Source organism: Leuciscus leuciscus, assembly GCF_965113295.1.
Source record: "Leuciscus leuciscus genome assembly, chromosome: 1".
NCBI classification, from domain to species: domain Eukaryota; kingdom Metazoa; phylum Chordata; class Actinopteri; order Cypriniformes; family Leuciscidae; genus Leuciscus; species Leuciscus leuciscus.
The window spans coordinates 74,218,907-74,357,349 of NC_138725.1; the positions used below are offsets into that span (position 1 = coordinate 74,218,907).

Consider the following 138,443-nt stretch of genomic DNA (forward strand, 5'->3'; position numbering starts at 1 on the left):
TTATAAGCTGAATATGAAATAATTTCTCCCCTTAAATAAGCCTTACATGCCTCCCAAATTATCTTAGCTGAAACACCAGGGGAAATATTTGTGGAGATAAAAAGGTCAATACGATCATTAATGACAGAAATAAAATTAGAATCATTGAGAATCAGAGAGTTAAAACGCCAAGGAGACCAGGACATTGCAAGGCTTGGTAAAGCGAGGTCAAATGTAACAGCAGCATGGTCTGAAATAACAATAGTATTATAGATACATGAGCTAATCAGTGGGAGCAATTTGTTATCAACAAGAAAGTAATCAATGCGGGAAAAGGTATGATGTACAGGGGAAAAGAAAGAAAACTGTTTTGTGCTAGAATAAAAAAAAACGCCAAACATCAGAAATAGCATACTGCTCCATGAATAACTGAATCGTCCTGCTGGACTTAGACTGTGCACATGGCCTAGATGAGGAACGGTCTAAAAGAGGGTCTAAGCAGCAGTTAAAATCCCCACCCAGAATTAGCTGGTTGGAGTTCAAATCAGGGAGAGAAAACAAAACTTTTTTGAAAAAAGCCTCATCATCCCAGTTAGGGCCATTTACATTGGCCAAAATCAAACAAACTCCATTGATCTGTCCTCTAAGAATAATAAAACGCCCATTGGGGTCCAAGATGACCTCAGAAACGGAGAAAGGAACCAATTTATGTATGAGAATAGCTACCCCGCGGGACCTATCCTGGAAGCCGGAGTGGTAGAGCTGGCCTACCCAGCCCTTTCTAGTACTTAGATGGTCTGCAGGCCTGAGGTGTGTTTCCTGAATAAAGGCTATGCTAGTATTCAATTGTTTCAGATAATTAAGAACTTTATTTCGTTTCACCGGAGAATTCAGTCCTTTGACGTTCCAGCTGGTGAATTTCAGTGCACCACTAGTTGCCATTTTGTTATTCACCACGGGCATGGATAATTAATTCCCTGAACATGACAAGATTTCTGAGACCCCCACACCCCCACACAAACATCCCAGCCAACAGTACACCTTGCTTGTAGCGTATAAGGATATAAAGTGCCATAGTGATTGCACACAGATTGACAAAGGTAAAAAAAAAAAAAAAAGAACAACCCCCACCCCCACCACCAGCTGACAAGAACAGCAACTGGAACCACTTTACCATAACAAGTTTCCTAACTCCTTGTCCTCCCATAAAAGGTGCATAACCTCAATAGTGATTATCAGAAATTACTGACAGACATTCTTCAGAAACAAATCTAATGTGAAATATAAAATATAAGTGCAAACTTTTAAAGAAAATAATAATAATAAAAAAATTGAAAAATAAAAAAATATATAACTTGGGCAAAAGGACAGTAAAACTAGCTGTCCAAAATTAGCACACCATGTATGAATTAAGCTTAATCAAATAGCAGGGACTTTGTGGTGAACAAGTTCAATATAAAACAACTCAACTTTGTCAAGTTTGACAAACAATCCAGTGTTAAAGGTCCCATTCCATGGATTATTTTTATTATTTAATAATGTTTCCAGGGGTGCCCTTATAATGTTAGTATGTTTTTTAGATCAAAAATTGTTATAATTTAGAAATAAAAGGCATATTTCCTAGCCTGATTTCATTCCCTGGTTTGAACACTCTGTTTGAAGGGGCGTGTCTGCTGTGAGACTTCAGTGTAAACACCCACTGCTGTGATTGGCTGACATGCTTGGCATTACATGTGGTGAGACCTCTGGCATTACATGTGGAACTATATGGAAAACTTTTACTATTACAGCTATTATACGGTTTTACTATTACAGCTATCTGGATTAACGAATCGTGAGAAGTTTTTTAAGTATTTAGATCTATTACCATTACATAAAAGGTTGCAGTGATGAGCATTGAGCAGATGACAGCCTGATCGCGTGAAAGATCTTATCATTGCAACGCAGTTTCTGCACTCTCACTAATGATTTCACCAATGCTAACATGAGGTATATAAATACAGTAAGAACTTCGTTGTGCAGTGTAACAGCGTCATTGATTTCATAACGAGTTTTGGCAAGAGTCCAGATAAACTCGCGCTGTGTCACCGACAGCAGCTTGGGCGATTGGAAAGGGATTGTTCTTTGATCGCTTTCTGTATATTAATCACAGTTTAAGTAAGATTATTTTCATCCTACTAAGAGAAACGAACGATGTGAAGAGTGATCGCTACTTCCATATTAAATCACTTACCGCTTGCTGGAATATAGTTGAAATTGCCCCCTTCGTCAGTATGAAACGCTGAGAGAAGTCTGCTTGATATTATTCCAGGTTAGAAAAACAGTCCGTGGTGAAAAGGACAGAGCAAGCTAACAACTTCGAATTAAACTTTTGCGGTATCCGATTATAGATAAACATCAACCACGTCTGTTGACATTTCGCCATCAATACGCCTGTGTTCCTGTGGGCGGAGGTTACGGTTCTAGTGACATCATTAAAGAAGGAAGTAGAGGGGTGTAGTCCAATCCAGCCGTTTTTTGTAGTCAACTTCTGTTAAATAAAATATCTCGCTTGGCATTGAACTTTGAGCTTTATAATTTTACAGATATTATTTATACTCTAACAACAACATTACACACTAACTAAAGTTTGAAACATGGGATCACATAGAACGGGACCTTTAAGAGGTTAAGTGCTCACGGAAGAGATGGGTTTTCAGTTGTCTTTTGAATGTTGTTAGGGATTCTGCATTCCGGATGAGGGTGGGGAGAGCGTTCCACCAGCATGGAACTGTGAATGAGAATGTTCTGGAAAGAGATTTAGTGGCTTTCTGTGATGGAACCACGAGACGTCGCTCGTTGGCCGATCGTAGGCTTCTGGTAGGGGTGTAGACTCGTAGGAGTGAGTGAAAGTAGGAGGGAGCTGAGCCTGTGATAGATCTGTAAGCAAGCGTCAATGCCTTGAACTTGATGCGAGCAGCGAGAGGTAGCCAGTGCAGAGAGGTGAACAGAGGAGTGACGTGGGCTCTTTTGGGCTCGTTGAAGACAAGACGAGCTGAAGCATTCTGAATCATTTGTAGAGGTTTAGTTGCACATGATGGAAGTCCGGCCAGAAGAGCATTGCAGTAGTCAAGCCTAGAAATGACCAGGGCCTGGACGAGAAGTTGTGTTGCATGCTCAGTAAGGAAAGGCCTGATCTTCCTGATGTTGTGCAGTGCAAACCTGCATGATCGAGCTGTCTTTGAAATGTGATCTGTGAAAGTCAGCTGGTCATCAAACGTTCCTCCAAGATTTCTGACCGACCTTGATGGGGTGATTGATGATGATTCTAGCTGGATAGTGAAGTCGTGCTGTAGAGACGGATTGGCAGGGAGGACGAGAAGCTCAGTCTTTGCCAGGTTGAGCTGCAGGTGATGTTCCTTCATCCATGCCGAGATGTCCGTCAGACAGCTTGAGATCCGTGCAGCTACTGTGGGATCATCTGGTTGAAACGAGAGGAAGAGCTGTGTGTCATCAGCGTAGCAGTGGTAGGAGAAGCCGTGTGCCTGTATGATGTGTCCCAGTGATGTGGTGTAGATGGAGAAGAGGAGGGGACCAAGAACTGAAGCCTGGGGAACCCCTGTGGTCAGCTGATGTGCTCTGGATACCTCACCTCTCCATGCGACCCTGAAGGACCTACCCGTGAGATAGGACTTGAACCAGTGGAGTGAAGTTCCTGTGATGCCCAGTGATGAGAGGCTGGACATAAGGATCTGATGATTCACAGTGTCGAAGGCAGCAGACAGATCCAGGAGAATGAGGACTGAAGATTTGGAAGCAGCTTTTGCGGTCCGTAGGGCTTCTGTGACCGACAGTAATGCAGTCTCAGTTGAATGCCCTTTCTTGAAGCCGGATTGGTTGACATCCAGCTGGTTGTTTAGAGACAAGAAGGATGTTACTTGGTTAAAAACAGCTCTTTCAAGTGTTTTCGCAATGAATGGTAGGAGAGAGATAGGTCTGTAATTCTCCACAGATGATGTGTTTAGTGTTGGTTTTTTAAGTAGTGGAGTAACCCGAGCCTGCTTGAATGCTATAGGGAAAGTGCCAGTATGGAGGGATGAGTTGATGATGTGTGTGAGTGCTGGTAGAAGTGTGGGAGAGATGGCTTGAAGAAGGTGTGAGGGGATGGGGTCTAGAGGGCAGGTGGTAGGATGACTGGAGAGGAGAAGTGTAGATACTTCTTCCTCGGTTAGCGGAGAAAAGGGGAGAAAAGGAGAACAAAGGGGTATCGGCTGTGGAAGGGGTCAGACTGGGTTCCTGTGTGTGTGGAGTTGAAAATTGACTGCTGATAGTTGTTGTTTTGTTGGTGAAGAAATTCGCAAAATTGTCGGCAGTTAAAGAGGAGGTGGGTGGTGGTGGTGGAGGTGGACAGAGGAGAGAGTTGAATGTCTTGAAGAGAGATCGTGTGTTGGAGGAGCTGTTGATCTTGTTGTGGAAGTATGAAGATTTTGCAGCATGAACATCCACAGAAAAGGAAGAGAGGAGAGATTTATACATACTCAGGTCGGATGTGTCTTTTGATTTGCGCCATTTCCTCTCCGCTGCCCTGAGTTCGGTCCGGTGTTCACGAAGAACCTCAGATAACCAGGGGTTGGAGGGGGTAGCGTGTGCAGGCCTGGAGGAGAGAGGGCAGATATTGTCTAGAGAAGAGGTTAGAGTGGAGCATAAGGTATCCGTTGCGGTATTAACATCCAGAGATGAGAATTGTGAGGGTGGGGGAAGACAAGATGACACGGCAGAGGAAAGGTGGGAGGGAGAAAGTGAGCGCAGGTTTCGTCTGAAAGTGACTGGTGGTGGGGTTGAAGGTGCAGGGGTAGAGAGTTGTAGACTGAAAGTAATGAGGAAATGATCTGAAACATGGAGAGGTCTCACCAAAATGTTGTCTGTGACGCAGTTGCGTGTGTAAACCAGGTCCAGTTGGTTGCCTGATTTGTGAGTTCCTGTGGTGACGAGCCGTTTGAGATTGAAAGAGGCTAGGAGAGAGATGAAGTCTGTTGCATGCGGCTTTTCGAGATGAATGTTGAAGTCACCAAAGACTAGAAGTGGGGTGCCGTCCTCAGGAAAAGAGGACAGCAGCACATCCAGCTCCTCTACGAAGTCACCCAGCTGACCTGGGGGGCGATAAATGACTACAATATGGATCGTATTGGGAGTTGTAAGTGTAATAGCATGGTATTCAAATGAGTTGTTGTTGCATAGAGAAGAGAGTGCTGAGTATTTCCAATTGTTAGGAATGAGAAGCCCTGTACCCCCACCCCTCCCAGACTGGCGAGGGGAGTGAGAGAAGGAGAAATTGCTAGAGAGAGCAGCGGGGGTTGCTGAGTCTTCTGGACGAATCCAGGTCTCAGTTAAGCCCAGGATACTAAGAGTAGAGTGAGATGCAAAGGCTGGAATAAAGTCAGCTTTATTGACTGCTGACTGACAATTCCATAGACCCACGGAGAGAGAGAGAGGTGTGTGTGAGGATGAGAAAATGGGACGCAAATTAGCAGTATTGCGCTGCCTTTTGCGCGTGATGAAAGGGCGTTGCCGAGAGATAACAGGAATGTATTGAAAGCACATGGTGAGTAAGGTGTAATATAGGGAAATAAAAAAGTGGGTAGGGAAAGGGAAAAGGAGATACTTAAGTGCCTGTCTGGTGTCCTTGCTCGGTGGAGTCGCGCAGGTAGAGTCGATGGTCTTTACCCGAGTCAGTCTGAACACGAGAGCTGAACGCTCCCGCTGACGCTTCCGCGACAGCGCGCGGACTACAGAGATATAGTGCTGTCACCGCCTGAGTGAGGACAGCTGCGTCGCCGAGCAATTAAAGCAATAAAGCGAAAATGGCCCAAATCGAAAGTGCTACAAGCCAATACTTAAGTTCAATGAAACTGCAATAATAGCCTAATAATAATTTTCACTCGCGGCTGTTAGTTACAGTATTAACGCGTCTATATAAAATACAGATTAGTGAGAAGGTAAAAATGCAAAATAAACAGAGAATCGAAAATAGCCTTACCGTGAGTCAAATACAACACTGAATAACAGCAGAACTGGTGTATTTAGAAAAAATCCCTTGCGCGCTCTCGCCGAACTTCACCAACTGACTGCTTGTCCCTGACTGCTTGATAAAATATAACCTTAAAGTGTTAAATCAATACTATTACCGTTGATTTTTGGTTGAAATCTCAATATTGCTTCACCATTAACTGAGGGTGCAAGAGTGATGCAAAAACAACATCACTTTGTAATGTTGAAGCAATATTAACACCATTGATTTGTGATTGAAACCTAAACATTATTTCAATATTAACCAAGGGTGCAAGAGTGACGCTAAAGCAACATCACTTTCTAACGTCATTTCAATGTAATCAGCGTTGACACATCAACACTGACTCAACATTGTTTCAATGGTTACATGCTATCTGGGTAGTGATTGGTTATGGCAGATCCAGAGTGACTCTGGGCAGATCCAATAGTTTTAAACTTCAACAGAGTACCCGCCTACATGGAAGTTAACGCTTGTCAATGGAGAGAGGCCAGACTCTCTGTACAAATGAAATGTACGAGAGTCTGGTAGAGCCAGGCTACTCCCAAATACTTAAATTCCTCAACATTAATTAATTCTTGTCCACCCAAGCAAACTTTTACTGCGGCCACGGTTGTTTTATGTTAACTAAAAAACACTGATACGGTCTTTTTAACATATTAAGGCACAGGCATGAATCATTCAGCCATTTTTGTAAGTCATTTAAAGCTAATGACAGCTGATGGGCTGCATCATCCGCACTTTTGGCTTGTGTAAAAATTAACGTATCGTCTGCATACATAATCGTGTCCACATTTTTGCACACATTGGGCAAGTTATTTACATAAAGTAAAAATAGCAGGGGACCTAAAATTGATCCCTGAGGGACACCTTGCGTATAGTGAAGATAGGGTGACTTACTATTCTTTATTTGCACGCGTTGTTTTCTATCTGATAAAAGTTAAATGTTGACAGTCTAGACAAGAGCCTAAGGTGATTCACAGTATCAAACGCACGCTTAAAGTCAACAAAAACAGCCGCAACATAACTGTTTTTGTCTAAATAAGACTTCACCTTCTCAACAAAAACACAGACAGCCGTTTCAGTTGAGTGAAGAGATCGAAATCCGAATTGCATAGGGTGCAAACCCGGATTGGAATCATTAAGATGTGCAATAATAGAGTTAGCAACCCCCTTTTCTGCTATCTTTGAGAGTATGATACTAGGTCGATAATTAGCAGGGTCTAATTTATCACCCGATTTATATATTGGTATGACATTTGCCACCTTCCAACTCAAAGGGATGACTGCCTGCGTGACTGATAAATTAATAAGATGGGCCACAGGCACCAAGATACAAGATTTATAATGCTTCAGAAGATTGGTATCAAATCCAAACACATCCCTTGCTTTAGAACTTTTCAATTTAGAGATTATGTTTTCTACTTCATTTTCTGTAATTATTTGAATATTAAACTTAGAATTTTGAGTTGAGGCATCCATATGGGGGTCGGTGTTGCCAATATTTTGTTGAGAGTCACAAGAATTAGAAAACAGTTGTGCAATTTCATCAATGGTACTTTGGAAATAATTATTTAATTTAGTTGCTAGGCTGAGAGGCTCTGATACCAATTCATTGGCAATTTTGAGTTCAAGGTCTTTATCAGCATTGTGCTTACTTTTACCAAGGAGTTTGTTCATATTTTCCCAAATTAGCTTACAATTTCCTTTGGCACCATTAATTACAGTTATGAAAAAATTAGCTTTTGCCATTCTCAAAGTTTGTGTGACTTTATTCCTTGCGGATACAAAATTGAATCGACCAGTAGTTAATCCAAATTGTAATGATTTAAGTAATTTGTCTCTGAGTGTCATAAGTTGTTTACACTCACTATTGATCCAAGGCAAGGAATAAACTCGTTTCTTTAAATGGCCCGCTTTCTGAAACTGAGACAGAACCCCTTTAATAGAGGAGTATAGTAGATCACAAAATGTATTAGTGTCATCACAAGATAGTATGCTAGACCAATCAAGATTATTTAGAGCTGCAGTTAAACGTTGTTATTGGCTCTTTGGAATAATGTTTGTTTTATATTAGTGCTTTTACTGACACTTCTCAATCGTTTTTTTGTCAGCTTTATAGAGAACACCAAGTAAAGAGTTTTAGAGCGATTTGTTATTCTAGTGGGATCACTGATCATTTGTGTTAGTCCAAAATTATCTGTAATTTCTTTCAGTTTCTTTCTGTCACTTTTGTTGTCCCAATTTACATTTAAGTCTCCCATTAGAATAACCTCATTATTAAAGTCACAACAACTCAGAAGTGCCTTAAATTGATCATAAAAATCTACTTTTGCTGAAGGCGGGCGATAAAGACATAAAACAGTAAATGACATTTCTGCTGAGAGTGACACTTTAACTCCAACACATTCAATTGGGATTTCATTAGGCCAAATTATTTGTGTACATTTTAGAGAGTCCTTCATATAAGTCAAGTCAAGTCAAGTCAAGTCAAGTATATTTGTATAGCGCTTTTCACAATACAGATTGTATCAAAGCAGCTTCACAGTATTAAATTAAAATAATACAACAAGGTTTGTTTCAAGTGGAATTTATTGATTGATAAAATTAAATTAAATATCCCCAAAATATCCCCAACTGAGCAAGCCAAAGGCAACAGTGGCAAGGAACCGAAAAAAACTCCATCAAGTGACCTAATGGTGTCCTAAAACTCCATCAGGTGACCTAATGGAGAAAAAAAAAACCTTGGGAGAACCCAGGCTCAGTCGGGGGCCAGTTCTCCTCTGGCATTTATGAGCTAGAGGCCGGATTGTTTGAACTGTAAGATTAAAAATATTATATGAATGCCTGGCTGAAGAGATGCGACTTTAATCTAGTTTTAAACCAGAAGAGCGAGTCTGAGCAACGAACAGTATCAGGAAGACTATTCAAGAGTTTTGGAGCCAAATGTGAAAATGCTCTCCCTCCTTTGGTGGTTCTGGATATCCTAGGTATGACCAAAAGCCTTGAATTTAGTGATCTTAAAGAGCGCGATGGATTATAGGGCGATAGAAGATCCGTTAAATAGACTGGAGCTAAGCCGTTTAGGGCTTTATAAGTCAGTAGCAATACCTTGTAATTAATACGGAACTTTATAGGTAACCAATGCAGTGATGATAAAATCGGTGTTATATGATCATATTTTCTTGATCTCGTAAGAACTCTAGCGGTGGCATTTTGGACTAACTGTAGCTTGTTTATTGAGGATGCAGGACAACCAGCTAATAAAGCATTACAGTAATCTAGTCTCGAGGTCATGAATGCATGAACTAACTTTTCTGCATCAGAAACTGATAGCATATTACGTAGCTTAGCAATGTTTCTAAGGTGGAAAAAGGCTGTTTTTGTAACATATGAAATATGATTTTCAAAAGACAGGTTGCAATCGAGTATAACACCCAGGTCTTTTACTGTAGAGGATAAAGTAACAGGACATCCTATGATGTTAAAGTTGTATTGTGCGAGGTTTTGTGGGCGGTTTTTTGAACCGATAAGTATTACCTCTGTCTTGTCTGGATTTAATAAAAGAAAATTACGCGTCATCCAATCTTTTATATCTTTAACACACTCTGTCAATTTGGAAAATTTAGAGTTTTCATCCGGCCGTGATGAAATATATATTTGAGTGTCATCAGCATAACAATGGAAACTAATTCCATGTTTCCTTATAATATTTCCAAGTGGCATCATATATATTGAGAATAACAGAGGGCCTAACACAGATCCCTGCGGCACTCCATAGTTTACTGGAGTTATGATCGATTTTTCTCCATTTAAATAGACAAAATGGTAGCGGTCAGATAGGTATGATTTGAACCAGCTTAATGCTTGTCCTTGAACACCAGTATAATTTTGTAGTCGATCTAAGAGTATTGTGTGATCTATAGTATCGAACGCAGCACTAAGATCAAGTAAAACTAGTATTCAGATACAGCCTTGGTCAGAAGCTAAAAGTAAATCATTTGTGATTTTAACGAGTGCAGTTTCAGTGCTATGATGCGGTCTGAATCCAGACTGAAACTTTTCATAGATATCATTTTGTTGCAAGAAAGAGCCCAGTTGAGCGGACACCACTTTTTCTAATATTTTAGACATAAATGGAAGATTTGAAATGGGTCTATAATTTGCTAGGTTATTATGATCTAATTGTGGTTTCTTAATGAGAGGTTTTATAACTGCCAGTTTAAATGTTCTTGGAACATGACCTAAAGATAAAGACGAGTTAATAATATTGAGGAGAGGCTCTTCCACTACAGGTAACACTTCTTTCAGTAGTTTAGTTGGTATAGGATCTAATAAACATGTTGTTGTTTTAGATGAAGTGATAAGTTTATTTAACTCTTTTTGTTCTATAGTTGTAAAGCACTGTAATTGTTCTTGCGGGGTGATAATTGAAGCTGAATTATAAGGCACAATTGAAGATTGAACGTTTACAATTGTGGTTCTGATGTGTAGTGAATGGAGTTTTTCATGGTAACTGTTCCAGCAAACTTTTATTTGTTCAATAATTAAATCGGTTATATTAGTCAAAACAATTACTTTAAACATTCTCAATGCAATTTTTATTTTGCTCTGCAACAAGGAAAATGTGTATTTTTATTTATAATTAACATTTTGAGTTTGTTCTGTGAGTGACGTCATTGATAATGGACCGGTCGCGCCTGCTCTCTCAGAACAGCCTGTGACTGGAGAGAGTCAGGTATGTCTGTATAGTGCTCTTCATTTAAGAGTAAAATATACTGTATAAAGTGATGTTCGAAGTCCATTTTTATCATAGAAATGTCATGAAACCGAAACAAGTTGATATATTCACTTTTCTGAGTACAGTTTGATGCATTTTCGGAGTTTTATGAACGCACGTGTTTGTTTGATGTTGCCGCCCGCGCGTCAAACTAGAGTGCGGGTTTTTCCCTGTAAATACATTTCTTGAAATATAATTTTGGTGGATTGAGTCTGTAGAAATGTTGTTTTGTATATTGAATGTCTGTAACTTTCGTTTGGATGCTAGAATGTATGTTTATAGCCATATGTGTGACCTGTATTAGATGAATTGCAGTTTCTGTAATGGAGGACAGTACTTAATGTGTCTTTTCTCATACATCCTTCAGCTGAGAGAGAGAGTGAACCTGAAGGCGTGTGTGTTAAATGTTCTGTCCTCTTGTCAATAAATTGCAGGTATGTTTAACAACAATAAGGGAAAAAAAACACTATACGATCTAACAAATTGAGACATTTTGGCTAAAATCTTAATGTAATATGTACTTTTAATGGAATTTTATTTCTTTAATTTGATTTTTGTGAATGTGAATTTCCATAAATAAGACACAGAGAAATTGATTGTTGTAAAACAAGACTTTATTGTATAAAAAGCAGAACAGCCTGTGACTGGAGAGAGTCAGCTGAGAGAGAGAGTGAACCTGAAGGCGTGTGTGTTAAATGTTCTGTCCTCTTGTCAATAAATTGCAGACGTGGTCCACCGAAGCCAGTGGTGTCGTGGGGGTTTTCTTGTGGCGTGAGACGAGATCCGCTACAAATTGGTGCCGTGACCCGGATTTCAAGAGATCAGCCATCGCAGATCGCCGGGAGAAACCTCCGCTGACATCACCTTTAAGGAGAGCTTTGGGGAGCAGATAAGCAGTTAAATTTAAACATGGACCGTTACAGTTATTCACACACCAGATCACATGAAGAGTTGCAAGATGTAGATGTTGACCATGTGAATGTTACTCCTCTGAATGTTGCTCCAAGGTTACCAAGGGTTTCAACCAGTTTAGGGCGGGGGGCATTATTGAATAGTATGCTAGAGCATGACATGATCGCTACCCCAGTAGGGCCCCCACCCATCACGAACACAAGTCAGTCAGGTGTAAGATGTGACTCACCAGCCTTTCATAGCGAGAGACATGGTTCTGTTGGAGGTGACCAACCAAACCAGTGGCAGACTATGGCAGACCTAATGAAGCAGTTAGGCAGTGAAATAGGTAACCAGATTGCTGCCAGCTTGTCATCAGCAGGGCAAAATGCCCAGAAAGAAAATGTCCAACAGTCCTCAGCTCAGAGTCCTGATTTGTCAAATTTGAACCTAATTGTTAGGCATCAAGATATCAAAGAACCGCCTACCTTTAGAGGTGATAAGACCGATCGATGCACCATTAGTGAATGGCAAGAACTGATGCAAGCTTACTTAAACAAGAAGGGCTTCAGTGCATCTGAACAGGGCCAAGAGATTCTTGACAAGCTAATGGGCCATGCTAAAGATGTTGTGAGGACATGTATTCGCAACAATCCCCTGATTGATGTGGCTAGAGATCCACATGTCATCTTTTCAATTCTAAGGCAACATTTTGGAGATGCAATTTCCTCCACAACACCTTTAAGAGACTTTTATGACACCTTGCCAAAGCAGTCAGAAAGTGGCTTGGATTACTGGATCAGACTAAATAAGGCAGTTGACCTAGCTGATGAATGCCTAAACCGACAAGGAAAAAAAGTCGAAGACCCTAGTCACGAAGTGGCAATGATGTTTGTAAGGCATTGTCCTGAGCCTGCTCTGTACACTGCCCTTTGGAGCAAACCATTGGAAAGTTGGAATGCACAAGACATTCAAGCATTAATTGACAGCCACCACAGAGACAAACAGTCTATAAGAGTAGATAGAGAGAGAAGGGTTGATGAAACCTCATCTAACGCCTGGTGCATGACCCAACAGCAGTCCACTGCAGTTAATCAGCCAAGCGGTTCAGATTCTGCTCTCCTCGGGCGAGTGGTTTCTCTACTAGAGCAGTTCCTGGTCAAACAGAAGGAGCAAGAACAGAAAACTGAACAGGGCAAGGTCGTGCCTGAATCCCCTGTAGTCCCCTGCAAAATATGTAGGGCTCAAGATCATACGACAAAGACTCACTGTTTTAAGGAGGGACTGTGTTTTAGGTGTTTCAAGACAGGGCACAGGGGTTTTGAATGCCCTGACAAAAGACAAGTAAAACAAGTCACAGCCAGCGTAGCCACTAGACCTGAGCACCATTTAAACTAGAAAACCTGCATTGTGGGGGGGACAGTGTGGGTATCAGACAAGTAAAGACCCCAGAAAGCCCATTGACTGTTCAGGTAACTACAAGTGATCACTTAAGTCAAAACAGTGTAAGTGAAGTACTTGCAGTTCAGCAAAAGACTACCTGTGAGGCTCCAAAAGCTAATTACCAGAGAATTAATGATGAAGATGATCTGTTCTATGCTCCAGTATTAGTTGAGGGGAAAGTGAAACTATTAGCTCTTGTCGATAGTGGATCTGTTACCTGTACATTGAGTGAAACAGCTGAACGCACGCTTAAAGATTGGAACTTGATCCGCACAGATTCGAGTAAACCCACCAAAAAAATACTTACTGGCTGTGGAGGAAATGAAACAAAATCAAAGTGCACATATGAGTTGAATGTGGATATGCTTGAATGCAAAATGACGATCAATTTTCTAGTTGTCCCAGGCCAAAAAGATGAAATGATAGTTGGATCGAATGTCATCAGGCATGTGACTCAGCAGATGAGGAAAACTGAGTGGTACTGGAAAAGCTTATCTCAACCAGTTCAAGATAATGTTCAAGAACCCCTGCTGAATGTGCTTTCTAATGTTGACCGCTGGCATGGAGATAAGATACCACAGAGAGTTGGCACGGTAGTATTGCGACAATGTCTTACACTAGAGCCACAGCAAGAACATTTGGTTTGGGGAAGGTTAAAGGAAGAAGTTCCCTTGTCTGTTGGAAGCACAGTAATGCTCGAACCCTCCACTTCCCGTTCTGCACCAAGAAATGTTATGGTAGCTCGCAGTGTTTGCCCACTCTGGGGTGATAAGTGGATTCCTATGAGAGTGATCAATATGATTGACCGCCCCATTGTTTTGCGCCGCAATACTAAAATAGCTAATGTGCACCCATGCCTTGCACTAGAGGAACTAGATCTCACAGAAAAAAGTACAGAATACCTGCAGGAAGGGGTTCAGCAGAATATTGTCCAAGTTAATGAGCTCAATGAGAAAAGCAAGCTGCAGTCTGACTATAGAGCCAAGTTGAGAGATCTGGGCCTGACAGAAATTGACATTGAGTCCTGTGAAGTAAGTGATTACTGGAAAGGAGAGCTGACTGATCTCATAGTACAGTATGAAAGTACCTTCTCCCGTGATAAGTTAGATTGTGGAGAAGTCAAGAATATTGTCCACCGGATACGCCTGAAGGACGAAAAACCGTTCCGACTGCCTTTCAGAAGGGTTCCGCCGGCTCATTACCACAAGTTGAGACAGACCCTGGATGAAATGGAGGCACGCGGTATCATCCGGAAGTCCAACAGCGAGTGGGCCTCACCTTTAGTCCTGGTCTGGAAGCCCTCTGGAGAATTGCGGATATGCACAGACTTCAGGTGGCTTAACCCAGAGCCGATCCTGACCTCCCTGGGGCCCTAAGCAAAAAAAAATTAAGGGGCCCTCCTACCTGACTCACACTAAATAAACAATAAGTAAAATTTACTTCTTTTTTTTTATTTCACACGCATATTTTTTAAGTTAATTTCACATATGGAATTAAGTATACGTTACTTAACTAAGTTAGGTGAAAGTATTTTAACTTGGCTAGTAAAAGGTTGGGTAGTATCAATTTAGTTGAAATTTCCTTTGCATTACATTTCACTCAAACAATATAATATTAAATTATACCACACATTTATGGTATGTGCTTTACTTGGGAAATCCATGTACTTTATACTACAGATATTTTTGCGAGACACCATATCTACATGTCAGATGTTAAGCATAATGTGAATGCAGAGACCTCAATACTTGTAGACAATACACAATGCCAATAACATTTGATAGAAAATGAACTCCAAATGTCACAAAATGGCAAGTTACTAATCCTGACAACAAAAGCAAAGATAAAACTGTAAATACAGCTGGAAAACAGTGAAGAATTAACCTTGTTAATTAATCAAGGTTCAGTGCATGATTGGAACCCCAATATCAGAATTTGTATTTTATTACGTAGATATTTACACTTTTGTTTACTTGCTGAGTAATAATATTATAAAGGTAATATAATAAAGGTAATTCCTGATATCAGAAATAGACAGTGTTACTAGTAAAATATTAAGTATTCACACTTCAAATAGAACAAATTGAATTCTTGAAATCACAAATGCATCCTGTGCTGTGAATGAATAAAAGTAGCTAAAATTGCCACAGCATGTCACTGTGTTTTAAATGATAACAGCAATACTTAATACTTGAAGGTTATTATTTACTGAGGGATGTGCATCCATATTGACCAGTATGTCCAGTCAATCAGCATCTTAATTGCAATAGACTATAAAGCCAATACATTGTTTTCCATCTGGCATGGCAGAGTTGTAACTTAACCTTGACTTGGAGAGTAGATGATCATTGTCTTGTTTTAAAAGTATGTGTGCCTACGCCTACAATGAGGATTGTCATCCCGCTATTGTAGTTTATTTTGGAAAGTGCGCGTTTCATTTCGTGCACGCGCATATGAACGCATGTTAACGTGCGACGCGGTTATCTTTTCCCAGCTGCAGTTTATAAACAAGCAAACTCAGTCTACCTGATTGCTGTTCCCACAATTCACTCGCATAGTGTTTTTTCCTCTTTCTTCGTGACCAGAAGGATAGTTCCGCTTCATTTTCTCACGTCTCAACGATGTTGTAATCTTTGATTGACGCGCTTTGACACGAGGGGGAGGCGGGGCCTTGAGTAATTTGCAGGGCCCTACGCAGCTTGCGTAGTGTGCGTATAGGGCGGATCGGCTCTGGCTTAACCAAAGAACAGAGAAGGACGCATATCCACTGCCTCACCAGGCTGACGCCCTTGCATCCTTGGGGAATAACTGCTTTTTCAGCACCATGGATTTAACATCGGGATTTTATAATATCCCAATCCATGAGGAGGATCGCAAGTATACAGCGTGCACAACGCCAGTGGGTCTTTATGAATACAACCGGATGGCTCAGGGATTATGCAACAGTCCTGCGACGTTCTCTCGAATGATGACTGCGATATTTGGAGATCAGAATTACCTGTCTCTCCTTTGCTACCTAGATGACTTACTGGTGTTTGGGAAGACTGAGAAGGAGGCACTCGACCGCCTCGAGATGGTATTTTCTCGGCTTAGAGAGCACAACCTCAAATTGTCCCAAAAGAAATGCTACTTCATGAGGAAGACTGTGAAGTTTCTAGGTCACATTGTATCAGAGAATGGTATTGCAACTGACCCAGCAAAGGTATCTGCAATCAGTGAGTTTAGGGTGGCGGATTTGATGGAGGAAGATGGAAAGACTCCATCACCCACGAAGATCAAATCTTTCCTCGGAATGGCTAATTATTATTCTCATTTCATAGAGGGTCTCTCAGCTTTAGCCAAGCCACTGTTTAAGCTGACCGCTGGGCAGAAGACCAGGAAGAAAGGTGGGAAAGATCGCTCCTGTTTTCCCAAACCCAAACGTTTGAGCCCTGAAGACTGGACGGCAGAATGTGACCTTGCTGTGGAAAAGATCAAACAGTCGCTCACAGACACAGCTACTCTAGCACATCCAGACTTTAAGAGACCATTCCTCTTGTCCACCGATGCATCTATGGATGGGTTAGGTGCGGTTTTGAGTCAAATAGCGGAGGGAGAGAAGAAGCCCCGACCAGTAGCCTTCGCGAGTAAGACCCTGTCGAGGGCTCAGTCCCGTTATCCAGCTCATAGATTAGAGTTTTATGCTCTAAAGTGGGCAGTTTGCGAAAAGTTCGCTCACTGGTTGAAAGGGACTACGTTCACAGTGCTAACGGATAACAATCCTTTGACGTATATCATGTCTAAGCCTAAGTTAGATGCCTGTGAACAAAGGTGGGTATCCAAGCTGGCCCCCTTTGACTTTGACTTGAAATACATACCCGGAACCCAGAACATTCCTGCTGATCTATTGAGTCGACGTCCCTTTGCCAGAACTCTGGAAGTCTGTGAAGCCTTGGAGAGTAAGGCTCATCATGTAACCTTGGAATCGGTTCAAGAAGCTTTCCGATTGTCAGTGAATGTACTCCATCAAAATTCTGAGGATAGTGCTCAGAGTGTCCAAGTTGGGAGCTTGAGTCAGATAAGAAGTGAAGGTGTGAAAGCTATTTTTGAGTCCTGTCTAGATTGGGAATCCAGCAGACCTGTACGTGGTGTTCAGCTGACCAGCTGTGCCAGCAAGTTGGTTCATGGAGGAGTGGATACACTCTCAGTCTTTTCGATGGAGGAAATACGGGGAAAACAGAGAGCTGACCCCACCGTCGCCCGTGTGATATCCTTTGTTGACAGAAGACGGAGACCATCACGAAGAGAGAGGGATAATGAATCCGCTCTGGTATTGAGACTGCTGAAACACTGGGAAAAGTTGGAAGTCAAGGACAGTGTTCTTTACCGCAGATCCAAGGACAGGGTGGGAAAAATCAGGTACCAGCTTGTACTTCCTCATTCTCTGAGAGCTGCTGCCCTGAAAGGGACTCATGATGATGCCGGTCATCAAGGACAAAGTAGAACTCTCCACCTGGTGCGTCAGAGATTCTTTTGGTCCGGTATGGATGCGGACGTCAAAAGATATGTCTCTCACTGTAAGCGCTGTGTAGTCGGGAAGACTCAGGAACCCGAGGCTAGAGCACCTCTTGAATCTATCAAGACAAGTGTGCCGCTGGAACTTGTATGTATAGATTTCTGGTCTGCAGAAGGGAGACATGGGGAAAATGTTGACGTTCTAGTTATAACGGACCACTTTACGAAGTTAGCCCATGCGTTCCCTTGCCCAAACCAGACAGCTAAAGTTGTGGCTCAGAAGTTGTGGAATCAGTTTTTCTGTATATATGGTTTCCCGCAGAGGATACACTCAGACAAAGGAGCCAACTTTGAAAGTAAGTTGATCGCTGAGTTGCTGTTGGTGTCTGGTGTCCGCAAGTCCCATACTACTCCTTACCACCCGATGGGCAATGGGCAAACGGAAAGATTCAACCGCACACTTGGAAATATGATTCGCTCCTTACCCCCTCGATTGAAAGAGAGATGGCCTCAGATGATACAGACACTTACGTTTTCCTACAACTGTACCACTCATGAGACAACGGGATTTGCACCATTCTACTTGATGTTTGGCAGGGTGCCTAGGTTGCCTGTAGATATCATGTTTGGGAGTGCCCTGAGGAATGAGGATGTGCAGACTTACGATGAATATGTGGAGACTCTTCAGAAGGATTTTGGGGAGGCGATGAGGATTGCTCAAGGAAACACCACAGGAGCCCAGAGAAGGCAAGCAAAGGAGTACAATAAGAAATCCAAAGGTGTTGCCTTGGAAGTTGGAGATCGCGTCCTTCTGGTGAATAAGAAAGAAAAGGGAAAAAGAAAGCTTGCGGATGTGTGGGACTCAGTGGTTCATGTGGTGACATGGAAAGACCCAATGTTACACATCTACAGGGTTGAAGATCCAACCACAAGGAAAAGTAAGGTGGTTCACCGTAACTTCCTCCTCCCTGTAAACTTTTTGCCCTTGGAGGAGCCAGGGGTTGAGTCCACAATGTTCTCCACAGTCTCTGAAGAAGAAATAAGTGAGACAAAAGACCAAGGACATAGATCTCTGTTAAGTTCTGAAAGGGAATCAAGGAGCAACAGGATAGCTGCTTGGGTCTTACAAGGCCAGGGCCCAAAACCATCTCAGCCTGTTAGGCCACATTCTGTTCAAGGACAGGGCACTTGGCAAGTCACAGGGGTTCATGCTTCGGCCTCAACAGATCACATGAGACATGGTGGCCCTTCGATCACCAATGAGGGGAGCAAACCCAGCAAATTGTCTAGTGATTGTGATACAGATGACGTCCAAGAAAGTGAGTGGAGTGCAGATGATTTGAGCAGTGCATCCGAGTCAGATTCGGCCAGTGAAGGCATTGATGAAGAAGAAAGGCCTGGAGGGTCTGTGAACCGTCACAGTGTTCAAGCAGAACCAGTTACCATGCCAAGAGAATCTAGCTCTGATAACAGATCAGATCATTGCTCAAGGGTTCAAGCCTCAAGTAGTAGATCTAGAGTCACACTGAAAGCTTCCCCAAGAAAAGTGACAGGGTTAGACACAATCCCAAAAGCAAGTGAGAGAACTGTGAGAACCAGGTCAGGCAGGTTAGTGAAACCTGTTAAAAGACTGCTTGAGTGCATGAGCATGATATTATCTGAGCCAAATCAAAGAGATCCATTAGCAGAATTGTTAAGAGTTCTTTCCAGTTTTGTGGGGAGTTAGATTATACAAAGATATGTTTTATTTTCGAAAAGTGATTAGAATTATGTAGAGGGAAACTTTAAGAGGAATTGAGAAGTACTTCATTGAGGAATGTATGGTTATATGTATAAGGGCATATTTCTCCCAAGCAAAATGTTTTGCTATTCACTTGAATGACTTAAGTCTGGGAATTCTACATTAAAGGAAAATGTCTCACCTACAGCCTTAAAGTTTGCTGAAATTTAGGAGGGGAGAGTGTAGTGAATGGAGTTTTTCATGGTAACTGTTCCAGCAAACTTTTATTTGTTCAATAATTAAATCGGTTATATTAGTCAAAACAATTACTTTAAACATTCTCAATGCAATTTTTATTTTGCTCTGCAACAAGGAAAATGTGTATTTTTATTTATAATTAACATTTTGAGTTTGTTCTGGGAGTGACGTCATTGATAATGGACCGGTCGCGCCTGCTCTCTCAGAACAGCCTGTGACTGGAGAGAGTCAGGTATGTCTGTATAGTGCTCTTCATTTAAGAGTAAAATATACTGTATAAAGTGATGTTCGAAGTCCATTTTTATCATAGAAATGTCATGAAACCGAAACAATTTGATATATTCACTTTTCTGAGTACAGTTTGATGCATTTTCGGAGTTTTATGAACGCACGTGTTTGTTTGATGTTGCCGCCCGCGCGTCAAACTAGAGTGCGGGTTTTTCCCTGTAAATACATTTCTTGAAATATAATTTTGGTGGATTGAGTCTGTAGAAATGTTGTTTTGTATATTGAATGTCTGTAACTTTCGTTTGGATGCTAGAATGTATGTTTATAGCCATATGTGTGACCTGTATTAGATGAATTGCAGTTTCTGTAATGGAGGACAGTACTTAATGTGTCTTTTCTCATACATCCTTCAGCTGAGAGAGAGAGTGAACCTGAAGGCGTGTGTGTTAAATGTTCTGTCCTCTTGTCAATAAATTGCAGGTATGTTTAACAACAATAAGGGAAAAAAACCACTATACGATCTAACAAATTGAGACATTTTGGCTAAAATCTTAATGTAATATGTACTTTTAATGGAATTTTATTTCTTTAATTTGATTTTTGTGAATGTGAATTTCCATAAATAAGACACAGAGAAATTGATTGTTGTAAAACAAGACTTTATTGTATAAAAAGCAGAACAGCCTGTGACTGGAGAGAGTCAGCTGAGAGAGAGAGTGAACCTGAAGGCGTGTGTGTTAAATGTTCTGTCCTCTTGTCAATAAATTGCAGACGTGGTCCACCGAAGCCAGTGGTGTCGTGGGGGTTTTCTTGTGGCGTGAGACGAGATCCGCTACAGATGCTTTCTATTTTCTCAGTGAAGAAGTTCATGAAATCATTACTACTGAACTGTAACGGGATATTTTGTTCGGGTGACGTCTGTTTATTTGTTAGACTAGCCACGGTGTTAAATAAAAACCTTGGATTGTTTTGGTTATTTTCTATTAGTTTGCGGAGGTGCTCAGCCCTGGCCGCTTTTATGGCCTTTTTATAACGTGACATACTGTCTTTCCACGCGATTCTAAAGACCTCTAAATTAGTTTGTTTCCATTTACGCTCTAAAATACGGGTTTCTCTCTTTAGAACATGCGTAGTATTGTTGTACCATGGTGCTTTAATTTTCTCCCTGACCTTTTTTAAATTTAATAGGTGCAACCACATCCAATGTTCTAGAGAGAATGGTGCTCATAGTGCTAGTTAGTTCTTCTAGTTCATCTGTTTGTTTGGGTTCAGGCAGCAGCTGAGACAGATTAGCTAAGCAATTTGAGAAATTATCTATGGTGGATGGAAGGATTGTTCTGCCTGGTTGATAACGCGGCGCCGCATGACATATTACAGCAGTACGTAATATGCAAGTTACCATGTAATGATCAGTGACATCATCACTTTGTGGAATGATATCTATATCGGTCGGATCGGTTCCATGTGATATAATTAAATCAAGTGTATGATTAAGACGATGAGTTGGTCCGGTGACGTTTAGCTTGACCCCAAATGAATTTAATAAATCTGTAAACGCAGCCCCTAATGCATCATTTGGATTATCTACGTGTATGTTAAAATCTCCAACAATTAATGCTTTATCGACATTGACTAATAGGTCTGAGAGAAAATCTGCAAACTCTTTTAGGAAATCAGTGTAAGGCCCTGGCGGTCTATATACGGTAGCCAAGGCTAGAGATAATAGGGATGTTTTTCTAACATCTAAGAGCGTAACATTTAGTACAAGTACTTCAAACGAAATAAACGTATAACCCGTTTTCTGAGTAACATTGAGAATATCTCTATAGATTGTTGCAACATCGCCGCCACGACCAATCAGACGGGGCTCATGCTTATAACAGTATCCAGATGGAGTAGACTCATTTAGACCAAAATAATAATTTGGTTTAAGCCAGGTTTCAGTAAGGCAAAGTACATCGAAGCTATTATCTGTGACTATTTAATTTACAATAACTGCCTTAGGTGTGAGTGATCTAATGTTTAGAAGACCTAGCTTTAGAAATTGTTTTTGTTTACTAATAGCAACATTTTCTGTTTTAATAACAATTAGATTTTTCCTAGATCCTGCAGTAGATTTATTATTTGATCTCACTAAACGAGGAATGTACAGTAACACCCCTCCCCCTTTCCTTGATGCCTATCCTTTCTAAAGACATTGTACCCTTGTAATGATACCACTGCTTGTGGGGAAGAGGGTTTAAGCCAAGTTTTTGAAAGTCCCATGAAATCTACATGTGAGTTAATGAGTAGATGCTCCAATTGTTCCCTCTTAAGGGCCATACTGCGTATGTTCAGATGGCCACCTAGGAGCCCTTTGTTTTTACACTGTGGATCCCATATAGTCCTGGCTTGATTAAGAGTCTGAAATAACTTACACGATCAATGTTTTTTTTAAATACAGGGTTCCTCTGTGTACGCATGGGTGTGATAGGTTGTGGTGACATACTGGGCTTAGTTGTAATAGGGTCCTGCAGTGGTGGTGTTAGCCCAGGGAGCTGCTGTAGCCCCGGTAGCAGTGGTAGGATTAACCCATGGAGCTGCTGTAGCCCAGGTAGCAGAGGTGGAATTATCCCTCTGGGGTCTGAGGGGTTTTTGGGGTCCTTGAGATGTTCTGACATGCCCTGACATTTGTGCTTTTTTCAGTTGTTTATAAACATATTAATGGCAAAGGTGTAATTACTCTCTATTTAGCACAAACAGGGCTACCATAATATGTGAGCAACGTGCATGTACATGTTTGTATTTTTGAGAGAATAATGTTTATGCATGGTTATTGAAAAAACTAAAAACTAAAGTTTCTGAAATAAGGCCACAAAACATTCTAAATACACTCACCTAAAGGATTATTAGGAACACCTGTTCAATTTCTCATTAATGCAATTATCTAATCAACCAATCACATGGCAGTTGCTTCAATGCATTTAGGGGTGTGGTCCTGGTCAAGACAATCTCCTGAACTCCAAACTGAATGTCAGAATGGGAAAGAAAGGTGATTTAAGCAATTTTGAGCGTGGCATGGTTGTTGGTGCCAGACGGGCCGGTCTGAGTATTTCACAATCTGCTCAGTTACTGGGATTTTCACGCACAACCATTTCTAGGGTTTACAAAGAATGGTGTGAAAAGGGAAAAACATCCAGTATGCGGCAGTTCTGTGGGCAAAAATGCCTTGTTGATGCTAGAGGTCAGAAGAGAATGGGCCAACTGATTCAAGCTGATAGAAGAGCAACTTTGACTGAAATAACCACTCGTTACAACCGAGATATGCAGCAAAGCATTTGTGAAGCCACAACACGCACAACCTTGAGGCGGATGGGCTACAACAGCAGAAGACCCCACCGGGTACCACTCATCTCCACTACAAATAGGAAAAAGAGGCTACAATTTGCAAGAGCACACCAAAATTGGACAGTTGAAGACTGGAAAAATGTTGCCTGGTCTGATGAGTCTCGATTTCTGTTGAGACATTCAGATGGTAGAGTCAGAATTTTGCGTAAACAGAATGAGAACATGGATCCATCATGCCTTGTTACCACTGTGCAGGCTGGTGGTGGTGGTGTAATGGTGTGGGGGATGTTTTATTGGCACACTTTAGGCCCCTTAGTCCCAATTGGACATCGTTTAAATGCCACGGCCTACCTGAGCATTGTTTCTGACCATGTCCATCCCTTTATGACCACCATGTACCCATCCTCTGATGGCTACTTCCAGCAGGATAATGCACCATGTCACAAAGCTCGAATCATTTCAAATTGATTTCTTGAACATGACAATGAGTTCACTGTACTAAAATGGCCCCCACAGTCACCAGATCTCAACCCAATAGAGCATCTTTGGGAGCTTCGTGCCCTGGATGTGCATCCCACAAATCTCCATCAACTGCAAGATGCTATCCTATCAATATGGGCCAACATTTCTAAAGAATGCCTTCAGCACCTTGTTGAATCAATGCCACGTAGAATTAAGACAGTTCTGAAGGCGAAAGGGGGTAAAACACAGTATTAGTATGATGTTCCTAATAATTCTTTAGGTGAGTGTATGCGTCAATAAGACTTTTGACTAATGATGTCGTTGCCTAGAGTTTGTTCTTCAAAATTATGTGAAAATCATCCTGCCTAATCATTCACATAAAACGATACATTGATTTAAATCTTGTAAAACACTTTTTGTTTGGAAAAGCAATATGCGCAAAGGGCGTCAACGATCGAACACCATCATGCATATTTAGTGGTTCACACCTCAGGAGACAATGGGGCCCACATACTTAATGAGCCATTCATTCAGGTGTAGCCACCTATAGCCACAAGAAAGAATGCAAGAGCATTGGTTCACAGTTGGAAGCATCTCAATTTTTTTTTTTTTTTTTTTTTTACAAATTGTGCTTGCAAATTGTATAATATCCAAGGGAAACATGTCTAGTAATTGTGCAGTTAATTCTCATACTGTATTTTCAGTTTTGGAATATGTATCCTCTCCCCAAATTTGTCAATAATAAAACACAATAAAACATTTTTAAAGAAAAGGCTTATATTTACCTTTTAAAATTTGTTTACATCTACCTTGTAAATATATATTTTCTTATTAAAAAGGTTACAATTACAACAACAATTCAAGTGTAATCTTTCTTTGTAAAAACTAAAGTATACATTTTATCATACATATTTCAAAGTTAAGGATTCATTACTTTGAACATAGCCTACATTGACAAAACATACTATATTTAACATATTAGCAAAAATTGGCAAACAAAAGCTTATTTGAGGTGGCAGATATTTTACAGTAAAAATGTGTAATCTATCCAAACTAGTCAACGAAATGTTGTCTTTCATATGTCTCTAACATAGGTCTTTCATTTTTATTATAAGGAATATAAATGTTAATTTGCAGTTTAATACGTTGCTTATACAAATACATTTTATTTCAACATATTTCAGTCGATTTTTACTCATCTCAGTATATCAATACAGTTTGCTAAAAGCAGATCATTCATTCACACACAGAAACGCGATTCAAATTTAAACTGTCTTTTTGCGAGCTGTGGTAAACAGCGCATCTCTGCCGTTCATTCATTCACACACAGAAACGCGATTCACTTGAGAATGAAAAAAACTTACTACTGTATTCCATCCGTTGCTCCTCGAAATACCAGCACTTCTGAGGTACATTTTCCATTATTATTATTATTCCTCACAGCTCTGCGAGACGGTGTAAACAAGTACAATGATCTGAATAAACTTGATGTGTTTTCTCGAGCTGATATGGGGGCGTTCACAGTTTGCACGGATCGCCTCAGTCATTTGCGTTTGAATAGCGCGTGCTCTCCATGGGCGGGGTCAGATTAAAAACTAGAAAAATGCATTTCCGGGGAACTGCAAAGTGTGCTTGCTCGGGTGCAGTGCACTAACGTTAGCAGGTAGTGGATAAGGGTGCGTTGAAGTTTGCTTGATCTGAGAATTTCAACAATAGTACTTTATTCAAGATTGTGCAAAAAGGTGAAAAGTTATGTGCATTAAGAGACATGTCTGCAATGTAGACTAGTGCCAATGGCATTGTTTATGTGGCTTGGTTGTTGGTTTTGAAATAATTGGTTATGAATATACAGCAGAGAGTGGGAGTGTTTTGGGTGATGAAATAGTAGCCTATTGAAAAGAGGCTGACAGTCTTAATTTACTGTATCCAATAAGCCAATACAAAACTCACCCAGCTGTTCTGTGGTTGAGTGTTCCCTTTGATTAGGAACAAATTTACCATCTCAAATTAAGGTATACCGTAATTAGCGATGCTTTGATTGCTGCTGTCAAGATGGTTGTCATCACCTACACAGAAACACTGATTTTTATAGCCTACCGTCAGTCCTCATATTGTAATTAAATGAAAAACGCTATCAGTTTCACTATTAGCTTACTCTAGCGATGCAATCGCATCAACATGGATAACGCTGTTTGGCCTTGCCTAACTTTATATGACATATGCGCCATATGCTAGAGTTACACATCCTGCTGCCATTTCAGGGCTTGAATTTCGGTGCGGGAATGTGGGGATTGCGCATAATTTAAACCATTTCCGCAAGGTTAGCTTTTATAGTGTGAGAAATTCCCGCACAAATATATTCGCTTCATCTCAGAGCAAATGATTAAAAAATAAATTCACAGATGCGAGAAAAAAGATGTCAAACTGTCTTTTATTTTCGAATTTAATTCCTCAATCAGCGCTGGACCGGCATTTTCTGTCTTCCGCTGAGCCCTGGCCGTAGACAGATCATGTTTCACGCTGTCAATGCAGTGGTCTGCGTAGGTGCAGCATTCTAACATTGAGTCATAATGAGCCGTTTGTGAAGAAATTATCCGCTTCCAAATGATGTCATTTTAATCACTAAATTGAAACATTAAAAAACAATTTGCTCTTTATGGTGTGCGAGTGATAGAGCGCGGCAGCAACGAACCAACTGATCAGCTTGCAGCATAACAACATTGAATGTTCAGCCGAACAGCTGATCATAGCTGTACAGGGCACCTTATTATTTTTTATCTCCATAAATATATATAGTAGTAAAGCTAATGCAAGGGCTAGAAATCAATTAATCTTTTGCTGATACTTCCTTGTCATCATGGAGAGCGCAGTTCATGGTTGCATAGCAACGACAGACACCACGGGACAGCAAGCGCTTGTGGAAAGGAGAGAGTGGCGCGCCCGTGCTTTCCACTTGCTTTTACACATCTAAGGTGCGTTCCATTCGACAGGGTCCATACGCAGTGTTCACTGCTCCCCTACTCCCTGAGCACGGTATGTTGTTTGATCAACTGGGGGCGCCCTAGCAGGTCCACAATCCAGGATTCTTGCATACAGAAGATGTTGGCTCCTCTTTGCTGAGTAGAGAGTTAAGTTATCCATTTTCCTTGGACACGTTAAACTCAAGAGGAGGTAGAAGGACAGGAGAAGACCAGACAAGCATGGCAAAATCCAAGGGTTTTTGGTATACTTTTGTGGCAGACACACAGGACCTGCCAAACACTGTGGCTGCACCCTGGCGGCCATCTTGACTTCACTTATTTGTTTATTTGTTGTCATTTCACATTATTCTTACATTCTTACAATAGTTTATGTTTTTTTTTTAATGTAAATTAGTATTAAAGCCAGCACAACTAATGTTAGCATGTGTAAACACTCAAGTTCCCCATTTTCCCACAGAATTTCTGTCTTTTACTTCCTAATTTAGACAATAATGATTATTATAATTATTTGTTTGCATTGCAGTATAGAAAATCTAAATCATTATTTTCTTTAAGCTAAATACAGATGAGATGATGGACGTTCTTGACAGAATAACCCTCCTCTGCTCTGTCTTTCCCTGTCAGTGGAAGAGAACTCATCCGGACGTCCAGCGATTCGCTGCGATTACTGGTGGCCAAAACCCAATCCAGGAGCTTCATCACCAGATGCTGAGAACCAGAACAGACTCGCCTGGACGCTTGACTCCATCATTGAGCTGATCTTTCCTCATTGATCCATTCAGACAAATCTGCAACTCTAATATTGTGCTGAAACCAAAGTAAAGGCAATTCAACTGGATTCATTCATGCTGTTATTTAAGTTGTTCTTGTTGTTGCTTGTTCTTGTTGTCTTTCTATCTTTAATGTGATATAGTTACATAAGTAGCACGTTTTAAACCATTGTTTACCAGTGTTTTATTTTGGTTTAGCATCTGTCCGTCTGTCATCTTCTGCTTTGGTGAGAAATAGTTGTGGTCCTGACAGGGTTATTTCAGTTTCCTTAAAGCTCAAACTGGAAACACACAATTACAGCTTCATTCTGTTCATAACATCCAAATACTGCTGTAAATATCAGCCAGAACTACATTAGTTTTTAATATTTAACCAAAGTATCACTATGAAAGTGCTGTTTTAAATGGTTCATGTTGCTGATGTTATGAAACTACACCTGTACCGTTTTCATATTGATGACATTTCATATTGATATTACTTGTGCGGTTCCTGATGTCAGTCATAAATGATGATATTCTCCCTCAGTGCCAGAGAAACAGTGTTATAGTGTCATCTGTGTTTATGATGGCATTAAAAAATAATCTGTTGTAATATTTATGTGTTATAGTAATAAATATTATTTTGATTTCTTCTTAAAGAAAAGAGGTAAACTGTGTTTTTCTATCGAGTGTTGATGTATTTCCTTTTAACGGGAAGTTGTGTGTTGCACAGTCATAACAGCTTTCTGGCTTTAGGGATTTTAAATATATGTGCAAAAATATAATTTTGTCAATGTTTTGGAGAACACAAGCTTATCAATGGCTTCAGAACTAACAGACATGGACTAAAAGCCAGAAAACTCTAGTTTGTCGTTCACAGGGTGTTGAACTGAGTCTCGTCCTGCTCTGGGTCTGTTAGTCTGAAGAGGGTTTAGAAATGAAATCTAAATAAAGTAACAGCACACTTGTGTGTGAACGAGGAGTCCAGCTGCTGTGTGTGTGTGTGTGTGTGTGTGTGTGTGTGAACGAGGAGTCCAGCTGCTGTGAGGTGGAGTAGAAGAACATGAGGAGCTCAAGTGTGTGTGTGTTAGAGATGCTGCTCACCGCAACACTCAAAGACATTAATAGAGTATTTATTGATTGAGTTTCCACTGCGACACACACACACACACATCATATACAGGAGCTCATGCTGAGACATTACGCTTGAACATGATCTTAACACGCATTCATCTCTTTAAAGAGATTTAACAAATGATATACAGCTTGTGAACTCGTAGCACATTATGCACATTTTCTGTGTGAATTATTCAAATGATCAAATACATTTGCTAGAAGAGCCCACTGAACTGAATACTGTATCCCACAATGCATTGTGCTTGACTTGATGAAATATCAGCCGTGATATTAGTGGACGATTGACAAATATAGATGGGTTTTTTTTCACTCGAAACTGAATAATGCAAAATAATTAATTTCCGAGATGAAAACTGGACTCTGAATTAAACATGAATCATAATGAGGTCATGTGACAATATTCTACTATTTTAAATGTTTATTGTCGAATAATGCCCACTGATTCACTTAATAAAATAGTATGCAGTGATTAGTAAATGATGATTCACAAAAACAGTTTGTTGGTCTTTCTCTAATATTATTATACATTCCTACTTGATTTCTTGGATTAAACCGAATGGAGAGAAATTGACTCACTCGACCCTCAGTGAGAGCCTGGCCACTCCCTATTAAGTCCTATTGTACCAAATTTTGGTTGTAGTTCCATCAGAGTTCCACTGGAGGCGATCGCCCATGAGTGCAAAATGAATGGGAGTCTATGCAGCAAACTCACTGTGAAACTTTCACCAAAAGCTAACATCCCAAGTGAAGCTAACACACTGGCAGGACGGTGTCTTGTTACAGGAAACACAGAGGGTTTTACGATCAAAAAGAATTTGGCCTCATGTGCAAGAGAGAGACAATGAGGAGACAGAAACAATCTTCCAAAAATTTACAAAAATTAAAAATGTACAGGCCTACAGGCCGAGTCAGACTGCCTTTCTTAAATCCAACCAAGAAAACGGACAACTCTTGCCTTAAGGATGCCGTGCGGTCCAGCATGCCAGATTGCTATCTAAATAGCCCTATGTTGTTAGAAATGACTGTTTACCAGGTATGCAGCGCATCCCATGCAACAAGAGATTAACACCAGGGCTCCAGACCATAGACTGTAAAAAATATGGACAAAGCGTCTGTGATGTCACCCATAGACTTCTGAAGATCGGTTTTGAGGCCGTTTATGGGGGGTATGGGCGGCGCCATATTTCAATACAAATGTTCAGAAAGGATAACTTACAGGTATGATGTGTTGTGTCAGATCATGGCCGAGACGTCAAATTTCAGGAATTCCACTCGGCGCAGCCTATGCTCGTTGTCAGCTGTCAATCAAGCTGTCAATCGCGCCCTTATTTGTCATACATTTTATATCTAAATACGATCTAAACTAACGAGTTAGAAAAAAATTCACCCCCCTCACAGTTGTCAGGCACTCGGAACCTATCGAAAAATACAATAAAAGTCCATGGGACCAACCTGTAAAAACATGAATTTATGCTGTGAAAACGGACATTTTAACATGGGGGTGTATGGACATTTGCTCCCTTTTGGGACCTGTCCCTAGCGGATTTTCGATGTATTGCAGTTTTTCGCATTTCCGGGTAGGCTTCATTTTTCAGATTAGAATGTTGCCGCTTGCTCCAGACTAACTTTTCCACTGGTGCTTCCAACTTTCTCAGTTGGTCGCACCAGCATATGATTTGGTCGCACCTTTTTTTTTTTTTTTTACATGCCATGGGATTAATCAATGTATGCTGATGAATAGTGGTCTCTGCATACCCTAGTTTTGCACTGATGTAAAAAGACTGACAGTGACACAATAAGACCTCATGTTAGCAAAATGTTTTAATCTTTTAACTTCTTAAAACTATTAAAAAAACATGTATTTTCTTTAATGTTTGATTATAATTTTACTGTCTTCACATAGGGATGGGAATTGATAAGATTTTATCAATAATAATGCCACTGACGATTCTGCTTATCGATCCGATTCTTTAGCGATTTTCTTATCGATTCTTGATAGCACTGTGTGGAAAAATGTAGTCATATGCTTTTCAAAAAAAACAAAGCTTAAGCTTGAGTAAGAAAACTGTACTTTTTATGTAATTTATGTAATAAATAGAACCTTATTGTAAAGTGTTACTGATTAGTTATACACCGATTCAGACGTCTCCTGAGTTCACTGTTGGAAAGATCAGTTGTTTTAACCATTCATTAAAATGAATCGGTTCAAAGGAGTCATTAGTTCGCGAATTGGACGTTTGTGCGCGTTGTGTGATTATCCCAGCATTTAGGACATGGACATCCAAGATTTGTGTCAACACAGAAAACATTTCATCACTGGATAGTTTTTTTTCGTTTAATTAAAGTGTTGTTTTATGTCAGCTGAATGTCCGGAACGCTTTTCAGAGAAGATAAGGCAACTTATTTAGCACAATTCACACCAGCGTAGTTCAGAAAAAAAAAAAAAAATCTCCGAATGCTCCACATGAAACTTTGGTGTTCCGACCTTTTACCACCGTGTCGATTTATATGTGCGAGGGAGAGAGAGCAAGACAGCGCTTAGTTTGGAGACGGTGAAGTCTTGTTTACACTTTCGCCTGGCTCCGAAGAGAGAGTGCACGCGCGACCGAGTCTCTCTCTCTCTCTGCTCGTTCTTTCAGTTAAACATGCGCCTTGTTACAAGTGCTGCGCAGCAGTTCATCTACATTACTCACCGATCAAATAAGACTTTGGCGGGACAAAAATTTACTTTGGCGGGTGCTAAAACAAGTTAAATGCGTCTCATCCCTCATCCAATGGCGAGCTCAGTTGACGCTGTGTGTGTGCTTCAAGATTCTGACGCAAGTGCTAAGATTCCGATTGGCCAAGAGAAAAAGTGCTAAGATTCCGATTGGCCCAGAGAAATGTCAATTATAAGAATTATCCAATAATGTTTCGCAATTCTAGCCTGCATGGCAGTTACTGTGAGTAACAGAACAAAGGCTTGCCTCAAAGTTAATCTAATTAACTGACCCAAATATGAATAATTAATCATAATTAGTAATTATGGATTATTATTAATATTTCCCCTTTGAGCTAATATCGTTACATGCCGTTGAGAAATCTCAGATTTGATTGTAAGTTTTGCAAGTTCAACATAGGTTATAGGTCATAAGTTGAATGAACGAGTACTTATGTCCTTTCGATTTCTTACAGGTTGAGTTGTTGTTGCCCATAACACGCTAGCATTCTGCTAATGAACGCTGATTGGTCAGTGAAGGACTGATTACGACCAGAGATACCGCTTGATGGCATCGTGGCATCCGAAGCAGGACCAAAAACAAACAAAACAAAAACTCTTCTAGCACGTGTGTTTACCTGTGTGTCAGCTGTGTTGTGTGTTTACCTGTGTCAGCTGTGTTGTGTGTTTACCTGTGACAGCTGTGTTGTGTGTTTACCTGTGTCAGCTGTGTTGTCGATGCCTCGAGAGGAAAGAAAGTGCAGAGTGTGAAAGCACCAAAGTGACTGAAGGATTGCCGTAAAGCAGTGTCTCTGGTCGTACGATGTGTATGACGTCATTAACACTTTAAAAGACTTTTTAAAGCAAATAAGTGACTCTAAAAAATCTAACACCCAGCAATGTGTAATTTCTTTGCATCTCCTTTCAAATACAACATTCAAATTACTAGACAAAAAATTATATCCTGAGAAAAGTGTATTTTGAGTATAGCGCCATTGACCTCCATTCATTCTGCACTCGTCCTGTGAGCGCCCTCATGTGGAACCAGTGGAACTGCAACCAGTTCAGAAGCCGGAAGTTTACTGAGAGTGGAAGTTCTCCCCTTATTAGACATTCTCTAGTTGAGCTCATGTTGTCTTTCTCTAGTATTCGCTGCTGTGTGAATAATGTTTGTCTCCCTCTGCTGGATTGAGTGGATCAAACCTTCAGCCCGATCAGACACTTGAGATTGAGGACTGGAAAAGACACCAGGAGTGACTTTACAGTTTCTGATCATGGCAAATGCTTTCTTACCAATGATGAACAAAAGACAAACGCAAGACTGTTAAAGCAACAATCATTGCTGGAGAAACAGAGACTGAAACTGCAGAATCACAGGAGAAGAGACTCATCATTTATAGTTCAACTACAGCAAATCTACTATTCTAGAAGATACTAACAACATTTACACGCTTAAAGGAGCCAATATCACTTAAAATATATAACTATTGGATAATTAAAGTTATTTCTGCTATGGAAGCAGTATTTATTCTCTGGAAATGTATCTTTAAATAGGATGTTTATCTTTTTACACCTAAAAAAAATCTAGAAAACTTATTCATATAACTGACATAAAGCTGATGACAGAAGCACTGAACATTTATTTGGCATTTAGTATTTATTATACATTTCGGGGGAAAAAAAGTGTTTAAGCGTGTTTAAGGATTATAGAAACAGAAAATAAAGAGATTGATGCAGTGTGTGTTTCCAGCTGAACATCCAGTCAGACGGTGTTTGATCATCATTGACTCTCCTGCACACACACACACACACTGACTGACCTGAACACACACTGATGAACATAGGTGTGATTGGCAAAGTACAAAAAAGCAGTAAAATATACGGCGCATATACGGTGACAGCACAAACACACACACACACACACACACACACACACACACTCACACACACACACACACACACACACACACACACACACACACACACACACACACACACACACACACATCATTTGTATACATTTAATGAAATACAGAGCAAAAGGTGTTCTGAGTAAATGTGGTATAATTTGTGAACATTAGTTCATGTATTAGGCTAACTAACATGAACCATGATGAGTAATACATTTGTTACTGTATTTATTCATCTTTGTTAATAAAAACACAGCTGTTCGTTGTTTGTTAATGTTACTTCACTGTGCATTAGGCTAAATAACAAAGAAAATTTGTGATTATAATAAGTCTACCAGTAGTGAAATTAACATAAAGCTGAATAAATACTGTTTATTTATAAAGGCAAGGCAAGGCAAGGCAAGTTTATTTAAAGATTAAGAAGTGCAGTTCATTAATAGTTAATGTTAACTAATTTAGTGTTATCGATTTGTTATACACCGATTCAGATCTCTTCAGTTCAGTATTGGACAGATCAGTTGTTTTAAAGTGAATCGGTTCAAAGGAGTCATTAGTTCGCGAATCGGATGAGCCATTATGGCACGCGCTGAGTGATTATCCCAAAAGTTTGGGACATCGCACAAGATTTGTGTCAACACAGAAAACATTTCATCACTGGATAGTTTTTTTTTTTTTTTGTTTATTGAAAATGTGGTTTATGTCAGCTGAATGTGCGGAACGCTTTTCAGAGAGGATAAGGCAACGTTATTTTAGTACAAAGTCACACCCAGCGGTAATTCAGGAAAAATGCTCCACGTGAAACTTTGGTCTTTTGATCTTTTACTATCGTGTCAATTCTCGATTGATTTTGGTTAATATGCGCGATGGAGGGAGAGCAGTTTGAATACAGTGATAGTGCGCGCGCGACCGGCTCTGTCTCTCTCTATGCTCGTTCTTTCAGTAACAAATGCCCTGTACCGAGCGCAGCAGTCAGTCATCTACGGTCACCTATCACCATTCAAATAAGGCTTTGGCGGCTGCCAAAAAAATTCAATGGAGAAAAAAAACCCTGTATCCCATGTTATTTTCTCATAGAAATAGTAAGAGGCAAAAAGATTCTAGAATGCTTGATTTACATGATTTACAAGAACATAATTTTCAGAAAAGTCGGATTTCCGCATTTATCTGGAAGAATCACACCCCTGGATGAAACCAAACCAGACCATTCTTACAAAGACTCACTCAACCATAGAAGAAAAAGCCTTCCTGCTATTGGAAATAACAAATCACACATTTACAGCTATTAACCTGAACAATAATCAGTTGCCTGTACAGAAAACTATTATACATATTATAGTTAGTTTTTATGTGATTCAGTGAAAGAGTAAGCATTGTCATCTTTTTTCTCAGTGTCGTCACCTGAGTAGATGAAGTATGTTATGAATGATGCTTAAAGAAATATATGTTTCTATACAGGATTCGAGCAGCAGAATTTTGAACCAAATGTAATTTATTAAAGAACCCCTGAAATCAAAATTGACCCTATTTACATTGTTAGCGCATATTACTAGTCTTGTGGTGGATAATCCGTGCAAGTTAATACACAGAAAAAAATTGTGTGCCGTGGTAATCTTTAATCAAAATCTGAAAAGTTACTTTGGGTCTGGAATGGCGTTTCTTTTCTGATGATGTAGGTTTGACGGCTTGGGTTAAAAACGCTTAACCACTCCCCTCAAACCGTTAGTCTGCTATGAGCAGAGATGGAGAGGAGGAGCTAAAGTAAAACCCTGCTCCTCTATTCAATATTCCGTTTCACTGGGAAATACGTCACAACACTGGAGAAAATCCATTTACAACTTCCGGTTCACTCAGACTTTTAAGGGTAGCTTTTGAGACCCTGGGCAGCAAAGTATTGCAGTAATCAATGCGAGAGAATACAAAGATGTTAATTAACTTTTCAGCCACTGGGAGTGACAACATGTTCAACAGTTTCAATTCAAACTCTCTGTCATTCTCTCTTTCACAGGCTTCAGATCAACACAAGAACTCAACAACAAAAGTGACCAAACAAATGAAACTGGAAACAGAAACTCAGCGGCTCGTCTTCCTCTTCTGGAACCAATAGATGATAAAATATATTTAAAGAAACAAAAACCCAGAAAACATCTGCTGATATTCTTAATATGATCAACACAGACAGACACACACACACACAAACAACAGGACAGTGTGTTTAAAGGGTAACTAAACCCTAAACCAACTTTTTTTAGTTAATGATCTGTAAGAATGGGGCTTTATTGGTGCTGTTCATTGATTCGAGTAACTTTTTTGACATTTGGGAATAAAGTGTTTTAATTTTACAATATATGGTGTAAAAACGTCTGAGTGCTGCCCTCTTAAGGTTGAACGGTGGCTACTGCAGTTGAATTTTCCTATTGGATGTTTGCGGTGGCAAGTGACGTAAGCGGTGGCAGGTGACGTAAGCAGGTTCCAGCTCACCACGCCCTTGGTACGAGCTAGCGTAGATTTATCTGTATTTAGTACAGTGGGCAGGAGGGTACGTTGGTGTAGTGTTGTTGGTTGCAACTACATAGCTTTCCAGCAGACTTGTAAATTAGGCGCCAGTGTTTGCATGCACTTGGCCTGGAAGAAAAACCTGCATTTTACGCGTGATTGCTTCTCCAACGCAATAGAGGAGGAAATGAGCTTCTCCACACAGCTCGCGCTGAAAAGCGACGTAGTGTCAAACGCTGCTCCTCCTGCATGGACTCCACCACCGCAGCGGCGTCTTGATGTGGGTGATCATATATATTTTAATCACAATTTATGGTTAGGCTAAAGTTAATCCTCTCGGGTCGACAAACGCGTCGGCGCATTTTGCTGAATTTTTTCACATAGCGGCAAAATATGAATATGCCTACAGAGAGCGTGCGATATTGACATCAACTCGATAAAACCATTCTCTGATAAAACTCATCATATGCATGTACTTTACGTCGTCTTGCGACCCTGTAAGTCACTCTCCATTTTAGAGAGTCTGACAGCAGGTCTCAGGTGCACGCCCCCCCGCTCACAGTTCGTCCCCTCTATCTCCGCTGGGGTCTGCCCACTTTTCTAGCATTTTTCAAATATTGCCAGTGGGTGGAGTCAGGCTCTGACCAGGGGTTTAGTTACCCTTTAAACACTGATCACAGATCTCTCTGGAGTTCAGTGTGTGTGTGTTTAATGTGACACAGAGACACTGAAGAGTTTGAATAAGGAACTCTAAATCCAGCACAGAGGGGTTCAGTGAATGTGTGTGTGAGTGTGTGTAAGCGTGTGAGTGTGTGTGTGTCAGAGACGCTGTAGAAGGACAGAGTGCCGGCCGACACGTCCACACACACTCCTACTCTCTTACAGGATCCTGAACCAGCAGAAACATCAGTGGACTTATTATTGTGCCAGACAGAAAATCTGTTAAGAAAGTATCTCAGACTCCAGGACTTATCATTATATCCAAACCTAGAGTCTAAACTTTCTCCTTTCCTCTTGATAACTTTATATGACACTGATATTTCAGGAGCATCTCCACTCCATTCAGCCTCCCAGTAACAGCGTCCAGTCAGACTCTCTCCACACAGAACCTGATGATGATACTGAAATCTCTCTGGATGATCAGGATACGACTGACTCTCTCTCACACACGTCACCTTTCTGTTCTCCTCAGACAGAACGAGATCAGTGTGTGCTGTGTTTGGATCCAGTGTGAGATCAACGGCATCTGAACACAAGAACACACACATTACAACACCAACATTTACAACTAGATCAAAAAGTTCAAGACAAACTTTGATGTTGACTTGAGAAAGTTTGAAGATTTTGAAGGAAATACAGTCTTGATCAGACAGATAGATAGATAGATAGATAGATAGATAGATAGATGGTTGTTAAGCAGTTGCTAGGGTACTTTGGGTGGTTGCTAGAGTGTTCTAAGTGGTTGCTATGTAGTTGCTAGGTGTTTGGTAGGGTGTTCTGGGTGATCTGGCAAACAGGAGTGAGCCTCCCAAGGGCCGTCATTCAACGTGTGTGTGTGTGTGTGTGAAAGAGATGGGGTTCCTAAGGCCCCGCGTGTGTGTGTGTGAGCTTCGCAAGCACCACAAATAATAAGAAATTTAATAGCATTTCACTTGGCTTTCTCAAGCCAACATAACAAAATAGCAAAAACTAAACCCGTGTGTTTGTGGACTTACATCTGCGTGGTCCTGTTGACATCCTGATCTCTCCTCCGTGATCCACACTAGAAAACAAACAAACACATACACACACAGTTTTATTTCATTATATTAGTGAGGACATTGCATAGACCATTGATTTTATATCAGGTTAATGCTATTTTTCTATGGCCAAGGCCAACTCAAGCCTCACTCCCAAACACAGAAACAAAACACTTGGTTTAAATAAAAACATGTTTTGGCAGATTTATTTATTTATTTTTATCTAGTGAGGACCAGTAAAATGTCAAGACATTTGGCCCTCACATATATAGCCAAACCTGCGCACATACACCACAAACAGAAGTTTCTCATTTTGTGACCTAGCAGTTGTGATTATTACTTTCAGTGCGGAGTGCTTTCCTGTAGCTCAAACAGTAGAGCTATGGTGCTTGCAAAAATCCCAGGGAAAGCAAGAACTGATAAGAATGTAAATGTGTACCTTGAAATGCAATGTGGATAAAAGTGTCTGCCAAATGCATAAATGTAAATGTATTACTAGGGGTCCAGTCCAAGCACCGAAAATGAGAACATAAATTGTAAAACTCAGAAGGAAGATCTATTATTAAAAGGTGATTAACTTTGGAATGATACTTTATATACACATCACATTATATATATATATATATATATATATATATATATATATATATATATATATATATATATATATACACACATCACATATTTATCTGTGTATCATGAGAGTGGGAATGGACAGATGCAGCTTAAAAAAAAGGACAGAAGAGGAAAATGCATGCACTAAAAAGGTGAGAATGAGTGTGTAATCTGTGGTGAGAAACTAGCGAATGAAAGCATGAAGTCTGCATCAGAGCACTAAACACACACAGACTTCGTAAACCCAGAGAATTTTCAAAAAAAAAAGTCTAATACCATAACTATACTCAAACCTGCATGTGTAAGACTAGCAGAAATAATGTGCTGGACAACTTGATAAAACTTCCACTGTGGCAGATGAAGCAGTTCGTATTGCAGTCTAATGTGCAGTACATTGAAGATGCCGAAATGAAGCAGGATATTCTTTTGTCTACTAATTTGTCCACAACGACACAAGAAGATATTTTCCATGCAACTGTGGATGCATCCTGCTTCAATTATGGGAAAAAATAAGGGCTTCAATACATGTTGGAAGGATCCGACTTCGTGTCTAAGCTTGCGCACCATTCCACAACCAGTCTAAAGATTTTGAATGTTAAAATAGGGGTCTCCTGGAAAAAGGTTGGGAGCCACTGCTCTAGACCATGCTGGAAAAAAGACATACATTTTTTTTGACCAATTCAACCCTTTAGTAGATGTCTACATCTTGTGTACACAAACTCCTCAAAACTTTGTACACATGGAGAATAAGCCATTCTGAGCAAACATGCTTAGTTTCATGATCTATGATACAGTTGGTAGTCAACCAGAATGTTTATTACCGCTGCGCTAGCTGCCGCGGCAAAAATAAACCAGTCGCATTTCAAAGCCATTCGTGAAATGACCACCAGGTGGCACAAAGGGACATTTTGAAAAACAGTTGCAATTGCCGCATTTTGAAGCAAGTAACAGTAAGAATGAAACTAGAGATGCACCGATTGATCGGCTGGTGACCGGAATTGGCCGATTTTCACGTGATCGGCCGTGACCGGCGACCGGCCGTTCAGTCTGACAAATACTGATTTTATGCCGGTCAAATGCACTCGGGCGCCGCATGATTAACATCGCGGAACATCAGCATCACACGTGCACATGGAACACACATGTAGGAAACCTCGTGAATTACGTCCGTTCAGACCGCAAGCGCATATTTTATTCCAGCGTGCATGTTAACCAATGAGTGCATTCACAACGGGAGCAGGAGCAGCGCGTGAGCGTCAAGCAGGAGCGTCGCGAGCAGAGAAGCGCGTGTTTCAGCGCCGAGTCTATTTGCTGCACTGCTCACGCTCAATTAAAGGGAAAGCACACTTTTGATGGACAAAATAGGGTTTCACAAAAAAAGTGCCCAAAATGCACAAAATTTGCATGTTTTAACAAGAACTGGAGTAGGCTATGTCAGAAAAGAAAACGAAGACTAATATTTATAGAAAATGTACCCATTTAAACTTGTTTTATTATTCAGTTTGTACAAGTGATTGCAATAGGCCTGTGTGTGTGTGCTTTGAGAAATATCTTTATACTGCAAGGCTATATTTATTTTATTTTTTATTTATATATTATTTTATCTCCATTCCCTGTTTTCATACAGACGTTTAGTTTGCTAAATACATGTATAAAAAAAAATGTGGATATTGAATGTGAAAAGGAAATGGTTCTTCCATAACACACTGCACTTTAGATGTGTGTGAATTACCCACACCTGGAGTAATTTATATAGTTCTATTGTATAGCGTTTATCTGTTCAAAAAAATATGTACTATGCAAATTGTAAAATGTTCTATTACAGAAAAGATATACAATAAATATTTGTGTGTGTTGTAAAGTGGTTAGAAAAAATGAAATCGGAATCGGCTAAAATCGGTATCGGCAGGTCAAACTTAATGAAAAATCGGAAATCGGCCCAGAAAATTGTAATCGGTGCATCTCTAAATGAAACTATGGTAATTTCCAAATAAACATGAAAAATAAAAAAAGAGCTATTGACATTTGCTGAACAATAATGAAACAACCTAAGTTATTTGGTGGAGCATGCATGTTATAAAGTAATAATTTTATTATTAAATAAATAAAGAAAATGTGGTTAACCCCCTGGGGTCAGCGGTTGCACCAGCCATACCAGCTCGCTTTTTTCTTATCAGTGCAAAAGAGACTCAAACAGGGTTTCTGCAGGTATCTTCAATTTAAATTTAATGCTTTTTAATGCCATTTTTTTTCATTTTTAATGCCATACACGACCCATGACTAACCACGGATATTATATATATATATATATATATATATATATATATATATATATATATATATATATATATATATATATATATATATATATATATATATATTTATTTTTATTATATATATATATATATATATATATATATATATATATATATATATATATATATATTTATTTATATTTATTAATATATATTTATATATATATATATATATATATATATATATATATATATATATATATATATATATATATATATATATATATATATATATTAGTGCTGTCAATTGATTAAAAAAAAATGAACTCGATTAGTCATACATTTTTCCCGCAATTAAAAAAAACACCAAAATTTGTATAGGTTTAGTTTATATATATTATAATGTAATAACTTCACAGTTAATCTGAATGTAGAAAGGCCAGTCTCACTGATACTAATACAGCTATTGATGTCTGGATAAAAATGATTTCTCCCCCCTAATTTTAAACATTAATTATAGCCATCCAATATTACAGTGTAATTGAAAGCTATACAAATTTTAACATTAGGCTTAAAAAAAATGACAACTTTTAATTTAAGTGAACTTAACAAACAATCCTCACATAAATCCATAATGAATGTACCTTTGCCCTTCCTGTCTAACAGGTAGGACGTAGGCTATACATAAATTGAATAAAGTTATCAAACAGTCTGCACAGCATAAATGATAGATTAAATATATACTAATGCTTATTAAAGCTACAAGAGTTATTTAGTCAATAGCAGTGTCAATTTTCTCTGTTCCCTTTGTTCTGTGATTAACTTTACTGAGAGAAAGCTTTATTGGCTGCTGTCCCTTTAAGACCGCCGCAGCAGACAGAAACACGGATCTAACACGCGCCTCATTCTCTCACAACTCTTTGCGTTCATTAAAGACTTTATTTCAGAATTTAAGAATGCTCTTATGTTATGAGGATTCTCGACAAAACAGATATTTTGGCATAATCGGTTCAAGCGTGAAAGAGAACCGTTTTCTGGCGCGCAGTCTGTGCGCAGGATACTGACACGCGTCTTTCTCCCTGTGTGTGTCAGAACATTCACAGGCAGCGCGTTTAAAAGCATTTACATGAATTAGAGCGGGATCATATAATGTAATGCTACCCAAAGGATGACAAAAAATAACGAATGCTGCATAGTTAATTGCTGTCTGCCCTTTTCCTTCGATTTGTGGCTGTCAAGACCGCATATGAGATTTTACGGCGTTGATTCCCATTGTAACTACCCAACTTAAATACCTTTTTACAAACGCTGCAAAATCCTTCTTTATTTTGACCACCAACGGGCTGCAACCATGTCCTAAATTGTTTGTCTTCCTTGCACTTTCCCATTTTTTGGTCTAGTTTTATTCCTGTTGTTCCTGCTGTTCAATACGCCCGCGTCATCTCCGCATCACGGCAATTTTGCTCTGGCCGGAGTCAATCACCAAACTGGTTCCGCATGTTTTTAATCACACTAACATACATATTTTGCGACAGCAAATAAAATTTATTAATTATGAAGGCTATATTCAAATAAATTGATAATATACAAATTTCTTCAAAACGATTTTAATGCCTGTAGGATTGCAATTTAATGCTTTTTAATGCCATTTAAGGCCTTAATTATCGCAAAATTCATTTAATGACTTTTAATGCCCCGCGGAAACCCTGTCAAAATACTCTGTTGATTTTGATCTAACAAATAAGTGTTGTACATCATTTGATCCTGTTAAGTGTCTTTTTTTAGAAACAAAAACAAAGTGTTGTGCTTTTCGCCAAATAAAGAAAAATAAACATGATGCGACATAATATGTGAGCAACATGTTTGTACATGTTTGTATTTTTAAGAGAATAATGTTTATGCATGGTTATTAAAAAAAAAATTTAATGAAAGTTTCTGAAATAAGGCCACAAAACACATACTAAATATGTGTCCACAAGACTTTTGACAAATGGATGTTGTCGCCTAGATTTATTTGCTTCAAAATTATTTTAAAATCATCCTGCCTAATCATCAACATAAAACAATACATTGATTTAAATTTTGCAAGACACTTTTTGTTTGGACAGGCAATATGCGTGGGGGCGTGAATGATCATGAATAATGCTCTGATCCACACCTGAGAAGACAATGACCTGCATAATGAGCCTTTCAGTCAGGTATGTCACTGAGAGGGAACTACTAGAAAGAATGCGACGACTAATTTATATATATATATAATATATATATATATATATATATATATATATATATATATATATATTTTAGTGCTGTCAAAGTTAGCGCGTTAATAACGCGTTAACGCAAAATCATATTAACGGCACTATTTTTTTAACGCACGATTAACGCAGCGTGTATTTTCTGTTTGACCCTTGGCCCAACCCCTAGTTGAAGAAATGGAGATACACAGTGTTGCCAACTTAGCGACATTGCAGACCCCTTTAGCGATATTTTCCCTTCAAAAAAGCACCCAAACCTTATTTAGTTTCTGAGAATCTACCGGTACCGCTGGTACTGCTCTCCCAGCATGCGCGCGCACGCCTCTCTCTCTCTGCGTCTCGCAGTTAAACACAGATATTCAGTTAAAAACAGATATTATGTTGCTTCTCTAATTTTACATGCAAGTATAGCCGAAATCACAGCACATATATTGTCTTTATCTTATGTGTATTTGATTTCATCAGACGACGGCTCGATTATCAGGATTTTTGTGCAGATTAACATCTTGGAAGGGAGAGCTGGTTATGTCTTCGTCATGGGTCGCGTTTCAGTCACCATTTCATATTCATTCCGTTGTTTGACAACAGATACAGTAAAAATATACCAATGAAAACAGTTTTATTGAGAATCAAAATGGGCACAGAGAGAGACAAACTAATGTAATAATAAATGTACATTTAGCATTTTCAGAAGAGCTGCCCTGTCATGCAAAAATCTAAACATGTTTGTGTTAGTAAATTGCTCACTGCAAAGAAAGAGAAATAATGGGAACCTGGTATTTCTTTGTTGTTCAAGGAGCTGTTCGTGCCCTGACCCCATCTTCTGGCAGAGGACCCCAAACAAGCGAGAGTTTAGCGGCCGTGATTTGATGAGATTTATCATTTTCACGGATTGGTTCAGCACGGAGTCTAAGAGAACCGGCATTTTTTTTAGCAGCTAGTGCTTCGTGATGGACCATGCAATGTGTCCATTTCACAAGTGGAGCTACTTTCTGAACGCGAGCAGCTAGGCCACGCTCACGGCCCGTCATTGCCCGCGCACCATCCGTGCATAGGCCAACGCATTGGTCCCAAGCCAAACCATTTTCGCAGATAAAAATATCAAGGACATTGAAGATGGCTTCTCCTGTAGTGTGCGACTGAAGAGGCCAGCAAAACAGGACATCCTCCTCAATCACCTTGTCCCGCAGATACCTGACATAGGTGAGGCTCTGATATCATTAGACATGTCTGAAATTCTCCTAGCAACTGTGTCATTGGACAGTGGTATTGCACCGAGTTTAGCTGCTGCACCATCTGCTATCATTATTCTGCACGTCTTGCGCAGCCGACAAAATGAGAGTCTCGGCAATTGTATGCGGTTTACCCAGTTTACCTATTATTTTGGCCACTACATACAATGCCTCCAAACACTGTTTAGACACAGTGCTGAGCACTGAAATGGTTGCCTGTTGCTGATGGAGGCCATCAAGCTTTCTTTTAAAATATTCAGCCGGTTTATCCTTAATGCCAGCATGCTTTGTTTCGAGGTGCCTTTTTAGTGTGCAGGGCTTCATGCTGTCGTTTGCCAGCACTTCGGCACACACGACACACCGAGGTCTCAGATCAGCCGTGACTGTAAACCAAAACTGCAGGTATGCTTCATCGTACCTTCGAAGCTTTTTTGCAGCTGGTGGTGCGTCGGTTGCCTTGTTGGTCCTCACTAGAAATCTCTCCATTTTTGTTTGGTTTTGAAATAATTTGGATGTGGATTAGTTGTGTTTTCAATAAAGTTTAGGCTATGATGTAACAATGTGTGCGTGTGTGTGGCTATGTTGAGAGACTAGTATCAGGGGCTAATCAGTCGGGACTTAGGCATGATCTTTAATACGAAATAATAAAATGAACAAAATAACGATCTTGGGTGTTGCAACACGGTGAAAAAGGCAGAGGGGTAGTTAGCTTAGCTAGCAGTTAAAAAATTATTGGGTAGGGCTGAGATGGGGGTAATCTTTAAAAATACTGTTTGTGGGATTAGTCTTTAAAAATACTGTTTGTGGGATTAGTCTTTAAAAATACTGTTTGTGGGATTAGTCTTTAAAAATACTGTTTGTGGGATTCGTCTTTAAAAATACTGTTTGTGGGATTAGTCTTTAAAAATACTGTTTGGGTTTTGAAGTATAGGCCTAAGTAAATCGATATCGAGATTGTTAACAAAAAGATTAGCGAGAGCTGGCACAAGCGAACTTGGCAAGAGACTAGACTAGAGTGAATGGAGTTATGTGAGTCAAATGCAGTAACTTATTTTTGTGTGAGTGAGTGAAGAAACATTTACATTTACACCCCGCTCTGTAAGCCAGGGCGGGAACGGCGGCGGCCATGCGCATGCGCGATTCATTTGCAGCCTGGACGCGGAGTGGCATGTGTCTCCTCTGTGCTCGGACTGCAGGCTGGGACTGCTGCACGAGGCTACTGAGAGACTGACCGCCTGTGAGTGCTTTTGGATGGGGGAGGGGCTCACGGCAGCACCCGCTGCTCGTTGAGCACATTAACATTATCTTGCGGCACGAATGTACCAATACAAATAAATAAAACATCTCCAGTTAACTAGCATAGCATTCATTTAGGGCGATCTAGCGCTGAAATGTGTTGTTTTTTTTTATATCAAGTGATCAAAGTGCTCGAAAATACACACTTTTCGTGATTTTTTTTTTCCCTCCCATCCGGTAGCCTACTAGACTTCGGAGTGGCTACAGAGAAAAAGAGACTGCAACAGGCCCATGCGAAAACAAGGATAAATATCGGAAGGGCTTTAAATGTAGTCACACAATGCTGATGTTGTTAACATTAACAATTTGAGAACAAAGTATAATTTGCACAGTATGACGTGATATGATAAGCGATCGTTAGATTTAATCGGCGTGATTTACTGCAATGCTTTTTTCCCTTAGTTGGTCAGAACCAAAGTGGATGTTACTTGTTCAGATGACATTTTCAGGTGAAAATTCTTATGTTGGTCATACTTCCAAAAAATAGAATCTGTGATTCTGAATGACAGTATCCACACTGGCGCTGTGATTGACAGCTGCACATTCTCCTCAAAACATTGGATTCATCCACGCTGTGCCATGCCGAGGCACAACGCACGTAAAGTTGATAATTCCGCGAATAACTGCAATTGCAGATTTCGAACAGAGATGGCGACAAAGAGGAAAAACTACGGACTGCAGCTTGATTCACACAGCATGATTCAAAAGTAGGCTAGTATGAGTGTTTACTCTAATATGGTGAATATAATGTTTAGACGAGTGTTTACTGTTAAATACTGTGTTTGTGGATATCTGCTCAAACGTAGATATGTATAATGTGGTAAAAAATTATGTTTCATAGTTTGGAGCATTCAGTAAATGGTCTCTGCACGCATTGTGAGTTTGAGTCACTCGCACAGTGCATTTGAAAAGCAAACGGCTTGAGAAAGCCAACTTACTGAAATCCTTTTTAAACTTATTAAGTTGGCTTGAGAGAGCCAACTTACTGAAATCCAAGACAAACGGGAACTGGAGCCCTGCTGGTATCCCTTGTATCCTCTGGTGGTCTTGGAAGGGTTAAATGTTCATAAAAAAGAATTGGAAAAAAATCCAGGTCCAGGCACTCAGTAGGATGCAAAAGTTAAAAAGCCTTCATTGTTTTTGAGGACTAAAACATTAAAACACCAACGCGTATCGGCCCACTGGCCTTCACCAGGGTGTTGGTAACAAACAGACAAGAATCAAGTAGGGCTGGGCGATATATCGCATGACATTGTTATGCGCATCTCGTCAGTAAAGCCGGTTTCTTGATTAGTAGTAAATCACCATCACCTGCTTTCAGATGGAGCGGCATTTACTACACAGAGCCGTAGTTAACTGACAAGCTGAGCCATATCACATTAATTATCGCATGCGATACGTCCGTGATAACTTATAGTAGGGCTGGACCCGAATATTCGAATATTCGTTCGGTGGGTTGGTATTCGATTTGAAAATTTGACATTCGAATATTCTGTTTTTTTTGTTTGTTTTTTTTGTTACACACCTGGGGCCTGTTTCAGAAAGGAGGTTCAACCAACTCTGAGTTAAAACTTGAACTCTGAGTTGACTTACCCTGAGATGGGAAACTCTGAGTTTTCGGTTACAGAACAGCTGAAATGAGTTAGTTCAATCAACTCTGAGTTGACTGACTCTGAGTTAAGCGCGTGCACCACAACTATAAAAAGCCATTATCAGTGGAGCGCAGATATTATGAGTCACCATGGCAACAGCGCCAGACAAAAAGAGGTCTTCATATTTCTCACCAGCAGAACTGGATGAGCTTCTGCAGGCATATGGAGAGTACGAACATTATTTTGTTTATAAGTTATAAGTTTACATTTTAATTACTGTTATACAGTGATGGGTGTAATTAATTACCAAGTAATCTAAATACTGTAATTTAATTAAAGGGATTACTCTTAATTCTTCTGTAATTTAAAGTTAAATCTGATGTAATTGTATTAGACTATAGAACAATTCTGTATAGGCTATTTAACATACATTTTTAAAAGTTATATTTTTAATGTAACCTTCTCCCTCTACACACTTTGGTCAATTCAAGAATAATTCATGCAATTGTATTTTGTTTATTTGAAAGCATTAAAAGTGCAGTTTCTTGTCCCTCCTTGTATTGTTCAAGTGTTTAAGGTTGACGTGGGATTTAGTAATTAGTAATAAGTAGACCAATAATTTCTAAAGATAGTCATTATTACATTAATCTAATTACACTGCTGAAGATGTCATTTGTAGTTAGTAATACAAGTAACTTACCCAACTGTTATAATATCAGAGGTGAAACTGGAAGAACAGTATGTTATTCAACCTAATTTAAATTTTCATGTAGGTGCAATCCTGCAGGTATTAAAAGAACATGGCAGCAGCTGAAAATTAAATATAAAAATATAATTCAGTCAAGTAAGGCTTGAGCATATCATGGGTGTAGGCTACCTGACTTAACAAACATTTGAGATATTAAATAACTAAATAGCATCCAGTGTCTAGCAGTGCTGCAGCATTTTTGGCTGAGGGAATTCCTGGACGGACTTCAGAGCCAGTCCCAAAGATCCAAGGGCCTTCATAAAATGTAAGAGGTTTACATATGTGTTATTTTTTATATAGGCTATTTTTGATATTTCCATTTATTTTACTTTGGGTTAGGATTTTTGTTGGTCCCAACAGATTCTGATGGTAATATCTGTCTTTTGGAGCCTCCTGTCCCAACAGAACCCCAGGCAGTTGTAAGTCGCCTACTCAATACACCAGAAATTATGACAAATAGTGTTATAAAGTTATACTCAACCAAATGCTCATCTTCACAGGACGATGGGGATAAATAGTTTCTGCTGCCACAGAGAGGCCTACAGCGGTAATGTTAACATTATGTGTCTACTGTCTACACATCAAACAATCTACACATTCACATTTTTTCACATTTTTATGTGGAGTAGCCTATAGAATCTAAGTTTAAATCTAAGTATAAACGGGTATTCTTATCTCTCCCCCCGCCCTCAGAGTGTGGAAGAACAGCAGGAGGACGGTCCATCAACTTCTGGTGCACAGATGAACAGAGTTCAGTGATTTCCAGTAAATGCCACAGTTTAATTCTGTAGAATTTGTTTAGAACTACATTATGTAACTCTAATCTACTACTGTATTTTCAGTTGCCAGTTAAGGAGTTTTATAGACTTCATCTTATAAAAAATAAAATAAAAAAAACAGCAGTAAAAATAGCAATATTTTATTTATTAATAAAAGATTCATTTTATTAATAAAAATTTACTGAAAGAATGAATGAGGTGTTTAAACACCGCTTCCTCTTTAAAAAGGGGAGGAGACCGAAAGAAACTCTGGGTTTACCGAAGAAAACCTGCTCCCGGCCAGGTTAGGTTCACAGAGTAAGTTACCATGGTAACTGACTCGGAGTATAGGTTACCTCTCTTTCAGAAACAGGCTTGACTTACTCTGCTTCCTCAGGTTTAACATACCTCCCATTCTGAAACAGAAAACTCAGAGTTTCCCTCATTTCAGGGTTAACTTTTCACTTAACCTCCTTTCTGAAACAGGCCCCTGGGATCCCCCGCGAAACGGTTCTCATTCGCACTTGAATAAGGCCGGCGACACACTGGCTGCGTGGCGTGTTCGTTTTTATTTTGGCTCCCATGTTAACAGGTTGGAGTTTGCACACTGCCTGCGTGAGACAGCTCGAGCCACGCGGAAAACGCGTGCATGCTAGCAATAGAACCGACGCCTAAAAGTGTTCCTGCAACGGGAGTATTCTCTGGCTAGAGCACAGAACAGCGGAGTCTGTGTGGACCGAAGTGCATGCCTGAGCTTGTGTTTTGGGTTAAGCTGCGTTGCTTTGACATTGTGGAAAATAGAATAATAGAAACAAAATGTATTAGCCTTTATACCCGTTATTATCAATCTAAATTAATCTCGTTTTTAATTAGGGGTTCAAGCACGAAGTGCTGAAACCCTATTGTAATCGTCCTGATTTTTATTATTATTATTCTTCCGCCGTAAAACGCATCGTGCAGCCCAAACCGTAAGAGCTGGAACCTTGAAACTTTGCCAGATGGTAGTACAAAAATCGAGGAGAGGTTATCAAAATATGAGCCCGATTGGCCCATAGGTGGCGCTATAGCAACCAAAAGCGCGAAACTGCTCATAACTCCTAGACGGTAAGTCATAGACTCAAGTGTCTTATATCATTGGAAAGGTGGTCGCCTGGCGAACAAAACGTATATCTCCGATTTTATTTCCGCCATTATAGATTTTCCGCCATTTTGAATTTTGTCGAAAACCTACTTTTGCAAACTAGTCCCTGGTTTTTGGCCCGATCGGAACCAAACCAGTGCAGAATTGTTCACTGGAGTCTGAAGATCAATAATTATCGAAAAAAAGTTGAAATTTCGATTCATGGTCGCTAGGGGGTGCAAAATTAACGTTGTGGGAGGAGCCTATTTTACTAAAATGGCTATAACTCAAGAAGTAATTAAGTAAACTTCACCAAACTTGGTACACATGTGTAAGAGGTCAATCTGAGGTCACAGTAAAAAAATTGCGTCGATTGGCCGCATGGTGGCGCTATAAACAAAAAAAAACATATAGACACCTGACCGTTTTTCCGAATGACTTGAAATTTGGTATGCAGTGTCTTGGCCCAAGGGGCCATGTATGTCTAAAAGGATATTGGCGTATCTCAAAAAACATGGCCGCCATTGGCCAATGAAATTTGAGCACCGTTAACGAAGTCCGATCGGAGCGAAACTCGGTGGGCATGTTCGGCTCAAGCCCCTAGAGGTCTGTAAGAATTTTGAAAGAAATCGGCCACTAGTTGGCGCTAACGAGTTTTATGGCTCTGTAATCACGTGGTGTTACACTTATCATCACAAAATGCATATCATTTGATAGATCTGCTTATGCTGAACAACTTTGCCTCAAGAACCATTGCTGTCAATCAAACCGTTCATTAAATATTCATGAATATGTTAAAAACCTACTTTTGCGAACTAGTCCCTGGTTTTTCGCCCGATCGGAACCAGACCAGTCTAGGACAATTCTCTGGACTCTCTAGATCAATAATTATCGAAAAAAAGTTTAACTTTTGCATTTGGGTGGCTGTAATAGGGTAATTTATAAAAGGGGCGTGGCAAAATACACTAAAATGCCTATAAATCCTAAATGAAAACTCAGAACTTCACAAAAATTGGTGAGCATATGTGACATAACATCATTAACAAGCATGCCAAATTTTATGGAGATCGGACAAAAGGTGGCGCTATAACTGTTAAAAAGCTTTAAAACCATATATTTCCTATGGTAAATTGCCTGCATTGGCTGTAAATGGTCTTTTTCATCTATAATGTCAGTGTTTACATGCTTGCTAAATAAATTTTAATAACTTTTGATGCTTTTGTGCTTATAAACCTTAAAGGCCTTAACAGCTTGAACCCCGATAAATGCTGCTTGCAGCTTTAATTTAACTTGATTTCGTCTTTATTTAAATTTCACTTCTTTATTTAAATTTCGTTTTTCTTTATTTAAATTTCATTTTTCTTTATTTAAATCTACCCTTTACTGTGTCAGTCATTTGTTAGTCGGAAAAATATTAGACTACCTTATTAAAAGTATTGCTTAAGTTAACAGACCTGTGTGTGTGCGTTTTATATCACTAGTGCAATTAAATATAATGCGTTTTTTATTATAATAACATTATAATATTTTAATGAAATAAGTACAAATACAATAAATATGTAATATAGTGCACATATTTAGCAAAATACTCCTCTCTATAGCTAATTTTTCTAGCCAACTAACGTGCTATCTATATGGTCATTAAATCAATTTCCTGAGGTAAATATTCTCCAGCTGTTTTATTGGCCTGTTTCCACGGTTGAAAAACCCTGATTGATCAATATTATGTATAGGACTGGACCCGAATATTTGAATATTCTGCGTTGGTATTCAATTTGAAAATCTGATATTCGAATATTCTGTGTGTTTTTTTTTTTGCATACCTGGCATCCCCCTCGAAACGGTTCTCATTCGCGCTTGAATATGTTCAACACTAAAATCTGGCGAAATACAATACTTTTTTTTACAATTATCTTATATAGCCTAGCAATTTTTAATAGGATGGACAGTTGAAGGAACCCAACCTCGTTATACTTAATAAATATATTTGCTTCTTCTTGGCCTACTAAAGTATTCCTGCAACTGGAGTATTCTCTGGCTAGAGCACAGAACAGCGGAGTTTGTATTGCCTGAGCTTGTATTTTGGGTTAAGTTGCGTTGCTTTGATATTGTTCTGTTTAGCCTATTATAATAGGCTACAGTTTGTTTTATTCTATATAGGCTAAGGGAATTCATTTATTTTATTAAAACTGTTCGTTAATTGAAATGTGTGATGCTGTTATTGAAAGTGGTCCGTGTACTTTTTCGTTCAGTTATTATTCTATTTCAGAATGAAAGATAAAAAAAATAAATAAAAAAAAATGTTTAAAAGAAAAAAAAAGCAGAAATGGATGTATTTTGTTTTTCAAATGTATTGTTGTCATCAAATAATAGTATCAGAAAATTGGACGACATTTTGTTTTTTAATGTTTTAATTTGTAATATTTATTTGTATATTTATTGTATTTCATTTGACTGATCCCATCTTTACCCGGAAGTAAATTACACTGTCGTGCGAACTCATAGATAGATATATACACTAGATGTCGCCTTAGCTACGGCAGTTCATTGGAACGAATGCGTTATATATATATTATATATATATATATTTTAATGGTCAGAATTAATGGCACCCCTGGTAAATATACTTCAGAGATATTTTACTCATAAAAAATTCTAGGGGTGCCAATAATTGCGGCCGACGTGTTTTGGAGAAAAACATTTATTTTATAATGTGATTTATTTGTTGGAGTGTGATTTTTTTATAGTGTATTTATATTTTTTATTTCAGTGGAAATTACATCAATGCATCAAACAAAGCTGTGTGTTTCAAGGCACTTCAGTGGACCTTTAAAGGCACACTATGCAAGATTTTTGGATTAAAATATCCCAAAACCACTAGAATAATGTTATATATATATATATATATATATATTTTTTTTTTTTTTTTTTGTGTACTTACATTATCCCACATGAGAAATAAGCAGTTTTAACCAGGACACGGACCGTGTCCATGCATCGCCTATCAATGACATCATACCCGCGCTACCCTCGATTTCCGTTTTATTTTGAAACCATGGAAACACCAAAGACGCTTTAAAGGGTTAGTTCACCCAAAAATGAAAATTCTGTCAGTAATTACTCACCCTCATGTCATTGCAAACCCATAAGAGCTTCATTCATTCGGAACACAAATTAAGATATTTTTTAAAATCTGAGTGCTTTCTGTCCCTCAATTGACAGCAACGTCATTGCAACTTTCAAGGCCCAGAAAGGTAGTAAAAACATTGTTAAAATAGTCCATGTAACTACAGTGGTTCAACCTTAATATTATGAAGCGACGAGAATACTTTTCTGTTGGCCCACTCCCCACATCCCCCCATTGGTTCTGTTCTTTCCCTTAGCTGCACATTCCACATTCACAGTACAAGAAAGTGGAAGTTATAATGATGTGAATATTAAAACGTTTTACAGATCAAATCCCGCCACAGTAAAAAAAAAAAAAAAAAAAAAAGCATATAGAAGTGTGCAATTTGCTCATGCGATCAGGTTGTGATCCGGTGATTTCAGAGTGTCTCAGTTCCCAGTTAACAGATTAAACTCCATTTCTGCATGTGCTGTGAGTTTAATGTGTATTAGGTAATACATCAGGCACCAGTTATGCTTTATTTTAACATAATTTCACATAACTGCATAATTTCCAACATGTTTGTGGACAGACGATTAGAATTTCACTAGATTTGTAATGAGGCAAGCCTGTTTTCACAGAAACTGCAACCACAGCTGCTGTTTATATAACGTAAATTTAACACTAAAATTGTGTTATTTACAATCCCTTGGTGTTAAAAAATTGTTTATATAAAACCGGATTAAAACCGTGGCATTTATACCCAAAAATCGCCATAGCTGGTCAAATTTACCTCCTATATAATGCCTTTATTTTCACTGTGTTTAAGCAACGTGTAGGCTTACTGTAAACAGTCACACAACGCACATTCAAATGAAGATGTTTTAGCCTACTCATAAATGTTCAAACTTTGGATTAATTATACATTTATGTTTTGCGACTTTTATTGTTTGCTACTGTGTTGCTATTTTAAAAATTGTATAATAATTATAAACATCATTATTAATATTATTATTGTTTGGGTTCCTATAACCAGTGTTATAAAACCAATACATCAGTAATACAGCACCATTGTGACTGCAAAGTGTTGCACAACAAACTTTTTGTCAACGCTACCCTGCGACTAAACAGATAAATTACTTATTGAAAATAACTTCATTTTATTACGGAAGGTGAAAAAAAAAAAGAAAACTTATCTTGTTATTTCAACATAAGTCGTTATTTTGACAAAATTCATTTCGACATAAATGTCTCGTTATTTCAACATAATATATTGTTATTTCGACATAAGTCGTTATTTCTACATATCTTATTATTTCGACATATCTCGTTATTTCGACATATCTCGTTATTTCGACATAAACATCTCGTTATTTCGACATAATATATCTTATTTCGACATAATATATCTTATTTTGACATAACATCTCTTGTTATTTCGACAAATATCTCGTTATTTCGACATAAGCCATTTTTTCGACATAATATCTTGTTATTTCGACATAAGGGGACATTCTAATCTGCATTAAGCCACATTTAGCGTTCTTATAATGGTTTTCTATAGAGAGGAAAATGCTTAACATGAAATTAAACGCATTGCGTTCATATTCTGGACTCATCTGATTTTTTGTAGTATACTTTATTATGATTTTAGTATCGTAATGCACGCACAATTATCCGTGAACTTGATAAATGTTGCAGATATGTTTTACTATCCACAAACAAATTGCTTTCAACTTATGTGTGCAAAATTCAGATGTTTTATTTTGTATTAGTGATCATAATTTGTGCATGCAACAAAGATGATGTACAGGTGACGTGTGCATTTATTGACGTCTTTTCTGAGTCGATCTCATTTGAGTGTATTCGACAATGCTTAACGTAATTAAATGCGTTGAGTTTATATTCTGGGCTCATCAGAATTTTTTGTAGATAGTATACTTTATTAGTATGATTTTTACTGTGTTTGATCTGTTAATAACACTGTCCGTCTCTTAAATATTAAGGTTTGTATTAATTTCGATATGCCACTAGATTGCAGAATAAGACTTAAAGGGGTCATATAATGCCATTTTTGTACAAGCTAATATGATTCTTTAGGGTCTAAATTAAAAGTTTGTAATATACTTTAAAAATTCTCATTAGTATTGTAAGAAAACACTCATTTTACCTGGTCAAAAACAGCTGTTTTCAGCACTCTGTTCAAGTGCATGTGTCTTTAAATGATAATGAGCTTTGCTCACCCTGCCCCTCTGTTCTGTGCGTACACCGTTTGTAACACAATAACCATAACGCATTGTTCATTATAAACGTGGGATTATGAATTATATTGAGAACGTCATACATAGAAAACATGCCGTAATGTACCTGAGTGTAAAAATAGCTGCATTCATCATGAAGCATGCAAGCGATTTGCAAAGATTAATATAAAGCTTAATAAAACGTTACACTCACTTCAGTTCTTCTGGAGGTGCAGCAGGAACACAAAGTTGGTACTGATCCTTTTTTCAGGAACAGCTTTTAGCAAAACCAGCTTTATACTGATCCTCGTTTGTAAAGCAGTCTGGAGTGTGAAATGATTCGCGCAAACATGAAAGCATTGACGTTGATCGTGGGGAATATTCCCTTCGAAAAACAAACTTCAGCGGTTCGGATTTAGGAACATCAATATGACTGCTGTGTTTGTTATTACACCCAAGAACAGAACACTACAATCGCTTAGACGCCATTCTGCTCAGTGTTCCAGCTATCAACACTGAACACGCCGGTCCGCGCGGGCTATGATTGACAGCTCGCTCACGAGCGAGGGCGGGGCTGTGTTGAAACGCTACTGTCAATCAACAATCGTGGGAGGGGCGACGTCACAAAATCGAACAGCTTGATTTGAGATGGGGGGAAACATATAAGAAGATTTAAAAAAAAAAACACTGGATGGATTTTTATCATTTTATGATGGTTGTGTACAGGCACTTCCAACACACATTTCAGTACAATCAACATGTAAAAGTGCATGTACCATTATATGACCTCTTTAAGAATTAAAGAATGCATTGTAGTTATGTTGACCTACTGATTTTATAACACTGGATATTCTACTAATTCATACTTTACTGCAACGTTGCATAATGGCAATTAACTTATTTAGCAATTACATATTTGTCAGTTGCTTTTTCAGCCAGCTTTATAGTTTATCTATTAGATTTGGTTTATTTGTTCATACTCATAATCGCCTAGATAGCCTATTTTGCTTCATGTGCTTGGCCATTATTGGCCAGATCAGAAACTCTGTTTTACTTGACTTGGCTTGCACTGCCTTATCACTACTGCGGCTATTATTATTATTATTATTATTATTAATAATAATGTTGATTTAACTATTATTGTTGTTGTTGTTACTGCTGTATGGTCCGTGCTAAGAGCAGACTATTATGAAACCTCTTAAATCATAATAGTCTACTCTCAGCACAGACCATACAGCAGCAACAACAACAATAATAGTTAAATTAATATTATTAATAACACATGAATCAAAATAGGCTATCTAGGCGATTTAATTACACGTTAAGCATTGCCGAATACACTCAAATGAGATCGACTAAGAAAAGACGTCATTAAATGCACACGTGTCACCTGTACATCATCTTTGTTGCATGCACAAATTATGATCACTAATACAAAATAAAACATGTTATTCACAAAAATGTCTCTATTTGTACAAATTGCTGTACATTCGTTGGATAGGATAGTAGCCTAAAACATAACTGCAACATTTATCAAGTTCACGGATAATTGTGCGTGCATTTATTAATCATTACGATACTAAAATCATAATAAAGTATACTACAAAAAAAGTCCAAAATATGAACGCAACGAGTTTAATTTTACGTTAAGCATTTTCCTCCCATAGAAAGCCATTATAAGAACGCTAAATGTGGCTTAATATAACAAGATATTTATGTCGAAATAACTTATGTCGAAATAAGATATGTCGAAATAAGATATTTATGTCACAATAACGACTTATGTCGAAATAACGAGATATGTCAAAATAACGACTTTATCTCGAAATAACGAGATAAGATTTCTTTTTTTTTTGTGGTAACCTCATTTGATGGTAACCTCAAATAAAACAATCATTCATCAATAATTTAAATGTTAAACTTCTGTTAATTATCAATAACAGCTTCTGTAGACGTTAGGGCTGTCAAAATTGCTCAAAAATGACGTTCGAATATTCCCTCTAAAAAAAACACATATTCGAACTATTCGAACATCTGGCTGCGCATTTTGTCAATGACGCGCATTACGTCAATAACAGGACAAATTAATACAAATAGACATAACTACTTGTATAGGTAGTTTATTTAAGATTAAGCATGTGTGACAACGCATTACCTACACAAAAACAAGTAAATCAACTAATGGCCAAGACCGCAGACCGCAGACCTCACTCTCGCTCGCTCGCACTCTTTCTCTCTCTCGCCCTCACCCTCATGCTGCGTTCACATCAAACGCGAATAGAGCATCTATAGCGCGAGTGATTTCAAATGTTAAGTCAATGTAAAGATGCGTTTACGCGCGTCTGGAGGTCTTGTGGCGCGAATGAGGCATCACGCTCTCTGCGCACAACGGTTTAAATGAACAACAACAATAAACAAATGTTGAGTGCTGATCAAGAGTTTTGTGGAAGCAATTTAAGGTTATGACTCTTGTCCCAAATATAGCAGGCTTCATTCAGTGATTGAAACAAATATTATTAACATTAATTGAAGTTTTACAGTATATAGAACCGACATTGAACGCTCCGAGCGAGCTGTGCTGTGGTAAACATGGAACTTTTCCTTGACATGAAACGGTAAATAATCAAACCAGTGGAAGCCTGCAGTGCATGAAACTGCTGTATCTAACCTACCTTATTCATGCAATATCTATTCAGTCAGTACAGTAGCCTACACTTTAGTAATGTTTCTGTTTAACGTTAAATAAAATGAGGCACACAATTCCGAGAAATAGGCTACCCCTCAGGCAGCGCGCCCACTCGCAAAAGCAGACAGCCGCGCCTCTACTAACGCTGGCGTGTTTTTCCACATTCGAATATTAATTCTCACCTTCGAAATTCTGTTTTTTAAAACTATTCGAATATATATTGGAAATTAGAATATTAGTTGACAGCCCTAGTAGATGTCTGACAGAAATAAAGTCAGACTGGTTAGTAATAAGTGGAGCTGGTAATGCTGTTTGTGGAGTTGTTTAATCAGATCTTGAGAGAGTTAATGTCTTTAATCTTCAGTTCATCTGAGGCTGTGTCTGAAGATAGCTGTAGTTTGTGTTCTTATTTCTCTTTCTTTCAGTGCTTGTTCACAGCAGGTGTTTGAATGATTGAAAGAATGTTTCAGGAACATCATACTAACATTTAACATTCTATTAACATTCAGGAAACTGGACATTTTTAGGTTCTTGGAATGTTACAAATCAACGTTCTTAGAATATTTATTAATCAAAATTAAGTTGAAAGAATGTTTGAGGAACATCATACCCTCTAAAATACGTTCCTCTAACGTCAAGAAAACTGGACATTTTTTTCGTTCCTTGAACCAACACTGAATATTTGGAGAACATTCTTAAAACAAAAATCTGAGCGTGAACAGTATTTTTTTATTATCCTTTTGTGGTTTGAAAAAGAAAGAAGGGCTAATAGCATTAGAACAACACCAGTTTGAGTAAATTATGACTTCATTTTCATTTTAGGGTGAACCAACTCTTTAAAGGTAGTTGGGTTTTCTGTGAAACCCCCCCAAAAGACATCTCTTGACAACCACAAAAACAATGAAATGCAAATATTCTCATACACACAGCAGACATGGTCAACATACTTGAGTTTGTCCAAATGGTTGAGAGTATCAGAGAGAAGCTTCACTCCTGAATTTCCTGGGTGATTGTAGCTCAGATCCAGCTCTCTCAGGTGTGAAGGGTTTGAACTCAGAGCTGATGCCAGAGCAGCACAACCTTCCTCTGTTACCATACAGCAAGATAATCTACAACAGTAAATGTTCATGTTAGTGTGCATAATTTTTTCAAATGTTTTAGATATTTTTTCTAGAATTTGTGATACAGCGTCAGGGATGCAGGATATGGGGATACTGAGGGTCATGCAGCACACCTTATACAGGATTATAAATACAACACTACAAAAAGTATAAAAAAAACTCAAATCAATATAGGATTAATATCATAAATACTTTGCTTGTTTCATTAATGGATGAATCAGAGTTTTTTTAATGAATCTCTTGAATGAATGATTCAATAAATACATTTAAGTCATTTGTCGCCACCTAGTGGTGTAACAATGTAATCGATAAAATTGTTATTTGAAGCTCACTGTTACTTTCAAAAGGTGCTTTTCTCTATTTGATCTCTTCTGTAGACGTCAGTGTTTATATCCAAACTATAATCTTTAACTCTAGTTCCAATTCAAGTTATTCTGCGATAATAAGAATATTTGTAACACAGAAATAACAATACTGTGTAGTTGAATATACTCTCTGGGTCCTTCATTTTTGGTGGGTGCTCCTAAATTTTTTCTGGTGCTCCAGGCAGTGCTACCAAGTAAAAAAGTTCATTTCGAGCCCTGAGGGGGGACAGGGTTTTCTTTCTGGTCTAAACATCCCTGCTTCTGCTGAATTATAGTAAGGTATTAATCGCCCCTCTTTCACACGGAAAATGTCGGATAGCCAGCCTGGTGATAAAGAGCAGGCAAAGGCAAAATTCCTTTCAGGATAAATCTCTTGATGTGTCCCAATGTAGGCCCTATCTTATTCAATTATAAATATTAATAATAATAATAATAATAATAATACATTTTATTTATAAAAGCACTTTACATTTTAAGGAAAAAATCTCAAAGTGCTACAGGTCTGATCCTAAAAACAATATCTAGACATTTTTAAAATTCGTAAGATCTGCTAAAAAGTAATGTCTTTAGTCCCTTTTTAAAAGTCTCGATGGTCTGTGGTGACCTCAGATGGTCCGGGAGGGCATTCCAAATCCGGGGAGCGGCAGAGCAAAAAGCACGATCGCCCATTGTGCAGAGTTTAGTTTTGGGTATTAAGAGGCGGTTTGAGGTTTGTGATCGGAGAGATCGTGCTGTCGAAGCAGGGGTAAGTAGTTCTTTCAGGTAGGGGGGTGCATTTCCATAGATGCATTGGTGAGTGAGAAGTGAAACCTTATATTCGATCCTAGCAGACACGGGAAGCCAGTGAAGTGTGTGGAGGATGGGAGTGATGTGTTCATACTTTCGCACTCTCATCAGGATCCTAGCAGCGCTGTTCTGGACGTACTGCAGCTTTTGCAGACTCTTGTTGGGGATCCCGATGAGAAGAGCGTTGCAGTAATCCAATCTAGAGGAGACGAAGGCGTGGACCAGTTTCTCAGCATCAGCTAAGGTAAGTGTAGAACGGAGTTTTGCGATATTTCTGAGATGATGAAAGGAGATCTTACAAAGGTTTTTGATATGAACTTCGAAGGTGAGTTGTGGATCAAATCTCACACCGAGATTGGTAACTGTTGTGGAAAGGGGGATATCTTGGCCAGAAATGGTTATACCGGAAAGTGAGGATGACTGAATTTGGTGCGAGGTGCCAATGAGAATTGCTTCAGTTTTGGAACTGTTTAGTTGGAGGAAATTATGTTTCATCCACACCTTTATCTCCTCGAGGCAGGCAGTGAGAGTTGAAAACGGAGATGATGTTGGCGGTGCTGCAGTTGGTTGTGGATCAGATTTCATGTACAGTTGAGTGTCGTCGGCTTAGCAGTGAAAAGACACTCCATGGCGGCTGATGACATGTCCGAGTGGCAGAATATAAGTGATAAAGAGAATGGGTCCAAGAACCGACCCCTGAGGTACTCCGCAGGTAACTGTATGTTCCCGGGACCTTGATTTTCCAAGCGAAATGTACTCTTTTCTGTCCGTCAGATATGAATTGAACCAGTCCAAGGCAATTTCAGTAAGTCCAGTGGTTTGATGCAGCCGGTCTAGTAGAATGCCATGGTCCACAGTGTCGAAAGCAGAGGACAGGTCAAGCAGTATGAGAAGGGAAGGTGAGCCAGCATCAGCTGCCATTCGTAGGTCATTTGTGACTCTGACGAGCGCTGTTTCTGTACTATGAGCTGCGCGAAAACCAGATTGGAACTTTTCGAATAGTTGGTTGTTTTTTAGGTGGTCCTGGAGATGAGTTGCAACAACTTTTTCCAAGACTTTTGAAATGAACGGAAAATTTGAAATTGGCCTATAGTTTGATAATATATCAGGAGCAAAAGTGGGTTTTTTCAGAAGTGGTCTGATTATGGTGATTATTATTTTAAGTGCAGATGGAACAATGCCGGACAGGATGGACTGGTTTATTGCAGTGGTAATGAGAGGGCTTAGAATAACGGAGTTTGCTTTGACAAGAGCAGTAGGAAAAGGGTCGAGGGCTTAGAATAACGGAGTTTGCTTTGACAAGAGCAGTAGGAAAAGGGTCGAGGGCACAGGTGGTGGATTTCATCCTTTTGATGATCATCTCGACCTCCTGATTCGAAATTTCTGGAAAGCATTTCAGGGGGTGGGCGATTGCAAGCTGTGGGTGTACAGATAGGGCAGATTGGGTTGAGGATCCATGAATGGAAGAGCGGATCGAATCTATTTTAGTTTTGAAAAAGTCCAGTAAGTTATTGCAGTGTTCTTCTGTGTTTTCATTGAGTGAGGGGGTCTGTGGTTTTAGAAGATGATTAATGGTGGAGAACAGCTGCTTTGAGTTTCCAGGACTGTTTTTGATGATATTAGAGTAGAATGACGACCGTGCCTTTATTAGCGACTTAGAGTATTTCTTTTGGTGTTTCCGAAAAGCTTGTTGGTGGACAGTGAGACCAGTGGCTTTATATCTCCGCTCAATGGCCCGCCCAGATGCCTTCATTTTCCGGAGCTCACTGGTGTACCAGGGGGCTGTTCGGGAGAAGGTGACTGTTCTAGTTTTTACTGGTGCATGGATATCTAGGAGGCTCTTGAGGGTGTTGTTGTAGTAGTCCACAGGGTCCATGACTGGTGAGCAGTTAACAGAGAGAAGATGCTGAAGGTCGGATGCAAGTGAATCTGAGTTGATGTTTTTTAGATTTCTAAAGCAGATTTTGCGCTTAGGCTTGATGACGGTGGACGGTGAAGACATCATCATAGAAATGACCTTGTGGTCAGAAATGCCCAGATCATAAACCCGGAGATTGCTGAGATGTTCAGAGTTTGTAATAACCAGATCGAGTGTGTGTCCCCTAGTGTGAGTGGGGACATCGACAAGTTGAGTTAGATTAAAACAGTCCAGTAATTGCAGAAATTCTGCTGCAAATCGACAGGTGGGGGAGTTGACATGGATATTCATATCTCCAAGAACTATGATGTTGGCAGACATAGTACAGAGTATTGTCAGAAGGTTAGACATTTCTGGGATGAAAGACGGGTTCGGTCTGGGTGGCCGATAAATGAGAAATATTATTGTGGAGAAAGGAGGCTTACACTTAAAAGCGAGGTATTCAAAAGAAGATGGCTCGGGCATGGTGATGGGGGACAGGCCCAGATTACTTCGGTGGATGACAGCCAAACCGCCGCCGCGCCCTGTATTGCGGGCTTTCTGTAGGTAGCAGTAACCAGGAGGACAGGTCTCATTTAAAACAGAGAACACATCTGGTTTGTGCCAAGTTTCTGTAAGGCACACCAAATCCAGACATTTATCCAGAATATGTTCCTGTATAAGGCAGGATTTATTTGTAATGGATTGTGCATTAAACAGTTCAATCGTGATGGTAGATGGAGCAGTGTGTCTCTGTATTGGCCGGAGTAGACTGAAATCCACTCCACGTTTTCCCTCCCGATCCGTACTCAGCGTTGCCGTGGAGACTCCAGCGTTACTTATTCTGGAAAGAGTAGAGCCCTGATGACGTGTTGGAAATGCGACAGGGCGTGCGCCAGACCAGAGGGATGGAATGCCGTGATCAGACCGGGAGAAAACAAACTTTCTGCCGCAGCTCCTGTGAGTGTAGCGCGGCCGGCAAAGCAATCCAAGTTGTTTAATAACTGGTATGCATGATGGAACGTTACAGTTATTGAAACTCCTCAGTTGGGTGACGGAATACTTGAACATCATGCCACTCGCGGAAAACGGCCTGGTGTCCGGCCACAGCGCCCGTGCTGAGCAGAGGAGAGCCGCCAGACTCAACAGAATCCCGCAGACCTCAGCAACAGCCTGGTCAGGAACCTCTCGATGGTAAGAAGCGATACACAGACACAGACACAGAAAAAGCTCTGGGCGAAGGCAGACTGGTAATTTGACAACAGCTGGAATCGGCGAAATCCGTACAAACACATCCATGAAGTTTGCACTCGTTATATTTACTGGACTTAGTAGTGCTGGTCGATAAACATACTGTATAGCCTGGTTAATAGCAACAATTGTTGCCACAAGGATTTTTTTCGGACGGAGAAGCGGCGAACAGACAACGCCAGCGTCCTCTCCCGCCAATCAAACTCAGAGTACTCAGAGGGCAGCTGAGGGCAGCGGCACCGGAGCCACTGAGTTCTACAGAAAATACCTGGTATTTTCTGATTGTAGCTAATGTATTTAAAGGTTTTTCATAAAAAAAAAAAAATCATTGAAGTGTTCAATCCAGTTGATTCAACTGGTTTTGTAGAGTTTTAGAGTGTTTGAGCACACTGTATGATTGTCAACAATGTGGCATTATCTACACATGAACTGTTGACGAAACGCGTTCATGCCAACTAAACGAATGCGAGCGAGCAGCAGATACAGAGCTCTTTAATTTGCGATCAACCTAATTTTATTGTAAGGCAAATTCAACTAGGCATTCTGTTTCTTTGAAGAAACAAATGCTAAATAATTTGTTACAGTTGTGTTTTTGTAATTGGTGTGGATGACACGCACCGACATATACAGTATTTCTGTCAGGACCACTATCGTCAAATATGATTGACAGTTAGCATACAGTTTGGATTGGCGGTATGGTTCTGTTCTGGGCAAGAACTCCCTGTGCATCCATGCAGCCTAGCATAGATAAGAGCAGGGAGAGCAGCAATAACCCCCTAAAACAAAACCATATGCCGATATCCCCCAACACAAACTGACAGCGAAAATCTGGAGGAGATTTATTTTATATTTATTTTTTTACACTACCACCAACACGACGGATGCTGATAGAATGGTTAATATATCCTGATGTTAGTGGCATATGAGGAGCACTATAGATCCAATCTTATGGGGAAGCATCACCCCAAGCTGGAGCAAGCAAGGACACATTGCAACAAGTGCGTTGTTGTAGCCAATTTAACAGTTGTATAGGATCTACTGGGGGAAGCTTACACCCCTAGCGGCAGCACAATCTGATATAACAAGCATGTTGTATATCACAGAACTATTGCTAAAAATAGTGTAGTTTGGCAGGGGAAGCATACACCCTACAACAATACCTCTGACTAGTGGCAGCAAAATCTGATACAACAAGCATGTTATATAACTAGTATTAAAACTAGTGTAGTCTAGTCAGGGAAGCATAGGCCTACACCCTGTAGCACTGACTGAGTCAAATGCAGTGCGCAGCTAAGCAATGAAGTACAGTGTGCTTCCTCATTCATGAAAATAATTTCTGCTCCAGTCGTACTGAATTCCATTGTGGAGGTGAAGATGACGACTCCCATGATTCCACACTCATTCACAGGATCATCAAGCTATCATGCTGTTAGTGTTGAATGACAGACCTCTGCGGTGAACATACCTAATGTGTATTTGCACAATATGTTACCAACAATCTAGACAAGTTTTAACCAATAATCGGATTGAAAAAAAAGCTCATTCTTTATTCTGTGCAACCAGATAAGGCTAAAACAACACTTTGATTACCACAGCATATCGCTTAGTACAGTATGCTCAATAATACTAGAAGCCTAAGTAATGAGCATATATTCGATGACATTTGCATTAGCAACCAGTACAGTACTAACAGCAATGTTGCTCAAACAGGAAAAAAAATCTGAGCATATTTCCAATAGCAACCAGATAGCCTTAAGAACAAGCGTGTTTAAATTACAACAGATAGTCTTTAAGGCAAGCATATTTCCAATACACTATAGCTTTAAGAACGCCGTGTTTCCAAGAACTAGATGGACCCAAGTGTGTCCGATACCCGAAAGAATCAACGCTGAACTGACTCAACTGAATAGTGACTGTTACTTGTGAATGTCTTTAGACATTTTCTAAATAGTGAATGTCTTTTTAGAACTGTGCCCCAGAACAGCAGAAATTATACCGTTAGCACCATGAATTGTTATTTCCTAACTATCACCGCAAGCTGCTTGAATCTGTGCTGCTTAGTGCAAAAAGCACAGCACAAAAAGCACAGCACAAGTGCAACGCGAGCAGTTGCCAATGACAACAGATATGTAACGCACATAGCCAATATGATCGCATAAGCCAAGCAAGAGCGTTTGAATGAAAACGAGTAGATAAGCCCAAGCAACACGGATAGCATTAGCAACAAGCATGTTGCCAATACCCTGATAGCTTTTAGCAAAGAGCATTAAAAAGGAACTTTTTCATGAAGACTTTCAGAGATGAATGAAGAGTGAATCACATCGAGTCCTGTGTCAATAATGCAGCGATACAATCAGCAATCCAGACTGAGGTCACTTCCAAATCAGGCAGCTTATGATCAATGCATGATTAATCTGAGGTGAAATCCTTGTGGGGAACAAATTCCTCTTGCTAAATTCCCGATTGCATGATTCCTTGTGAGATGATGTTGTTTGTCTCAGAGTCCTGCAACAGGTCAGGTACCCGCATATAAGTGGCTAAAACGGGTGGATTGTGACATTCCTAAAATTCACGGGCGGGGATGCGGGCGGATAATGAACTCCTTGCAGGCGGGTAGCGGATGAAAAATGTGTGCAATATTTGTATGTCTAAATTACCATTACACATATGCAAATATGCGTTTTAGTCAGGCCATCCTTAAAAATATTCTTGTTTGCCGTAACCCAACCGACCCTGTCAATTTAGGACCGACCGAATTAAATTTTTTTCCCCTTTTTAGTCCGACCGACTTGCCGGTTGTAAGACCGGTAAGACTTGTGTTAAGACCGGCCGATTTTTTTTTTACTCTTCAAACAACTAATATAAATGCAATAAAATGATATTAATTATATTTTCGTAAGTATTGTGTATATAAATTGCCCATATATAGGCCTACATACAAACATGCGAAATGAAACCGAAATCGCGACACTCAGGGCCACGAACCTACAATTAAAAACTTTCACAGAGATCTCAAACAGGCATTAAAAACACCAAGCAAAATAATATTCGATGATTATGTTGATTATATGAAAATTCAATCAAAATCACGCTGGATTCATGTTGATTATATGAAAAGTGAAAAGCATGAATAAGATAAGATGATCCCGAATATCGGGAGATAAATGCAGTGGGCAGACATGATTTTGACCATTTCATTAAGTTTGTTTCAGTAGAAAGCCTTTCTTTAAAGTGAATTTCGTTTTGTATTAATTGTATCTTAATACAATTAATACAATGTCAATTAATACAATTAATCAATGTTTCATCAACCAATTTCCTGGATTTAATAAATAAGAGGTAAATATAGCAGGCAATATAATCACGACACGGAGGCGCGGGCGCGTGAACTTGAGGCTCGTCTCTTAAATGAACCGAAACTCAGCGTATAAGCTACTTTCCTCACAGACCTGAGAAATAGAAAGCATGAAATGTCTACTTTTAAACAAAACAATTCAAAATAAAAGAAAACAGACTGCTCTCTGCTTATGTAATCCGTATGAAATGTGAATTTCTCTCTGGCGCGTTAACTACTGCGAAGATCGCGAGTCAGCATCGTCAACTTCAACTTTGACACATAAAACACTTGTTTATTAATAAACAATTAAAATGTCTCATTGATATATTTAACATATTAATAATCATTACTTTTCCCAGTTCTTTGTGACAGCTTTTAAGTGCGTTATTGGCAGCGCACCCTTACATGTTACATGAACGCGTCCCCACCGCTCAATAGATTTTAGCTCGTGTGTGATTTATCGCGGGCACGGGTCGGGTAACGGGCCAAATATTAACGGGTCTGGGCGGGTGCGGATTTAATTTTGATATTATCACGGGTGACGGGTCGGATCTGGTGCTGAACTTTGCGGGTACGGGCAGGAGCGGGTCTCCAAAAATGGACCCGTGCAGGACTCTGGTTTGTCTGCCGAATTTCGCCATTTACTTAGCTCCTGAGAACGCAATAGCGGTTGATAATACTGAAGGAGCTGATATATGTATACAGTGATAGGCGTCGTATTTCTATAGGTAGATGTGGATCAGCTGATGCGAGCTTGACTAAGGTGACCTGCCATAACTGACGCTACACTTAATTATTAGCTGTATGATGCGTTTCTACCCTGAAACATTTAATTTCGAGAGAGACCAGGTGTTGTGCCGAATTTTATCTCCCTGCCAAATTATTACCCCCTCGTTGAAGTCAGTACCTAATTGCCTAACCCTAACTCCAGCCCTAATCCTATATTATAATTTGGATAATTTGGCACAACACCGGCGCGTGCAGTGAGGGAGACAAAATAAATTTTCTAAAACGAGATCCATAAGAGAGAGGCAAAGAAAAAAATGCCTGTTCTTAATTTATGTTGCTTTGTACCATTTTCATTTTGTACTGTTTTAATCGTTTAATTTAGCTGCAATTTATTTGGCAATACAAATTTAAAATGTCGCAGGAATAAGATTCTGTATTTCTGATTTTGCATGGCAAAGGGAACAAACGCTAAATGTAACGCTGTTTTAAATAAATAAACTATCCCAAAACTTATTTAAACCTTGAAATGTGTAATGGGGTTTTAAACTTAATTAATTTTAGTGTTCTATTACATTTTCACTGGCTTTTATATTGAATGCAATACAATTTAGTTAGTCTTATTTTGTGTAGCCAAGTCAACAAAATCAGTCTTTTTCTGATTTGTTCAATGTATGGATCTGTTTTGAAAATTTTCTTTCATTGCTATGGCCGGGTATCACTATCAGTCATCTCAATTTCGTGAATGATTCACAAAACAATAGTGCAGCACGACAGAGGCTCTACTGGAATGTAGCAAATTTATGTTGTAATGTGCCATTGATAATTAAAACAACTGACTTTAATAAGCATCAAGAACGGTACAACAAACGCTTTCGGCCAACATTGGTTAACAGCATGTAGGCAACTATGTTATATCGTCTAAACGCCTATTAATAAAAATGACAGAAAAACATAAATCAAATAAAAAATAAAAAAGCTCTGAAAAGTGTTTCGAATCAATAAATGAACATTTCAAAAGTTTTTATTTTTGACAAATATTAAACAAGAGACAAAATCATGAAGATGGTAGAGTCGAGATTCGGACTCGGAACACTTGAAGCACTGCGAGTCACATGTTAAAGCGTTGACCACAGAGCTATTGTCTCAACGCTATCTAAGGGCATGAGCTTAACTAATGCTGGGTACACACCAAAAGATAATTGGGCTGATTTTGGGCCGATTTCCTCCCTTCCAACAATCCTAGATATGTCCCGATTATCTTGATGGTTCAACAGATTATCTTGATCTTATCAGATTTTCCCTTGGTGTTAGGTGTGTCCGAACCTGCTCGAAAGAACCTCGGAGCCACACTGATTGCGAATCGTAAATATTCAACATGTTTAATATTTACGATCAGAAATCCTAATGTGGGGGGAACTCCGAGGACAAGTGCGCGCACGCTCTGGACATTATCACGTGAAACGAAACAATATCCAATCAGAAAGCGAGATGATGGAAGACGGAAGCATAACAAATGCAGTCATGACGCAGCACAAAGTGAAATTGACGTGGACAGCAGAAATGGAGGATCAGCTTGTTGATAATTCCAACAAGTATTGTTGTTCCAACAACAAAATCATTCCAAACACTATCAACATAATTATTTCCTGCATTTCGTTCGGCATGCTTATTCTGAAGTCTCGCGAGATTTTGCGAGATTTCCTGTGTTCACAGTCAAGACGCTGGTTGAAAATCTGTTTGTGTGTGGTGTGCTGTCTGTCACATCATGGCACACCACACACTATAGGAGCAAAACGGTTAAATCTATGATTTTTTGTCCTCATGTTTGTGGTCTATCACATTTTGAAAATGTTATAAAATGAAAAAAATCTTTTGGTGTGTACCCAGCATAAGCCTTATGCTCATGCAAAACCTCATTGATGTAATATTTTTCTATTGCAATGTTTTATGTTGACATTTTCATTATTTATAAAAAAAAAATGATGCTAATCATAACAACCAACTGTAAGCCTATTTAGGCTAATTCTTAAAGAACGCTAAAACACAAATGCTGCCGACTAACATCGGTTAGCAAGTCCTGAATAATGTTTTAATTTTACGATCATTTAGTTTAATTTATTTGACTGTTATGTTTCAGTTCATAAATCTACAAACAAATTAAAATAACACGAAGTTTAAGACACATAACCTATTGACATGCATTGCCTTTCTAAATTATAGAAAAATTGGGCACACAATGTTAACGTTTAGCCTACTTTGCTTAAATTTGATGCAATAATAGACGACTACATTTGTTTCAGTTCTAAATTTGTACTGTAATTTCAGTATTGTGATTAAAAATTTGTTTAACAATGTTTCACTTGAATTTATCTGCTACCAGCTCTCAATATTAAGATGTCTCTTACATTAGTAAAAGAAAAAAGAGATATACACACACATTAAATATTTATACATATATATATATATATATATATATATATATATATATATATATATATATATATATATATATATATATATATATACACACACACACACATACACACACACACATATATATATACATATATATTAAAAAAACATTTATACTGGAAAGAACAACAATAAAAGATGTTGTCACGTTGTCAGTTTGTTTTGATTTCTGTTCTTGTCTGGTCTTGTTTGGTTAATCTGTCTTGGTATCATCAAAGTGGAATACTTCATTTTTCTTCTTAAAATTCTAGACAGGGAACTGTTCTTGAATATTAACATAATGAATAAATAAATTTGTAACTCAAACCTCAGAATGTTGAGTTGACAGTTTGGACTCTTTAGTCCCTTACAAAGCAGATTCACTCCTGAATCCTTCAGGTCATTGTAACTCAGGTCCAGCTCTCTCAGGGGGGAGTTTGGTGATTGTAGAGCCGAAGCCAAAATTTCACAGTGCTGATCAGTGAGATTACAGCCTGTTAATCTGAAAAAGGAGAACTAATAGGATTAATTTGGTTGAAAATGAATATCTCTGTTTTTTTTTTGTTTTTTTGGGGGGGGCTAAATGGCATTATTCTGTCTGTCTGCACGCATATATATATAAATAATAATAATAAAAATAAAAAAATCATTTCATTCCCAATGTTGTCCCAAAAATATTTTTGCATGACCTTCCAACAATTACAGAATATACCAGTGAAATGTAAAATATGCAATGAGGAAAACACCATGTTTTAAATTGTCTTAAAACAGCACAAGTTTCTGTCAGAGCATCTGAAGGGGCAAGCAGTGTTAAACTATATGCATTTACTATATATTAAGGCCTTCCAAATAACTAACAAATAAATAAGATAAAGCATGTCTCATATGGGACAAACTGGATTTTGCATTTGTCCTGCAGCAGCTCACTCTGTGTCCTCCGTTTTTTGCAGATGTGCTCGTAATATCAATCTAATGTATATTAATATAAACGGTATTGTTTCATTCCATATGGTTCATCAAAATAAATCAATATATTGTACAAACTCACTATACCGTCCAGACCTATGTTCATACTGTAATATTTTTAGATTTTCACACTCACAGAGCTTTTCTGCAGTTCCTCACAGCAGGGACCAGTCTCAATTTACCCTCTTTTGATTTAAAGTTGTACTTCATAAAGTCTAACTCATCCATCACCTCCTCTGACATCAGGATCATGTTCGCCAATGTTGAGCATTGTGCAAGAGAAAGACTTGTGCTTTTTGTTTCAGAGTTTAAAAATGCCTGCATTTCTTTAACAACAGAATTGTCATGCATCTCGATCATGCAGAGTGACAGATTTATCCATCTTTCAGGACTGACATCGTCTTTTTGACCTCGTTTGAGGTTTTGGATTATTTTCTTGATGCTCTCTGGGTTGTTCACTGTGTGAATCAGCACATCCTGTAAGAGTCTCTGGTTGGACTCCAGTGAGATGCCATGAAGAAATCGAAGTAAAAGATCCAGGTGTCCATTTTTACTCTCCAAGGCTTTATTCATTACTCCCTTCAGGAGCTCGTCCAGATAAACATTCTCACACTGAGTTCTGGACTTTCCTGTCAGGAACATTTTCAGAACTTCACTCTTCTTGTGTAAATAGCAGAAAAACACATACAGTGCTGCAAAAAACTCCTGAAAGCTCAGATGTACAAAGCTGTAAACCTTCCTGTGATAAATCACAGATTCCTCCCTAAAGATCTCAGTGCAAATCCCAGAATACACTGAGGCGTCAGTGACGTCTATGCCGCTCTCTCTCAGGTCCTCCTCATAGAACATCACATTGCCCTTCATCAGCTGATTGAAAGCCAGTTCAGCAAGTTTCACAATCACGTCTCTGTTGGACTGCAGGAGTTTCTCTGGATCTCTCTCTTCATACTTCTGGTTCCTCATATGAGTTTGAATGAGGAGGAAGTGGATGTACATTTCAGTCAGAGTTTGAGGGATTTCTGCACTGAGATCTTGTTTCAGGATGTTTTGAAGCACAGTGGCTGAGATCCAGCAGAAGACGGGTATGTGGCACATGATGTGGAGGCTTCTTGCTCTTCTGATGTGTGAGATGATTCTGCTGGCTTGATGCTCATCACTGATTCTCTTGCTGAAATATTCCTCCTTCTGAGGGTCATTGAATCCCTGAATTTCGGTCACACGGTTGATGTAGTTTGAGGGGATCTGATTGGCTGCTGCTGGTCTGGTGGTGATCCAGATGAGAGCAGAGGGAAGCAGATCTCCTTTCATGAGGTTTGACATCAACACACCCACTGATGAAGACTCAGTCACATCAGAAACTTTCTCACTGTCTGAAAACATCAGTGTAATTCTGCTTTCATCCAGACCATCAAAGATGAACAGAACTGTACATTCATCATAAATCTCTGATTCCAGATCTCGAAGTTCAGGATGAAAGTCCAGCAGAAGTCTGTGAAGACTGTACTGATGATCTTTAATCAAGTTCAGCTCTCTAAATGGAAGAACAAACATGAAATCTACATCCTGATTGGCTTTTCCCTCGGCCCAGTCCAGAATGAACTTCTGCACAGAGACGGTTTTTCCAATTCCAGCGATGCCTTTAGTAAGAACAGTCTTGATTTTGTCCTTCTCTCTTCTCTTCTCCTCATATCCAGGTTCAGGTGAAGGATCAAAGATGTCATTGCAGTTGATTGGAGTGTCTTGGAGTGTCTTGTAACTTTTCTCCATCAGTAGCACCTCATGTTCTTCATTCACTCCTTCACTCTCTCCCTCTATGATGTACAGCTGTGTGTAAATCCTGTTCAGGAGGGTCTGATTCTCTTCTAGTTTGATTCCCTCAAAAACCCTCTCATATCTGTTCTTCATGCTGGTTTTGTGCTGGTCTTTGACTCTCTGAAGATCATGATGCACTGGTTGGTGAGAATCGAGCTGTAGGGCTGCTTCTGTGTCATGATGACTGATGTGTTTCTGACAGGAGGATGTGCTGGTCTGACAGGACACATATCTGATCTGGTCAGATCTCCCACCACTGAAAAGACATTAAAACAAACAGAAAAGACATTTATCAAAATAGAGAAAATATTTAAATATCTTTAATATTGAAATATGTTATTTAAAATCATACCACAACCACAATTATAAAGAAGTGTTTGTTTAATAAACCTCTTTTACATATAATAAATCTGTTGTGGCCAGTTGATTTCCTGACATAAAGTTCCTCAATGTTCTGTTCCCCTCCAATATTGTACAATTTGTACGTCTCCCCGCTTACGGAACAAAAATATATGGCAATATATTACAAAATACATTTCCATATATGGGAAACTAGTGCTTATATTTTTCAATAAACTGCAATATATCCATTGGCCATGTATGGCTATATATTGATACATATAAAACTTTCCACTGAGTAAATGTGTAAATGTGTCTTTTGCCCTATTCGGACAGTTTTCCAGGGAGATGTTAGAGAAATTTGTGTTTCACAGATGTACTTTGTGATTATAATCATGTCCGAATCTGCCATGTCTGTGTTTTTCTCACACAACTTTCCCAAACATTCAATGGAAAATTACCTACTGTTTTTCGGCAAACTGAACGGTCCTCTGAGAAATCTAATACTGTCAAATGTGAATGTCAATGATTTCTGACATTGTATTACACTAACGCTTCTCCTCATTTGCATGCTTTCATTTCATTTCAACATAGATGGTATCTGATGAAAAAATGTAATTATAAAACTGATATATAGAGCCAAATCGTGGAAACTGCGAAGACTGCCCATTTTAATATCAGTGTCAGATACTTGTCTAGATGTCTCTGCTCACTTATGTGGGTTTATTATAAAGAGACACTTCTATAAAATTATACAAAGTTTATTAAATAGGGTTTTAATAATAAATAAAAGTTATATCAATAAGTAATTCATAAAAAATAAAAAAGTCATATACTTCATCCATGATGCACGCAAGCATAGCAGATGTCCTTCTGTAACACCCACGTCTAGAAAACACACACTCCCACCTAATAATAGATGTTCGTCCTGTCTGAAACGGTGCATGAAATAAAATAATAATTCAGGTAATAAGAATTGTAACTCAAACTCAGCGGTATACAGCACACAATGGTAAGTACTTTATTACTATTTTGTTTTACTCACAAGTCGCATGAACAAACGTTCGATTCAGCCAGCGCCCGATGCAATAGTGAACCGACTGAAGTATCCTGTCTGATTCAGATTAAAGTGACTGACGATTCGTTCACCAAACTAAATTCATCAGGAAAGTTCTTTGATTAAAACTCGACTTGCATCTGAATTGCAAGGTATCATTTCTCAAACTGTTTGCCTTCTTCATATGTTCATATGTTAATAAACCTCTTCTGTATTGCATTGTTGGACTCTGTTGTTGTCAAATGTGTATTGATACTCATACCTAATAATATTAAAATGAATTGCCCTAATCAATGGCTTTGACATGGTCGACTACTACATATAGTTAGTTAGTCTTCCCAACTCCACCATGTTGCATATGTAGTTAATCGCTAGTTAATCAAGAATGTCAAAACGCAATTCCATTTTATCCAATTTTTTAAGGTTCGACATCTTTAGTAATTACAGTAATTAAAGTTACTGTGACAACCAAAATCTATTCTCTTTAAATAGCAGCCATCTTTTGTTGCCGGCATGAGCACCATACTTGTAATTCATAATTAGCCTGTATACCATATTCTTCTAACTATCTGAGTTAAAGGAGGCTATAGCCAACAAACCTTCTTTATAGTGAAGGGCTGGGCTTGTTGCACAAAGTTCAAGATTAGTTTTTAGCAAACTCAGTTTTTTCGGGCTCAAAAAGATGGATTGGTTTTTAGCGGTTCATCGCCATGATAACTTACACCTGTTTCACACACTCCGTTTGCACGTATGCGGTGCAGGAGAAGCGTGTGCTCATGTGCTTTCACATATGCTGCGTTTGCAGTGCACAACTGATCCACTGTAGACTACAAACACAACATCTATTCACTTGTTTAATTTCTAATCCAAAAGTTGTTACTAAAAATGTTTTTGTCAGAATTGCAATTCTCATGACACTGTACAGTTATAAAGACTTTCTTAGACTTATTCACGTTTAAACACACTAAATTATTATTCAATGCATTACTTATATATTTATATATTAATTTGCTCAAGCAAGTGGCAAGAACATTTAAACGTACTTTTCTTTTGTTAAAATCACAAACATTAAATGAAAACTTACAATTAACACAAACAGTCGACTCTCATGCTTTTTTCTTTAGCTTTTAAATCTATATATAATAAGTCCCACGGGTCGTACAGAACTTTGTTTCTCCACTTCAACAACGAGTGTCATCCATTGTGCAGCTTTCTTGTTCAGTGTAGTTCTCAGACCACCAGCCTGTCACGTGATTATCACTTTCAGCGGAGATGCAAGGCCCTTCTCCACACATAATATAACAAACGGTGCAGTGTTTTTCACAATAATAATTTTTTTTTTTTTTTAACCGCATTAGTTATTTTTGCTAGCCTAGAAATCTAGACGCACCCTAGCGGCAGCAACATTTATTTTGCAGCCAGGGTAGTCTAGCAACTCTCCGTTGACTTTCGAGCTGGAAAAACCAAACTCTAGTGGGCCTCGGTGGGCGGGCTTAACATAATGATGATGAAATCCTTCGGATGAGACACTAAACTGAGGTCCTGACTCTCTGTGGTCATTAAAAATCCCAGGATTTCTTTCGAAAGAGTAGGGGTGTAACCCCGGCATCCTGGCCAAATTTGCCCAGTGGCCTCTGTCCATCATGGCCTCCTAATCATCCCCATATACCGATTGGCTTCATCACTGTCTCCTCTCCACCAGTAAGCTGGTGTGTGGTGGGCGTTCTGGCGCAATATGGCTGCCGTCGCATCATCCAAGTGGATGCTGCACATTGGTGGTGGTTGAGGAGATTCCCCCCTTCTATGTAAAGCACTTTGAGTGCCGAGAAAAGCGCTATATAAATGTAATGAATTAGTATTATTATTATTATTATAGTTGTGACGGTTCGTGTGAATTCCCTGCTACTTGAAAACAAAGAAGAGCTGCTGCTGCTGGAGAACAGCGGTCTTTTGAATCGGCTTTGTCCGCGACTCTGGAGGACTTGGGGTTAAGCTTTTCTTTGAGAAAGAACGGCACTGAAGTCATTCTTAAAAAAGGAAGATGTGTGCATAGTTTTGCCAACCAGATACGAAAACAGTTTAATCTATCAACTAGGTCAGCTGGTAGGAAAACGCTCTGGTTGGTTGTAGCGCTATCCTATTGCGTGCCGAGGAAATTTGAAAGACAACCGTTTATCCAGCCCCTTGGATTGAGCCGTGCCAATGGTGAGTTACCAGACCTAACATCTTGATGTAGGCCTGGCTTGCCAGGCTATATTTTTGCTACTCATGGTAAGTGTTTTGCTTTTCTTTGCTTTACCCCAGGCTTAAAGTAAAAATATGACTCTAATATGAAAATATGAAAAATTATTGAATTAAATGCATTTATGGTGAGATTACTACATTTCATGTCAATCTGTGTTCATTTTGACCACGAACCATGCGCTGTCACTTAAATTCAGCGTGTACAGTGCAGCAAAAATAGACACTGTGTGGAAATGATTGCTGCTCCTGGAACGCATTGCCGGACCGCATCCGTGTGCAGTGTGAATACTCTGACCTGTTAACATGGGGTAAGGAAAAAATATGCACCTCATACGCACTGCAGACGGAGTATGAGTGAAACAGGCGTTACACTACACGGCTAACCTGCTCCAAAGCAGGTTTTATTCTGGGTTAGAGATCGCAAACCCAAACTGGACCAATCAGCTGTGAATAAAGTGACATGTATCTGATGCGATAAAGCCACTCCCCCTGTATCTCTCACTCCAAATTAAAGCAGTTTACAGTGAAAAAAACTTAAGAGACAAAATTGCTCATCTTTTGCTAATTATTTATAAACTATATATTATTTATGACTATATTTATATTATATGAAATATAATTACTTTTAATAATATATTCATATAATTATTATATTAATTGACAAGTAATATTAAACTTTCCTTTTAAATTAATATAATACATGTATTCATATATAATGCTTTTAAACTGTGTATTTATTTGAGCTCTTTGTGAACCTATAAGCTGATTATTAGGCATATTTCTTTAATTCATATCATGCATTGATATAGTCAGATATTTTCTTTCAGCTGCTTCTCAAACTGTCGCTGCAGCATAAGTGTTTATTCCTGCCTTATAAACGCTTTTAATTTCATGATAATGTTAAAAATGATCTCTTAATCTTCGGAAGAGAAGTGAATTGTGCAGTCTCTCTCATGAGAAGTGAATCAAACTTGCGCTCTTTATGTTCAGTGTGATTGGCTGTTTGCCGCACGTGTCACACTTTCAGGTGCACGCGCTTCAGAGTAAAGGCCCGTACACACCGGGACGAATTTCACGCGCGATATTCGCCGACGTTTAACGCCTCGTGACTAAACAAAGGGCGCCAATGTGAGTGTGCACACCGACGCGAAAAACGCCACGCGTAAAAGCGTAATTTTTTTTTAAACGCCTCGGGTTCGTTTTTTTGGTTTGACGCGCCGCGTCAAAAACTATCCGACCAATGAGATTGCCGCTTTTGCTCACGTGTCTGGAGCTTCTGAAGTTACAGTAAAACACAACTTGGGGGCGCTCAAATACAAAACGGTCTTGCCGAGCACACATACGTAACAGCGAAGAAGATATACGCCAAGTAGCGTCTACACTGCCCATAGACAGACACTGCCGGGAAGAAATGACGAGGAAGATGCAAGGCAAGATGAATGCAGAGCTGCTGGTCTCGTTGGTGTCGGAATAAAGAACTATATGACAAACGTGACAGCGACTACAAAAATCTTGTTAAAAGAGAACTTTTATGGAGTGGTATTGCAGAGTATAGACTGTTATGGAGTGGTATTGCAGAGTATAGACTGTTATGGAGTGGTATTGTATTTCTGTTTTACATTAAGCGCCATCTAATGTCAGGGAATGAATTTGCATGTTCACTCGGCTCATCGTCAGCGAAAATCGCTTGGGCGTGAACACAAAAAACGCATTGAAAAACGCTGGCGAATAACGCGCGCCGATATTCGTCCCGGTGTGTACGGGCCTTTAGTCGCAAACTCTGGATCAAACCTGAGTTGACAGAGAACGTTTATAATGAGCTTGGTGAGACCGCTGATCTAAACCAGGTTGGATTTTTCAACTCTAAACCTGCTCTGAAACTCAAGAGTTTGTTCAGCTAGCTTCATGCAACAGGACACTTTTTTATACCATGGTTCGCTCTTTCTGTTTTACCTCTGCTTTCCTCTCTGCCCATCAGTGATCTCTCCCTCACCTCTCTCAGGAGCACTCTTTTTTTTCGCTCTCTTCTATCTTAAGATTTCATCACTATGTCACAGTAGTGATTTCTTACTCCAGCAGGAGCGCTATTCCTCTTTCTTTTCATCATTACAGCAGTATTGATCAGAGTCCTGAGAGATACCCAATCTGCGGGCGGACTGCGGGTCCAATAGCCGAGACTATTTATGGCTTGTTTCCACAGAGCGGTACGGTACAGTACAATGCGATTCGGGACGGTAAACCCTGATCCGGCTTGCATTTCAACCACCAACAGTACCATTACTTTATAGGCGTGGTGTATGCCGAAAAGTACCAATCGACATCATTCTCGCTCAAATAAGTGACACAGTAAACAACAATGGAGGACATACAGGACATACATGCTGCGTGCTGACATTGTGTTGCAACGGTATCGGGTTTCAACTGTTTATTAAATAATGGTGCCTCTTGTGTTGTCATTCCCCTTGTAGCAAGTGACGATTCTCTGTCAACCAATCAACGTTCTAGTCTAGCTTCACCCTTAAAGTACCGGACTACTTTGCTAGGTACCCCAATGGAAGGGTCCCAAAAAAGTGTGGAACGGTTCAGGATTTGGGTACCATTCACAACTTCTGACAATCGAAACTGAAATAATAATAAACTGTACTGTACCGCTCTGTGGAAATGAGCCATTAGCATCAATTCGTTACATGCTGATAAGCAGCTGCTCTCAAATGGTCCTGTGCATATTTGTGTTCACGCTCTGTAGTCTGAAGACCGTTTCTAATTACAGGGCAATTTGCAGCGTCGAGCACTGTAGCTAATCGCGCTGCAACTGAAGTGATTGACAGCGGAATTAACGGAATACATAGCAGATATAAAATTGGATAACTAGTTATTTCTTACTACTTAATTATGAAAAAACAGAGATTAGAATTATTGGACCAAAAACCTATGTAGAATACTGTTTAACACTTGATGGTTACTCTGTCAAGTCTTTGTTGTCAGTTAAGAACCTCTCAATGACAAATGCAGAAAAGTTAGTTCATGCATTCATGACCTCAAGGCTAGATTATTGTAATGCTCTAATGGCTAGTGCTCACCTGTCACGTTCATCTGAACAGCGTCAGTCTGACACGGAAGAGAAGAGTCTTTTTTTCTTTTCTTTTTTTGCTCACAAAAAATGATTCTTGTCACTTCATTACATTAATGACTACTACATTAAGGTTAAACCATTGGAGTCATATGGACTATTTTAACAATGTCTTTACTACCTTTCTGGGCCTTGAAAGGGGTAATAACATTGCAGTCTATGGGGGGTCAGAGTGCTCTCAGATCATCAAAAAAATCTTAATTTGTGTTCTAAGATGAACGAAGGTCTTACGGGTTTGGAACGACATGATGGTGAGTAATTATTGACAGAAATTTCATTTTTGGGTAAACTAACCCTTTGTGGGTGTGTGGGTGTGTGTGTGTGTGTGTGTGTGTGTGTGTGTGTGTGTGTGTGTGTGTGTGTGTGTGTGTGTGTGTGTGTGTGTGTGTGTGTGTTTATATCTGAGGGAAGGTCCAGACAATCTGGTGAAGGGATATTTGGTATGAAATATATGAATTGTTTTCACTTTGTGCCCACCTAAACTGTTCTTCATAAAGTCTTTCAAATATCCTTTATATTTTCATACATATCCTATATCCTAATATCTTATACATATCAGTAAATAAGACATTTAGTTCTGCAACAATTTCCATATGACTGTAGCATAAGAAGTTTTGGCAAACTCAAGCAGTTACAATTTTGACATGTTGATAATCTGGTTATATCAATGTTTGTCAAAGGACACAGAACTGCCAGAAGGAAACAAGAGACAGTCATTGGAATCTTCTTTGTGAAACACGAAATTGCAGAGCCCACAGATTACTTTAAAACAAAAACAAAAGATTTTAATGCTGTTGGTTTCTTTGTGAATGTTATAAACTAGAAAAATAATATAATGCCTTGTTCAATAAGAAATAAAAGTCACTTACTTTGTAAACTATAAACCTAACCACAAGAAGAATACTGTAAAACATTTGAAGGCACAATATGTAATTGTTGGCGCTAGATGTCACTTATTTAAATCAAAGGCGTAGCTTGATGACGACGTGAATGAGCGCGGAATCTCCACAGCCAATGGAAAGCAATCCAATGTGACTCAAGTAGAAATCATGTTCATAGATGAGATAATGTATTACGTTTTATGTTGAGCTAAATAACAATGATTAGTTTACTGTTGATAAATGTATCCAAACAGTTTCTCACCGGTCTAATAAAACACATAAATGTTTTAAAGCGTCTTTGGTGTGAATATGAATATGTGAATATGATGTCATTGACAGGGGACGCACGGACACGATCTGTGTCCTGGATAAAATGGCAGATTTTTCTGGATTTAAACATTGGTGAAAACTATGGGATACGGTAAGCACACAAGTCAGAAATGAATTAACACACAAAATAAAATGAATTAATATACCTTAGTACATTAAATAAAATCCATTGAATGATGTAAGAAGATTAGTTTGACAAACCTAATAAAGTTGAGGTAATCCAACTAAATTGTGTTGACCCAATGAAAATAACTTAATTTGAATAAAGTAAATTAAAACGTTCCTAAATTAAATTGAGTAAGGGTAATGAATAAATTGTTAAGTGTAGATGAATATACTCACACAGGGTCAAAGGGCACGGCTTCATTACAGAGATCAGTGGGGTGAATCATGGATCTGTTCCTCTTCATAGACACACATCTGGATACTGGAGATGCTTCCATCTTTCTCTTCCTGCTGGTGACACTGAGGAAAACAGGGATATATTTCAGATCATTTCTGAAGCCAGAAAAATACCACATTGGCCCATTTGCTATTAATGCAATTTAAGAACTATAAACAAAAGGTTGTGGTTGTAATGTTGTAGACACATTTAAAAAAATAAAGTTTAACCACTAATTCTTCAATTGCTCTGCATTTGAAAGCCCATGTCTCTTCCTGACTTTTTTTTCAGGGTGAGCCAAAGTTTCCTGCGAGTTATTTTAGTCGATAAAGTTTTAAATAAGGATATTTTTCTTACACGAACGCATCGCTTCACTTCAGAAGGCCTTTATTAACCCACTGGAGCCGCGTGGAGCACTTTTATCATGGAAAGATGTACTTCAAAAGAATATATGGCCATTCACTGCCATTATAAAGCTTGGAAGAGCCAGGACATTTTTTTTATATAACTCCAATTGTACTCGTCTGAAAGAAGAATGTCATAGACACCTAGGAGGGTTTCAAGGTGAGTAAATCATGGGATAATTTTCATTTTTGGGTGAACAAAAGTCCATATTGCCCATCCCTACTTGGTAGCTTTTTAAGAATCAATGCATATTTAATTCACACAATATAGAATACATTATATTTTTTACATTTGATTACTTATATCTGTAGTATTTTATCAGTTTAGAGACCGACCTGAAAAAAAAAAATTATTGAATCATTCTTTCAAGAGATTTGCTCAGTAAAGAAAAAAGTGAAGTCTTTATGACTCATTGAATCATTCACTCAAATCAAAAACAAAAAACAAAACAAAAAGGTTGATATTTTTAAATAGACTGCAGATATTAACATTTGGTCAGAACCTCTAGTAAATTATATGTTTGTTTGTTTTTCAGTTGTACATTCAGAATCATAGGAGAGCTGTGATCTCCATTTGAAACAAAAAAAAGTATAATTCTAAAATGTATCCAGAATCGTGCAGCTCTAGCAGATAGTGAATAATACTCACGCATGATCAGAGGTCATAGCAGGTTCACCACTGATATCAGGGGGAATAATCATGGAGACGTTACTCTTCATGGACACACAGCTGGATCCTGGAGATGGTCCATCACTGATATCAGGGGGAATAATCATGGAGACGTTACTCTTCATGGACACACAGCTGGATCCTGGAGATGGTCCATCACTGATATCAGGGGGAATAATCATGGAGACGTTACTCTTCATGGACACACAGCTGGATCCTGGAGACGGTCCATCACTGATATCAGGGGGAATAATCATGGAGACGTTACTCTTCATGGACAAACAGCTGGATCCTGGAGATGGTCCATCACTGATATCAGGGGGAATAATCATGGAGACGTTACTCTTCATGGACACACAGCTGGATCCTGGAGATGGTCCATCACTGATATCAGGGGGAATAATCATGGAGACGTTACTCTTCATGGACAAACAGCTGGATCCTGGAGATGGTTCACCACTGATATCAGGGGGAATAATCATGGAGACGTTACTCTTCATAGACACACAGCTGGATACTGGAGATGCTGCTCTCTGAGTGTGAACAGACGCCTCCTCCTCTCTCTCCTCATACACACTCATTTCACAGGTACGGTTCTCCTCCTCTTCTCTCTTCTCAGACACACTCATTTCACAGGCAGGTTTCTGTTTCTCTTCTTCTAGATGACAGATTTGACTTCAGGCCTGTATGTGGCAAGAAAAAAACAACAAAAAATATACAGAATTTTTTCAATTAAATTAAAAAGTACCTCTTGGGTTTTTCTAGATTATTCTAATTTTATAAACTTTCTGACCTGGACGGTTTCATTTAACAATGTATTTTTTTCCTATTATGCATTTTGTGGTAAGTTTTTGTATTTTCAAATTTCTTATAATTTTTTATGTAGACTACCCCGTGTGTGTGTGTGTGTATTTGTGTGTCTTGTATTCCCTTTTTATGGGGACAAATGTCATCATAAGAATAAGATTAAACCTGTGAATTTTGACCTTATAGGAACTTTTTCTTTTGTCCCAATGTGGAAAACAGCTTATAAATCAAAATAAATTAAGTGTTTATAGATAACATAGAACCAGATAACATTGAACAAACGTTATATTGACGTTACAGGAAGAACGTTTGTTCATAACTTTGAGAGAACCTTGAAAGAACATTAGCCAGAGTTATGAGAATGTTTCCTGTTAGCTAGGATACACTACTCGACTTTTTTATGGAAGTTCGCTATTTGTCATTGAAAATATGCTATAATTTACATGATCCATGTCTTAACTGAATGTGACGAGACAAGAAACGTTTTGTGTTTATAATATTTTAGACATACAAATAAGAGTGAATGTATGTTAAAGACATGGTTAGGCTACGGGCCTTGTTCTCGGTTCAATATGTTTTGCTGGTTTCTGTTCATACATCGTTGTATTTCGTTTATTATTGTTTTCAGGTAACAGCACAGCAAGTTACAATCTGTGTAACGTTACGTTTATCCATTTTCATGAGTATTAGAGTTTCCACTGCAGTGACGTCGCAGTTAGCAAACAATTAACTTTAACGTGTTTGAGTTCGACATATTTACAAGCAAATGCTCTATCTATTGATAATGCTATTGATATTATAATTATAAAAAGTTGTAATAAACTTACCGTGACAACTAGGGCCATTTCTGATCTTGAATTCTCTGAAATGGCGTGTTTGTCTGAATCGACCGCTTTCGTTTTCACTCCCTGACCAGGAAATCACCAAGCCCCGCCCCATGATGACGTCAGACGTTGAGCTACGTACTCTACTGCAACCGCAGAAGCTAACTCTACAATAAGGCCAAACCCAAAATTAATATTAAACGTTGTTGAATTGATTGATAAAAAATGCAATAACAAACATTTGTCCTATTTTTCAAAAAAACATGATAAAATAGCACCTAGAGGATTTTTTTTTTTTTTTTCTGGAACTCTATTTTTTATAATATTAAGTGGAAGACAGCTTGGTTAATCCCTTTTAATTATTGTAACAATAATAAAACTAAAGAAATACATTTTAAAAATGTGCATACCATCTACCCTGTTAAATCATTAATTTCAAGATACTCTGATATTGATGAATTATGCTAATTTTGTAAAAGGGAAAAAGAGCTGTTGACGCATTTGTTTTTGATTGTAAAATAATTCAAAGTTTCTGGAGGGAATTGACAGACTTTATCTTTAAGTTTGTACAGATTAAATACTATTTTTCATTAAAAGATATTATGGTGTATTATGAAAACGATGCTAACAGAGGGCTTGAATATTGTTCATTTATTTATACTCCTGGCAAAATGTTCCATAGCCTACATAAACAAAAGTATGTAAACTCATCACCAGTCTTTAATGTGTTTATTGTTGAATTTGATTGTTTTATGTCTAAAATACAAAAAGTCACTAACATGTTTAAAATACGATGATGTAATTTTTGGATCCCATTACCAATTAAGGCCACACTTTATTTTGTACTATTGTATGCTATGCTTTTGTTTGTTACCTTTTCTGTCTTCATTAATAAAATAAAAAAATTAATAAAAAAGAGACTAGAAGCAACTTAAAATGAAATAAAGAAATGAGTACTTGTTCATTTCAGAAATAAAAATGTAAATGAATATATCGCTTTTTAACGGATAGATGAATTGGGTTAATTAGGGTGATGTGGGACACCTACATGACATGGATAAAGGCACAAAGGCCAAAAATGTCGAACACTTCTCATCACAGATATTTTATATGAAACGGATCCACAGGGCAGAATCAGTTACTAAAACACTCAGTAAATCAGCGGTTAAAAACAGCGTCTGAAACAGTGAGCCGTACGAACAGGACTGTGAAACATCATATAAAACAGTCTCAGGACGCACCGGAAATACAAATGTGGCAAGAGCACAAACACAAACAAGATAGAAAAACTAATTCTAATGAACCAAGAGCCAGAGAAAATATTAGAGACACACAACCTGTCACAAATTCATCAAAGAATCCCAGTAGCACCTCACTGCAGTACACGAGATCCAGGGGGCGGAGTTGGATCCAGATCTAAGGGGTGGAGATTGGTAGGTTTGGGGGTGGGTTTAGGGATCAGGAGGTGGAGATGGGTAGGTTTAGGTATAGGCATAAAAATACCGCGAGAGCGAATAGAGAGTAGACGGCTCCTTGTGCTTTTGAATTCCTCTCGCGGTACTTTGATGTCATAAACCGATCGGCCTGTGCAGCGCCGGATCAAGTCGAACAAGCCTTATATGTAAGGTGGGAGGAGTTGGATCTGGATCCAACTCCTCCCCCTGGATTTTGTGTTCAGCAGTGAGGACCATCTCAAGAATCCTGGGGAAAATAATGCATCACAATTTCCAAAAAAAAATAAAAATTTATTGAGCTTTCACGTTTACAATATTGATAACAATACAAACATTTATTATAACTGAATACCCCACTGAAGACTGGAGTAATGATGCTGAAAATTCAGCTTTTATCACAGGAATAAATTACATTTAGTAAACAATTATTTTGAATTTTAACAGGATTTATATTGCAATATATTGTAAGAATAAATATTTCATAACATTACTGTTTTTACTGTAATCTTGTTTTGAACCAAACGTCTGACTTGTGTACATTGATAAAAAATAATAATATAATTGTCTGCCATCTGTTAGTGTGTTCCAGGCGGTTGCTAGGTGTTTGTATAGTATACTAAACTAAATTATGTGTAATTCTGCCTTTATTTATCTTCAATATGAGCCTGGTATCTCAGATGTTGATTTTCATCCACATATTTCCTAATGTACCAACAGGAGATCCTCGCTTTCATATTTTCTTCAACAACGAAATCCAGAGCAGCCTGAAGAAGAAAAGAAGTAGATGATTGAGTTCCAGGAAACAGCAGAAGTTGAGTAAGTGAGGGAGTTTAAAGCGGTTTGACCTTCGCCAGGTGTGCAGCAACACCTTTACCCCTGTGAGATTGAGGGACCTCAGTAGACATCAACTCCACCAGCTGATCATGTGTGATAGTGTACTTCAGTACTGCACTACTCGCTGCTCCTGCTCACACCACAGACACACAGGGGGAGATTGTTAGTTTTGATGCTCTCTAGGTTTGAGACAGAATGAATAACGTTATTTTCTCTTACCGTCGCAGTCGAGAGTGATTGTGAAACGCTGATTCTGTCTGTCGTGAATCACACACAGATTCGAGACGTCAGTACATGATCCACAACATGTGTGTTTGAGGAGTCGTTGACTGTTCTTATATCCTCGAGTGAACCGAAACATGCAGTTTACAGACAGTAAGTGTCGCGCCATGATGTGACGTCACCAAACAAACAGTGTGTATTAACAACAACAGCAGAGGGCGCTGTGATCATGTTTATTCCTCCATCACATCTGAGATAGATAGATAGATAGATAGATAGATAGATAGATAGATAGATAGATAGATAGATAGATAGATAGATAGATAGATAGATAGATAGATAGATAGATAGATAGATAGATAGATAGATAGATAGATAGATAGATAGATAGATAGATAGATAGATAGATAGAAACATTTAGGTGAGATAGAATGGTAATTGAGCAATGTCTATTATGAATAAAAGCTTAAATTAAAATCTTTCCTTATATAAAGTGATCTCTTCAGAAGAAAGTATTGACTTCTAGACTTTCAATGGATGGAAAGAAAAATCACATATATTAAAAATACACGACTGTAGCCTAACACTTACGGAAAGTATATTTCCCATACTATGAATGATCAATATATTAAATGGTTAGTATATTTGAAAATATACAGAATAATATTTTGTGTTAATATATTACACAGCCATTGGCACAGCCATTGCTTTTAAAATACAGTATTTACAGTCTTAATGATACTTTGTGAATATAATACTATTTTTGTCTTCATTTGTAAATCTTTTATATTCATTAATATACATGGATGGATATATTGCAGTCTAAGTACTAGTTTCCCATATATGGAAATGTATTATGTAATATAATAGCATTATATTTTGCAGTATATTCCCATACATTTTTGTTCCGTAAGGGATATACGGGGGTTGTCCCCCGTGGTATCGAAAATTGTATTGAATATTGATAATTTAAATCATTGATCAAGCTATATTATCAAAGTTAAATTCCAGTATTGTGACAACACTATAGGGAAGGGAACCACAATTTTTTATTTTATTTTCAAAGGGTGCCGTGACTGAAAAAAGGTTGGGAAACACTGGCATAGATACAGCACAGTGACACATCATATACTTTTACACAGTGTTGTTGTCCTTCAGTCCTCAGACATCTCCACAGCTGCAGTGTTTCTGACTCCTGCTGCCATGATGGAGAAGAACAGGTTTGGGAAGAGAGATCTGGCATAGAGAGCTGCTTTAGGGATAAAGGAGCGGGACATTAAAATCTCCTTCTTCTTGCTACTCAGAGTCTTAAGGATCTCAGTGGCCATTTCTTCAGCGTTCACACCAAACGACTTCGCTTTGAGGTCTGCAGTTTCCAGTCAGTGTCCAAGCAGAAGGTCCAGGGGAATATAGTGGACAATACAAACAAACAAGAAAGATGTTAAGAGCTACAAACCGTGATCTTTACATGATGAACTGACGGTGGCGTTCACTCACGTGTCCACATGGGTTTTGCTGAGTCCTCGTCCTTTGAGTTTGTGTCTGGAGTTTTTATGAAGGTGTGGTTGACGGTGCTGACGGTTATCCCATATTCCTGAACCTCAGCCCGCAGACACTCAAAGAAAGCCTGAACGGCATGCTTGGACGCAGCATCTGAACAAAGCAGAACGACTTACACTGACAACGATATCTAAATATTCAACGTATGCAATGATTTATTACTGCCGATTAACTGTATGAACATTAAAGGGATAGTTCACCCTAAAGTAAAACTCCTCATGTCATTTCAAACTCATACGCTGTTGTGTTTTCAGTAGAGAAGTTGATTTTAATGATCTTTAAGCTGGAAAAGAGCTGCATTAACATTCTTCAAACTTTCTCCTTGTGTGTTTCATTCAGAAAATAACAGCATACGGGTTTGGAGCGACATGAATGTGAATAAATGATGACAGAATTGATCCTGTAAAACTCACAGGTGGCGCGGAAGGGCACCGTCAGTTTCCCCTGAATGCTGTTGACTAGAAGAATGTGACCCGTTCTTCTGGAGATCAAAGACGGAAGAACGCCTGTGACCGTGAGTAAGATCAGTTTAAAATGCTTGAACACAACTGAGAGTTATTGATGAAAGCTGTGTGGGAGTTACATTTTACCCTTAACCAGTGTGACGGGCCCAAAGTAGTTGACGTCCATGACAATCCTGTCCATCTGGAGGGACAGACTGTGTACAGGAGCCTTCACCTTCATGCTGGTGTTGAAGACGAGGACATCCAGACAGCCGTAACACTCCAGGATCTCAGAGATGATCTCAGGAACGCTCTCCATGTTACTGAAGTCCAGCTCCACCAGTTTGGGTGGAAACGTCTAAAGTTAGACGTGAACCCCACATATTACAACCACAGTTTTAACAAAAACATTGCAGAATATTTCAGACAATGTTCGTTCATATTGTTAATGGTAATTCTGCACTCACTAGTGTTGGATCTGATTCACTCATCAGACGCTCAGCAAGAGTCTCCAACTTTTCCCAGTTATTTCCACAAAGGATCAGTCTGGCTCCACCAGTATGGAAGAGTTTTGCACATTCTAAAATGACCACAAAGTAAAAAAAAAAAAAACACAGTTCAACCAACAAATATGCAATTCATCCTCACACTTATATTATCATGGTTCATCACAGTCTCACAAGGACATTTTTTTAGAGGAGACCAGTCTATCATTCCTAACATGCAGTAAATTTTCATGTCCTCATTATATATGTCTCAATATACTGGATAACATATCCCACCATTTTTTAAAGATAAAATTATAAATTATATGAGTTTTCATTGTGTTAATATTAAATTGTTTCTCTACTTTGGTTTAAGCTGAGCTTGATGCCTTTTTTACCTTGCTATTTTTGTTTTAATTGAAATTAATTTATAATTTTTTTGTTATATATGTCCTCAACATCAATTTCCCATCGGCATCGTGTTATTCTTTGTCAGGGTTTGAGTCTGTTTCTGTTTCATTTTGGTCACATGTTTATTTCAGTTCCCTGTGTTCATTTCCTCATTTGTTGTCATGATGTGGTTCACCTGATTCTTGTTCAGTGTGTTATTAGCCTGTGTCTGTTTATATTCCCTCAGTTTGTTTAGTCTTTGTTCGGCATAGACTTTACATAGGATAAATCTGTTTCTCTGTTGTTTGTTTTCCTCTCCCAGTAGTGAAGAAAAGTGATTTGCCCAGATACCCAGCACCATTCTTCCATACAGAGGACTCATTAATGGATTTAATCCAGGTAGATTGTCCTCTGGAACGGCATGTGGAGGAATTCATGGACATTGTGCCATCATGTACCCTGGAACGACGACACACTCAAGACCTGTTTTTGGAGTGGGCTTGACGACTTGCCGTGGGAGTCGAGGGAAGTCCAGCTGTTCACTACAGCAGTAAAATGATTAGGCGCTGTGGATGGATGTTTCCTCCGTGACCATTGGGGTGTTTGAAGACAACGCCAATGCCATCACTTCCTTGCAAACTCCTCACATTCCAGGGTCTGTCCAGCCAGAGGACGTCCCCACACTCCAAGTCCTCCAAGAACAAAGAGTCCAAGCCAACAACAGAGCTGATGTCTTCAGCGAATCTAGAGGAGGAAGTCATTGTCCCGTGTCTAGAGCCAGATGCTATTTTCACCATAGAGTCCGAGCCTGCCAGCTTGAGGAGCTAGAGCCGGTTGCAACATCCATCGCGGAGGGAGTCCTGGTCGTTTTGGACCGCCAAGCAGAGGGTTTCTTCCCAGCTGTAAACTCTGAGATATGTTTGAGGTCGTCCACTCTATCCAGTCTAATTGACCAATTCCACCACCTTGTTCCACCCAGCTGTCAAGCTCCTTCGTCTCCACTGGTTCAGCCTGGCTGCCCAGCTCCTTAGTCCCTGTTGGCTCCACCTAGTATCCTGGTCCCACCCCCTCCACTCATTCCATTCTGTTTCATGGCTCCACCCCCTCCTCTGGTACCATCTGGCTTAAATGGTACCTTTCTTTGTCCTTGCTGGGGCCATCCAGCTCCTCGGTTACTTCTTCCTCCTACCCAGCGACAAGCTCTGCCTTGGCCCTCAGATCACCCAGCTTCATCTTGGCCTTCTGGGCTAAAGACTCTGCCTTGGCCCGTCGATTTCTCGACGCTATTTGCTTCTAGATCTGCTGTACAGCCAAAACAAAATTTGTCGCATTGTTTTCCTGTTATCACTGTAAAGCTGCTTTGAAACAACCTGCATTGTAAAAAGCACTTTAAAAATAAAGGTGACTTGAATTGATTTGACTCCACTGTGGCTACTCGTTCCCTCAGCTCCACCATGGCTTGCCATCCCAGCGCCTCGGTCCATTGTCCCACCGGCTCCACCTCTGACTCCCGGGCTTGTGGCTGTGCCTGAGTCCTCCAGCCCTGCGGCTTCACCAGGTTCACTTTCATATCTCAAAGTCAAAGTCTGTTTCGGCCTCACTTTGGTCTGTTAGTTTCTCTTCCGTTTTTGTCACATGTTCATTTCAGTTCCTTGTGTTCATTTCCTCATAACTGATTGTTTTGTGCACCTGTTTCATGTTCAGTTTGTTATTAGCCTGTATATGTATATATATGCCCCCAGTTTATTTAGTCTTAATTCGGTATTGTCTTTACATAGGGTAAAGCTGTTTTGTTGTTGTTTGTTTTGCTCTCCCAGTTTTATTCTCTTCTGTTTGTTTTTCTAGCAAATAACAGCGATCTGCAAAATAAAAGCTATCCGCCTCCTCTCCTTTTTCAACTTGCACCAAAAAATATTACAGAATTCGGTATGAAAAGATTTCAAAAGATGATTAAATATCGAAATGACTAGTTAACCTCATATATAACTCTCAATCCCACAATGAGAAATGGCTAACTTTAGCTCTCTATTTTTATCCTGCAAAATTTTCATGCCAACTTGTAAGTAATAAAGTTAAGATTATATTTCTATATTTACACATTTCTGATTTACCCTTTTATAGAACTACTTCCTTAAATCCCAATAGAGACATATTCATGTTAAGGTAGCCTACTGCATGGCAGGAATGATCCAGTTGTTCTGAAAAAAAGCAGCACCATTTCCGAGTGTTGAGAGTGAATCCGTAATCAGCACCACTTTGTTCCTCACAGTTGTCTTGGCTAAATGCCTGAGTATCAGACTGTAGAGATAAAAGACACCAGCTGCGAACACCACCACTGAGAGCACAGGCCAAACTGAGAGACTCTGAAAGAAACATTCAAACAATGCAAATTAATTATTAATGTTTACAAGAATTATTCCATCAAAATAAAAAATATTTTAACATTTGCTCACTCTAACGTCATTTCAAACCAGTATGACTTATTTTCTGCAAAACACAAGCTCCAAAAAGGTCACAAACACTATCAATAGTCCATTTGACATGCATTCTGTATTTTGTGTTCAACAGAAGAAGGAAAGTCATTCAGGTTTGACACTTTAAATACATTTGCTTTAATGCTTTAAAAATAAAACATAATTTCTTACCATAATATCACTTATACCCATGGTGTTCCAGTAATGTTAGTCCTTAAATAAAGGAAAAGGAATATACATTAATAAGAATTAAAGCCATTTTATAAAGATTGACTTAAATGTTATATCAAACTCTCTGAATATTATTTTGGACAACCCTGTTTATAACAGGACAAAGTATAATCTATGAAACCGGATTATAATTGAATTTACGGCATTTTGCCTTTGTTGATCAGTAATGTAGTAATAGTTATATTATATTTTGGCTTAAAATAAGAGTAGTTTATATACAGTATATGTTACCAAAAAGCATATGCCTTTGTTAGATATATGTGACAGTCTATACATTACTTTATATTAAACAATACCAGTAGTAAAGTCACAAAGTGAAACTCTCTAAAGTCTATCTGTGTTCGAACCATTTACTCCATGTTGAGAAAAGCTCTAAATATATTTCCAGACTAGAATTAGCCAAGAATGCCCAGTCTACATTTGGATTACTGCAGGACTGACTATACAAATTTGTATGCAAAAATCAATACAAATAATTTTTGGCCATTTTTAACAACACTGAGGTAAACATGTTTTGAACACAGAACGTCAAATCAGCACAACAGGACACAGTCAACACAATAGACAGAGCTCATATTGTTCTTCATCACTTACCACTAAAACGAGTCTTTAAACGTGTTCTTTAGGATTACATGAATCAGTGTAGTGATCGTCAGCTCACTTGCACAGCTCTAAACACACACTGCAGGGTTTGGGTGCTTTTAATAGCCCACAGCTGAAGCCGGAGTGTGTTGTATATAGCAGCATGGGAAACTTTTGTTAAGTTTAGAAGTAAAGCTTTAAATGGGTTGAGTCTTTGAACTGAGACTGGTGTTAATGTTTGATTATTCTTCCTCAGAAAAGTGAAATTCACCATATTTCAGAACAAAACTAAGCAATTAATTATCCAGGGTATTTGTACAAAAGCTTTAAGTCCAATATAAGTTCAACTAATAATAATTTGGAGAACAACTGGAAGAAAAGTGAAGCAGATCATGTGCATATTTGTTAATATTGTGCATATAAGAAAATCAATGCAATGATTCATATGCTATGCTTTACATTATTAGGGTGTACTCACACTAGGCACGGTTGCCATGAACCGGGCCCGAGTACGATTGTCCCCCCTCCCCACTCCCCCTCTGGCCTGCACTCACATAGGGTTTCAGCATTCGTGCCGGAGCACGCTTACTTCATTATGGTGCGACGGTTTCGGGATAAACAGGAAGAGCGGCGCTCTCACTGAACACAATGGAGTCCAGCACGGTTAGCGCTCACACTGCATGCGAACCGCGCCCGAGTCCAACTGAACCGTGCTCTGGCCCACCTCTTCCAAGCGGGCCAGGGCCGGCTAATCGAGCCGCGCCCGGGCACGGTTCGGAGCACTCACACTAGTCAAACGAACCGCGCTTTGGTGGTCAAACGCACTCGGGCACGGTTCAAACTGGCTAGTGTGAGTACACCCTTAGTTACTGACAAAACATGCAGAATTATAACGAGCTTTTTTTGGAAATAAATAATAATTAAAACTCTAATATTATGATGAAAGACAAAATATTCCAACCTGAGTTTCATATACGATTCTAAAGGAACAACTGGGGGGTAAACATTTGATTTGGAGAATTACACTTAAACAAAAATAAATACTGTAGTAATGTAAATAAATTGTATGTAAATGTACATTTTTCTCCAACCAATCTTTAATTTAACCAAATGTTTCATACAAATATTTATTTAATGTTTAAAAAAATTGTTTTGCTCCAAATTAAATACTTGTGATTTCAGAAATGTTGCTTTAAATACATGGCCATATAAAAGTAGGAAAAGAAAATCTATATCACAAATGGCAGCTCACATAATTAAGAGCAAAAATGTCCCCAAGTTAGGGAAATTCCAGAATGAAGTTGATATCTTTAAAGCATGTTATTAGTCAAAGATGATCCTGAACTCACTATAAAGATTCAACAGGCTTTACCTCTCAAGGTCAAGTCTTTTTGTAACCACAACTTAAATATTTTTAAAGGCTTTTCTATTTGGGGTTGTCATTTACACATTTATTTCTGGCTATAATTATGCCTTGATATTTAACCTGAGATTTATCTTGAAGCAGAAGGTGTTATGTTCCCTTTGACAGTATAGCTGAAAGAATTGGCTTTTTTATTTTGTTTATTTGAGGCCTAAAAAAGCTTTAGCCTAGAAAACATTCTTATATGACATGTCTTATATCATGTCTAGAAATAATCTACATAATAATAAAATATTTTCCTAAGTGTATAGGGGGTGATTTCGGACACTGCCTCTGTTATTGTAGTTCAACAGCTAATAATGATTGTTACTTCCTGCTTGAAAGGGTAAGACAAGTGTAGACCAATTAGAAGACGCGTAACCGCCTGCATCTGCAACGGACAGCAGTGTCAGCCAATTAGAATCGCCGAAACGCACGCCCACAGTGGTAAGCCCCGCCCACTAGCCTAGACCTGCAGTGAAGGTTCCCAGTCTGTTTTCAAATATAGGTCTGATTTCCTAAACACACGTTTTCAGCACATGTTGACATCGCGCCACCGTTATCAGATGAGAGAGCGGATCACTATAGTGTTGTTCAGTGCCTGTGTTTATGAGCTGACACTCACATGAGAGCCTGACCCGTCAGATCTGATCATGTCTGATTTCGAGGAGTTCGAGAAACAGCTGAGCGAGAATCGGCAAGGTACAGTAAAGACATCTGCAGTGTTCATGACCTGTGTGTGTGTGTGTGTGTGTGTGTGTGTGTGTGTGTGCTCTGCTTCAGTCTATTAAACCCTGCCTGGACATAACAGCATAACACAATTAACACAAACAATGACTGTGATGATGAATGATAAATAAACGATAGCAACTGTCACCAGGCTAATATAGGTATGTTATGAACACTATTGAAACTATTTTAATTTTAGTTTCAATATAGAATTTTTCAAGTTTTCGCAATGTTGCCATCTGTCAATCACACATGCAACTAAATGTGCATGTGCGTTTCTTCATAGGAACACATAATTGCAGAATGCATTTTAAATGATACAGATTTATTTATAATATTTAACACAGATATAGTTAGTTGCACTATATAGTGGCCCCAAAAGTATTTGGACACTTTTGAACACAAGCAATGATTGAAATATAAATATATGAATTTCATTGCATAGATAACATAATATCAAAGCAAGTGTCATCTGTGTTCAAATGCTACAGGATCCTTTTCTTCATTTACTGATCATTTTTGCTCAATCCCTGTTAATCTGCTGGTGTTTTGGGGATTTTTAGTGCCCGTCTGAAGTCCAGCAGAGGAACCACAGGTGTAGAGAATCAAACTATCAACATTATCCTCTAACATTTCACAAAGTTGTTCTTATAACATAATTCTTAGTTGTCTTCAGTAAATATTCAATACATCATTGAAAACCTAACAAATATATAAGCACTGTTATGATAAGACTGGGTTAATACTGTGTGTGTGTGTGTGTGTGTGTGTGTGTGTGTGTGTGTGTGTGTGTGTGTGTGTGTGTGTGTGTGTGTGTGTGTGTGTGTGTGTGTGTGCGCACGCTCGCTTATAAATATCCAAATGTTACAGTGTCATCTATGAGTTATTTACACTGGCTTATATGGGTGTAACAATATACTGTCTCACAATATATCACAATAAAAAGATGCAACAATATGTATCATGTATAGTTCACTCGAAATTAAAGTTTACATCAGATATGGTAATGTCACATATGGCAAAACCGTAAGGTCACACCTTTGAGCTTCCATGTTATTATTATTGATCAATTAAAAATAAAACACATTATTTAATAAAATACTACATTTTAAACATGTTAAATGTATGCAGTCATGGACAGAGTTCAAGCATATGTGTCTAACATGATACTTTATTTTTAGCTAAGTGAATTATGAATATTTATATTCTGGTGTCACTATTGCTCTGTGCATTGGGGGAGAAGAACAAGTCCAAACCTATTCAGGTCTATGACTGATGTAATAGTTTAATATACAGCGTATGTTAGAAGTAATAATTAGCCTACCATTTTAACTCTCTTTTGGCTTTGTTGAAAGCATAGTGAGATCATGTTTTGAACCGAATCATGACACAAGTGTATTGTTAGTGGCTTTTATGTACACAGTGACATCTGATATGACTTATATATATATATATATATATATATATATATATGATATAGAGCTGCTTGCATAATATCCAGTCAAGTATAATGAATCTAAGCCTTGCAAATATACAAAACAGATTCCTTCAGCAATTCTTTCACAAGTGTGTCCTTTCTTGTGATTAAATGTGTGTGGTTTGACAGATGGCATCAAATGCAAATTCTTTATTAAATACCTGTAAATTATGTAATAATAACATATTATCAAACCATCTCAGTTTTGTGTAAATACGACAAGCGTACAAAAAGTGAAAAATCCCATAGACCTCAAGCCATATCTAGACAACAGAATATCTTACTTGAGGGATCTTTTGATTTGAGCTAGTATCACCCAGAACAACTGCATAACTATCCCATCCTTCGGCCTCCTAATCATCCTCATATACTGATTGGCTTCATCACTGTCTCCTCTACACCAGTAAGCTGGTGTGTGGTGGGCGTTCTGGCGCAATATGGCTGCCGTCGCATCATCCAGGTGGATGCTGCACATTGGTGGAGGTTGAGGAGATTCCCCCCTTCTATGTAAAGCACTTTGAGTGCAGAGAAAAGCGCTATATAAATGTAATGAATTATTATTATTATTATTAAACAGGAATTAAAACGACATATTATGCCCTTTAACAAAGTCTTGATTTAGTTTTTAGGTTGTACTAGAATAGGTTTTCATGCTTGAACGTTCAAAAACACATTATTTTTCACATATTTGACATTGTTGCAGCTCCTCTCTTTCCAGTCTGTCAGTAACGCTCAGACTATGTCTGAAATCACCCCCTAAACCCTCATTCACTATTCCCTACATTACTCCACTAATATAGTCCAGTTGAAGGAGTGAATGAAAACGAGTGAGTGAATTCAGACACCGAGCGCTGGAAGACTTGCTGCTTTTGCATAGTTTGTACTTGCTGTTTAATAATTATTTGAAACTAAGCAAACTGGCAGCTCCAGTAGTAATGAAAATATTTATCTTGAACTCTGTCATGGAAACTAGCATGTATAAACCTTATACCTGTATGATATTACGTTGTACCCACATTGGACCAGCGGTTTGGAAAATGGATGGATGGATGATTCAGTTGCGGGCGCCATCTTCTGGTCAGACACGGGAATTCATTCGACACGACCCTCACAGTGCATTATGGGTATTCAATAGCTGTTGAGTGTACATTAGTTGTACTCTAGTTGTGGTGCATTGTGGGATTGAATGAGTGCTCTTGATAACATCCACTATGGTTTCAGACACCAAATGGCGGTTCCCTTAAATAGTGCCCTATTTGAGGTTATAGGTGGCGATTTCGGACACAGCCCCGGTTTAGTTCCTGTCTCTATGAAGCCCCTCCTTCTGAAAAGCTCAATGTGCTCTGATTGGTCAACTGGATCAATGTGTTGTGATTGGTCAAACATTTTGAGCGTGTTTGGGAAATGCCCCGTCCCTTACCATAACTGCTAGTTTCAACACACTACTAACTAACTCAACCAGACCCGCCCCTTTATTTAGCGTATGCCTTGGGCGGAAATTATTTAAATGAGGAATATTGTGACGTGTTCGTTCCTGGATGAAAACTCAAGACTACAATGTAGGTGTTTCAGGGAGTTCGGAAGCAGCGCACCTCTGGCTTCTGCTTAGAAATTGAACAGAGATATTTTGGATTACAGTATATTTTCACTTTTAAAGACTTGATATTTCCATTAATATGAATAACATTATTCATGCAGAGAGAGAGAGGGAGAGGCATAAGAGGAGGAGTCGCAGTAGCTCTCCTGGTCGCAGCAAGAAACGGTGCAGCTGGAGCAAAGACAGAAGCAGTCGCAGCCGAGGGAAGAGCAGTCGCAGTCGAGACCGGAAGAGCCGGGACCACAGGAGCAGCTCACGGGATCAGAAGAAACACAGGTGCCACTCAACACCAGCCTGACACTGTCCATCAGAACCAACACAGGACTTGTTTATTCTTGCACCCTTACTGTTTCTGCTGTCTGTAAAACTATAAAAGCAGTGTTGTCTTCTAAGTGGACATCACAACAATAGTTGGCAGAGTTGATTAAAGGTATAGCGGAGGATCTTTCCGAATTTTAGAAAAGACCCGCCCTCTCCAATCTGCTCCCGAGAGGGAACGCCTATTAAACGCATTCATGCAAGACAAAATGCCAAATGCCCTGCCGTGTTTTATTTACTTATTATACTGATCGATTGAGTGACCGAGGACTCAAGACATGATATGCAATGGAGAAGTAGCTTGTTGCATTTGTGTAATAAATACTATGGTGAACACATTGGAATTATCAAAAATGAACACACAAGGATTTAGAACATTTCAGCGTGATACCATTTACCATTTGGTCATAAGGCTACTTTAGACAAATTGAGATGTTTACCGTGTCTACGCGGTGCATGACTTGTGCCAGGGCTAGCATCGCTAATCATAGCTTACATTAACTTTTACTAGCAGTGATTTTAAATGGATTTCTCCAAAAGCATGCCAAACTTTACCAGTCTAGTAGAATCTTCGCGACTGCAGCATCAGTGGGAAGCCTAACCTGTGCTTTTAGCGCACGCCAGCGTGTGAAATATTCACCCAAAATCACTCTGGTCTTGTTTCTATATTCTGCGGCCTTTCTCTTCTTATCATACACTTCGTATACATTTTTTCTCTTTAGACCCTTAGCCATTTTCAAAGGAATGGCTGAAACCGTAACTCATCACACATAATACACCTGAAAGTGCGCATGCACAGAAAGCGAAAACTACCTAGGGACGAGCACGTACGACGGCCTTACGTAAACATATCACCAGAATGATTGACACTTAGGTGGACCAATAGTATAGGCTACCCACCCGGAAAAAGAAAATCCTCCGCTATACCTTTAAGTGTGCGGCTTCTTCACCATCTACTCTGATTTTTTTTTTTCTCAGCTATTCTCCACGTCGAACAAGGAAGAAAAAGATGTGCAAGTATTGGGATGTTCCCCCTTCAGGCTTTGAGCACATCACTCCAATGCAGTACAAAGCCATGCAAGGTGCGGCATGAGTAATCAAAGATCACGAGAACAGTAAATGCCGTGATCACCCGTCCCCTATGCACTTCTGATGTTGCACACGCACACAGAGGAAATAAAATGCAGCAAAATGTGTGGAGAAAGACATTTACCTCACTGGCCACTTTATTAGGTACACCTGTTCAACTGCTTGTTAATGCAAATATCTAATCAGCCAATCCCATGCAGCTACTCAAAGCATTTAGACATGTAGATCAATAAGATCTGCTGAAGTTCAAACTGAGCATCAAAATGAGGAATAAAGGTGATTTAAGTGACTTTAAATGTGTCTTGGTTGTTGGTGCCAGACGGGCTGGTCTGAGTATTTCAGAAACTGATGATCTACTGAGATTTTCACACACAACCATCTCTAGGGTTTACAGAGAATGGGCAGAAAAAGAGTAAATATCCCTTATTTAAAATAAAAGAGGAGAATGACCAGATTCAGCTGATAGAAAGACAACAGTAACTCAAATACAAGTCGTTACAATGGAGGTATGCAGAAGAGCGTCTCTGAACACACAACATATCAAACCTTGAAGCAGCAGCAGAAAACACACTGGTGACACTCCTGTCAGCTAAGAACAAGAAACTGAGGCAACAATTCACACTAGCTCACCAAAACTGGACAGTAGAAGACTGGAAAAACATTACCTGGTTTGATGAGTCTCTATTTCTGCTGCAACGTTCAGATAGGAGGGTCAGAATTTGGCATGAAAGCATGGATCAACAATGCCTTGTATCAGCGGTTCAGGCTGCTGCTGGTGTAATGGTGTGAGGGATATTTTTTTGCTTTCCTGAGTATTGTTGCTGACCATCTCTATCCCTTTATGACCACATTGTATCATCTTCTGATAGCTTCTTCCAGCAGGATAACATGCCATTTCACAAAGCTCAAGTCATCTCCAACTGGTTTCTTGAACTTGACAATTAGTTCACAAAGCTGAAGTGGTGAGAAAAAAAGTCAGAATTGTGAGATAAAAAGTCTCAATTACTTATTTTTTTTATTAAACGGCAGAAACAAGCTTCCATTGGATGCAGGGTAACATTTTGAGTTAAAAAAATTATGTAAAACATTATAAAACTCAGACTATATGGCCTGGTTTCACAGACAGTGCTTAGATTACGCCAGGATTAGGCCTTCAAGTAGTTTTTATAAACGTGTCTTAGAAAAAAACATGGTGTAATACTGATGTGCATCTTGAGACAAAACAATGGCATTGACATATTTTAAGATATATGAGTGCGAGTTTCTTTCAGTTAAAACAGCTCAAACATGCATTTTAGTCTGGGACTAGTTTAAGCCTTGTCTGCGAAACCGGGCATAAATGTTCAGATGTGCCACATTAAATCTGTAGTAAAAGAGTTGATAGACTAAGAGTTTTTGTTGTATTTATTCTTTTGTGAGAAACACTCAACTCTCATCCATTTAACATTTGAAAGGAAATTCTTTTTTACATTTTGGTGTTTTACAGCACACCATGTTTTCAACTGAAATAATTCAATATTTGGCTGAACTGTGCTTGAATTGGTTGTGTTGTAATGTAGCTGCTGGGCAGATCCCCAGCATTGCCCTGCTGGCTACATCCACTAATGCTGGTTTGGCAGTCGCACCCACACAAGTGCCCGCCGTTGGCAGCCAGATGACCAGGCAAGCACGACGCCTGTATGTTGGCAACATCCCGTTTGGCATCACTGAGGTAAGTGTCCCAGAATAGTGTCCCTCAAAACATTTTTTTTTGTACAGTTCAGTTCTTATCCTCTTGTGCAATGACGAATCAGCCATTTAACTTGAAAGTTACAGATGAAAAGTTATTTCTAGAAATGAGAGTTAAAGTTTGTTTTGATGTAAAGAGGTTTTTTTGTATTTTTTATTTTTATAAAGAAATACATTTCTCTGGGAAAGTCCTGCTTTTATGTTTATCTCTCAGGAGTCAATGGCTGAATTCTTCAATACCCAGATGAGACTTGCAGGACTGTCTCAAGCTCCCAGCAATCCTGTGCTCGCAGTGCAGATCAACCAGGACAAGAACTTTGCTTTCTTAGAGGTGAGACAATACAGATGTCACTCAGTTAAGTAGTCTGACAGAAATAGACTGCAATAGAATGATAAAGAATATAGGAATATATTTGTAAAGACAATAATAATGGTGGAGTGTTAATATTAGTAAAGTCACTTGAATTTCAAATGTAATTTGGTCCATAAAAGTTTTAATTAAAAGTCTTGTTTCCATCCATTGTAGTTTTGCTTAGCAAACAAACAAATGTAATCCATAGGCCTAATGCCATAAAAATATCTTTCCATATTGTTGTTCTAGGCATTTCAATATTGTGCATGTTTTAAACACATGATGACATCGGAAGACAACCAAAGCTTTACAAAATCTACAGAAATGACGATCAAAGCGCCAATAAGGGTGTGTTCACACTTGGCCGGTTTGGTTTGATTTAAACAAACTCTGGTGTGATTGCTCTGTTAGTGCGGTTCAAGTGTGAACGCTGCCATCCGAACAAGCGGACCAAGACCCAACTTTTCAGAGTGTCTCAGTCCACTTCCAAACAATCTCTGGTGCGGTTCGACTGAAATATGAATGTAACATTGACCAAAGACATCTAAACGAACCAAAAACGAAACGTGATTTCAAGATGCGACTCTAAAAAGGACCGAATGCTTAAGCATACCTGGGGTACTTCTAAAATACTTAAATAGATGTATTAGAAGTTTCTGTGCAAAACGTATTTTTGAAATGGTTCAGTTTATCTCTGCTGGATCTCAATCTGTAGAATCATAGAGCTACAATCATCTTTGCTAAAGTTACACATCAATCATAATCAGAGCTTTAGACTATGAATGAGATCAGTGAATCAGGTCATTACATGATGATTACGCCATTATCAAAACTTAACCATCATGACCTGATCTTATTTTCTCTTGCATTGCTTTATAAATACAAAGTTGCAGCAACCAAGAGAAAATCTAATGTTAAAAAGTCAAGAGCCCAACTAAAGCAAACACTGATCATCATAATGGTGAATAACAAAAACATTCAATAAAACATCAACATCTAAACCTCTGTTAATTCTCAATAAGAACTTTCATAGATGTATGAAATGAAGTCAAACTGGTTAATAATAAGGTTAATGGCTGGAGGTCAGTTGTGTTTCGTCTCTTTTTTTCTGTTCTTGTTGTTTCCTTTTCCTCAGTGATTCTGCTTGTTGACAGCAGGTGTTCATCATTAATGCCCAATCGTTACTCAATTAATCATTTAATTATCTCATCAACTCCAACAATGCTTCAGTGTATTTTAACCCTGTAGTGTGGACCAGAGTCCTGCACGGGTCCATTTTTGGAGACCCGCCCCCGCCCGTACCCGCAAAGTTCAGCACCAGATCCGACCCGTCACCCGTGATAATATCAAAATTAAATCCGCACCCGCCCAGACCCGTTAATATTTGGCCCGTTACCCGACCCGTGCCCGCGATAAACCACACAGGTGACGCGTTCATGTAACATAAGGGTGCGCTGCCAATAACGCACCTAAAAGCTGTCACAAAGAACTTGGAAAAGTAATGATTATTAATAGGCCTATGTCAAATATATCAATGAGATATTTCAATTGTTTATTAATAAGCAAGTGTTTTCTGTGTCAAAGATGACGATGCTGACTCGCGAACTTCGCAGTAGTGAACGCGCCAGAGAGAAATGCACATTTCATACGGATTATAAGCAGAGAACAGTCTGTTTTCTTTCGTTTTGAATTGTTTTGTTTAAAAGTACACATTTCATGCTTTCTATTTCTCAGGTCTGTGAGGCAAGTAGCTTATACGTTGAGTTTCGGTTCATTTAAGTTCATCAGTTCACGCGCGGGCGCCTCCGGCCGTGTCCTGATTATATTGCCTGCCTGCTATATTTACTTATTTATTAAATCCCGGAATTTGGTAGATGAAACATTGATTAAAATTAAGATACAATTAATACAAAACGAAATTCACTTTAAGGAAAGGCTGAACAAACTTAATGAAGTGGTCAAAATCATGTCTGCCCACTCCATTTGTCTCACGATATTCGGGATCATCTTATCTTATTCATGCTTTTCACTTTTCATATAATCAACATGAAATATATAAAACAAATTATATTATTTTATTTAAACATAAATATGAAACTAAATCGTTTTTTAATGACTGGGCTACAACACATAGGCCTATTAGCCTACAGTACAGAGACATTTAATGTCGCAACTTGGTCGGACTAAAAGGGGAGAAAAAAATTAAATTGGGTCGGTCCTAAATTGACAGGGTCGGTCGGGTTACGGCAAACAAGATTATTTTTAAGGATGGCCTGAATAAAACACATATTTTCGTATGTGTAATGCTGGTAATTTAGACAAATATTGCACATATTTTTCATCCGCTACCCGCCCGCAAGGAGTTCATTATCCGCCCGCGTCCCCGCCCGTGAATTTTAGGAATGTCACAATCCACCCGTTTCAGCCACTTTTATGCGGGTACCCGCGGATACCCGCGGGTACCCGACCCGTTGCAGGACTCTGGTGTGGACCCATATGAACACTGAGCAGTGTTATAGATTTTTCTGTATATGTGTCTTTCTCGCATTTATAAATTATCCTCTCCCTTTACATCTGTCACAATAATTCAAAATGTTGTTTTACCCTTGCCATTCAAAGAAACCATACATCTCACATATTTCAAAAGGGCATCTTGCTTTTTTATTATTTATTATACATTTCTTAAATAATCAAACTTCAACAACATAAGGGCAGTTGATGATGCTTTTAAGTGACACTCGAGTGATCAAGAATATTCCATTGTACAAATAAGATTTCCTTTGATTCCTCTGTCCTCATTCATTGTCTTTCCTTGCAACCGTCCCTCGTATCCAAAGGGGGTGGAGCTGCGACGTGAGGAAAGGAAGTGAGGATGCACAAATAAGAAATTATTCTGATTTTTCTGATTTTTTCAGCGTCGGAAGCGCATCTCCCTCATTTGTTTGTTTAACGTAGGAATTCCAGCCACTGTTTTGACTCCTTTACACATTTAAAAGCTTTTCACCAGTTGTCAGCTGGTACAAAATACCTTCAAATATATGCACATACAACAAGCATGTTTAGCTCTGCACACAGCATTGGTTTGGATGTTCTCTAAGTTCTGCCATAAAGTATACGTCATTAAATCTGTTTTTTGTTTTGAATCTTTGCGTTGAGTGTTAAAAATTACGATGTAAACGCTAAGTGAACCAGGAATAAATGTATAATTTTCTTTTTTGGTCCAGACTAAAAGAACCAAGAGAACCAAACCACAAGTGTGAACACAGGATTTAACACATTTAAGGAAACTGGGCTACTCTGAGCTATTCCTGACTGAATCAGACTGTCTATCTTCCCCAGTTTCGATCAGTGGATGAAACCACTCAGGCCATGGCATTTGATGGCATTATCTTTCAAGGACAGTCGCTGAAGATCAGACGTCCACATGACTACCGCCCTCTTCCCGGTATCTCTGAGCAGCCCGCTTTTCATGTTCCAGGTCAAGACTTTTGCCATGTTTTACCTTTTCATGTGTTTTAGATCAGCAGTCTATTAAACATTGTACAACTTTCTACAGGGCTTTTTCAAAATAAAGGGCCAGATTTACTAAACAGGGCGAATTAGCGTGAGACTGAAATCCCATATAAGCATTGACGGGGCTGTAAATTTCTAAAGACGGTCTACTGTCAATGCACTAATTAAAGTACACAGACGCAGAAGCTTATTTCCATTGCGACCAAAGCAATCTACCAAGAGCAGGAAATGCAGTAAGGTCAGCAACAAAAATAACTGTTCACGCCTTTTCATCGCTAATTTCTCTCTGCCTGTCTTTGGTAAATCAGACAGTGGTGGGGAAAGAGGGTTTGCGATGCCGCTGACGCAAGCTGTTATTAAATCTGGCCCAAAGTCTGCAATTTATGCACCACTGGCAACATCAAACAGAACTGCAATTGATTTCTTTTTATGGATTAGACATAACAACATTGGCTCAACTAATGGTGTCAGTTTGTGTTAGGATTACCTGTTTTTCTGACACACCAAAAAAATATGCCATTGGTTGAGTCAGTAAGCCACAAGAAGGGTTGAGTTTTGAATTCTTATTTTGAAGATATAGAAAACTGACTTAAACACAACCAATTTTTTTTTTATGTTGCCATGTTTATTTATATTGTCCACGGCATTAAAATCCTGTTGTCCTTGTTTTTCAGGTGTTGTTTCCACAGTTGTACCGGACTCCCCTCATAAACTCTTCATTGGAGGTCTACCAAATTATCTCAATGATGATCAGGTACACTTTAACCTTGCTTCTCCATCAGTTAATCAGTTATTAGGACCTAAGGTCAGTTGGTTGTGTACACTAGCAAAGAGTATCCCATTTTCGTATTGCCCATTCAAAATTGTGTTTGTCAGAATATATACATGTGTGGAAATAGTACATATTACTTTACTGACATACAGAAAGCCTGTAGCTGAAATCCCTTTAGTGTAACATCATCAGCCATGACACTTTTAATCTAACTGGTAGATCATTTTTTCATTTTTTAAATGTTAAGACCACATTGAAAGAGTGAAATGGATACCTGTTGATATTTAGGCTACGTTCACACTGCAAGCAAATGTGCCCATTTTTAATTTTCTGCTCAAATTCATTCCAAACTGCAGACTAAATAAATAAAATAAAATAAAATTTGTTTTTATATAACTATAAAATATAAATAAATATAAATATAAATAGTTTTATTTTTATTTTTATTTGTATTATATATATATATATATATATATATATATATATAATACAAATAAAAATAAAACTATTAAATGTGGATAACTGAATAATATATAAATATTAACCAAAAACTTACATTAAAAACTTAAACGAAAATTAGAAAGGCAACTGCCATGGCAACTTAAAATCCTAAAATTACTGAAATGGAAACTGGAATTAAATTAATTAATTAATTTTAAAAATGACAAAAACACAGAATAAAATAAATTAATACTGAACTAAAATTAAACCTGAAAATATAAAAGTAAAAGCTAATTCAATATATTAATAAATACTATGTAATATTATGAAATAACATTGTTTTGTTGTCATTAAACTAGCCCTGTAAACTCTGTACTTTGTTTGCAATGATAAATAGGTTTCATGTCAATATCTTGCAAAAATTGTGGCTATGTGTCAGTCATTGATGTGTTTGATTATTTGACCCAATCTTCTCTGACCCATGAAAAGAGCAATTAGTGGTGCAAGGAATATTCCAGTGTTTAAATGGCTGACAATGCAGAAAAATACTCACAAAATAAGAATATAATAAATAAATACGGTACAATAAATGCCTCCAAAAATGTAATATTTAACTTATAATATGCTATGATTATGTCCAAGTTATGTATTAGTTAAAATTGAAATAATCGCATGAATTCCGACTTGATTGTTCACACTGATGCAAACAAAATTGTAACTGAATTCATATTTTTGCTCTTCACACTGTCATCCAAAAGCAGATCTGTGTCACATGAGAGGGATCTGGTCCACATTCAGCTGCGGTGTGAATATAGCTGATTAGATTTTTGATAGGAGCCGTAATTACAGCAAAATTTGCAGTTATATGTGCAGGTGAAGATGGAGTAAAGCTAGAAGTCACACACCATATTTCATAAGTGCGCTTGCAGAAGTTTGTTGTTTCTATTGCAGACACAACCGAGGGGGTTTGGGTAATGGTGCACCTCATTGATCTAATTGGATTTTAGCTAACTAACTAATTTAATCAATTGGAGCTGAATGTACCCTGGTATTTATTTCATTCATATTCTCATATATTTTCTTTCTTGCAGTCGCTGTTACTGCTTTGAAACTCACAGCTCTTTCATTTTTTGTTCCCCCACTTTGTCCCCCAGCTAGGGGCCCGTAAGATCGTTAAGTCTGCGCTCATAATTTGTTCAGTAGTTCTGATCTACTGCTGCCATGCCAACATGTAACACAAGGCAAGTAAGACATTCAGTTCCTCACACGGATTCACCTCCTGTCAGCAGGGACCCTCCCCTCGCTGTCCTCTCTCTTCCTTCACTCTCTCGGAGCGCGAACATCACTAAAGGGTCTTTGGGTAACTGGGTTGGGCTTTTGGAGGGCTGTGAATGTGAAATGTTTTGGAACGTTTGGTTGAAGCAAATTCAGCTCTCTGCAATGTGCATATAAAACAAACGGGGAAGTGACTCACATTGATGTTAGACCACTTCATGTCTACCGTAGGGCTCATTTTGACTGGTCTGAATGATTTGAAATTTGGAGAAACTTTTCAGAAACTTTGATTGTTAAAAAATGTTTTTATCATTGCATGCAAAGAAAGGACCTTTCTTTATGCACCTTTCTTACATTATTTTAAAGTGTCCCTATTATGCTTTTTATTATTGTCTTCCTAAAGAAAGAACCGAATCTGAACCCCCTGAAACAAGTCGTCAGTAATTCCAGGCTTACTTCGTGCTCGAACCTTCGGTATGTCTGGAGTTAGAGTTTGGTTCATGTTGACGACATGTCGAGAAGACGCTGTTTTCTGCGCTGCAAAAGCAAAACCACTTTTCATGCACTTCCAAAGGATAATTACTCGCGCTCAAAATGATACGGTACAACCGACGGCATTTTACCGTTCATATCACAGGCTACGTTTACATGCAACCAAATAATTCAATAAGTCTTCATGTAAACACCTTAATCGATCCGATTTAGCTCGATCCGACTGAAATTTCGATCAGATTGAAAGGGGTGGTTTATTCCTTTTCTAATCCGATCGAGAGGACATGTAAACACTTGATCGGATTGAATAAAGTGTCATATAAATAAGTGTCCCGTCATTCTAAAATTCTCCTTTCGACTGGTTTTGGGCATTTTTACTGCGTGATAAATATAAGCAGCACGACACAACGGTTCATATGCTCATTTACTCCAAATTATGAGCCAGAAATTGATAAATGTTAAGTCTACTGTTTAAAACAAATAAATAACCGTTGTAGGAGATTAATTAGTAGGCCTATGCGCAACATCGGAAAAAAATCAATGCGCAACATCAAAAAATCTATTCCAATTTGAAGCTTGTGACATATAAACGCGCACATCAACCCGATCACATGTTTAGCGTTCATGTAAACACTACATTCAGATTCATCAGTTGGGAATAAATTCAGTCCGATTGAAACAAAAGTTGTGCATGTAAACGTAGCCACTGTTTATCAAGTGCTGAGGAAGATCCGGAGCTGAAATTCAGATATGCTAATGAGCGTTTGGTTTCCGAGCAGAGCAGAGTAGACCAATTACAACTTCAAGACACTGTGAAAAAAAAGAGGTGATGCTGCAATATATATTATGAGAATACAATTTTTATAAAAAATTGTTTTGCCTTGGATGCATGTAAACCTGACCTCCAAAACAACATTAGGAACCTTTAAAATAGCATAATAGTGGCACTTTTGTATGTGACTGCTTTAAGAAATTGCGCTTTGTCATAGTCTAAACCAGGAGGGGCAGTTTTAAGGGGCGCTCACACTAGGCTTTGAGCATGTGAAATTCTTCGGACACTGCAATAGACGACATATGACGTCACACTCTTTTTACATTTTCCAAATTCTGTGACGGGTCATTCTTCTATTGGTCACATGTCTTCATGTGATACAAATTCGAGTTCCCCAAGCTTTGAAATTCATCAAAACCTTCGCATGAATTAGTTTCTCGTGTTCCACATTTGCCAGTGGAACAAAAAGTGTAGTGTAACCGCCCCTTAAGACTCAGAAACACAACTGTAGTTACACTGAATAAACATATTGCATAAATCATAATAATAATTGTAATATTGAGAATGGCTGGAGTGAAGACCACTAGAATCGTCCCCTTCTGCATTCATAAAAAGAAGGGAAAATCAAGATAATAATGTTTTCTTGTGTTCAACATGTGTCGTGTGGTGTGTCGATGTACTGCAGGAATAGAGCGCAACAGCTGACCTTTTCAGTGGCCTTGGTTTCAGAAGTATATTTTCTATTCATTTCAGTCTCCCTGTAGTCAATATTTTTATCCCTTAAGACTCATCTTTGATCACCAAAATTACATATTTAAAATTTCTTCATGGCTTAAAATATCTTGACTGTAACTCGACACCCTTGCCTCATTTAGTATACGCGGTTCTATGAATATGCAAATGAGCCCCGCCTCCACTCACCCGCACCAGCTCAGAGATCCACTCATTACACATTGATCTGATTGGTTAAGGTAGTTTGTGACGTCAGAAACACCAGCGATTTCAAACTGTGTTTTTGAGACTGTCTTTGGTTCACTGCAGTTTTAAGGAGAAAATACTCCGCAATGGTGTCGACTTATGAATTTGCACATGATTTGTCTTAAAGCATATTAAAAACACCACATAGACATATAAACAACAATAAAAGCTTGATTTTCTCCACAAGGGGACTTTAAAACCTAAAAGTGAGTAAACAAAAGTATAAGACTGTATAATAAGGTCTTTATGGGGGAATGAAGTTCAACATTTTGAATCATGTAATCATGAGCTTATGCAGTTTTATCCATTATTGTTTAAAAAAATCTCTATTTCTCTTTGGAGACAGTGAATGAGATTTTAACTCCCAGAAGCCACTGTTGCGCTCTATTGGACCTGCCATCTTGTACACCCCCATCATGGGTTCACTGGACAGGATTGGGTAGGATTTGCACTGTCAGCTGCTGTTGTGTTCACATACCTGTGCGTCCTCGACTGTTGTGCAGGTTAAAGAGCTCCTGACATCATTTGGTCCTCTCAAAGCCTTCAACCTTGTGAAAGACAGTGCCACATCACTGTCCAAAGGCTATTCTTTCTGTGAATATGTGGATATCAGCGCGACTGACCAGGTCAGTCAATTCAGGTTTAAGTATCAAAGGAACACATCCTCTTAGTTTACATGGATCATTATTGGTTAATGCACATATATTATTGAAAAGTGAAGTCAAAATGAATCTCATAAAACATGTCATAAGGACATAAACGGGTTATATTTCATCCCAAATGTCAAAGACATATATATAAAGATATATTTAGCTAATTATTTGCTTACTACATATCAAGGAAACAGGGACTCTACACTGATGAGCCAAAACATTATGACCAAACACAAGTGAAGTGAATATCATTGATCATCTCCTAACAAGGCCACATATTAAGGTCTGGGTAGATTAGATGGTAAGCAAACAATCAGTTCTTGTAATCAACATGTTGGATACAGGAGAAATGGGCAGGAATAAAGATATGAGTGACTTTGACAAGGGCCAAATTGTTATGGCAAAGCGATTGAGTCAGAGTATCTCTGAAACGGCTTGCTCTCAGTAAGAAGTGGTGTGAATTTACCAACAGTGGTCCGAAGAGGGACAAACCACAAATCGTCTACATGGTGTTGGGCTCCCAAGGCTCATTGAAGCACGAGGGCAACGAATGCTATTCTGTCTGGTCCGAGCCAACCGAAGGTCTACTGTGGTACCAGAAGTCACACACAATTTGAATGATGGTTATGGGAGTAATGTGTCACAACACACAGTGCATCTTCTGCGTATAGGGCAGAGTAGCCACAGACCAATCAGAGTGCCGATGATGACCCCTGTCCATCGCCGAAAGTGCCTACAATGGTGTTCCCTGGTGGAAGTGGCCTCTTTCAGCAGGATAATGCACCCTGCCACACATTGTTCAGGAATGGTTTGAGAAACATGATGAAGAGTTCAAGTTGTTGCCCTGGACTCCAAATTCTCCAGATCTCAATACATTTGGGAATCTGTGAGATTTGCTGGACTGACAAGTTCGATCCACTGTGGCTCCACCTCACAACCTACAGGTCTTGAAGGATCTGCTGCTAACGTCTTGGTGCCAGAAACCACAGGACACCTTCAGGGATCTCGTACAGTCCATGCCTCGACAGGTCGGGGCTGTTTTGTCAGCATGCGGAAGACCAACATCATATTAGGCAGGTTGTCACAATGTTTTGGCTCATCTGTGTATATATATTTTATTATTAACTTTTTTATTTTGTTTTACGGTTTACACAAAACCATTTTCAACTAAAAACGTAAAACCTTTTATGTGTTTTGGCCGTTCGTTTACACGACAGCGGCGTTTTGGGCGCCTGAAAACGCAAAGTTTTGAAAACGGGTTTCGAAGTGCACGTTTTTGAGAACGGTCTCCGTGTAAACAACAAAAACGTGAATCTCTGAAGACGATGATGTCACGCACATGCATATTACGTATTCAGTCTATAGTTTTGAATCGCCATCTAAAGGCCTGGCAGAAGAATTCAGCGTTTTAGACGTTTTCGCGGATCCGTGTAAATGAGGATTGTTTTGACAATGGTGTCGTCTGTACGTGGAGAACTCAAAGTAAAAACTTCTCAGTTTTAAGCATATCGTTGTCGTGTAAACGTACCCTAAGACTATTAAGGATGGTCAATGATACAGTAGGTCAAAAGAGATTGACTCAGATAGCGGTTCTGTTTTGTTCAGGCAGTAGCTGGATTACATGGCATGCAGCTCGGCGATAAAAAGCTCATCGTCCAGAGGGCAAGTGTGGGCGCCAAGAATGCCAATCCTGTAAGTTCCAGCCCTCAACACTTCAACACAACAGTTCATGAATGTCTTATTATTTTGCCATAACAGCTGACCATTATTGACAAGAACAATGAAGCTGTTTACTTATATGGCCATCTTCAAGCTCTCAGCTGTGTCAGAGGTCCAGTCTCGCATCATGTCTTCTCTGCATGCAGACTGCTGTCGTAGAGACGCCAGTCACGCTCCAGGTCCCGGGACTGCAGCGGGTGCAGAACTCTGGCCTGCCCACCGAGGTGTTGTGTCTGCTGAACATGGTCATGCCGGAGGAGCTGCTGGACGACGAGGACTATGAGGAGATCCTGGAGGACATCCGTGAGGAGTGCTGCAAGTACGGCACTGTGCGCTCTATCGAGATCCCGAGGCCCGTGGATGGTGTGGAGGTGCCAGGCTGTGGGAAGGTGATGAGTGCCTTCAAGAGTAGGAAATAACCTGAAAACATTCACATAATCAATATTCATAATCAATTGGTCAGATTTTAATAGGATTCGAGGAATAGTTCAGCTCTACAGTGAATTAAAATTCTGCCATTATTTACTTACCTTGTTATTTTATAAAAGAGCACATACTGGATATTTATTAAAAAAAAAAAATAAAAAAAAATACATATAGCTTTGGAACAGCATGAAGATTAATAAATGGTGACAGAATGTAAATTTTGAGCGAATTCGAAATGTAATTTTATTAATTTTTTTATTTATTACTGAGGCTCTGTTTGCATCATTGCATCATTATTATTAAGTAAAACTAAAACCATTAAAAAAACATTTTCTTACTTGAAATAAAATAAGCATTAACTGAAATAACACAAAATATAAAAAACGTATTTACTTTAGGGTAGTTGCCACGGCAACATTTCTCATTTTCGTTTATTTGAACTTGATGTACTTAAATAATTAAAGCTAAATCTAAAAAAAAAACTAAAAAAACATTCACATAAAACAAAATAGACATTCAAACATCAACAAAAAACGAATAAAAAGACAAAAACACAATTACTTAACATTACAAACTAAAAAATTTAAATGACTTAACATTAAAAATATGAAAATAAAAACTACTCTAAAAAGTACTGTAAAACTCACAGTAACTTACTGGCAATTTTGGTTGCCAGTAAGATTGTAAATTAACAAAAGTACCATAAATCAGCAACTACAATTGTACTGTAAAAGCACAGCACAACTGCGAAAAGCAGCAAAACAAGAGCAGCTGTTCATTTACAGTTCTTTACTGTAATTTTAGTTACAGTATGCATCATCAATTTAACGCGAATCCCTGCTAGCAAACAAACGCACTCGCACTCATGCATGTGCTAATGCAGTTAGCAAAGAGATTATCACTGAATTGGCAATTCAAAATATTAACTAAAACTATAATAGTATCTCAATATTGCTGTTTAAATACTTCTCAATACTTATTCATACTCCAAGGCTTGTCTTATAGCGGTAGTTTCTCTCTGTTGCAGATTTTCGTGGAGTACGTCTCTGCTGCTGAATGCCAGAAGGCCATGCAAGCGCTGACGGGACGCAAGTTTGCTAACCGTGTGGTGGTCACCAAATACTACGATCCAGACATGTATCACAGACATGAGTTCTGAGGGCAAAGAGAGAGAATGCAACATCTGAGTGTGACGATTTAATGAGCTGTATGTAGTTTTACACTTGTCATCTTCTACTTTGACTTCTCAATTACTTTTCCTTATTGAAAAAAATTGATCTGAGTAGCCATGTAGAAATAACTGAGTCATTTAGTACAGCAGTGTCAAGCGATCTCTTCCATGTTAACGGGTGTTCACACATATGGTGATTTACACTAGTCACTCATTTTCAACGAGAATTGGTGATTTCCAAAATCAAGCGGGCATCAGGCAACGTGATGTGATGTGGGCGTGGCCAGGAGGGTTTAGTTTTAGGTAAATGACAGCTGACAAACTACAATTAGGAGTGAAGGCATTAGAGCACATGTGATTTGTCTTGTGTGAGATAGAGGACAGGAGCGATTTCACTGTATGATTCATTATCAATTGAGCACTGAGTAGGAATGACCAAATATACTGCCACTCGATGAGCTGATGAAATCACTGTATGTGTGAACATAAATCCTGCAGCAGTGTATGACAAAACATCTTGTTGGCCCCGCCCACAGTGAAACCCCATTGGTCCAAAATCCTGCTTCAGTTACCTGTGTTTGAAACATCAGATTTGCTCTATTTGACTGTGATTTTGAGGCTTCGTGAGAACAGAAATATCACTCGACACCTGAAACTTGTCATGTTGTGCCTATACTTAGAACAAAGAATATCAGAATAGGACATGATTCTCAGACTAGAGATTGTTTTGTGTGTCTTTGTATTAACCTGACGCTAAATGCTAACTTCACACAACACTGAACACTGCAAACACACAACCCAGATGCATTACATGCTCTTTAACATAGACATTGAACGAGTTTTGTTAGGAACAGAGCTTATGCGTCATACTAATGACAGCTTATTCATGTTACTGTCTTTTTTAACTTATCAAATATCAAATATTTAAGTCAACAAATGCCTCCATGATGTATTATATCATATTATATTATATTATTATAATAAATATATTGCTGTTTTTATTTCCACATTATACACTGTAATTATTATTATTACTATTTTTATTTATTTTTGGGATTAAGGTAATAAGCAAATATGCTATTATCATGAACATTTATATTATAAATTTTATATTAATTTATATTAATATAATTAATATAAATTTTATATAATTTATATTAATTATATAATTTATATTAATATTATTTATATTAATTTATATTATATTATTATAATAAATATATTGCTGTTTTTCTTTCCACATTATACACTGTAATTATTATTATTACAATTTTTATTTATTTTTGGGATTAAGGTAATAAGCAAATATGCTATTATCATGAACATTTATATTATACATTTTATATTAATATTATTAATATTAATTTATATTATATTATTATAATAAATATATTGCTGTTTTTCTTTCCACATTATACTGAGAATTATTATTATTATTACAATTTTTATTTTATTTTTTGGATTAAGGTAATAAGCAAATATGCTATTATCATGAAAATATTGTCACAGTGCCAGGAAAAGGCAGAAAATAATGTATTTATTTTGTTTCTTTTTGGGCTGAAATATGATCCAAGAGAGTTCTTGACAGGTTTTATGAAATTCACTGGTAAATTGTTGAAATACTGCTAATAGATACAGTATGTTAATGCTGTAAAGCTGCATATTTGCACATGCGTTTCTTTGTACAGTATATCCTTAAAGATTGACGGATGCGATTTTATATCATGTTTCAATATTCTTCAAAACAACATGAGCTTCCCTGAACCGATTTTTATGCCAGAATGTATTGGTTCTCATTGGAAAAATGCAAAAAAGGCTTCAAAGATGTCAGAACAGATAACATTTGACCAAGAAAACACAGCCTGTTTCTCTCTATACTCTCAGAAAAAAAGGTACAAAAGCTGTCACTGTGGCGGTACCTTTTCAAAAGGTACACCTTTGTACCTAAAGAGTGCATATTAGTCCCTCAAAGGTACATATTAGTACCTAAATGGTACATATTAGAACCCTTTTGAAGGGTACTGTCCCAGTGGCAGCTTTTGTACCTTTTTTTCTGAGAAAGGTACTTTTGTACCTTTAAAGCCCTGACAGAAATACTTACAGTATCTGCTGTGGAAAGATGATCCGACAGAGCAGTTTTCGCTCTTATATCTCATTCTCAAGAAGCCCATGTGTCAGTCAGACGATGACTTGTAAAATAATCCTCCATCATTTCACTTTAAGCTAAAATGTGCCTCAATAGCTCTTTTTCTTTGGCTAGTGCTGCCTTGCCTTTAATAAATGACATGATCTTCAGTGCTGTCTCTCTGTTGAGTGTAGGTTGTTGCGCTCCATGGTACTGAAGTCCAATTAAGTCTGAAATATACTACTCAACCTTTAAAAACTGAACAGATTGAAAAAGCACTAGGAAACATACACTTGCCAACTTTGTCAAATGTTACAGAGGAAAAAACGTCCATCGCACTGAGGATCTGACACTACCACTTTCACAACAAACTCGCGCGGAAATGTGCCTTGTTTCTAGGAGATGTTGGACAAATGAAAACAATAATTCTGAAATTGTGCTCCAAAATCGGCTCAAAATTTAAAACATGTTTAATCTTTTCCAACTGGATGGGACTGAGCCCCTATGGAAGGAAAAAAAAATCGATTTAAAGGCATACTATGCAGTTTCCGTTTTTGTCAAACAGCGACCCCTAGAGTCGCTGTGGAGTACTTGTATATAAATACATTTCTCGCTTTCTTTTCCTTGACTCTTCCGACTGCACTTTCTTCGTTTTCTTCGTCGATTCTGCCATGATTCACGTCTGAAATGTGTGCTAGTGTCTTCCACAGAGGCTACTTCATATGTTGTTGATGTATGTGACGTCGTGCCGTAAAGCAAGTCGTGATTCTCGCGAGATTTGTCGGGGCGCCACCTCTCAAACCTGCATTGCTGGTTTTCCCAGCGGCGTCCCACCCTGCTTTGCTATCGGGATGATTCGCCCTACTACGAGTTTGCTTACCATCGAAATGACTTCGAAGCTGTTATATTAAGGTACAAATCTTGCATAGTGTGCCTTTAATGCTTTTGCGTTCACTTTTAAAAAAAAATTCTGCATTCCCCCCCCCCAAGAAACTTTGCCATCGCTCACGAAAACTTTGCGTTCCCTCACAAAACTTTTGCCTTTCCCCAGGGGAATTTGCGAGAGGAAAAAAAAAGCATTGACATATAATATTTGGGACGGAGCCATACATTGCAGTTTTCTGTGAAATCCGTGAACTCCAACTGACCGATATCTGCAGACTGGCTCTAAATTTGGCTGAGTTGACTCATCCAGACTGTAATTCAGGGGAAAGATCATGATGTTTCGTGCTTTTACCTCCCCAGCTGCAGTGAGTCATGAGAAGACATCAGACTCAAGAGTGAGTCATGAGAAGAGATTACGTGTACATATATATTTAAAATAAAATTAGATCAGATCAATAATGTTTATTCACACTGAGATATCTGTTTGATCCGTGCAAGAACAACAAAAAATCAGTTGTGTGCTGCTTTATTGAATCTAAATTGAGCATTTTTATGATTGGCAATATTTGTCTTGAAATGAGCATCCTTCACTGAAGCCTGTCCTGCAGTGTTTCAGTCCACCAGAGGGTGGCGCCCTGCTCTGGCTGTGTTTGTCCCCTGCTCACTGTGTCACGTCTCTCACTGTGTCACAATATGCTGTCAGAAGGCTTCTCAGTCTTTACAGCACAGCAGTTCAGCGGCTCTGGCATTCACACACCAAACCTGTCAGCGGCAGATGGTCGGCGGCGTGGCTTCGAGATGCTTTCACAAATGTCAAGGCTTTCAGACTTTATGTATTTTGTGTTTCAGGTCACATTTATTTACGTATATAGCGCTTTACACAATACAGATTGTTTCAAAGCAGCTTTCGCAGTAATGACGCAGGAAAATAACAGTCAGTGTTGCAAAATTCATCATTAATGAAACGACTTCAATTTCAGCTCCAAAGCAGATCTATAAGACAATAGTGACATTGCATTGATTTCCCCTTAATGATAAAGATAATGATTGCTCTCTTCTAAAAAGCATAACAACAATAATAATCCCAAGCTGGTTTGCTTTTTTAACTGGTTTAAACAGATGGTTGACTCAAAAATGAAAATTCTGCCATTATTTAATACTCACTTTTATTACTTCCTTTATTACTTCCTTTCTTCTGTGCAACACAATTGTTTTTTTTTTTGTTTTTTTTTAAGAAATGTCTCAATGTTTTATCTATCAACATACTTCAGGACATCTTTCATGTTCCACAGAATAAAAGAAATGCATACAGGTTTGGAACGACATGAGCAGTGTTGATGGTAACGTAGCGTGACTTAAGTAATCAGATTACTTTTTTCAAGTAACTAGTAAAGCAACACATTACATTTAAATTTACCACAAAATATCTGAGTTACTTTTTCAAATAAGTAACGCAAGTTCCCATTTAATGACTGACAGCTCTCCTGTCTCCATGTTGAGAGGAATCGTGAGTGCGGTGTGCGCTGAATGTAAACATGATAGTTATTGTAGTTTTAGACTAAAGCCCTATTCGCATGGGATAAGTATTACCTGGTGACCTCTAGTCGTTTGTAATAATTGTGGAGGTTGTCTGTGATCTTAAATCCGTGTGAATCGGCCATGTCTGTAATTTGTAAAGTAAAAATTCCCCCGCAAATGACCTACCATATTTCGGCGAACATAGGTCCCGTGATAATATTAGTCCCGTGTGAATCGGCATCTCTGTGATTTGGAGGGGTCGTTTATCATTTTTTTCAAGGTTTTTGTTTCCTGTGCGCTTTTTTATCCATCTTTAGCAAAGAATAGCAAAAAAAATTTGGAGTGTTTTGAAGCTTAATATAATTTCTAAATCACACAAGGTCCCCAGATAATACTAATCCAGTGTGAATAGGGATTATTTGTGAGCAGGCATTTACTCATCACAAAAACAGATTCAGTATTCCTCAAAATGAATAAAAACTGAAATGCAAAGTCAGAATATTGTGAAAACCTGCAATAATGAAATGTTCTAAATTACACACGTATACTTTATGTATTTAATCTCACTTTATTAACCAGTTGTCTTTGCTGCCGACCTTCGATGATCCAATGTGACCATACTAATAAGAAGAAATGACTTTAACTGAACATCACATTTGTGTTTCATTGTTTGTTTTTGTTGCTGAAGAGTGTTAAACTTTCTTTCTCCTGCGTCCTTTTCTTCTCTGATCCAGAACGGCAGCACAGCTGAAAGGTTTGTTTGAGCGGCGCCCTCTACTGTACAGGTGTGAAATTGCGCTTCCTTCAACCTGAGGCTTATTCATTTCACTTTTGGTGTGAAAGGGCCTTCACATTCATTAGTTATTAACATTTGGTTATTAAAAAACAAACGAGCAAGCCCAGCCCAGGTGAGAAAAAGTAACGCAAAAGTAACGTAACATTACTTTCCATAAAAAGTAATGCAATTTGTTGCTTTTTTTATTAAGTAACACAATATTGTAATGTATTACTTACAAGTAACTTTCATGTTTACTTTCAAATTTAATTCATGTGTCCTCGTAATCTTGAATCAAAATAACTTCCCCTCCCTCTTGCAGCTCATCACTTCTCTGATGATGCGTTTACTGGCACGAGGGCGGGGCAACCTGTCAATCACATGAGATCCACCAATAGCAAACCACAATCATCCATTCAATTCCCCACGGACAAAATCAAGCCCCGCCCTACATTTGATATAGTTTGAGAAGGTGTTTCTCTTGGATATACGTTACAGTAGGGGAGACAAGAACAAACTTCTGCTTCATGTTGACTCAGTTTTAGGGTCTCATGACCCTTTAAATCCCCTCTGCTTCTCGCCTCTGGTCTTCTCTGTGTACTAGCGGAGTCATTTTCTGCCGTGTGGCTGAAGCTCCAATGATTGGTTTCCTGATGTAGGTTAAGCAGCCAAATGCTTTTTCTCTTTAAAGATGTAACTATAGGCAGACACGAGGTGGATGAGTGTTCACACACCATTCTGTGAATAGATCACACATCTTTAAGCCATTTCCCCTTCTCTCTCCCTTTCAATTTCAGACCAGCCTGAAAGCAAAAACACAACAATGGAGACAATGCGATTACATTTAGTGTTGGACATCAAACCCTTTCCCCATGCACTGGATCACTGCTGTGTTCAGCACTGTTAATATCAGAGAATGAGTGTGTGCACTGATTTTTGTAGATGTTTGGAAAGGAGATTTAGCTAATTTAATTACCAGCGTGCCATCTATATTAAACTAAGATAGTACTAAAGGAAAGACAGTATTTTGGTGTTAAAAATGAACCATTTGATTGCATCAATTACCTTTTTTATACAAACATTGGCGTGTGAACTGTTGATATAATTTTTGCTCTGTACCCTTGAATAAATAGGCAAAACATTGGGGTAATTTGGAAAAACATTAATCTAAAAATGAAAATGTTGTTCCGAACCTATATGACTTTCTTTCGGCTACGGAGCACAAAAGATAATAGCCACATGTTTCAATCAAAAGGGATCATTTTTAATAAGTTTCTGCTCTTATTATGCACAATTCATCCATGCATGTTATTTCAAAGACAAAGGAAAATCTAAATGTAATACCTTGTTCAATATCTGCATTTACTTTCTTTTTCAGCTCCATTCAACTCACTCACTCGTGATCCAATCGATTTCCGATGGATAGAATTAAGTTCCACTCACTTTTTTCACTTTTGATATTCTGCTTCATTCAGAAAAGTATTCGATTGCAGAAGTAAAACGAGTCGTGAACTACACTAACAATGTCTTGGAGTCTGTGACTTTAAAACTCACTCTTGATTATTGTTGAGTCTTCAGGCACAGACATGCGCTTTCCGTTTATAGTGCGAGACTCCAATAGCAATGAAGTATTGAAGCTCGTACTGCATGGTAATGTGAAACGTGAACCGTACCAACATCATTTCCAGTCTGAAGTACCTTACAATACCTTAGTGGTTTAAAAGTATCCTCACATTTATCACATTCAATTGAATCTAAAGGAGCGTGCGCTGTACTCATTGATATACAGATGTGGAAAGACAGTCTCTCTAGAAGAACAGACTGCTTATTTCCTCCTCTCAGATGAATCAAGTACTTCACTCGACAGTTGACATGTCAGATCCAGACAGCTCAAGCACAGTTTACTCTCGACAGTTTGACCATGTCTATATTTAAGTCTTTAAATCAGCTGATAAAAAAAAGAGAAAAAGCTTAATTAAATGTCAGCCCTTTCCATTGAGCACTTTTTGAACTCTTAATAAAGATTTTGTGAGATTTTTTTCAATTACCTACTCTCAGAAAAAAAGGTACAAAAGCTGTCACTGGGAGAGTACCCTTCAAAAGGGTTCTAATATGTACCATTTAGGTACTAATATGTACACTTTTGGAACTAATATGTACACTTTTTGTATCAATATGTAGGCTACCTTTGACGGACTAATATGCACTCTTTAGATACAAAGGTGTACCTTTTGAAAAGGTACCGCCACAGTGACAGCTTTTGTACCTTTTTTTCTGAGAGAGCTTAGTGTGCAAGCTCTCTTTTCCTTGAGCTTACGCACTGAATTAACATGAACCTCAACTTTTGGTGCGGACGTCTCAGCTGTGTGTGAACAAACAATGTCATTTCACATGTGTCCTCTCTCTCGAATGACAGCCGGCTCTCCCAGAATAAAGACATGATTGTGACTTTTCAAACCTCCTGCAAGGTCTGCATGTGGCAGACTGGGTATAAATGAGAAGAATCCCACGTCTAGACTGGATCCATTGATGCTGTTGTGATGGATTTTTAATAGATAAGATAGTAAACTATATATTTTAAACTATCCATGATTATAACAATTCTAACATCTAATCCTGACTTCCCCTCTAACACGTTGAAACACAATGTTCTAAGACGTTCTGTTCTTTGTCTATTTGTGTTCTCAAGTGCTGACCATGACAAAATCAAAAATACTTTCTGTATTATGTCATGATATATTGAGTCATCAACTGAGCTCTTAACCCTTTACAATGAAATGTTTGCTTATGCCAGTAACAGAGGGTAAAAAGGTGAGGACTTGCTTTACCAATTGAACCAATCATATTGATAGAAGGTGACGTGAGTTGAGTCATGAGTAAGTCACTTGATCTTATTTGTTGTGTCTGTCTTTATCCTATGAAACCTGATGTATTCCATTTGCTGGAGGGATTCTCTCTGAAATTTGTCTGAGATCCTCCGGCCGTGCTTCTTCTTGGGAGATTCTCTGAGAATTGCTCGAGAACTCTCCAGGCCGTGATTAAAGCATTTAGAGGACATTTGCTGAAGTCTGTCTGGTTATTATTGCTGCGATGTAAGTTAGATTGGGGAACAAGTTAGAGTTAGGGGTCTCGGTCGACTGTAGACGCGCTAGAGTATAAATATTATTGAACGGGGACGTCGACTGTAGACGAGACCCAGAGAAACTAACGTCGACTGTAGACGTTCGGGGACGTAGATTTTTGATGAGACCCAGGTAAAAATCGACCGCACTGTCTTTCCTTTATTTGTGTGCGATATTCCTTCTGATGTTGACTGTAATTCCATTCCTACTCATTTTAATAGTAGGATTAAAACTCTGCCTGCATATATGGCCCAACTGCAAACTGTATAATTTACTCAGTAATGTCTTTCCAAACTCAAATTGTTTTCTTCCATGAAACACAAAAGATGATAGGCAGAATCTCAGAGCTTCTATACTAAAGTACTGTAGATGATCAATACTGCAAAGCCTAAACCAATACAACAGCTTTGTGTGGGGAACCGATTGAAATGTAAGTAATTATCAACTAAAAATATTATTGGTGAATAGCAAGGTAAATTTGATCTGTTTTCCACACAAAGCTGCCCATAAGGCCTGGAATATACAACGCGTGAGTTATTGTATATGCTACTAAAATGATGGCCTCAGTTTCCATTCACTTTCATTTATGGATAACAAGCTTGGATTGACTGCCTAATATCTCCTTTTGTTTTAATTGGCTAATAGAAATAAATTATTATTTTAGGGACTATTTAGTATTATATTTATATCTAATATCATTAATATAAATATATTATGTCACAGGAAAGCGAGGGATCCAAATGCAGCAATCAATATTTATTTACTCTTAGTCTTTCCCCATCAGTGTTTTTGAAAAGATTTGCTAGCCAGTGAAAGCATTTTTGAGCATTTTCACAAAAATGTCCATGGCCTCCAGAATATTTTGTATGAATATCAGAAAATGCAATATATCAAAAGAAAGAACAGACCCTCTGCTTTTAAACAACAACAAAATGTTTCATTCTATTCGGCATGCATTCATTTTGATCAACACTTGAATGTTTAATTAAAAACACAACATTTTGAGCAAAAAGCTGAGAAAATCAAAAACTACGTCTGGATCGGATTCAGAAGGATGATCAAAACACAGATGGAATAGATCGAGTCCATCAACACCCCAAAGCTTCACAGTCCTGTAGCTCAAGGTCAACATTTCATTCAGTAACATTAGGAGTTTTGATTTATATGCTGTTTAATGTTGATGATCGCATTATTTTATATATTCATATGATTTCGTATGAAATCGCTTGTTTCTGCTTCTTTTTCACCTGTGTTTTGACCAGGAGATTCTGTAGTCTTTCAGAAGATGTGTAATAGCGCCACCTACAGTTTAACAGGGAAAACACAGAAAGCTGGAAAATTCCGTCAATGGCAGGGAAAGAGTCAAGATCAAGCAAACTCAAGATCAACTCAAACACTGAGAATCACAATTAACAATGACCAGAACGGACAAAGAGCAGAACCAATCTTGGGATATAAATGTACAGGGTGAACTGAGGAACCAAATAAGACACAGGTGAACATAATCATTAATGAGGGAAACCAAATAATGATATACCTATTTAAGGATAGTTTACCCAGAAATGAAAATTGTCATTAATTACTTGCCCATGTGGTTCCAAACCCATAAGACTTTAATTCATCTTCGGAACTCAAATGAAGATATTTTTAATGAAGCTTGGGAGATTTCTGTCTCTCTTTTGAAAGTTAATTACAGCTAAACGTTTTGGAGCTTTTGTTTACCATAATTTAACCATTTGATTAATCATTATTTCTATGACACCTTTATGAACCTTTTAAAGTTTCAAAGTTTTTGTGGAACAGACTTTCAATGAGTTTAAAATCTGTTATAAAAATATCTTCCTTTGTGTTCCAAAGATGAATGACAGTCTTAAATTAAATTTTCATTTTTGGCTGAACTAACCCTGAACTAACCTTTTACTGAAACTGAGCAAACTGAGCAACAAGCAATTTCCCAAAAAAAAAAAAAAAAAAAAAAACCTTTGAAATGAGAACACATACCTAATTATTTGATAGTTATCCTTCACATTGAGCATTTAAATAGCTAAAAAAAAATGCTCTGAAGCCAAACCGACTGCAAGATAATGTTTTAAATAACAGCCCCTGAGGGTGCCTAATGTGCCCTCAAAAATGAGTTACAATTTTTTACTATAGCAGCATCTCATTCTCTCATTCACGTGTGTGAAAGGGTGGTGGGGTCGGCACGTGAAGACAAATCTCACACTCTTGCGCACTAAATTACCCAGATCTTGAAGGACAGCTTCTCCCATATAGCACCATCCTGTGTTGTCTGTGTATTCAGCACATGGCAGGAGCTACAGGAGGAACCGCTGCTAAACGTGTTCACCTCTCACGTGTGGCAGCGCTCGCCTGATGGGTTTGAACATCCCATTTTACATTATAATCCTATTTTATGTTGTACACAAATAGCTCTATTTGTCTGTTTTCTGTGAGTCATTCTCAGGAAACGGTGCCATTTGCACCCCATTTGTGTCCTCATGACTTAACAGGGTACACAACATAGTCAAATTTTTTTGATAGATTGGACTCGGTTAAGTGTGTACTGTAAATTTTCAATCAAAAATATTGTTATGTTTTGCATCTAAATATCTTCCAGTTTGCATGTAATCATTTATAGCCGTTATCTACATTTTAATTAGTTATATAGAAAAACAGATCTTATAAATATACAGTGGGTTGTTAAAAAATAGTCTACCTACATGTTAAATTAATATATACTTACAGTAATTATTTTAAGTTTTGCACAAAAAAAAGTTGCAGAAGCATTTTTGTCTTTTACCTTCGCTTTCTGTTCAGCCCTATTATGATGCGACCCCCCACCCCCCATAACAATAGTTGTTTGATATTTCTGACATCATACCACGTTTTGAACCACATAGATCAAACATAAGTAAGTTTATATTTCAGGTTCCTTCAGCATTTGATTATATTTATACTTCTATTGTGTTTACAGGCCACAGTTCAACTTCATGATAAACAAAATAATTAGAAAATAAAATTAAAATAAAGATAGATAGATAGATAGATAGATAGATAGATGGATAGCCTAGATAGATAGATAGATAGATAGATAGATAGATAGATAGATAGATAGATAGATAGATAGATAGATAGAGTTAGGCAGACAGACAGACAGACAGACAGATAGATAGATAGATAGATAGATAGATAGATAGATAGATAGATAGATAGATAGATAGATAGATAGATAGAGTTAGGCAGACAGACAGACAGACAGACAGATAGATAGATAGATAGATAGATAGATAGATAGATAGATAGATGTTTGAAAGGAGGGATATAGATAGATAGATAGATAGATAGATAGATAGATAGATAGATAGATAGATAGATAGATGTTTGAAAGGAGGGATATAGATAGATAGATAGATAGATAGATAGATGTTTGAAAGGAGGGATATAGATAGATAGATAGATAGATAGATAGATAGATAGATAGATAGATAGATAGATAGATAGATAGATAGATAGATAGAGTTAGGCAGACAGACAGACAGACAGACAGATAGATAGATAGATAGATAGATAGATAGATAGATAGATAGATAGATAGATAGATAGATGTTTGAAAGGAGGGATATAGATAGATAGATAGATAGATAGATAGATAGATAGATATTCTTTCAGTACAATTAATTTTGTTTAAAGAAATGAACACTTTTCTTCATAAAGGATGCATTGAATTTCTATTTCAAATCAATTTGGTTCTTTTGAACTTTTATTTTAACTCTATTAATCAAAGAATTCAGAAAAGAAGTGTCATGGTTTCCAGAAAAAAAGAAAAGAAAAGAAAAAAAACTTTAAAGGAATAGTTCACCCAAGAATTAAGATTCTGTAATTTACTCACCCTCAAGTTTTTCCAAACCTGTATGAATGTCTTTCTTCTACTGAACACAGAGGAAGATATTTTGAAGAATGTTGGTAACCAAACAGTTGATGGTAGTTATTCACTTCCATAGTATTGAAGTCAATGGGGCCCATCAACTGATATTTTCAATTTTGGATGAACTATCTCTTTAAGCAGCACAACCGTATTCAACATTTATATTAATAAGAAATGTTTCACCCCTGAATGATTCAAATCTGATGTAACAGGGTTGGCACAAAACCACGAAGAAAGAAGAAAGATGTCATGGGTAATTTTTAAAACATTTTTGCTGTTTTAATATGTGACATAATGTAAGACTCACTGAAACAGAAAGATTCTATCAGTATCAGAATGACTTCCAAACTTAATGACAAAGTTTGAATAATGTTGGGTAAAGGGTAAAGTATTGCTACTTTTTAGAGTTGTAAAGAGTTAGCATTGGGAATCGTTGTTTTATAACTGAAAACACATACTTGTTAACCCCTAATCCCTGTACAGTGGTCTACCAATATGTATTGCGGTTACAATCACGGCCCTCTTCCTTTGTTCCTGTGGAGGGAAAATACGTCTTCTTGAAACTCAGTAACCTTTTCAAATGAAATGCTGAAGAAAAAAAAGGCACCATTTCCTGACCACGACCCTTGTTCTCTAAATGGGTGTGGTGTCACAATTGCCCATTACTGCTATCGGACGCTTGTTTTCAGTGGAAGTGCCTTGTTCACAGAGATTGCTCATTGTTCTTCGGCTCCTGAGCGGTGAGATTTGGTCCCAGAGGGAATTGCTGTGATTTGGGGACTGTTTTTCTGAACCCGTGGGTCTGAGAGGAGGAGAACGTGCTTCTGTCTTGGTTTCGATTGTGGCTGGGCGCCACATGAACAACAGACTGCAAACGTCACAGTCTGTCTGTCAGCCACTCGCTAAAAAAGCCAAGATATTAGCCGTCCAATTCCCTCCAGAGCACCCTTCCACTATTCAAACACTCATTTGCCAAGGCACAATTATGTAACATTTATCAGTTTCACTTTATTTTGATGGTCCACCGTCCCTTTAACACATTCTGTTGAGTATAAGTATAGTTGCACCTACATGTCTGCTAACTCTCAATAGAGATGGTAACATTGCCCAGCAACATTGCTCAAAAAGTTGCCCTGTGTATCATCACCTTTAGAGTATTAGTAAAGTACTAGTAGACTGGTAGGGTTAGGGTTATAATAAGTTGACATGTAGTTGCAAAGTTACTTATAGTCAGTAGAATGTCTATTGGGGAGCATCATAGTAAAGAGTTAGCAGATATTAGGCAGAGAGTTTACTAATACTGGGAGTTAGTTGACATGTAGTTGCAAAGTTGCTTATAGTCAACCGAATGTCAAAAGGGATCATCAAAATAAAGTGTTACCCATTTATCTCGATCAGATCCATCACTGGAAGGGAAAATCACCGGCAGTCAGAGGAAGCCCAAAGGACGGCTTTTTCCCATTCTCGAGAATATGCTTCACTGCACGGTTAATAAGGGGAGAGAGGAACTGACAAGTAGTGAAATTGTAACATGGCTCACGGCAAAACTGGAAGAGTCGCCGATCAAGATAGCTGTCATAAGCTGATGTTCGTTCTGAGAGCACTGCACTCTGGGGGATCGGGATTGGGACTGAATTACAGCCATGCGACTGGCCGATGATGGCCGTCAGAGCTAGTCACTCACACACTGAGGATTTACCCCATAAATCAGTCAATTTAGCTCACAGTCAAAGCCACAAATCTATCCAGTGACCATTATTGTAAGGCTGGTGTTTGGTTGGGCTATTTGTTGTCATGTGTCATGTCATGTGATCCCCACGTTTCCCTTGTGTTCATGCCGTGTGCATTTGTTTTCATTTGTTACTTTCTCACTGGTTTATTGATTTCATTACACACTGTAACCCCTAATAAGTTGGCAAAACTCAAATAATTTGAGGCAATCAGTTACATTAAATGTTTTAAGTTAAGAAATGTGACGTTTAAGTAAGCAGAACTTGCAGATTTTTATTTTATAATCATACATAGTAAGTTAATTAATGTACAACTTAAATTATCATGTAATCTCAACTTAAATATTTTTAGTAGGGGAAGCTTGTTTAGCTTTAACCAGCTAATTCAGTAAATGCCCCCATAAAAGTTAATTTGATGGAAGTAATTTGTATAATTTGAGTTGGCCCTACTCAAACCAATTAATTATTTTGAGTGTTAGGGTTTACAGTGGGTGTTGCTCATTAGTAGTGTGTGTATTTATAGCCCTGTTTTTGCCATGTGTGTTTGTCAAGCATCTTTTGATGCTGTTGTCCACTGCTTTGAGTTTCATGTTCATGCAATGCTTTAGTCAAGTCTATATTTAAGTTATGTTGATCTCCAAGTTATTACTTTGTTGATACACTATTATGGAATAAACTGCATTTGGACTCAGAAAACGGACTGTGTTTCAGTGGAACTGTTATAAATATTTAGGTTTCCTTAACATTTCTGGCACCCTCAGTTTCTATATTATGCTGGTCTCTGGTCTGGTCTCCATCAATGTAAGTCTGCTGCTTTTTTTAGCCCATTTTTATCGTCTGATTGGTGAAAACGTTAAGTCTGATCGCTCATAAAAGTAGCTCCTCTCCTCAACAATCCATATATGACTAACTTGATTTTCACTGTTTGCCTGTGCAGAACTGCTATACATACAGCGACGCCATACAAGAACCATTTTGGGTTCAGAGAACAGTTCTTAAAATAACGTTTTCTTATTTTTTTCTTAGCTTGAACACTTTTCCACTATAAAGAACTTTTGTGCGATGGAAAGTTTCTATGAGTGTTAAAGATTCTTCATGGAATACCAATAGTCTAATGGAAACCTTTCTTTTAAAGAGTGTATATGAATATATAACTGTACAAGAGTTTGGAGTCAGGAAACTCATACATTTATTCATCAAGGATACACTAAGTTGATCAACAGTGATAGTAAAGATGTGCATAATGTACCAAAGGTGTTTTATTTCAAATACATATTTGTTGTTTTGAACTTTCTGTTCATCTAATGATCCTGAAAATACAAATATAAAGCAGCACAACTGTTTTCAACATTGATAATAATAATAAATGTTTCTTGAGCATCAAGGATTCTGAAGGATCATCTGAAGACTGGAGTAATGATGTTGAAAATTCAGCATTGATCACAGGAATACATGACATTTTAATAAAGTACAATAGAAAAGTTATTTTATATTGAAATCATATATATCACAATATTTTTTTATATATATTTTTTTATAAATGCAGCCTTGGTGAACATAAGAGACTTCTTTCAAAAACATTAAACAAATCTTACCAACCTCATATTTTTTTTTGAGCTGTGTGTGTGTGTGTGTGTGTGTGTGTGTGTGTGTGTGTGTATGAACTGAAGATGAATAGAGATGTTGTCAAAAGAGCAATAAAGAAAGAGTCTGGTTTTGCACACTCAATACAGTATTGATTGAAGTGTTTCGAACAATGCAGTCCAGTCAGTCACAGCGTTCACCTTGCGCTCCATGTGAGTGTTACACAGTGTGCATTTACTGACAAAAAAACACTTCACCAGACATAAGAGCAGAGGAGAAACACACACAGCATTGGTGTGTGGCGGCACGGGTTGACATGTCGTTGTTTGAGAAAGTGACATGAACATTTAACAGGAGATTTCACAGTCTTCATCATCACAAGCAGAATCTCCAAATGTAGAGCGAAACAAGCTCTGGTGCTCAGGAGCCTCGAGGAGATTTACTGAGCGTGATCCTAAAACACGTTTGTGAACAGTGTGTGTGTGTGTGAGTGAATGACCCTCACCATGGCTACCGCTGTCACACAGTTGAATCTGTCGAGCCTTGGGGAGCTCATTACAAGATTTTGAAGGAATTTATTTAGTGCTGTACAAGACAGTGTTGACAAGACACACACACACACACACACACACACACACACACACACACACACACACACACACACACACACACACACACACACACACACACACACACACACACACACACACACACACACACACACACACACACACACACACACACACACACACACACACACACACACACACACTTCCAACAATGTGGGGTTGTAGAGACACAGCTGAGCACCAGTGACTCAAAGGTTTGGACACGTTTCACAGATCTTAAAAACCTTGAAATGATGTCTATGTATTTATTTATTTATTTATTACAAAACGTATGGTATTTTTTCAATTCTTTTTTATTGATTAGTTGGAGCAGATAGTGAAGAAAAACAGCCTTAAAATTAAATTCAGTTTAACAAGCATCATGTGCAGAGCTGGAATATAGACACAGAAGAAGCTCAGATGTGATTTAATTTGGTTCTTATATTTTTGTCACTACATAATTCTGAATTGTGTTTTTAATATATATTTTTAATGACTTAAAATAATAAAATGTGGAATATTAAAGGGGCTGTATGCAAGAACTTTCATGTATAAATCACTTTTTTATTGCACTGTGAACAGCTTTATTATATATTTTTTCAATTTATGAGTATATTAATGATATATATATTGATATATTGTTTGTTTGTTTACAGTGTGGCGACAAAACAAATTCTACTGGATCTATTTTCAAATGGTAACACTTTACTTTTTTTTTTTTTTTTACACATCATTTATTATAGTAATGACAGTAAATTATAATTCAAATCTAACCCTAAGCCTATATAGTAAGTGCATGTTGTTAATTAATATTCCTCATTACTTATTTGTGCGATTTGTCTTTAATATTTAATATTAACTTGTTCACTGAGCTACAGTCAGCCGTGATGATAATCAGTAACAGGACTTTCGTGTGATATTGCTTAAATATATGAGGACTGTGTATAAGATATAAATACTTCACAACAAGGGTTTGCTCTGGGTCCTGTATAATCTATTTAGTCAAGCATGCATGCATATCGAGGCTCAACATAAGCTGCCTATATGCATGTTGATAATGTGCGCACGCAAACACTCATCTGAGCTATTCAACACTCACACATATGCAGGCTTTCCTCGTGCAGGATATAATTAAATGTTCCCAGATAAAGCAATCTGTTCTCCTTCATTCCCATCCAGCACAAAGCAACAATAATGTAGTTAACTCGCATTCAATTTGTGATGTTGAAGCCTTTTCTCTGTCTCTGGAGCCCTCATGTTTTACACTGGAAATCTTCCTAGTGCTAGATAGATTAATATCAGTCCACAGCAGAGTATGAAGGAGTTGAGTGTGTGTGGACGGCGCATTAGTGATTAATCAGAGTAATTTGGCATGAGTTAAGCTTCTTTACATCCATCACATAAGCAGAACAGCAGGCCTTCATAGAGACAGATATACATGTGTATAGAGTTTATATAGGCTACGTATTCTGTTATTATTATTATGTACACACTCTTAAGTATTACAACAGACTACAAGTTGCATATTACATATTTATCTTGTCTATGCAGTTCTGATCCATTATGAAACATGTATTATATTACATTTATCAAACCCAAAATCCCCACTCACACTCTTTTCATCAGACATAGGGGTGACAAGTCTCAATGGCAAAGATTGTCCTAATCACCCTGAATTCACCCCTAATTATATGGATCACAAATTGTGTATCAAAATTAAACTGGTTCTAGTATTAACTAACATTGATTTAAAACATTTCGAAATTATTGTAACATTTTTACCTGTCTGGGAGAGATTACTTTTTGACACAAAGATTGAAAAGTCAATGAGGACAAAGGTAGCCTATTTTAAATGAACACACGCAAACGCTAACCATCCTCCTCCTCACCTTTAATTCATCAACATATGATATATAGTTTAAATGATAAAGAGTTCCCACATCTTGACCAATGAATGGCCATGACACTTACAATGATTACTCAACCCAGAGTTACTCAAATTACTTAAAAGGATGAAATTAATCATTTTATGGGCATTGCATTCTCAAAGTTTCCAGTAGTAGACATACTAAATAAATGTTTCATTGCTGGTAATGTATTTCACTGACGTTGCCATGATTTTTGGTTTAATTCAATTAAATTCACATTTATTTGTATAGCCTAGCGCTTTTCACAATTCACATCATTTCAAAGCATCTTTACAGAAAATACATGAGTCCACATTACAATTTAGAGTGATCTGTTATTAGAGATAGGAACTGTCTAAGTTATGTATTTCAGAAATGTACACACAAAATCACAGTTAGCGAAAAAGGTATTAATTTAAACAATGTAATAATGCAGAAACAATGAGCTCGTTGAATTAATGAATATATGTTTGGAAATCACCATATTTTACGGTGTTATTATCTGTGCGACTGCAGTCTCTGAGTCTCCAAGCGCCTCACGAGAGAAGAAATCTGTACGGAGACAGAATGCACCGACTCCAGTGATCCATCGCTCTCTTCTCTGATTGGTCGAGCTTGTGCAGCGCTGCCTCGGTTTGCTCTCTGATTGGTTGTTTTCGCAATGGGCCTGTGCAGCGCTCGCTCAGTCTGTTCTCTGATTGGTCGAGAACGCGGTGGGCTGGAACAGAGCTGTCAGTACTGACATCCACCACCAACGGAGAGACAATAGGGCAACAGCAGTCGCTCTGTCGGACGTGTGCTAGCCTAGAATCAATACTATCAAGGCTTTAAGATATAAATAACAGAGAGGAGAGCTGAAAGATACATGCATTGCTCCTGATGCTCGAGTTATAAACATTGACCACAACGGAATGACAGCGCGGGGCTTGCGCATCATTTGCTCCTTGAAAGGTAGGAGACATTGTATTTAACATTAATATAATTGATCAAATATGCATATTAATGCTCAGTGTCATTCTTATTTGCCATTGTCATTTGACAGTAAGAACTGCCATACTGTTTAGATAATACAGATGCCTTACTTCCATAAAACCTTACTTTACTTCGAATATGAGCAATATAATTAGTATGTATTATAATAACACATTATTGGTGAATGCAAACAGCCAGGCGCATCCATTCGTTGTTTTCCTACTATTGACATAAAGGTCTAATGCAGCTGAGCCCTTCACTATGTAATCTGCATAGGAAGCAGTCCACTGAAGAACAATAGGCTGCCAAAACACATCTTGAGCTGCTGTTAGAAGGGTCAAGTGAAGGCATGCCATTCATATATACATATCCAGTGACATATGTCAGTTACATGCTAAAGAGAGATGGTTATTCATTTACTTCTTGTTTTTATTTTGCATGCATGGATAGCCATGCACATGCACACTCACACAAACCCAAAGGCGTAAAGTGTACATTCAGTGCATGAAACTGAATGTCCTGTTTATAACCGGGATTGTTCAGACAGGATTTTGCTGGCCAGATGACAACAAATTTAGCTGCAAGCTTAATGAGTAATATGGGTTATTACAGGGCAGATATAATGTGAGATAGAATTTTAGATTTGACACTGACATTTTTACAGAACATTTACTCAGTATTTACATATATATATATATATATATACACATGTATGTATGTATATATGTATATGTGTGTGTATATATATTTAAAAGAGGTTTTCGGAAGATGCCGATAAGCTGAAAATGCCCGAAATACTGGCCAATGCATGAGACTGTCACTAGATGTGAGTGTTCAGACACACACAGCGGTGTCCTTTGTCTAGATGAGCTCCATTATTTGAATCCCAAGATCTGATATCCAGAAATTCAACAGTCAGTCAAGAGTCTAGTCTTATAATGTTTAAACTGTGGTGACATTATTTCATTCTGTGACGTTTGTGAAGAAACAATCCTCTAACTGCTTGAATTTAAAGAATCCTGAAATTTATTAAAATGTAATTGCAAAATTGTGGTCAAGCAACCTTGGTCAAGTATCCTGCAATGTTTGAAATAAGTATATTTATCAGACCTAAGCTGAATCCAGGATTATATGACCAGCTAGAAAAGACCTTTCATGCACAGAGCCACACAGACAATATCATTTGCAATCCTGTTTACGTCCATAATCTGCCATATTTCTGAATGAAACATATATTGAAAACACATATAATGATATTTATTTAATGATAAAAAGTCTCAAACTTCGATTTTATCCGTTACATCAAGCAGGTGGCTGGAGAGGGTGGGGGATGAATAAGTGAAAGGCCGTTTGTGATGCCAGCTAAAACGAACGAGGTGGAGCAAGTTATTCTTTTGATAAAAGATTATCAGGACAAACATTTTTATGCACAGAAGAAACGTGCACAATAACCCGTGCTCACTGTGAATACAGCACCAAGGACCGAGCCTCGAGCCCTTAGTGTCTCCACTGATCTGACTCCAAGCGTGAACATATAATGCTTCATAGCACTGTGAGCATCGTGTGTGTATGTGTGAGTGTGTGAGAGTGTGTGAGTGAACAGGGATTCACTAACAGGGATTATATGGTTTCCTCTAAAACAGTGGTCTCGAACACAGTTCCTGGAGGGCCACTGCTCCTAATCAACTTAACTTTTTAAGTTACTCATGGTACGTTTAGACGACAACGATGTACTGAATGTGGAAAAGTTTTACCTTTGCGTTTTTTCTTTGTACAGACGACAACATTGTCCAAATGATATGTTCACACAGATCCGCGAAAATTACTAAAAACGCTGTATTATTCATGCCAGGCCAGTAGATGGCGATGTCACTTTGTAAAGAAACACTACACCGCTATAGACTGAACACGTAATACGCATGCGCGTGACATCACCGTTTTCACAAATTCATGTCGGAGACGATAACGGTATCGTTATCAAAAACATTCACTTCAAATCCCGTTTTCGAAATTTTCCGTATTCAGGCCCCTAAAACTCTGTTGACGTGTAAATGAATGGCCAAAGTTGCAAAGCATTGGACTTGAAGCCAAACAACAAAATTAATAAGAAATTGGAGGTGCACAATACAACCTGGAGGATACAGAGGGAAGTAACTTTAGAAGCAACTAATTTAAAGGGGAACATGGCAACTCTAGCCATTTCTTCGCTGATTTTCACTTTTGTTGCCGCATGTTTTCTCAACAAACTCCCCCTACAGCTGTGGGACGTATATTTCACAACACTGTCGTAAAAAAACTTGCGGCACCCTCATCCCCCTTTCTACCGCTGCTCATGTGCATTTGTTATTTGGAGCCGGCCAAATTTATCGTGTGGAGCGGTGTCTACCGAGGTGGGTAATACATCATACACGGTATCATATGGCATGTGTGTTTATGTTGAATTGACGTAAAGCAGTTTGTGTTTCTCACTCGTTTTCGCTTCTCACAAGACTTCCTATTTCCAACTTATCGGGATGTTAGTCCCCATGTTTCAAAGTTGGTTTTCCGCCTGGGAACACTGGGGGGAGCGGGGAAAGTCCCCATTTTCACCAGAACAGGTTATTTAACCATCCAAATGATTTCTAAATGGTTTTATTTAGTTGAAATAGTTGCCAAGTTCCCCTTTAAAAGGGTAGTTCGTTCAAAAAGTTGAATTATGTCATGTACTCACCCTCATGCCGATTATACTTTTTCTGACTTTCTTTCCTCTGTGGGACACAAACAACAATATATTTTTTAAAATATATCTCAATTTTTTTTCAGTCCATATACAATAAAAGTCAGTGGTGCCTGATGTTATCTGGACCCTAGCTTTCTTCAAAATATCTTCTAGAAGAAAGAAATGCAGGTTTGAAACGGCATGAGGATGAGTAAATGATGACACGAATTTCATTCTGAGCTGAACTATTCCTTTAAGGCTTTGGAAAAATCAATAGTTGCTCAATGGCATCCAGTGAATAAGGTGCGTATATTTGAGTATTCTCTGTATTTTCCAGATATTCATTTCCTCTGCGCTCCCGCTACACGTGCTTGGCGTTGTGATTAATGGTAGAGGGATTTGTGCCGCAAAACCGTTCGACAGGCTTATACATCTATCCTCCATACCCTGATTACTCCATAACTCCAACGGCAATTTCAATCTAGTTTTGAACCCTGCCTAGTTCAGTTTTCAGCGCAAGACAAATCTTCTTCATTACAAAGACTGATGGCAAGAGGTTTTCTGAAAGTACACAAGGTCCTAACACCATTTTCAGCCGCCACTGGTGGTTTATCTGTGTGCTACTCGATTACCATGGGAACAGAGTAAATAAATTGTACTGTCGACAAACAAAATCAGCCTGCTGAGCGCTTTCTGGCAATATCTGTACTGGTTTCTCATGTTATACTGTAAATTGGTGAGAAAGGATTTGTACTGCACAAATACAAACACCGGGACTACCTGCACTTGGGAGCAAATTGCCCTTGTGAAAAACAACTGTGCTTTATTTTATTACTTGTAGTGTCTGTCTTCAAGTCTAGTATATTTTTTCAAATAAATGTACTAGATATTAAATTACTGAAATAAAAGGCCACTTGAGTGAAAAAGATGTCACCCCCAAGGCTCCGGTTCCTCCTTCAATACAAGTCTATGGGATTTTTTCAGCCATTTTATGACCGCCAGGCAAAATCTCAAGACAGATCACTTCGAAAACTAGCAGCACATTTCTGCTCAACAAGCTGCATGATTTGAGCCGTCATTCATGTCCGAGTTATGTTCTGAAGTTTAATAATTATGTTTAGGGATTGTTTGACTCCTGAATCCTGAATATTATGTCCGAGTTATGCACTGAAGTTTAATAATTAGGTTTAAGGTTTGTTTGACTCCTGGATCCCGAATATCATGTCCGAGTTATGCTCTGAAGTTTAATAATTAGGTTTAGGGGTTGTTTGACTCCTGAATCCCGAATATCATGTCCAAGTTATGCTCTGAAGTTTAATAATTATGTTTAGGGGTTGTTTGACTCCTGAATCCCGAATATCATGTCCGAGTTATGCTCTGAAGTTTAATAATTATGTTTAGCGGTTGTTTGACTCCTGGATCCCGAATATCATGTCCGAGTTATGCTCTGAAGTTTAATAATTAGGTTTAGGGGTTGTTTGACTCCTGAATCCCGGATATCATGTCCGAGTTATGCACTGAAGTTTAATAATTAGGTTTAGGGGTTGTTTGACTCCTGAATCCCGAATATCATGTCCGAGTTATGCTCTGAAGTTTAATAATTAAGTTTAGGGGTTGTTTGACTCCTGAATCCCGAATATCATGTCCGAGTTATGCACTGAAGTTTAATAATTATGTTTAGGGGTTGTTTGACTCCTGAATCCTGAATATCATGTCCGAGTTATGCACTGAAGTTTAATAATTAGGTTTAACGGTTGTTTGACTCCTGAATCCCGAATATTATGAAGTTTAATAATTATGTTTAGGGGTTGTTTGACTCCTGAATCCCGAATATTATGAAGTTTAATAATTATGTTTAGGGGTTGTTTGACTCCTGAATCCTGAATATTATGTCCGAGTTATGCACTGAAGTTTAATAATTAGGTTTAAGGTTTGTTTGACTCCTGAATCCCGAATATCATGTCCGAGTTATGCTCTGAAGTTTAATAATTATGTTTAGCGGTTGTTTGACTCCTGAATCCCGAATATCATGTCCGAGTTATGCTCTGAAGTTTAATAATTAGGTTTAGGGGTTGTTTGACTCCTGAATCCCGAATATCATGTCCGAGTTATGCACTGAAGTTTAATAATTAGGTTTAGGGGTTGTTTGACTCCTGAATCCCGAATATCATGTCCGAGTTATGCTCTGAAGTTTAATAATTAAGTTTAGGGGTTGTTTGACTCCTGAATCCCGAATATCATGTCCGAGTTATGCACTGAAGTTTAATAATTATGTTTAGGGGTTGTTTGACTCCTGAATCCCGAATATCATGTCCGAGTTATGCACTGAAGTTTAATAATTAGGTTTAGCGGTTGTTTGACTCCTGAATCCCGAATATTATGAAGTTTAATAATTAGGTTTAGGGGTTGTTTGACTCCTGAATCCCGAATATCATGTCCGAGTTATGCACTGAAGTTTAATAATTAGGTTTAGCGGTTGTTTGACTCCTGAATCCCGAATATCATGTCCGAGTTATGCACTGAAGTTTAATAATTATGTTTAGGGGTTGTTTGACTCCTGAATCCCGAATATCATGTCCGAGTTATGCACTGAAGTTTAATAATTAGGTTTAGCGGTTGTTTGACTCCTGAATCCCGAATATTATGAAGTTTAATAATTAGGTTTAGGGGTTGTTTGACTCCTGAACCCCGAATATCATGTCCGAGTTATGCACTGAAGTTTAATAATTAGGTTTAGCGGTTGTTTGACTCCTGAATCCCGAATATCATGTCCGAGTTATGCACTGAAGTTTAATAATTAGGTTTAGGGGTTGTTTGACTCCTGAATCCCGAATATCATGTCCGAGTTATGCACTGAAGTTTAATAATTAGGTTTAGCGGTTGTTTGACTCCTGAATCCCGAATATTATGAAGTTTAATAATTATGTTTAGGGGTTGTTTGACTCCTGAATCCCGAATATCATGTCCGAGTTATGCACTGAAGTTTAATAATTAGGTTTAGCGGTTGTTTGACTCCTGAATCCCGAATATTATGAAGTTTAATAATTATGTTTAGGGGTTGTTTTACTCCTAAATCCCGAATATCATGTCCCAGTTATGCACTGAAGTTTAATAATTATGTTTAGGGGTTGTTTGACTCCTGAATCCCGAATATCATGTCCGAGTTATATTCTGAAGTTTAATAATTATGTTTAGGGGTTGTTTGACTCCTGAATCCCGAATATCAGCAATAGTAATAGTGATGCTTGAAGGGAACCTTCTTTCATTTAAGACCCTTGACAATGGCTACAGGTTCAGTGCATAACTTGGACATGAAATTCGGGATTCAGGAGTCAAACAACCTCTAAACATAAATAGTGTTCACCTCTAAGGGAATTAGATGTATATTTACTGTGAGAGCGTCGAGTGTAGTGTTCGTAAGAGCCCGTATAGCATTGATTAAGCTGCTTGTAATGATGATTACCTTTAAATGGCTCAGCACAGGATTTTGGCAGCCACTTCATCTCTTGCAGTATTGCTTGTTCTGTCGAAGCTGGAGGAGGAGAGCCAGAGAAGTAAACAGTGAACACAAGAGAAGGAACAGGTCAATAAAGCGCCAGGCTCGGCACGCTGGTAAAGATGAAGCGAGCTGTGCTACAACATGGCACATTTACTCGAGAGATGAGAAACTGTGTGGGCTGATGATGTCTGTATGTCCACTGGGAAAAGGACATCCAGTTCAGTTACTGCTCACTATACTGTTATTGTACATCTATCTATCTATCTATCTATCTATCTATCTATCTATCTATCTATCTATCTATCTATCTATCTATCTATCTATCTATCTATCTATCTATCTATCTATCTACCTATCTATCTGTCTGTCTGTCTGTCTAACTCTATCTATCTATCTGTCTGTCTGTCTAACTCTATCTATCTATCTATCTATCTATCTATCTGTCTGTCTGTCTGTCTGTCTAACTCTATCTATCTATCTGTCTGTCTGTCT

General features: G+C 38.4%; 5 protein-coding genes and 2 long non-coding RNA genes across 9 annotated transcripts in view; 3 read left to right on the forward strand and 4 right to left on the reverse strand.

Moving 5' to 3' along the window:
- Nucleotides 1-32,897: 32,897 nt before the first annotated feature.
- On the reverse strand, nt 32,898-83,599 carry LOC309510248 (NACHT, LRR and PYD domains-containing protein 3-like). 2 transcript variants are annotated; one of them, XM_082185044.1, is made up of 8 exons: nt 83,028-83,599; nt 81,373-82,076; nt 80,280-80,402; nt 70,281-72,188; nt 69,507-69,680; nt 58,189-58,350; nt 37,312-37,358; nt 32,898-36,842 (listed from the first exon to the last, which is right to left on the reverse strand). In XM_082185044.1, exons 2-8 carry the CDS (start codon nt 82,020-82,022, stop codon nt 36,271-36,273), a joined length of 3,636 nt encoding a protein of 1,211 aa, XP_082041170.1. In that variant the 5' UTR covers nt 82,023-82,076; nt 83,028-83,599; the 3' UTR covers nt 32,898-36,270. The 2 variants fall into 2 exon arrangements, with proteins under 2 accessions (XP_082041170.1, XP_082041169.1); XM_082185043.1 differs by having other exon boundaries at nt 70,281-72,212.
- Nucleotides 76,565-79,488, forward strand: LOC309512609. The gene is made up of 2 exons (XR_014211103.1): nt 76,565-76,623; nt 77,368-79,488. It is a non-coding gene; the product is annotated as an uncharacterized lncRNA (long non-coding RNA).
- Nucleotides 83,600-83,738: 139 nt separating the features above from the next.
- On the reverse strand, nt 83,739-85,743 carry LOC309512196 (protein NATD1). Its single transcript, XM_082187666.1, has 3 exons — nt 85,532-85,743; nt 85,324-85,442; nt 83,739-85,242 (listed from the first exon to the last, which is right to left on the reverse strand). Exons 1-3 carry the CDS (start codon nt 85,701-85,703, stop codon nt 85,123-85,125), a joined length of 411 nt encoding a protein of 136 aa, XP_082043792.1. The 5' UTR covers nt 85,704-85,743; the 3' UTR covers nt 83,739-85,122.
- A 635-nt stretch (nt 85,744-86,378) lies between these two features.
- Nucleotides 86,379-91,846, reverse strand: dhrs7ca (dehydrogenase/reductase (SDR family) member 7Ca). 2 transcript variants are annotated; one of them, XM_082186983.1, is made up of 8 exons: nt 91,715-91,823; nt 91,058-91,099; nt 90,628-90,775; nt 88,005-88,117; nt 87,685-87,895; nt 87,508-87,600; nt 87,032-87,187; nt 86,379-86,900 (listed from the first exon to the last, which is right to left on the reverse strand). In XM_082186983.1, exons 2-8 carry the CDS (start codon nt 91,076-91,078, stop codon nt 86,689-86,691), a joined length of 954 nt encoding a protein of 317 aa, XP_082043109.1. In that variant the 5' UTR covers nt 91,079-91,099; nt 91,715-91,823; the 3' UTR covers nt 86,379-86,688. The 2 variants fall into 2 exon arrangements, with proteins under 2 accessions (XP_082043109.1, XP_082043108.1); XM_082186982.1 differs by having other exon boundaries at nt 86,381-86,900; nt 91,712-91,846.
- A 1,715-nt stretch (nt 91,847-93,561) lies between these two features.
- LOC309511059 (splicing factor U2AF 65 kDa subunit-like) lies at nt 93,562-113,512 on the forward strand. Its single transcript, XM_082186090.1, has 11 exons — nt 93,562-93,803; nt 97,006-97,180; nt 98,201-98,304; nt 99,871-100,022; nt 100,254-100,370; nt 103,731-103,869; nt 104,579-104,658; nt 109,138-109,260; nt 110,893-110,979; nt 111,153-111,395; nt 112,460-113,512. The coding sequence occupies exons 1-11, from the start codon at nt 93,755-93,757 to the stop codon at nt 112,589-112,591; spliced, it is 1,401 nt and encodes a 466-aa protein (XP_082042216.1). The 5' UTR covers nt 93,562-93,754; the 3' UTR covers nt 112,592-113,512.
- Nucleotides 113,513-114,045: 533 nt separating this feature from the next.
- On the reverse strand, nt 114,046-121,166 carry LOC309512948. The gene is made up of 2 exons (XR_014211229.1): nt 119,251-121,166; nt 114,046-118,709 (listed from the first exon to the last, which is right to left on the reverse strand). It is a non-coding gene; the product is annotated as an uncharacterized lncRNA (long non-coding RNA).
- Nucleotides 121,167-131,537: 10,371 nt separating this feature from the next.
- Nucleotides 131,538-138,443, forward strand: part of unm_sa1261 (un-named sa1261) — a 21,245-nt gene continuing 14,339 nt past the window's right edge. The window contains exon 1 of the mRNA XM_082162737.1: nt 131,538-131,733. The gene's annotated coding sequence lies outside the window, so the exon portion shown is untranslated. The remainder of the gene's footprint in view (nt 131,734-138,443) is intronic.

Coding starts and splice junctions, on each gene's coding strand:
- LOC309510248 (XM_082185043.1), bottom strand. CDS start 82,022: ATGAGTGTGTCTGAGAAGAGAGAAGAGGAGGAGAACCGTACCTGTGAA. Junction 72,213..80,279: donor GCCGTGCCCTTTGACCCTGT/GTGAGTATATTC, acceptor ATGTCTTTTCAG/TGGTGGGAGATCTGACCAGA. Junction 58,351..69,506: donor TGTCAACTCAACATTCTGAG/GTTTGAGTTACA, acceptor TTACTGTTGTAG/ATTATCTTGCTGTATGGTAA.
- LOC309512196 (XM_082187666.1), bottom strand. CDS start 85,703: ATGGCGCGACACTTACTGTCTGTAAACTGCATGTTTCGGTTCACTCGA. Junction 85,443..85,531: donor AATCACTCTCGACTGCGACG/GTAAGAGAAAAT, acceptor TGGTGTGAGCAG/GAGCAGCGAGTAGTGCAGTA. Junction 85,243..85,323: donor TTGCTGCACACCTGGCGAAG/GTCAAACCGCTT, acceptor TTTCTTCTTCAG/GCTGCTCTGGATTTCGTTGT.
- dhrs7ca (XM_082186983.1), bottom strand. CDS start 91,078: ATGGGTATAAGTGATATTATG. Junction 88,118..90,627: donor ACTCTCAACACTCGGAAATG/GTGCTGCTTTTT, acceptor TGGTCATTTTAG/AATGTGCAAAACTCTTCCAT. Junction 87,896..88,004: donor GTGAATCAGATCCAACACTA/GTGAGTGCAGAA, acceptor GTCTAACTTTAG/ACGTTTCCACCCAAACTGGT.
- LOC309511059 (XM_082186090.1), top strand. CDS start 93,755: ATGTCTGATTTCGAGGAGTTCGAGAAACAGCTGAGCGAGAATCGGCAA. Junction 100,371..103,730: donor AGAACTTTGCTTTCTTAGAG/GTGAGACAATAC, acceptor TATCTTCCCCAG/TTTCGATCAGTGGATGAAAC. Junction 110,980..111,152: donor GCGCCAAGAATGCCAATCCT/GTAAGTTCCAGC, acceptor CTCTGCATGCAG/ACTGCTGTCGTAGAGACGCC.